General features: G+C 40.0%; 1 protein-coding gene across 3 annotated transcripts; it reads left to right on the plus strand.

The window, feature by feature from the left end:
- The first annotated feature begins 13,454 nt into the window (after window positions 1-13,454).
- SGK1 (serum/glucocorticoid regulated kinase 1) lies at window positions 13,455-114,584 on the plus strand. Of its 3 annotated transcripts, XM_084890842.1 has the most exons (14): window positions 13,455-13,979; window positions 45,998-46,213; window positions 81,744-81,819; window positions 109,286-109,361; window positions 109,812-109,887; window positions 110,288-110,392; window positions 110,504-110,587; window positions 110,696-110,827; window positions 111,070-111,182; window positions 111,505-111,628; window positions 112,045-112,140; window positions 112,624-112,779; window positions 112,871-112,960; window positions 113,400-114,584. In XM_084890842.1, exons 1-14 carry the CDS (start codon window positions 13,911-13,913, stop codon window positions 113,565-113,567), a joined length of 1,581 nt encoding a protein of 526 aa, XP_084746968.1. In that variant the 5' UTR covers window positions 13,455-13,910; the 3' UTR covers window positions 113,568-114,584. The 3 variants fall into 3 exon arrangements, with proteins under 3 accessions (XP_084746968.1, XP_084746967.1, XP_084746966.1); XM_084890841.1 differs by lacking the exons at window positions 13,455-13,979; window positions 45,998-46,213; window positions 81,744-81,819 and adding an exon at window positions 107,948-108,257; XM_084890840.1 differs by lacking the exons at window positions 13,455-13,979; window positions 45,998-46,213; window positions 81,744-81,819 and adding an exon at window positions 108,964-109,144.
- The last annotated feature ends 11,164 nt before the right edge of the window (window positions 114,585-125,748 follow it).

Consider the following 125,748-nt stretch of genomic DNA (forward strand, 5'->3'; position numbering starts at 1 on the left):
ATCTTTGGAAGCAATCCTAAAAGAATGCTGTTTTACAATTTGGTTAAAATAAGAGATTAAAGTAATTAGTAAAAATGTGTATCTAAGTGGAGGAGGAGGGTGTCTCAAGTCTTTATGTGTGATTGAACATAGTATCTGCCTAATGGGACAGATTCTGTATGTAGGTTAACAGCACAAATTGTCAGTGGCATTTTAAAAATATATATATATTTTATTGATTTTTTACAGAGAGGAAGGGAGAGAGATAAGAGAGCTAGAAACATCGATGAGAGAGAAACATCGACCAGCTGCCTCTTGCACACCCCCTACCGGGGATGTGCACCCAACCAATGTACATGCCCCTGACCGGAATCGAACCTGGGACCTTTCAGTCCGCAGACCGACGCTCTACCCCTGAGCCAAACCAGCTTCAGCGTCAGTGGCATTTTTTATGAATTTAAGAATTTATTTACCTGCTCTAAATGGACTAGAGGCTAGTTCCTATACCTGTTCTTTTCTAGATGTATCAGAGTCACTGTGGCCACCAATGTTTTCACCCAAAGGGGGATTCCTGATTGGTCCCGTTGTATCCTACTTTGATCTCAGGGTCCTGCATGATACTCTTCCTCCTCATAATATGTCCATGCCCCTTCACCTCTGTTGGGGGTGAGGTATAAAATGGAGCTAAAGGGGTTTAGCACCTGAAGATGGTAGGTAATTCACAGGCAATGAGCAGGAGGGGAAATAGCAGGCCTTCATTCAAAGGCTCTGTGGAGTCCTCATTAGATGATAACCTGTGCCAAATATGCTTCTTCTCAGCTCCCTGACTGTATAGATTGAAGGTTCTTCTTTAGCTCCCGGCCCCATTCCTTCTCTTCTCTCTCCAGTTTCAAAGATTCATCAGTGCTCTCCTCTCTTTTCTCCAGATCCAATTTTATTAAAAGAGTGAGATAAAACTCTGTTCCATGCACCCTAAAAGACTCTGGCCTAGGATGAAGTGTTCTATTAGCCTTTGTTTTTGCTTCACTGTGGTTGGAAGAGAAAGAAATTACCACAGGGAAGAATACATCTAGAAAATACACAAATTAATATTTCAAGATGTATCCCTTTAGCGTGCTAAATGAAATCCTCCACTTCTTTGACTCTAAGACCCACTGCTTCCTTGAGACCTTTTCCCTCTACTATAATAGGTACAGGCAATTCTAACAGTGGTGATTCTAATAGGTGATTCCTCACAATCACTCTGTCCACACCACTCATTTGTCTGTCTTGTTCACTCGGCCTTAGTATAATTTTTGTTTTGTTGTATTTTAATAAATTTAACTTAGTTTTTCTAACATGCTATCAGCTCCTTCAAAGCAAGGAAAGTTTCTAAAGATATTTTACAAGCTACTGTGCCTTACACCAATATATATTCACCAGTAATCTGCTGATGCATTGATTAAATCACAGTCTGGAAGCCTCTATGAGGTACACAGGGCCAAGAAAGGAGGAAAATAGTGGTAGTCCAAAGCTCTGAGATAGGGGAACCCTCCTATCCTGAGTATTGTCACTAGAGGTCATGACCCAAAAGGCAAGATAAGAATTACACTATCTAAAGGAACAAAGTGACAAAAGGGACATTTACATTGACAGTGGTGATGATGATAATGATGATGGTGGTAAATATTTGACTATTAACTATGCCCCAGGTACTGTTCTACATCCTTTACACTAGGGGTGTCGAACTCAATCAGAGAAGGGGCCAAAATCTAAAATCCAGCCTAAATTGCGGGCCGAATGGTTTACTGAACAGTCATAAACTGACAATGTCATAAACTGACAGTGGAGTGCAGTGATGACAGCGCGATGCGGGCCACATTGCAAGGCCTGGCGGGCTGGATTTGGCCCGCGGGCCTTGTGTTTGACACGCGTGCTTTACACCATAAACTAACTTAATCCTTACAACAAATAGTCTACTTGTTCTATATTCCTGTAGAAAGCATTTGCATATGATACAAAAGAATGGGTTCAAAGTGAAAGAGCAAAATAGAAAGTGAAAAAGATAAAGTTTCCCAGTTAGTGTCATTTCCCATTAAAAGTCTTAATACTCACCCCAGGGGAAACAGCAAATTGTGTAATATTAAAAGGGCATTTGCATTTTGTAGTGCTCTAAAGCTCTCCATTGCCAAGGAAGAGGATTTCCACTCAATTAGATGAAGCAGAGGATAATGCAGTTTGAGTCCCAAGATATACAAGATTCTAAGAAACTGTGTGTAGGGAAAAACTAATTGAAGACAAGCAGGACTGTACTGTGATATATGTTAGCACTGGAATAGTGTCTGTTATGAGTAGTCAAGGTATTTCTCTTCCTTTGTTCCTTCATATGGCTGTCTTGATTGGTATAACTCATTTATAGTAGAAATGAATTATGCATCTTCAAATTGGAAGTGGCTAGCTAAGTCTAGAGAGTTTGATTATTGAGTCTTGCATGGTCTACTGTCAGCACTGTGTTTACTTAGAATGTAAATTAAATTCCTGATCTGGGACAAGCCAGTGGAGAGGCAGCAATATGAATTTGTTGTGGTAGGGGAAAATAAAACACAGTGTATCCTCAAAAAACACAATAAAGATAGGAAAAATGCTATCATTATTGTTGACAAGGTGCATGAATTGGTGCACCTTGAAAGGAATTGTGAGCCACAAGGCTGCAATAGGCACAGGGGCAGGTCTCAGCCCATCCTCCACATCCTCACCTAGACCCTCCCACTACGGTCCCCTGTCCTCTGTCTGCTGGAAGCCCTGCTCCCACCACCACTGCTCCCATACATTGATGGCCCTGGCCCAGTTTGTACCCCCTGAAAATGCAGAGTGATTGGGGCAGGTGCCACCAGTGGGTATGAGCAGCAGCTGCTACCCTGATTGCCCCTCAGGAGCAAAGGGAAGTGGAAAAGCCCTCAGGGTCAATCAGGGCTGGCAGCTGTTGCTCACACCTGCTGATGGTGCAGAGCCAACAGGACCAGTGCCAGGTACCAGCAGTGTGTGCGAGCTGTGGCTCCAGTGCTGATTGTGGGTGAGAGTTGGGCCATTGCCGGTAGTGAGTGTGAGAGGCAGCTGCCAGCCCTGATCTCCCCTCAGGAGCCAGGGGAGGTAGAGAAGCCCTCAGGGGTGACAAAGGCCAGCAGCCACCACTCACACATGCTAAAGACCCTGAGCAATCGAGGCCTACACTGGGCGCCTGCAGTGGGTGCAAGCAGTGGCTCCAGTGCTGGCAGCAGGTGCAAGTGGGGCTGGCCTGGCAGCAAGTGCAAACACTGGGCGGGACTGTTTTTGCACAGGAGAAAGAATTTTCAGTAACCACCAGAGGCTTGCCCCAATGACAGCGACCGGTGCCCCACCTTGGTTTGGTGCCTCCATTTACCTGCTTTACCATCCCACTGCTCGAATGCCCACCATGTTCTGCACACACCCCCTGGTGGTCAGCACACATCATAGCAATTGATTGTTTGGTTGTTACTCCGTTCAGTTTATTTGCATATTGGCCTTTTATTATATAAGATTACTAAACGTTGTTATTTAATCTGATTATTTTCATGGCAATTCTAATTTAAGGAGTTTTAGGACTCAATCAAATAAGAAAAAGCTAAAGGAAATATTATAAAATTCTCAACTTGGTTTGGTTGTTGACTTCTTTTTAGAGCCAGGGTAAATATAATTACCTCTAGGTAGTTTATTTTATTCTGTACTTTAATCATAGTAATAAAATTATGGTCAGTTTTGATGGTTAGTTTTCTGATGAGGTCTTGTCTACCGGATCATTTGGAGAAAGTCAATGTGCCCAGATCCACATAAGCCCCTGTGCCTTCACTGTCACTTATTATACCTTCACCCAGTCACACTGCTTGTCACGAGAAAACCAGATGAAGGGGCATAAAGAGAGCAGCACGCAGTTGATGCTCAATAAATAGTTATAGAATGAATGTTGGTTGAAATTACAGATTTGAATGCTACTTTTGGCAGCAGTTATCATAAATGTCATCCCTGTTAAGCTAAATTTGGTTCTTCCATATTGCAAAGTATATCTGAGGATGAAAAATATGATTCTGAATGATACTAAAACTAGTCATTTGCATGTGTAACAGATAAGAATTGCTCCCTGACACTTAATTATAATAAATATCACCATTGTGGGACATTCAATAACATAACCAGCCATACACACACACACACACACACACACACACACACACGGGCACACACACACACACATAGGCACACAGGTACACACACACACACACCTGTTGGAGATGAGGTAGAAAATGGATCTACAGGAGTAAGGTTCCAAATCCAGGGAGCACCCTAGCCCGCACTGCTCAGGGACCCAGACCTGAGAAAACCACGGCCTGTTTGAAATTGGCTCCCCAGAGCCCAGCAACTTTTTTTCTTCCTCCCTCTTTGTTGTGCAGAACTTGAAAGAAAATGCCATTATATATCCCATGAGGCAACAGAGAACTTAAAAAGAGTCTCAAAAGGCTAACTCCAGCCTCCGGACAACTTTTTTGACTCATAGAGAGTTTTGGTTTTGCAGCTTCTCTAAAATGTCAGGAGCTCTGGCATCACTGGACTGACATTTCCGGGTGGCAATAATTGGTTGGAGCTGAGTAGCAGCCGCCCTTTTGAGAAGGCCCATTCAACTCAGTCCCTGGCAGTGCCCAACTCTCCAGTAATTTCCTTTACCCTGTTGGCCCTTAATAAGTTTCAAGGTGAGAGTGTAAAGTTTATAATAGTGAGAGAAACCTCAAAAATATTATACCAATTAATGCATCAATATGATTGTAGCATCGGCTTCTTGCATATTTGCACTCATAACTTCTTCTCTTTCTACTTTCCATAGCAACAAGCAAATAATTGCATAGAGCTCATGGGTCAGGCACTATTTCACAATTCATATATTACCTCATATCAATCTGCACAACAGCCTTATGAGGCAAGTATTATTTTGATTTCTGTTTCCAAAAGGGGAAAAGAAGGGTTGGAGGTTAAGTAAATTGCCCAAGATCACATTGCTATAATAGTAAGCAGTGGAGTGAGAAACAAAACCCAAGTAGTCTGACCCCCAGTGTGCTTCCATGCTCTGCATCTACTCAGTTAAAAATGTTATTCTTCACAGCATCTGTCTATTAAAGGCACTTAGATCCCCAAAGTTGGACTGGTTTTGCCTATGGGTTTCCCGATACACTATCCCCGTGGTCGGCAAACTGCTGCTCACAAGCCATGGGCGGCTCTTTGGCCCCTTGAGTGTGGCTCTTCCATAAAATACTACGGCCTGCGCGAGTCTATTTTGAAGAAGTGGCATTGAAAGAAGTTTAAGTTTTTAAAAATTTGGCTCTCAAAAGAAATTTCAATCGGTGCACTGTTGATATTTGGCTCTGTTGACTAATGAGTTTGCCGACCACTGCCCTATGCTTCTTAACACTCATCCAACGGCCCTGAAATTGACTGTCAACCTTTCTGCAAAGCAAGGAGAGTATCCTTTTCACCATTATGAGGTACATTAGCATTTAGCCCATGTTTGTTGACTAGGATAATAAAATATATGCTTTTTAAACTTTGTATTGTTACCCTCTTGAACTAAATCATTGTCAGTCAAAATCTGGCCAATTACCTCCTACTAAAGGATCACAGTGCCTCTGGGATCCCATCTTTCCAATGCAATGCTCTCCTCTGCAAATGCAGAAACAATCGCCTTTGCTCAGAGATATTGTGAGTAGTTAATGAGTTATTTATGTATGCCTAACCCAGAGTCTGGCATGTAGAAAGCACTCACAATATAGTACCTACTGTTGTGAATGGTACTAGAATATTTCATTCAGATCTTTTTTAAAAGTTACCTCCAGACACAAATTTGAAATTCCTACCTCCAACCTGCATGCGACTCCTTTCTCAGCTTTCCCTTGTGTTTCTCCATCTGGCATAATGTACAAGGTGCCAGGAGCCACAGAATAAGTAGGTCTCAGCCCCAAGAGCAGAAACTGTATTTGAAGGTTTGGAGTATAAGGTGAAGGAGGCGCATTGCTCTTATGTTAACAACTACTAGCATATATTATGGAATTTAACTCAAAATTTGCATGAATTTTTCAAAAGAGAAAACAAAATTATTTAAGAAAATTCTTACATGCAGGTGGCTGTTTTGGGTTAATGCCCTAAGACCCCTTTGGAAACTAGGCCCACCACCCTCTGAAAGGACTAACACTAGGCAGAACATTCAAAACTCTTCCTGCCTTCCACACTCTGCGTGCTCTTTCACAGTCACTGGATTCAGTGAGAACCTTCTCTATGAATGTTTTCAGGTAGCAATAACAATAGCCACCCTTTACTGCTATCTTGGAGTGTGCCACTCGCCCTGTTAAATAATTTAACTTACACATAGTATGATCTCTCGTTATTCTAAGAACTCAAAGACATAGATGCAACTATTGTCACCTCTTTAAATATGGCTTACATAATGTGTCCCAAGTCACATAGCCAGAAAGTGGTGGACACATTCAAACCCAGGCATCATCATTCTTGGCCATTAGACCACACTACTTCTAACGCAGTAACCCGTCGTTCTATTAGTGCTCTGGTATTGGTTTAAATGTGCATATTGAATCTTTAAGGTGAAGAGGTGAAACTCATGTCCTTTGTCTCTCCTTTTTCATTCAAACAGTAGTAATAAACACCTAGTCAACTAAATAAACACAGCTTAGCACGTAGACCCTTATAAATAAAGGGGAAGTTTTACTTTAGATCTTTCTTTTTCCTTAAGATTTCGTGTTTGTTTATTATATAGAGCATCATCAATAAAGCATTAATTTATATTACATTTTAAAAACCTTTCAATGGTCCACTTCATTATAAAAATAGCACATACTGGGTAAAAAATAAGTGCATTCTACTTTAAGTACACCTTCAGTCCTCCCAGAAGAGCTAGAATATTGGTACTCTGTTCAGCCAAAGCTGAGAACAAATTCCAGGAAGAACTATCTAGTAAAATCCTATATTAAAAATTAAAAATAGAAATATAAAATGATAGACTAGATAAGGACTAAGTATTTTTAAATTTAAATAAACAGAATATTTTTAGAAGAACATACTGGTCTTCCCCTAGCGTGTTCAACAGCTTACATCCAAGATAATGTGCAAGGAAAAGTCAAATTGAATGAGAAACACATTCACTAAAATGTGTTTAATCATTCACAATTCAAATCACTTCGGTTGCACATAACTTTCCAAAGTAGCCAGTTTCTCTTCCAAATGTTATTCTATTTTTTAACTAAAAATTATGTTTTCCAATTCATCTGGAAATGCCTAAACTTTTCATCCAAGTCCTTACAGATAGGTCTCTTTACTTTAGGAAATGATGGAAAGGTTAATGTAAATCTTATGGTTCAAATTTAATCAAATTCTTCATCTCTACCTGAATCCGGTCTGCATGAGTTTTTTCTCTTTTGATTATGAGGCTTACTTATAAGGAGAGGTTATTTGACTGATTTTGTAATTAATAATGGGGGAAATCATCAAAATGAGCAGCTGTAACTCCTCATGCAAATTTGTTACATAGGCATTATAAAAAATAAGCTTTTCAATTCATGGTGCACATGAGATAAAGCCAAAGATCATGCTTATAGAAAACAAGACTCTGGTACCGGCTACCAATTTCCCTCTAACATCTTCTCAATCAATACTAATCACAATAGCCTGTTCCATCATGTGCGCAGCCTGGTGACCTGGTTACAGGAGTTGCCCTCCCACACCACAGTTCCTTTGTGCTGTACATAGAAAAGGAGTTGATGAACATCTTATGGACAAGTCAAGTTAAAAATGTGATCTTCTGGCCTCCCTTAAGGAGTTATATTGAACCTGATCTGAAAGGTTGAGTGTTGAAAAAAAAAAAGACAGAGAACTCAGTAAAAATACAAAAAAAAAAAAAAAAATGCATTTTATAAAAAGACAATAAAATTCATTACCACTTAGTTTCTCCTTCATTTCTCAAATTCATTCAGAAGGCAATCCGGTTCATCCTATATAATAAATGGCTAACTTACAAATTGTCCCCTCTATCAGGCCTCACCCCTGATTAGCCTCCCCTACCATGATCAGGGGCAGGGCTGGCCAGCCAACCTCCCACATTCCCCTCCCCCCAGGCCTGCCCAGCACAATCCATGCATAAATCCATGCATCAGGCCTCTAATAAATAATAATGGCCTTTGTATTCCAGCCTGCATGGCTCAATGGTTGAGCATCAACCTATAAACCTGGAGGTCATGGTTCAATTCCTGGTCAGGTCACTTGCCTGTGTTGCAGGCTCAATCCCCAGTGTGTGGTGTGCAGGAGGCAACCAATCAATGAATTTCTCATCAATGATTCTTTCTCATCATTGATGTTTCTCTCTTTCCTTACTCTCTGGAATCAATAATTTAAAAAAAAAAAATGACCTTTGTACAAAGCTCTGCTGACCTGCTCTCTTCATTCCCAGTGTCCGCATACATGTGTGATTGTGTATGGGTTGTGTATCTTTATGTTTGCCAGGTTTTTATTAACGAGATTTATATAATGTCAAAATATTGCTCCAACATTGGAAATATGCAGACGGAAAAGATAAAATATCACTTTAATAAGGACAGTTGGGTCAAAAAAGAGCTCAAAAGAATATATTTTCTTCAAAGTAAAATATCTTTGCAGGTTCTAAATCCTTTGTGTGATTTTAAACAAGAAAATGGAAATGAGTGCATAAGTGTGAAATCTGGGAAAGCTGTAAAATTCACTGTTTATGTTGAATGAATTATCACTAATATTCAAATGAGCAATTACTGACAAATTGATTTGTCCCTTTGGGCGACAAGTTGTCACATTGCCACAAGAAAGAGATTTCTTTGTGACTTTGTGTCAAAAGAGACCATGTCATAAATATGTTCTGTAACATTTTATAATATAGAACCAATGAGACAAAAGACAAAGAGAGAAAGGTGTGTATGTAGGTTTCACTGTGGATGAGTAGGCCCAGATAAAAAGCAAGTAGCATAGATACAAGTAGGCAGGATGAATTTTTAATCAGCTGCTACAGCTTCTCTTGAACTGAGGAACTGAATTTTGTAATTCTTTATAAAACTAGATGCCTGGTGCAGGAATTCATTCACTGGTGAGGTCCAGCCAGCCCACCCCTGGTTGAACTCCTGGTCAAGGGGACAATTCGCATATTAGCTTTTTATTATATAGGATGGTTTAGGTAATAGAAATAAATAAAATTCCAGTTTATTTGGTAATCTGGCTGAAATCATAGCCTAGAATAAAGTCAAATGCCTTTGAATATGAATTAAATGCTACTATCAATTTGAATTTGCCTAGACAAATGCAGGTCTTTTTATTGGTTTGCTATCTTTCTTGTTAGTGTGATGACTAGCATATACATGACATTCAATAAACAGTGTCAAGTCAGTTAACACTGGAAAATATATATATATATATATATATATATATATATATATATATATAGCCTTTGCCAGTTAGGAGATAGTTGTTAAATACTGACTCCAAAAGGAAGCTGTATATTTATAAAATGAAGGGTTATTTTTTAACATAGTGAGAATGGAAACAAATTACCAATGTGTAGCACTTACTTAGTCTCATCTAAGTAAGTCTTATGTCTTCCCTACCATTGCTACTTGCATCTTTTCTGAAAAATGTCATGAATCCATTCTAGTATTGATTCTTTTTATTTGTACATAATTCTTTCTTTGAAAGAAAAAAATATGATGAATTGACATTTTAGGTTTGGTTTTTCTTTTGTAACTTTTTCTGATATATACATGAATTAAATCTCATTTGGTTAAACCAAAGGATTAAAAAAAAAATCTTTCAGATGTATAAAAAGAAATCCAGGATCCCCAATGAACTTCCCTAATTCTTAATTACATCATCACTCCCACTGTGGCTGGTTTTTTTAAGCATATGATCAAGTCACAGTCATTTAGGGTAAAGAGGAACATAATACATTTCTTATGATGTGGTGGTCTATTTGTGTCCCTTTTTCCTTAGGGACATTTGCCACTAGACAGATATTTTATTATTTATTATCTCCTATGTTTTCCAGGTTGCAGGGAGGAAAAAAGCTTATATTCCACTCAACAACTACATGTGAAAACACTTTAGTCAAAGGAAAGATAAACTTTCTATAAAAGTATTGTATATGTCTCTTGTTTTCATAAAACCAAAATATAAAGTTATTCATTACTTCACAAGGCTTTTTCATGTATAACCTGGTACTAACAATTGCCTTATGAGGTAGATGGGATGCATTTTATTATTATTTTACAGATGAAAAAACTAAGGCTCAGTAAACTGAAGGAACTTGTTCAAGGTCACATAATTAGAAAAGGGGGTTTCACCACCAGAACATCCAAATCAACTTAGCACTCTCTCAGTCCTACCTAGCTACTTCATTTTTTTCTTTGTGTTAAAGTTTAAACAATATTGTTGGGAGAAAAAGGGAATATACTACAAAAAAAATAAAGAATCAAGGGATTATTTTTAACATTAGAGTTTTCCATAAAAACAATGTATCCTCCCAGAGTAGTAATTTCATTAAAGCCTAGAGAAGAAATGGTAAGGATTGAGGGTCAATTGCTCTTACAAAAGCTCAGCACATTGTTTATGATGGAAGTTTACTTGTTTAAAATTATCAAAGGTATTTAATGATTACTACAAATGGTCTGGTGCCCGGTCTATGTAGCTTTACATAGTTTTTTATTTAATTGATTTGAAAAGCATTCACTGAGCACCTACCATGGCCCTGGCACTTGACTGCATGCTGGGGCTACAAAAATGAATAAGGGTGTTTAATGAGGAAAAAAAATTAAGTGAATAAATTAATTAAATTAAAACAGGTTCAATGTGCAAATAGGATGTTGTCAGAGTACAGGGGTAATTTTCTTTTTTGCCATCAGCAGTAGTCTGTGTTTCTTTGTAAGTATTAACAAACCTGGTAACGGAGGCACTGAGTGAATAGTAGTCACTCTGGGCCTATGTGCAGGCAGCTTTATTTATGAAAATGGAGGCAAGAGTGAGATGGGAGGTGCCTGTTTTCCCTGAGTAGCCAACACACTGTACTTAACACATTTCCCTGTGATTGCAATGACCAAAATATAGTCCAAAATAAGAGGCTACCTGATTTGATCAGAACCTATGCTTCTTCTTCATCTGCGGATCTCTGACCTCTACCTCCATGGGCCTCCCCATCCACTCTAAGCCACCTTGCCACTCCCCTGAGCCAAGATAGGGTTGATGCTTATACATATATCACACACACACACACACATACACACACACGTTATTCTTATCCCAGTATCTTTCTTCTCTAGGCTGTGACTTTCTTAGTGACAAAAACTACTGATGGTTACATTCACAGGATCTCCCATAGGACTTAGCATAGAATAGGTGACAGTGGCAGCATTTCCAAGGGGTGGCATATAGTGAGGAAAAGGAATATAATTTAATTATAACCTCCTCCCTCATAGTTTCTGTTAACCATCCCTTCTTCACCCCGAATGAACATGTAGTACTAAAAACCAGTATACTTGCTAGGTCCATGTGGAATCAGGACTAGGCCCTAGCACCGGCTTTCTACCAGATGCTTAAAGAGGCACTCCTACCAATCACTCAAGCTCAATAAATCATAAAGGCAACATGTGGAACTAGAAAGAATTTGAATGGCTCTGATTTTTTTAAATCAGGTTTATTGAAATATAATTTACATACCAAAAAAAATTTTTTTTTTTTGTATGAAGTTTGATTACTTCTGGCAAATAGATAGTTTATATAATCTCCACCATATTTGTTATGGAGAACATTTCTATTATCCTCAAAAATTCTCAATTTAGCTATCAGAATTTTAACTGAATTCTTTAGAAAAAAAACACAAAACCTATCAATGCTGCAGATTAACAGACCCTTGCATCTTAGACAACTTAACATATTTCTCCAAAATGAATAGTTTCTTTTCCCTTAGTCATAATGCCATCATTTGGTTGTATTATATTTTTCTTTTGGAAACCTTAAAGCATTTAGCAAATAAGAATTCACTGCTGTGTTGTTGTTTTGTTTTGTTTTGTTTTTGTTTTTGTTTTTGTTTTAAAAGAAAGAAAGAACAACAATAACAACAACAAAATACCTATAGATATTTATATTCCAATTTAATGAAATAAACACATCTCTTCCCCAGTTAACCTATAGGTTTCTCTTCTTACCGGAGACTGTTGTATAAATATTTTAACAATGTTAGGTAGCTTGTTTTTAATGAGCTGGCTGTTGTTTTTATCAAGTAGGCATTGTGCTTGCCCTTTGTTTATTGATTGTATTCCCTTGTGATGACTGAAAAGGCTGTACATCCTGGGAACACTTGCCACATTTGGACTGGATTGGATTGGGTGGACAAATGGAATGACACAACAAACAAGTGAATGACTGAATGAATGAGTCAATGAAGGAATGAATGAGTGGTTGCCTCCATTTTATGGATAAAGCACTTCTGAGAGGCAGTGAGGTCAGGTGACTGGCAGAAAGCCCACACTGATGTCCTGGGGGCAGTGCCAGATCAGATTCCAAGTTTGTTTTCTTTGCTCTCTCCATTTAGCTATCAGTGTTAATTTTTAAATGTCCCCATAAAATGTCAACATTAAAATGGAAAAATAGGATAGGCACAAATGAAGTAGCTTTTCAAAAAGTGAATTTAGTGTGCACATATAGCACACGTAAGGATTTTAGGGGCAGATTTTCACGTGATGAGAAGAATGCTTTCCTCTCTTATTCAACATTCCTCCGTAAAATGGACTCATAACACTTTGGGGCGATGCTCTTTGTTGTTCTTCATAGGACAGTTTTGTATATGTCTACCCTGTTCTTTTTTTAACAGGATTCCTTGATGAAAAAGACACAGTTGCCTTTACTGTTGCTACTATTTTGACAAGTAGGGAGAGGATGCTCAAAGAGGCTCCACAGAGAGAGGAAGCGTCCATTGTCATGCCTATGCTTGCACTTTCCTTTTTCTCCATATACGGACAGGTCAGGAATCAATGGGATGAAATTTCCATCAAGAGGCTTTTCTCCAGGAGTAGGTATCCAAAGAATGTGAATGAGCACGAAACAAGAACGATCTGCATTTCATATGAAATTCTGATGTCCGTGGTTCCTTACAACAAAAAGAAGAAATAAAGCTATTAAAGTAGCCCTCCCTCCCACCAGTGGGGAGTCAAGTGCTTTTCAGCGCGTCCTGAGCTGATGCCCTCTCTCCATCCGCTCCTCAGATATTCATGAATCACTGTGTCTTCCAGCACCGCTTTCTCTCTCCCTGTGCCTTTCTGGCGCGGCTCTCCCTCCCTCCCTCCCTCTCTCCCTCTGGCATCTGCTTTTTTCTTACTCCTTCTCTCAGCTGCTTAACTACAGCTCCCAGTGGAACTTGCACAATTAAAAACAGCTCTCCTCCCGAGCAGCATCCAGAAGCGCATCACCTGGAGCAGGGCGCCTGGCTCCCTGCACCCGCCCGCAGAGCAGCCAGGTAGCTGGGGGGCGCGCCAGGGGCGGGGGTCCCTCTCCCGCTCCCGCTCCCGCTCTCTGCAGCAGCAACCGCATCTCCTCGGCATCCGCTGCGTTCCAGGGTCCCGTCGCAATGATGCGTGTGTTTCGTAACAATGATGGGAAGGGAGAAGCCTCTGCTGGTGGCCATTGAGAGCGGGGAGAGGGTGCTGCAGTGGCCGCTGCTGTAGGATGTGTGAGTGACAACCTGCGCCCCGCTGGAGTCTCCATCCATCCCGCTCCGGCTCCATCCGCGGTCTCCAGGAAGGAACTCTGGGAACCAGATGCCCTAACCAGGCGAGGGCCACCCCGGATCTATAACTGTGAACTTCCCACTGTGGAAAATGGTAAACAAAGACATGAATGGATTCCCGGTCAAGAAATGCTCAGCCTTCCAGTTTTTTAAGAAGCGGGTAAGGACAGGTCTTGTTTGTTTCTTTTGTGTTCTGCTCTTCTCTTTAAAGCATTTGGTTGCTTGCCTGCGGTGAGCCTAAGGTTTTGTTGGCTGGCTCAGAAGGAGCAGTGGTCCAGCAGGGACTTACACCTGCCTTGATGCAAATTTGGGGGAGTCAGGTGGGATGCCCTGAAGGAGTTGCTTTGGGGATGGGGGGTTGGACTGGGATGTCTGAAGGAAGATTCCGGTGGGAATGGGAATTTCTCAATCAGAGCCCCAAGACTACAGGCAGCTTCAAAGTGACTTGGCCTGGGTACGGGTATGGCTAGTAATTGAGTCAGGGACTAATCCAGCCACTCTCTCTCTCTTATCTTTGAAGGGTTCAACTTTTCCCACCCCTTTCATTCACTCAGTCTCACATGCTGCAGTACCTTCCTGGTCAGAAGCAGCAGCTTCTAGTTTCCCAGATCCCATTCAGCCAGGACCTCACTGAGCGGGGAGAGGGTGCTGGTAAAAATAACAGAGGACTGGAATGACCTTTTACAGGCAGGATGGGATCCAGCATTTTCAAACCTCTACCTCAAGTTGCCTTAATGTTGTTTAGTATCTCTGCCTATCTCAGAGAGAGCAGTAGGCGGTCTGAATTCAAGGGGTGATATCAGGTTATGCTGCTGTATACATTTATGTCTTAAATTCCTTGTTTGTCCATTCATAGCCTTAATGGTACATTGGTTATAAAGGAGAAAAAAGAAGATTTTTCATAATAAACTCAGTTCATTGTCACGGTCCCACTGGCGCTCTGCATACATCTACAAATGTAGGCACCAGTGGGAGGTACAAAATGGACAACTGTTAATGGGCTGATGAATGACACTGTTATGGAGAGTTTCTTAAGCAACAGAAGCTTCCTTCAGCCCCCAGCTGCCCGGCCTGTTTAATACCCAGGGCAATTTCATCCAAATGACTCTCTCCATTCATTGGAATTTCATTCAAGTTCTTTCTATGCTGCTCTGACACAGTCCTTCCCTTAACCCATCAGCAGAACCCAGTGCATTACAGACTGGGCTGGACTACCTCCCTGCACTCAATGGACATGGGCTGGAAACGGCAGGTCAGGCCCAACCAAGGGGCCAGCACAGGTTCCCACATGCCTTTGACTGAGCTCTGCTCAATAAATCAATATCTTCCTTCAGGTCCATGGCCAACACGTATGTGTGAAAACCAAAGCAAACACCACCCTGTCCTGGCTGCTGCTCGTGGACCAGCGAGGTCAGCCTCTCTGGTGCTGACAGCAAGCCGAATCAAAGCAAGGCAGCGCAACTTCTCAGAGCTCCGTGTTTCTTGGTTTTCCCTGTAGCCCAAATAGTTCTTTCCAAGAAAAGGGCCCTGTGTGGGAAGTAAGTTCCAATGACAAACAAAGGTTTTGCTGATAAAAACTGTCATAGCCCATACATTAGTACTTAAACTCTTTACTCTTCTAATTAATGAATTTATTTGGTGGTATGGGAGGGGGGGATAATTTAAAACTCCTCAGTAGGGATCTTTAATTGACAAACTGTTTGTCAAGAGAATTTTCTTTAAATTCGATTTATTGATTTATTGGTTTCTTCTTCTATGTGCCCTGACTGGGCATTGAACCCACAACCTTGGCAAATCAAGACAATGCTTTTACCAACTGAGCTACCTGGCCAGGGCTGTCAAATAGATTTTTAAAAGTTGTTTCTTTTTTTCCTATTGAAATGTTCTAATTGATATACTAATTTACCATTGCCCCCTTCCTCCTTAAAAGCATAATTTTACCAATAGCCTTCAGTTGGTGCCTCTGTAAACCTTGAATTTTACAAAGAACTAGCCAGGGTGCCGATGTCTTATCTGAGTACGAGAAAGAAGTTTACAGCAAGATCTGACAGGCAGCTTCATCTGCCTTGAACCTGGGTCTATTGTTTGCCAGAGATAGGATCAGGAATCCCTCCCCTGCTCTTCTCACTCCTCAAGGATGGCAAACTAAGCAAAATATACTTTGTGTCCAGTCATAACAATCCCCGGGATAAATTCCTCGATTTTTGTCTATTGGTTCAGTTTGAGCCATTACTTTGTTTTTGTTTTTGCTATTTTATTTGTTTGCTTTGTTTTTTAATTATGCAAATAATATGTAAATAGCTGTTAAGACAATACTAATCTTCCTCCCAATCTTCCTTCCCCAGAGGTAACTGCTGTTACCATGTTGGTGCCTTACTATCTAGACACTTGTCTGTGAACTTACACACTCACTCACAATCTAGGATGCCTTTGTTCTCAGCTAAGAAGAATCCATTTTTTCTACATCTTATTGTTAAAGTTACACACATCTCTGCATATTTTATTTTTAACCTAGCTGGACAGTCTTACAAAATGAACCCTTTGTTCAGTGCCCACATAAAACCGTGAATGGATCTTGGGGATGGGGGAGGGAAAAACCATAGCTTTTTTAGGACTTATTAAAAAGACTGAGGTTTGAGCCCAAATTTTGATGACAGAAAGCTTAGCTAGTGCTTCTTATGCCTCTGAGACATTCCAGGGGGAACATCAGAAACTCACCAAAAGAGAATATGGATTATCTGCCCCTGTCATTCATTTAGGAGAGTAAGTGAAGCTACCATTCATTTATTGAGTGCTTATTATGTTTTAGACATCATGGGCCACGTGCTTTGCATGTATTATTTATTTAATCTTCACAGTAACCCTATGAAGTAGGAAAAATTAAATGTGAAGAGTATAGCTTATTAAATTTAAACAACCAAAGCAAGGTCATGTAACTAAAAAGTAGCAGAGCTAACATTTAATTTTTATATATAAATTATATTTATTTTAATGTATTTTAATTGCTATAGTATTACAGATATCTCCCATTCCCCGCCCCCCCCCCAGCCCCTACCAAGCCCCAGGTCTTCACTACCTCATTGCTGTGTCCATGGGCTATGCATATAAGTATATAAGTCCTTTGGCTTATCTCTTCTCCTCCTCTCAACCCCACATCAAGGTATGTCAGTCTGTTCCATGCCTCCCTGCTTTGGATCTTATTTTATTGGTCAATTCATTTTGTTCATTAGATTCCACAGATAAGTGAGATTATGTGAGGTGAGGATGTGGAGAAAAGGGAAGACATTGCTGGTGAGAATGCAGATTGGTGCAACCACTATGGAAAAATAGTATAGAGTCTCCTCAAAAAATTAAAAATGGAACTTCTAGGAATATATCCTTAAAAAAACAAAAAACACCAACCAGAAAGAATATATGTACACCTATGTTCATAGCAGCATTGTTTACAATAGCTAAGATTTGGAAACAGCCCAAGTGCCCATCAGTAGATGAACATAGGATAAAAAAAGCTGTGGAATACTATGCAGCTGTGAAAAAAAAAAAAGAGTGATCTGTTACACTTTGGGACAGCATGGATGGACCTGGAAAATATTATGCTAAGTGAAATAAGCCAAACTGAGAAAGAGCTAACATTAAACCTTGTTTGACCCAAAACCCATATTCTTAATCCAGACTTTTATTTCAAATCACCCTCTCTTCCTTTTTTCCATAACAGAATCTTGTTTTTCCCCCTAATTAAAATCCTTGTGCCACTACCTGGCTTATCAGACCTGTGAAGGCAGACAAGCCTCTGGACACTCCTTTGCAGCCCTAATAGTAACAGAGACAATGACCATGACCAGGCAGCTCTGAGGAACCTGGCATGCAGGGACATAGTCTGAAGAAATGCTGTCATGGTACTTGTTCCTCCAAAGCCTTGTGCTTTCCACCTTCATGACTTAAAAGCTCAACTAAGTCAGCTTATTTTCATATAGGTGAGAATTGCTAAGCTAAACTCAATAAGAGTTGTACTTTCATTCTCTAATGCATTTATTAATAAGTTAGCACTGAATACCTATGGATTATGTTTTATTCCTAGAGTCTCTAGAAAATCATTTCAGATGAATGATTTATGAGGATCACACTAGTAAAGTGCTCTGAACAGTTTTAGTCTCACAATCCAAGTGCTTTAAAAGTTATCAGTTGTGTTACAAATAATTTATTTTCATGGGCTTAAAGATTTCTTTGTGATTCTGATTCTTGCATTGTGATTCAGAAAACACAAACAAATGACATAGTCTTCAACTTGATCATCTATTTTGTAAACACAGTAGGTAAAAAAGACTTCTACAGCCATAAATACATTAGATTTTGTAAAATGTCAAAGGGCATCTAGCCTCATAGAATTTTGGATTTGGAATGGATTTTAGAAATCCTCTCATTGGACCTCCCTTCCAGATCTGGTGTGCTTTGCTCTTCATTCTGCTCTCAAAAAAAACGCCTCATGGATTTTTTTTTTTTTAACAAAAAGAAGAAAGAAAGTACAGTTCTTGTTTTCATAGAGCTAATTGCATAGTAACCACAACTTTGGCAAGACAATTCTGTCTTGAGATGGTATTTTATGATTTTGTGAACAATTCTTTGTATTATTCTTGAATAACAATAAATTTTATAATAACAATCACTTATATAGCACTAATATTCCTAGGCACTGTTTTAAGAGGCTTGAGTATATTATATATTTAAATTCTCAAAAACAAAATAAAGCCTACAAAGGTAGATATTATTGTTGTCCTGATTTCACAGATGTAGTAGGTGGAGGAAATAGCCCTATTTCACACAGCTAGTTAGTGGCAGAGTCGAGGTTTGAATCAAAGTGCCCAAATCCAGAGTCCATATTCTTAACCACTGTCTATCCCGCCTGTTGACGTTACACAATCCCTCCTGGTCACAGGGGAAGTGAAAAGGTAGGACTCCCTCCTGCTTCCTCTTTTCTCTAAACATGATAGGGAAGCAAGCAAAGGTTTTCAGCCTGGTTATGACATTCACTCTGACAGAACTGAGAAATGAAATAAAGCTCTCTGGAGTGCTTATTTTCCATAAGTGTTGCATGGACAGTAGCATGCCTTCACATTTTATTTTTCCTTTCTGTTCTATCATGTCTGTTTAAAAGCATCTGAATTAGAATGGTAACAAAGGTTCTTTACTTATATGAAATCCTCCATGTCTTTTCAGAGGCTCTACAATGTATTGAGTGTTTACTGAGGGTCAGTCACTGTTCAGAGCACTTTACTACTTTACTAGTGTAACCATCATAATTGCTGCATTATGCCCATCTTACAGCCAAAGAAACTGAGAATCAGAGAGGTTAAGTAACTTATCCAAGATCATAGTGCTAGGGAGAGCCAGAATTCATAGAGCCAGAATTCAAATTCCGGTGGTCAGCTTTGGCACCACCAATCTTCACATTTGCATCATGGGAGTGAATGTCTATGATGCTAACGCAGGAGCAGGGTTGGCTCATGCCACTGGAAACCACCTGTGAAGATGATCCAGAGGGAACTGAAGGTGGAAGTGGCTGATAGCTACAGCTATGGAGAGATACATTTCCCGAGGGACTGCTGAGGGCAGTAACAATGCTTCCCAACAAATCAGAAGTCTGTCTTAGAGTTCTCCAAGATATAGTTGATCATACTTTCTGGAACTATGGTGGCCACTTCAATAGCTTCTACTGTGATTTCTTCAAAAGTAGCTAAAACCTGAGCTGAGTCCCTCCTGTATGTGCTCCAACAGCACAGCACATCTGTGGGAGCTACAGGTGAGTCAACAGTTCTGATATTGCAGTGCAGTGTGACTGGACTATGTGCTTGCTGCTGGAGTCCTTAAGGACAGAGATCCACTGTTCCCTTGTTCACTGTATTCCATACATGTCAAACCCCATTTGTTAAATGAAAGTATGAATTAAGTGAATGAATGAATTATTGTATTAATTTGTCCCTAAGTCATTGTCTTGTCTTCCTTTTTGAAACAAATAAATGGCTTAGGAATCAAATGCATTTTAGTTCTATGTTTGGATATGGATTATATATAAAGAAAGACTTTGAAAAATAAAATAAATCTGGTTCAAAGACAAATGTCACTACCCTTAATAGCTGGCAGGTAGTTAGGGGACCTTGACCTTAGCTTGTTTGCTCATCCAACGCCCATACCACAACTTCACTATAATGTGTTTCCTGTTAGGCCAAACTAAACAGACATAATATTGATTCATTCATCTCTCTTTGTTTTATATTAATACAAATCATTGACTTCAATACTATATAGCTCTGCATTATTTTTCTAGCTAGAGTTCTAAAAACATCTTTCCAATGATTATTTTCCCTCATTTTCAACATGGTCTTAGGAGCCACCAAGTATGAAGAGAGTTTTAACTCCAGATGTTTTTTCCACTCACACCACTAAGCCTCGGAGAGTTTGGATGGGCAGAGCAGGGTGACCTGGTCTGGCTACGGTTGGCTCTGCTGGGGAACACTGGTGAGAAGCCATTCTAGGGTAGTAGTCTGCCACCTATGCAGTTCTCAAGAAAGCTGTCTGAGTTAGGCTCTCATTTTGCTGTGGTACCTGGGAAATGTTTTGAATAAAAATTGTAGCACAGTTCTTTGAAAGTTCTGTGTTGTTGTTTTTTTAAGAACTGATGTTGAAGTATTGGTTCTATATATAGCACAGGAGTAAGAAATAGCCTGAGCTCACCCATACTTGATGCTCTGTCAATGCTTACTAAAACAAAGCAAATCTAAAATGGAGGAAGGTTGGGGGAGAGCCATTGAAATACATGTTCCCAACTGGAGATTTCTGATGAGAAAAGCAAAAGTGTTGGAATTGTAATCAGAAATGGGTCAATAGAGAAGTTTAAGTAGAAAATTAGGTCAAGCTACAGACAGATGTGAAGGCATATTTTAAAGTATGGTGTTTCCTTTAAATGCAGACCAGTTACTTTTTTTAGAAGCAAGCTCAAAAAGTTAAATAGTAAATATCAGCATTCTTAACGCCAGCAGATCAGGCCAGAACTCCAGACTTACAGTGGAATGCTGTTTCCTGCCTGCTGACTACAGACTCAGATCCTAACTTGTCAGCTTGTCTGAGTGTGGGATTGCTGGCTCCACACCAACACGGGGATGAGGACTATGATTCCTTCCATGGGGATTAAGAAAGTTAAGTTCACAGGGCAAAACGAATAAGCACTTGGACCTCTCTAAGTCCTTCCTATTGGAAAGGCAAACTGCTCTGGCCCTTAGCCTTAGGACACCCTCCTGGCCCCAAAATTAGAAGGCCATTTGTAGCTTCCTACTCTTGCCCTTGGTCTAAGAGCAGGCATACCCAGCAGGTGGCCAGGCTTCTTTGGCCGACTGACCACACAGTGCAGCTGGCAAATTTTAGAAGATTATGTGTGGAAGGAAGGGAGAAGGAGGCAGGAGGAGGGCAAAAGCAAACAGCGAGTCACATTAGGGATCACGTTGGCTTCCTCGTGCACCTGCTCCGACATTTGGAGAAAGGATTACTGTTAGGGTTTGTTTACTTTCACACCTATTTATTCACAACATTCTATAACAATTTCATAAGTATTTACAGTAGAAGAAAATAAAAATCCAGGCTGTAACTAGGGCAGTAGGAGAATCTTCCCCTTGGTAGTGCAGGATGCCAAAATTCCTCTGTTTGCTTTCCAAAACCTGCTGTGACAGTTTCCTGGGAAGAGTCCACTTAGCTATTTTTAGAGCATTGGGGTCACCTTGCTTTCTTTTCCCTTCCTAGGTCAGGCCATTCACCCAAAATGCCATTTGCTTGGGGAATGACTGATCAGATGGGTCTTTCCTTTTTCTCTTCCTCTTTTCTTTTTAATATCTCCCCTCCCCATTCTCTCTCTCTCTCTCTCTCTCTCTCTCTCTCTCTCTCTCTCTCTCAACCTCCCTTATACCCCATCTCTGGAGGATAAATTCACATTAAGGCAAAAGAGAGAAAATCCTGAAGTGAAATACCCCTAGACTCATACTCCCTAGAAAACAGAGAGCTTGTGTCCCAGTGGCTTCAGGAACATCTTACCACCTGAGTCTATTAGAGTGAAATCACCCAATATAGAACACCTTGGCCATTCAAAGATTTTTGTTTCTAGGAATAGCAAGGTGAAAAGGTTCCCAAAACTGTTAAAACATTTTAAGACTCAAGTCTTTACAGGATAAACATTAAAATATGCCAAGGGGGAGGGGAAGATGTTCATTGGCTAAAAATATTTTTCAATGTTTATTAGTCACAAATATAATCTTTTCTGGAAATAAAAAATATTTCTTTTGAACTGGAATCTTTTTGGACCAGTAGTAATTTTGTTTATATATAGAAAAAAAATCATAGGAAAGAAAACTGTGTGTATTGCTCAGGTGATGTGGTTCAGTGGTTGTATGTTGACCTATGAATGGAGAGATCAGTAATCAATACCCAGTCAGGCCACATGCCTGGGTTGTGGGCTCGGTCTCCAATAGAGAAGATGAAGGAGGCAGCTGTTCTTTGTCATCATTGATGTTTCTTCCCACCCCACCCCCACCTTCTTCTCTCTAAAATAAATAAGATATTTTTAAAAAATAATAAAAAAATAAAGTTTGGGGGGAAGGGGTCAAAATTTATACTCAGATTTTTTACCCTGCCTTGTTCAAGGGTCAAATACATATAAATTTGGGGGTGGACACAATTTAACTATTAACAGAAGTTTATTATTGTCATTAAAGCCTCATTTCTATCTGAAATGGAGCATCCGCAAGAGAATGGGGTCTAAGATAGCATTTTTTACTTTGTTAAAAAATTTCAAAGTTCTGGGAAACATTATTGCAGAAAATCTGTAATACTGCAGAATGTCAGGTAAGACAGGCAAGGGAATGTTAAAAATGGTAATGTGGTTCAAGTGGAAATGAACAGTAATTGGGAAAAAATTGCTGCTCAATGTTATATAATGAAGCTTTAGGAGCTACATTGATGAGATGTCTAATGTAGCACTTAAGAGCTTACAACTAACTAATAGCAATCTGTAAATGAAGTTCTCTAAAGAGCATCAATAGAGAACATTCAAAAAAATGTTGCTTTATCCTTTAACTACTTGACCTCAAAGATTAACTGTTACACAGTAAGAAGTAGGAGCCAGCACTTACTATATTCAAGCCTTAGTTATCAGTTTTGATGAAGTAGTCATATCTTATTTGTCTATTAGGCTGCTTTTACGGAAAAGGGCCCACACCTTAAATCAGGCAGTCAAGAGTAACCCTTGAGACCTGACCTCATTCAGATGGAATTTCAGAATATATAATTTTTTTCATCTGATATCTTGACAGTTAGTTCTTGTGTGATACACTTTATTCTTTTCCAAAAGATAGAGCAATGAAAATTTATAACAGTGCCTTCCTTCCTCAAGTCATTAACTTTTAAATAGCAGGCTCAGAATTAGTGTTGAAACTCCACCCCTTCCCCCCCCCCTTTTTTTTTTTTTTTTGTAGCCTGAACAGCCAACATGAATTCAACACCTATATGTGACAGGCATTATGATAGGAATGGGGGTATGAGAAATTAAATTTTTCTTTATTCTCCTCAGCTACCTCATCCCTAGGAAGTTGGATCACATCTCCTTGTTATACACTCTTTATAGGTCCTTGTACTTTTTTTTTTTTTTTATGGCACCAATCTATAATTACATATTGCGATAGGCCTTTTATTAATGTCTTTAACATTAATCAATACCCTTTTAAACTATGAACTCTATGAGGACAGGAGCTTTTCTGTACATTTACACCTCAGGGTCAAGCTCCTGAAGGTCATTAATAAGTTCTTGTTGAAACAAATAAAAAGAGGAAATTATGAAAATCTGATCTAAGAGGGAGAGTGAAAGGGAGTTGATCTAAAATCCCACATAAAAAATTAAAAGTCCGTTAAATTTTGTTCTGATTTGGTTTTAAACAGGGGCATCTGCTCAGACTCCATGTAGGAAGAACCTTTGTATTCTAAGTGAGAATGAGACCTCGATTGAAGCCATTGTTTTCTATCATTTACTGTCCCTCCGGAAAAGATCCACATAATAAATCCCTCTTTTCTTTTCTGAAGGAGATTACATTTAGCCTGATATAATCCCACACATCTGTCTCAGTTGCCAGGAAACTCAAAGCTAAATTTAAAGGGAAATTTAGGGAACGAATTAGACACATCATTAGAAATAACTCCAGTTGCTGAATTTGGCTTTAATCTTGTGTTATTAACTCTGTTGTTAATGTGTATCTCATTGTAAACTGCTTTTGGTGGTTTTAAAAGTAATGTAAACAGCATTTAGTTAAAAAAAAAAAAAAGCAAAGGGCAACTATGAAGGTCTAGTTGCAAATATTAAAAGTAGTCCATTATACTAATGCATGACTATGACAATGAACAGTACACATAAAGGAAAGTAATTCTAAAATATGAAGGGCTTCTCTACTAACTTTTCTTCTTGAAAATGCTTATTTCAGACCAGATGAAATTTACAGCAGCAGAGCTAACTTTTAAACTGTAGGCTATTATCTCAGATATACAACATAAGCCACTTGGACTCAAAGTAAAAAGTATAGGAATGATTTCAGTTTGTCCCATCAAAATCTAGTGGATTTTTCCAAATTGTATCAACTGTACTAAACTTATGTTATCTGTTATTTCATGACAAAATACTCAAAACTTAGTGGTGAAAAATCCACTCCCCCCCACCTCAGGATTCCCTTTTTTGCATGCCTCCCTGGGGGCCACTCCCACCATGGAAACTCAGTGTGGTTTCTGGGACACAAGACTCCAGGCTCTTCTACCTCCGGGCTATTGGACAGTGTCCTTTCAGGCTTCTGCTCTATCCTGATTCCAATATGGGAGTGTCTGGGGCTCAATGCCTGGCTAAAGAGCCCCTTCCCCCACCATCTCTTTCTCCCTTTTCCCTCTTACTATGGCTCTCCACCTTTCTCACTTTCCCAGACACTCTGCCTCCTCCCCAGCAACACACAAGCTCATTCATTCCCACACTTTAAATACAATCCATACAACTTCCATAAATCTATCAGTTCTCTGGATGCCAGATGCCTATTCCCAGTTGTCTACTTAATTTTCCCCTTCAGATGTCTCACAGACACCTTGAACCCATCACGTCCCAAATTGAGCACTGTTCTTCCTCCCCACCTAGCATTTTTCTTTTTCCAGCTTCCCCCAACTCAATAAATAAAATGGAGCCAGAAACATACAAATAGCCTTCTTTCTTTTCTTCCAACATCAATGCTATCCATCGACTCATATTACTGAGTTTATCCCTAAAACAGATTTTTTAAAATCCCCTTCTATTGGATTCTAAATCCAGGGCCTTAGTGCAAGCCATCATTGTCTTTTTATTTATATTTTTTTATTGATTTTAGAGGAGAAGGGAGAGGGAGAGAGAAAGAGAAACATCAATGCTGACATCAATTATTGATCGGCTGCCTCCTGCACACCCCACACTGGGTATCAAGCTTGCAACCTGGGCATGTGCCCTCACTGGGAATTGAACTGAGACCTCTTGGTTCATAGGTCAATGCTCAACCATTGAGCCACACTAGTGGGGCCCATCATTGTCTTTTGACTGAACTTTTTATTATAGAATCTCTTCTCTGCACATCCACTGTTTCCTGCCTTTCACCTCCTTGACTTGCCCAGGAAAAAAATCACAGCACTTAGCCAGATGGACAAGTTTCCCACAGTAGGACGGTTTCCTGTGGAAGCAGGCAATAAGAGTGGAAGGGGCCTTATTGAGAGAAGAGGCAAACTTGACTGTGAGGCCCAGTTCCTTCTTTGTGGCAGTGAACTTGTTTACTGTTTCCAAGAGCTACTATTTTGTGGCTATCTGGCCTTTTTGGCCTTCTTGATGTATTTTCTTTTTCTGAATAAAAGAAGTATTTTGTTCTGTGAAGAATTGAGATATTGAGACCTTCTTGAGAATAGCTAATATTATGCTTTCATTTAAATTATATTGTTCATCCCCCACCAATCTCAGGGGAGGGGAAAAAGAAAGTCATAGGGATTGGAAAAGTTACCAGAGGCTCTAAAACCCAGTCAGAAGCCTATTTCTTTCTTTGCACCAAAATAAACAGACATATCCAAATATTGACTACTCCAGATTGAAAATCTTTTTTCTGATTGGGACACTTGCCTCCCTTGGGTGGCTTACTAAGCCAGAGTATAATAATGTTAGGGACCATACTTTTTATGCCAATTGACCACTTTGGATAGTTTTCAAAGCCTTCCCCATTCTGGACACATACAGCATACTTTATCTTCTCCCCTACACTGTTCGGCACAACTCCCCACCTGGGCCTCTATCTCTTCACTCTCACCATTCTTCTGCCTGAAAAGTCCTCCTTTGGTTCACCTCTCACTCTGACCCCACACTGAACTAAATCTTACGTATTTTCCAGAGCCAGGTGTACTTCCATGTGATCCACGGTGCTTACCCAGCTACTATGAATTGCTCAGACTGCTTTCTTCAAATACCTCTTCACCTTTTAGTAAATGCTGACTTACAGCAGTAATTACCCCTATTTGATTATAATCTGCTAGCACAAGTGGCATTTTCATAGCACTTCATTTAGAAAATGTTTGATGATTTCTTTTTTCTCCCTTGTGTCATAACTCAGGAACGCAGTGTCCTTAACCTTATTTTACTAACAGGGTTAACTGGGTATCAGAAAGATTAAGCCACTTCCCCATGGCCACACAGATACAAAGGCCCACGTCAATTGAAGACGTGTGAGATCTCTTTCCATTACATCACATCACTTCTCTGGCAACTATTGTGGTTTTCACCATGCACTCAATGCTCACAATATTGTGGGAACTTCAGAGACTTGAAATGGAGTTCTTCAGTTTCATGCTAGCATTGTCAGAGTCTCGGGTTTAGAAGCAGAAGGGAATCTGCTTTTAACTCTTACTTCCATTTACTTGCTAACAGTCTGCATTGTCATTTCCTAGCTCAGTAGACCTTTATCCTTGCCTGGAGATGTGCCTCCACCTCCTAACTGGCCTCCTGCTTTTAAATATTTGGAATCCTCCAAACTGCAGTGTAGAAGAGCTCCCTAAAATATAATTTGGAGCTTGGTATCCCTGCACTTATAACACTTCAATGGTGCATCACAATCTCGAAATATAATCCTAACTCCTTAGCATTGCATAGAACGCTTACTAAGACGTAGTCCTTGCAATCTTTCAATCCTCTCTCGCCCTCTCATCTCTTTCCCTGCCTCTTCTTCCCCTTTCTCACCCACTGAATGTGCCAGCCTGCCATCACTCCATGGGCTAAATCTCAGTTTACAGACCAAGACTTGAATTAGAAAAATGGACCCGTGTTTTTTATCACTAATAGAAATCACAGATATTTTCATTCACATGACAGTTGTTGAAAGCATCACAATATATTGTGTATCCTTGACATTATTGAGATACTTTTTTAGTTATGAGATTTCATATAAACCTTGTTATCTGATGCATTAACAAAGAGTCACTTATAGTACTAAGAGTATTTATACAATACTAAAAATATGTTTTAAAAAAAATTTTGCTACCTGGCTGGCATGGCTCAGTGGCTGATCATTGACCTATGAATCAGATTATAGTTCCATTCCCAGTCGAGGCACTTGCTCAGGTTGCGGGCTCCATCCCAGGTGTGGGGTATATAGGAGGCAGTCAACCAATTATTCTCTCCCATCATTGATGTTTCTATATCTCTCTCCTTCTCCTTTCACCCCTGAAATCAATAAAAAAAATATTCTTCTAAAATATTTTGCTAACTGTATTAATGGGTACAAAGTTTCAGTTTGGGGAGATGAGAGTTCTGGAGAAGGATGTTGGCATGGCTGAATAACAATGTGAATGTACAAAACTACACACTTAAAAATGGTGAAAATGATAAATGTGATGTATATTTCACCACAATTTCTTTTTTAAAAAAGCAAAGCACACTAGATGGGAAATGTGCCGCAGAAAAATAAAGATGGGAAGGGAGGAGAGTAAGGGCTGAGAGGAAGGAGGCTAGCTAGGCTGGCCTCGGTGCTACAAAGATTTCTTGCTCAGGACCTGAGCTACATGCACAACCATGTGTGTGGAAGAAGATTCAGAAAGACCCCAACTTCTGTCTGATTATCAGTGGGTACAAAAGTACAGCTTTTGATATGTCCTGTGCATTACTAAATTCTCAAGTACTGATGCCTTTCGTTCTCCCAGGCACTTCCTTGAAAATCAGTCAATAAGTGAAATCCTCAAGAGAAACATTGCATCTCACACTGTTACTCAGACCTACCATTTATCTTTCCTTGTCCACATTTTGGTTTGACATAAGCACTTCTCTGCTGTGCGTCATCAAAGAATTATGAGGCCATTTGAGGAGGTGAAGATGACGAGTTTTTGAAAATCAGATAATTATACCTGATTTATATCTCTAATGGCTCCATAAATCACTTTAATATCCATGCTTCCCTGGGCCTGGTTTTACACTATTTACTTTTCTTAACTCATAAAATGTAATCAATATGGATTCCAAGTCTAATTATAATCCTTTAGTAAGTGGCCTGACTTCTGTTTTGCCAACATTTTAAATGCATGTTTTTATTAAATGTTATCAAATCTCAAGATTTAAAGTTAGATCTACATGATATCAAAGCAACTGGTTATAAAGTAAAACTTCTATCCAATCAACTCTGTTTTGGATTTACATTGTCAACTGTACAGCCTAGCTGAATTTTTTTTTTTAAGTGGAGTATGAGCAATAAGTAAACATAGATCTAATGCTCTTATTTGTCTTTTACCTAAAGTTCCACCATTTAGGGACACTATAACCAGCAAAGCCTCATGAAATATTAAGTCTAATGCTCCTTTGTAATCTTATCTTAGTTAACTGTCACTTTTTATATATATGTACATAGATAGATAGATGACAGATACTGATTTCAGAGAAGAAGGGGAAAAGAGATAAAAACATCAATGATGAGAGAATCATTGATCAGCTGCCTCCTGCACACTGGGGATCGAACCCAAAACCCAGGCATATGCCCTGAACAGGAATCAAACCGTGACCTCCTAGTTCATAGGTCAATACTCAACACTGAGCCACTCCAGCCAGGCATTCACTGTAACTTTTTAAGATTTTTTAAATTTACAAGTACTTCTTAATTAAATTGCAATACTTTTATAGCTTATTAAAAACCAGCAAATTATAAAACATCTTACTTTTTCTAGATCTTAAAGTATAGATTTCTGCAGCCTAATTCTTCAAAAATGCAAATACAGCTCTTCTTCCCACCTTCTTCTGAGACAGACAAAAAAACATGGAATTTACTTGAGATCACACCTAGAAACCAGGGAGTCACTAATCATGCAAACATGTGACTGAGAGAAGTAGTTTCCTAATCGTGGTGCTGCCATCCATTCCCCTCTTTTGGTCCTTTTTTAAAAAAAAAAAAAAAAAAAAAGTTCTGTCTGATGGGAACCCTTTGACATTTCTGTCATTGTGAAGATGTATTGGTAATTAAAAAAAAAAAGGGGGCGGGGGAGTATTTAAGTGGCTGCTAAATCAGAACCCTTGACCAAACACTGGGTGCCGTGCTTCTGGTTTTAAGGTTAGTTATGTTTAGCACTGAACATTTTTTAAAGCCATTTCTTTCATTTTGGATCCCTTTCATCTGTTTTCCCACTTGCATGTGTTTACTACTTAATATGTTTGTAAAATGATCCCTTCTTCTCTAACATGGGACCTATTCCAGGGCTTCATTTTCATAATGAAATCCCTTGTGCAGACCAATGAACTCTTTAATGTTTAATTTTTTTTAACTTAAATAATCTGAGTCTCACTTTCCTCATTTGTAAAATGGCAGAAGTTCTTTTCTAAGTACAATTTCTGTGAAATGATATGCTCCCCTGCTGTAATTTGTAAGCAATGCATACCCCTACCACTTTCCTACCATAAGGACCCGATACATTCTCATCAGTTCCTTCAAAAAGCCCCTAACAGAGCATGCACCACCTACCTCTCCTCACTCCAAACCATCTCCCACAGGCTGAGCTGAAGATAAACATTTAATATGCAGTGACAGGTGTGCAACTGGCCTGTTCACAGAGTTCATTACAAACCCTTAAGCTGGAGCCAGTGGCCATAGCAACAGGACCTCAGTCAGGACCTTTCCCGCCTTCTCATCTTCTTTTTCCCTGCATGTTCCCTGCAACAATTCATGTGCCCATTCCAATAAATTTACTGGGGACTGACCATCTGCTGAGCACTGTGATGTATGCTAGAAGCAATGATATGCCAAACCCCATTAAGTCCCAGGGAGGGAACTTCTTGTGACTCAGGAGGGAAGACCGTAGTTTATGAGAGGTGGCACATAATACCACGGACTCAAGCAGAGAGACTGAACACAGGGGACAAGTGTAGAGAGTAAAGAAGACAAATTCAACAGGAACTTATAGACCTCCTTTAAAAGTCCTGTCATTGGCTTAAGTACAATAAGACACATTTATTTAATGGAACTGCAATACTGTGTAATTTTTTCTCCCTCCCCCCCCCCCCCCCCCCCCCGCAAGTCGCTGCTTCTACAGTTCTTTCAGCGTAAGCTACACTCTTCGTCTTTCCAACTCATAGCCAGTGTTTAGAACACCAACTTCAAATGCCTTCTCTGCCATGGAACATCTCCTCTCCCTAACCTAAGTGGAGCTTTTACTGCAGTCATTTATATCCTTAGTTCTTTTAAGTACTAGATATAGAGGCCCTGGTATGGAAGCCACTAGCTCTGTGTGGCTATGAGCACACAACGTGTGTGAAACTATTGACTGAAGTGTGGCTAGTCTGAAGTGAGATGTGCTATATGTGTGCCAAAGTTTTAGCATAAAAAATATATATATATACAAAAAAAACCTCATTGATAATTTTATATTGATTACATTTTGAAATGAAAATGTTTTAGATACATTTGGGTTAAACAAATTGTATTATTAAAGTTAATTTCCTCTTTATTTTATGTGCCTAGTAGAACATGTAAAATTACAAATGTGGTTCACATTATGTTTCTATTGGAAACACTCTTTAGACTATACACTTCCTGAATAGTGAGTGTTTATTCAATTATGCATGTTTATCCCCGCAAGGAACACACTAACTTGTCCATAGTAAAGACTCAGTAAATAATGTTTAAATTTATTGCTGTTCTCTCGAGGTTTTTGAAAAGGTACTTTACAGTTTTAGTACACTACTTTCTAACTGAAATGTGTAGCCAGAACTCCACAGTGAAGACAGTGGGTGGGGGAGGGGAACACATTTTCCATCGGCCCCAAGAAGGTTAATGTATGGAACATGTGGTGTGACTATGAGAAACACAGGGGCTCTGACTGCTGATTCAGGAGGTTTCTCTGTTTCCAAAACATGAACTTTTATTGCAGTCTGTGGAAGGAACATTATTAGGACAGGAGGATCCTTGTGGTTTCTCGCTGTATCTGTGGAAAATATCTGAGATTAGGTTTAAATTAAACTGACATTAAAAGAGCCTTTGTAGTTACTATGTGTGTTTTAACATCTGTTGCTATAGCTAAACTGACACTGATTATGACAAATGGTGGCTCATGAGTGATTGAATAAAATGTGGTTTCCTGCTAATGGACATTTTCTGGTGTTGCCTTGGTCCTCTTTAATGATGAGACATAGAGCAAGGTAAAATTATTAAATGTACAGAGAGCATAACACAGAGGAAAAATTATGGGATACCAAGCATTTCTGGTGTGAGAAAAAAAAGCATTTAGGACTTCCCAGTACCACATCTGTAATTTTATGGATTATTTCGTTTTGGCTGACTTCTCTGTGGGGTTCATGGAGGCTCCCCCATGGTGACCCTTCATACACATTCTCCTTTATGTTAAGGGGCCTCTGAGGATGAACAAACATGTTTCTAATCATGAGATGGTTGGGACAACTCATTGCCAATTAGCAAACCCGATTCTGAGGATATTACATTTTATACCTAAAAAAGATGTTTAGTTTTAAACTTTTCTCCAGACTTATTTTATGTTACTCTCACAGAAGAGCCTTTTGCTTCAAACAAACCTGTCTCCTCATTGACTATTGAAATGCCTGCTGCGTATCTGTGTTCATCTGTACCTTCACCCTGCTACTGACTCAGTGTTCTCTCTGAAAGTCTCACAGTAGGACTACCCTCAAAATGTTGTCAGATTGCTATAGAAGATTAAGTATGGAAAGGATTATCACACTAGTCCCTCACATAGGGCAACTAGTCCTTCTCAGACAGGAGGCTGCTCCCTTGCTGGGCACCTAGTTTTGGTACAATTGTTTATGGCCAATATAACAAAGAGAAGATGGAGTGGTAGGCACCCAGAACTAGTAAGTTCCTCTCTATTACCCCAAGTATCATACCTATTTATGAGTGCTGTTTCTGTTCATTCCTAAACTCAAAAAAAACTTTTTAAAGAAATGATTTATTTAATTATGATATATCAATAACACTGTATATGATGGGTGCTAGGATTGAAATGGATTTGCCAATTTGTTGTTGAGATCCAGCATCTTCTTTGGAGAGGCAACAAGAGGTAGTAGATAGGAGTCTGAAGGGAGTCAGAGCTAGATTCTGCATCTCACTTGCTATGTGACTTTAGGCAAGTCAAGAAACTTCCCTGAGCATCAGTATTTTTCATCTATAAAATGGTGATGATGTTGGCTTTGTGGTGTATTCAGCATAGAAGGTGATAATTGAACAGTGTCTTGGACACAGCAGACCTTCCGAAATAAAAAGCTGCGTTTAATGTATTGGGACATTATTATTGGATACAATGGTAGAAATTTGATTTCATTTTTACTGAAATAAGAGACATTATTTTATTGAGTACTGAACATTTGTGAATCTAGTATGGAGGCGAAACATCAAGCTCAGGTTCTAAAAACCTCATTCAGAAATTATATTATTCAGAAATTTATGACATTGTACATGGTCATTGATTATATATGGCATCAAGCAGCCAAAGAAAACAAAACAAAACAACTTCCTAGTCAATTATTATGATTTTAGAGTATTTGGTATCCAACAGGACAACCTTGTGGCAAATCAATGTAGCCTTTAATAATAATATACATAAATATAAATATTTATATAATAAGGTACATATATATATAAATCTTTCAGTTTACAAAGTGTTTCCACAAACATTATTTTAATTAATTCTCACAATAACTATTCCATTTGGGAAATAGCTGTCTAATGATGATAATGATCCTAATGATAATTATTAGGTAAAAAGAATAGTAATATCACCTGGTAGAGGAGAGATTCAATATATAAGAACGCACAAACCAAGGAGGCCAGAGTTCTTGATTCTAATCTTATATAGGGATAAAAGGAGGGAAGTAAGAATCTAATATCAATTAGGTGCAAAGTAACTGTCACACACTTTATTTCGTCCTTGCAATAGCCCTGTCAGTTACACAATATTTCCATTTAGTAAATAAGGACCTTGGTGCTCAGGAAGTTTAGTAACATGACTAAGGTTACAGCAAGTGTTCTAGCCAGAATTCAAATCCCATCCTGCCAAATGCCAACAATCATGTTCTTTTCACTAAAATCATATATTTTTTATGCTTCTACAAACTCCTAACAAGTAATACGCTTTAAGAATGTATGAGCATATAAACAAAAGGATTTGCATTGACAATACAACACAGTGTTCCAGATAAACCCCAAATGGAAATCTTTATCTATGGCATTGGGAGAGGGTTGCTCAATAAGTATTGAAGATGACATGCGTGTGCATTTTTTTATTTTTAATTGAAGAAAAAAAGGAGGCACTTCACAAGAATAAGAAGGGAATTGGGAGGAGGGGGTATAGGACCTTGAGAATGGACAGGGTGAATATATGGGAGAGGATTCCAGCATCTGTTTCTCTGTCCACATCAAGGGGTTGTCTGTGCAGAGGTGGAGGAGGAATGTCAGGACGAGACACTGAAGCATAGTTCTCTCCCAGGGCTTTGAAACTCTGCACGCAAATTGTGCCACTTCAGATAGCTGGACAAAGGGGTGTTTTCCACACCCAATTATCCGACCCCAGCATTGCCCCTTTATGCCAGCATTGACACTGAGCAGCTAAGGCATCACATGGATGCCACATAGTCACCAGCAAAGGTGGCTGTGAGAGGCCAAGAACCATAAGCAGGGCTGGAGGCACAGATGAGGTTACAGAACACACTGACACACAAATGAATTTATGTCTGGGAACACTGAAGGGAGACTTGTGACTAAGAGACCTAAATTGGCTGTTACCTTGAAACTGACCTTGTTTGCACCAACAGGCTCCTGGGAGCTGAGACATAGTCAAATGAATCAGATTAGTAAATAGTCACTTTGGAAAATACTGGCAACTTTGCCTGTGGGGTAGAAAAAGAGTCTTTTTCCTTGTGAGGAAAGAGAGGAAATCAGGGCTACAAAAACCCCTCCTTCACTTGAGGGAAGAGGAGGAGAGACGGTGAGCAGGAAAAGCAAGAACTCTGCAAGGCCCCGAGCAGTGGCTTTAAAGTTGGGGTCCCTGGAATAGCCGCATCAGCTTCACTTGGGAACTCAGACTAATGCAAAGCTTGGTCCCCACCGTAGGTCTACTGGAGATAGGGGTGCAGAAATCAGTGCTTTAACAAGCTCTGTGTGTGATTCTGTTGCAGGCTTAAATTTGCAAACCACTAGCCTAGAGGAAGTTGAGAGAACAGGAGTAGGAGTGGGGCGAGGGGGGGGATCTGTGATGTTGAAGGGAGTCCTGGCCTTGGTATTGCTCTTAGGACTGGGGAATTAGGGGCCCCACTGAGCCCAGGTTCTGTAATGCCTGCTTGGTTGGCCTTGTCTGGCAGTGGGGAGCAGAATGCTTGTAGCCCAGGCCCACACCCACCAAAGCACTAACCCCCTGCTGATCATGCCACAGGATCCACCTGGCATTTCCTCTGACAATGACTTCAAGCCCTCTTCCAGAGCCCCCCTTCCTAAGGTTGACCTCTGTGTGATGTTTGGGGCAAAGGTGGGGTTGGAGCTGGGGCCCCTCACCAAGAGTGGAGATAGATGTCCTGACTTGGGGTCTCAGGCAGCCCTCAGGCATTATCACTGACATCTAAGAAGTGTCCAGGACTAATAGTTTATTCACAAGGCAACCTAGGTGATCTCAGTTCAAATTATTCATTTGCTGAGAAGAAATAAGACTTTTTTTTCTCTCTCTCTCTCTCTCTCTCTTAGAAATCTCCTAATCTTGGAGAGGAAAGCAAGAAATTCTATGATCATTGACTTTGATGTAATTTTAGTTAGTATATTTCTGGTTGCCTATTTACATGTTGTAAGTTGAATTGATCACTTAAGTGATATTCTAAACTATGCTTTCTTTTTAAGAAGCTACTATATGTAGAATTATGCAATAGTTCTGAAAACTTGGGTTAAATAAAAAATTAATATCAATTAAACTTCAATTTCAGAATAACTAGGATTTTAAAATATATTTGTTAAAAATGTCTTCATTTCCAGGAAAATGAGAAATATCAAATAATTAAGAACAGCATGGAGATTTTAGGAAAGTAGTAAAAATGTATTCAATTATGACTTATTGTTTCTTTACAGATTGATATGAAATAATACCTTTCCCCTTTTAAAAACTCTCTATTCCTCTCCCTGCCTCTCTGTAAAAAAATCAATAGTCTACATCCTACCAAACTCATATAATTGCATATAATTTAATGAAATAAAAGAAAGCAGAAACAAGATTATGTTAACCACTATTAGAACACATACAAAATCCTTCAAGGTAGCTAGACACAGGGATTTAAAACAGGTATAATTTTCATCTGCGAACTAATGATTAGAGTTAAAAGGTGTCTCATTTTAAATGAGGAAATCCATTATATTCATCTCCAGTGGCAAGGGATGATTATTATATTGTAATTATATTTTATATTGGCTCTATATTTCAAGCCGAAGTTGCTAAAGAGTAGGAAAAATAATAATAGGAACCAATTGCATGAAGTGTACCTTGGGGAAGGTAAAATTTAAGAAAGAAGCCTTCCACGAGTATGTGCTTGCATGATGACACCCAGAATTGGGTGTATAAGACACACTTAAAAAGTATATATTTCAAAGGTATAGTTGGCTGATTTGAAAATCACTTCAAAGTCACCTGCCAGCTTTGAAGTGATTTTCATATAAGATTTACTCAGTAGTTTTGAGAGACGTAGACAGTAGCATTAGGCATTGCAACATAATGCCATTTGTTCCTTTCAAAGATAGACTTTTTAAAAATTTAGTTCTAGATTCTATGATTACCTGTCCTTGAATTTATTTATTTATTTATTTTGCCACAATCTCCCCCAAAATTACATCACTAATGCCATTGGATTCAGAGATGTCAACTAATAGATGTAAAGAAAAAATCCAAGATCCAGATCTGTAAGAACAATTTGAGTTCAAGCAATGTGACAGGATTTTTAAATAGCCATGTGCAATCAATATCACACAAAATTATACCTGTTTTAAATCCCTGTCATTTCCACAAAAACAGCCCCATTTCCATCTCTTCTTTCCCCAAATCAGTTGCTTAGTTGGTATGCATGGTAAGCCATAATGGTTTTTAATATTGGTATGCATGGTAAGCCATAATGGTTTTTAATATTGAAATATTTCCATATATCCATTAAGGAATGATTAATAAATCTAGAACAATACTGTCTTAGTGCCGCCTGCCCACAGCCAACTCAGCTGTTTCTGTCAGTCCCAAAGGACTCTTCAAAAACCTCATACTCCAGGGGGTAAGGGGAAGAGATCAACCAAAGGACTTGTGTGCATGCATATGGGCCAAGCCAGTGGCCATGGACAACAGGGTGGGTGGGGACATATGTAGGGAGGGGTTTGGGATGCAAATGGGGGGATGAGGACAATTATGTGATACCATTATCAATAAATTTTAAAAATCAATAAAATATATTTTTTTAAAAAACAAAAAAAACCACACTCCAACAAGCCAAGGGGTAATGCTTGGCACCACAGGGACCCTAAGGAACAACCCCATCCCCATCCCTAGTCAACATCTACGCTGTGCTATTCAGCCTGTAAAATATTTTGAAGTAGTATATCTATCTAAAAGAAACTTTATTTTTTCTGTGTAATTTCATTCTTTGCATCCAACTGCACTTTGGTCCACACTTAAAAATACACATTCTGGAATCTGGGTTTAATATGTCTCTGCCTCTCACTTCTGCTTCTTAGTAGATGGAATTGCTGTCACTGCTGTCTCAGGCTATTCCACATGAAAAGAGATGTGGTGCTGGTGGTACATCTCTAGAGCTTGCAATTGAGAAAGGAGAGAGAGAGAGAGAGAGAGAGAGAGAGAGAGAGAGAGAGAGAGAGAGAGAGAGAGAGAGAGAGAGAGAGAGAAAACTACCTCCAGCATGAAAATAAAATTTAAAAATCACAGAAAAGGATTCTGTTTGGTTGCATTTGGGTCACATGCCAACCTTTGAACCAATCCCCATGGCCAGAATCATGGGGTTCTATAATTGACTTGTCTGAATCACACACCTATCCTGTTAGGTATCCATGGACTGTCCTTGGCAGGCGTCAAGATCATCATATTTGGGATGAATAGTTCCCAAATGAGAAAGTGGAATTGGGTGGGAGTGGGACTGTTTTTACCACAAAAAGAGGAAAGGGTGTCAGGATGACAAACAATGAATGTATCCAACATTAGACTTTCTAAGCAAGGCTGAGTGTTTACATTCTTGCTTACAAGATTGCAGAGAACTTACTGAACATATGTTGATTCCAAATTTGTATGTGAGCTCAATACCTGACTAGTCTTATAGTAAAAGACTGGCAAAGCATGCCGATCAGAAGTTTCTACCAACCACCTTTTCATTCACAATGTTGTATATAAAGCTCTCCTCATGAAGTTGAAGGGTCTGCTCTTTCCTTTAGTGATTTAATGAGCACCATGTTAATGTAATGCAATAAATGCATATTTCTAAACTGTATTCCCCATTCCCATTGCTTTTCTTTCACAAGTCAGCCCATCAGACACAATATTGATATCCATTGGCAGGTCACACCATATCTGGAAGGAGTGAGGTCACCAGGGATAATGTTGCCAGGACCTTTCTTTGATTCTGACCCTGTAGCTTTAATATTATTATTATTATTATTATTATTATTATTATTATTATTATTTTGCACATTACAAAAATGCATCTGTCCATAATAATATCTTCTTGCCTTCTCTGCTTACACAGACTCACAGTAACAATCATTTTTCTCTATCTCAATTGTCTGGAGGTCACAGTGAGTTTTCCAATCTCAGCAATTTCTGTGGATTCTTCAAACATCTGCAATTCATTCTCAATATATTCTCCATCTTCCACATTTTTAGAACCCCACACGATTCTTGGACACAGTAGGTACTTAGTAAATAGCTGTTCATTCGCTTTGACTCTCTTCTTGTTTTCAGGGAACAATTAAGTCTTGCCATTTTCTTTTATAAAATATGAAGTGAGAAAAAAAATAGAATCCCAAAATAGAAACCTAAATTACCCAGGCAGCACGGGCATCATTTGGAGGAAAATTGGTTTTGCATAAAATTGAAGCGGAGTGTGCTGTGCAGCCTCCTGTATAAGAGGGCTCAGCGGAGAAGCAGAAACAGCAGGGACTAGTAATAAGCCCCCAATTTGGATGTTAATCATCTTCCATTTCATTTAACACTTTCAATTTAATTAAGTAATGTACACAGTTCAAATAATAAGACTTGCATTCAATTTCTTTTTCACTGCAACTTAAATGGATTTTCTAACCACTATCCTTAACACCATAAAATTATTTTAACAGCCTTTTGGGGTTTTTGGGTTTTTGTCCAGTTTACCTAACAGAAGTGACACAAAGTTATGGAAGTATGTGACTGGGTAAAGCAAATGCTATCAGTCACTTGTTCATTTAATAGACCTGGGCTGAGTGCTGCATACTGTGGAAGTAGGAGCATCCAAATCATACACAGAACTCCAGTGAATAAATAGCATTGAATTTGTGACATAGCTACAAAGGACTGCAGAGCTCACCAGCCCTTCACCTCTCAGATAAGGGCTCTGAAGTCCAAGCGGGTTAAGTGACTTGCTCCAGGTAATGGCAAAGCTAGACCCAGAATTCAATTCTCTTAACCCTGTTCGTTTTCATTCTATAGAAAACTATTTTTATATCTTAAATGGTTTTTTGTTCCGTAAATTGTGAGGAAATCCAAATCACTTAGAGAGTAACTGCTTAACCTCGGAATAACACAGAAACAATATTATATTTGTATCTTAGAAATTTAAAATATACCTAAGTTACTACAGTATAGAAATTAACAGCTGCATGAAATAATAAAGCCGTGACCCTATATTAGATTTGGGAGAGAAGGGGAGAATGGGAAAAGGAGGAAGATGGTCTCTGACAGTGCTCCAACAAGGAGTGTGGAATAACACTTCAACTCTGTATTATAATATATAGAGAGATAACCCTTCCCCGTGCCCTCCCCTGGGCCTGCCAGGGATCGCCTACTCATCCTCCTGGCTCCCCAGACTCCAAGATTTTGGTTGTTTTATGTTCCATTCAACCTTCCTTGCCTTCATCTGGGTCATAGAGTTTGAAAGCAAAATTATAAAAATAAAATTTAAAGCCTCTGCTAAGCCTTCAGATTTTGCAAGCTCCTCTGGGGTTAGAAATGCATGAGAAGATGGGCGTTCTTAAATCCCCCTTTGTACACAGGGCTCATTCCTATATTCTAGTTCCCTTTCCCCTGGACCTCCTATAATTCATCCAGAATACAGCAAATCTAATCAGACCACTTTCAAGTTTAAAATTCTTAAGGGTTCCCTTTCTATGAGTTAAGGATAACATTTCAAAGATTCAAGCACTCCAGTCCCTTTTCTATCTGACCTCCTTGCCTCTTTGGCTTTCTGTCTTGCCATACAAGCTTAACCCCAAGGTTGGCTCCACTTAAGCCCTCCCTGTGAGCATGCCTTAAAACATGCTATCTCCTGTCACCAAAACCCATCCCCATCCCAGCCCTATTCTACTTGTCACCAAAGATGAATTCACACTAGCTTTAACATTGTTTTACCATTGCTGATTTCCTTATTGCTTCTTAAGGACTATTACTTCTTATTTTTTATTCCTTGTGTCTTGCATAGTACCTGGCTTTAAACCAATCAACAAAAATGTCTTCACCACTTACTATATTCTGGGAGCTGTGCTAAGCAATGGGTAAGAGTGAGCTTCTGTTCTTGGAAGCTGCAACTCCAAGTGAGACAGACAGAACATGGAGAGGGGATAGGTTAAAAAGAGAAAACACACAGAAGAAACTTTATAAATGTCCATTAATGAAATATGACAGAAAATAGTGTCTTTGTCTTTGTGACACTCACGTTCTACTAGAGGATATAGACAAGTAAAGCAGAGCGAATGTGTGTTTTCATTTAAATAAATACCACAAAGGGTCAAGAGGTGGTGAGACAATGGAAGACTGTCCCAAGTGTGTGATTCCTAGCAGGAGTTCCAGATGGACAAGTCGCTCAGCGGGAAGAGTCTGTACATAATCAAGGATGTAGGAGAGCAGTCTTTAAGACAGTGCCAATTAAATTATTTTGTAGAGGATTTGGATGCACTGGGGACATAATGGAAGATGAGACTTCAAATCCTAGACGACTTGGTATCCCAGACCAAGGAATTTATGTTTTACCACTTGGAGCACATGTGTCAAACACAAGGCCCGCGGGCCAAATCCAGCCCGCCAGGCCTTACAATGTGGCCTGCACCGCGCTGTCATAACTGCACTCCGCTGTCAGTTTATGACATTGTCAGTTTATGACTGTTCAGTAAACCATTCGGCCCGCGATTTAGGCTGGATTTTAGATTTTGGCCCCTTCTCTGATTGAGTTCGACACCCCTAACTTGGAGAGTTTTGTCAGTGTGTGTAGCACCCATAAGTGGTGAAATCATGTCAATTTAAAGGAATAGACTAGAATAGAAAATGTCAGTGCATTTCATGTAGAAATGGTAAATTTTGGGATGGAACCAGTTGTTTGATGGAACCTTTATACTTATTATAAATGCATATGTGCACAGGTAATTCTTACAGGACATCAATCCTGATCAAAAAGTTTTGAAAGCCACTGCCACTGGTGACAGGGAACCACTAAAGAGCTGGGATTTTTGCATTTAGAAAGATGTCGTGATTTCAGTAAGAACAGAGTAAAGGGCAAGGCCATTTCAAGGATAGCTTTAGGAATTCAGATGAAATATGGTAAAACAGTGATACTTGGATAGAGAAAAGGATATAGACTGGAGAGCTAATGAACAATAGACTTGATTCATCTCTTCTTTCCATTCTCACTACTATTATTCTTGCTTGGCCCTTACCATTTCTTTTATAATCAACTAGAGGCCTGATGCATGAAATTCGTGCAAGGGGCTCAGCCCTCACAGCTGTGGTAGCTTGCCTTGACCCTTGCAGTACCACCTTCGTCTGGAAGTACGACTGGAAGGTCGTTTGGCTGTCTGGTCTAATTAGCATATTATGCTTTTATTATTATATATTCCTGAATTATCCAGCTAGCTATGTTCTTGACCATCTTAAATTCATCCTTCATTCTTCATTGAAAGATGCATCTGACAATCTCTCTCTCCTGCATACACTTCACTGACCACTAGCTGCCTTATGACCCAACCTTTCTATGGAGTGTCAGTTCTTACCTCTCCTCCTTCAGCTCATTTTCTTCACATCTCATGCAGAATATATATATATATATATATATATATATATATATATATATATATATATATATATATATATATATATAAAATTAGGAGTCATGCTATGAAGTAGCCCCAGGCACCAGTGAGAGGGGAATTTGCTTCCAGGTGCCTTCTCCTGAATTACATTAATGTTATCACCAACCTGCTGACAGGTACCCTCTGAAAAAGGAGTAGCTGTGGAGGCCCCTGTTAATAATCAATTGAATTAGCCAAATAATTTCACTGGAAAACTTGCTTGACTATATCCAAATTGAAAGCTACAATGGCATCATATAAACATAAATATGCCCCTTTGGAAACTGCAGAACTTGTGTCCAACATCTAGTTGGATTTTAGGGCAAAGACAGCTAGGTTTCCACTCCCGGAAAACAAAATGGGATGATGAGACTAGCAGGCACTGCCGTAAGTGTTCACAAATAAATACCTGAACACTCTAGAATTGTTCTGCATCAGTTGATATCATTATCAGCGAACCCATTTTAAATGAAGGAGGATATCTGTTTACTATTACAAAGTAGGGAAAAAAACGCACTTGGAAAATCCCCAGGAGCTGGCCCATCTCTTTAATCACATCTGGCTATTTTGTAGTCTGAGGGAGCATTGCTTTGAGCTATCTTTTTTCTTTTTTTCAAATAAATTAATAAAATCAGAGCCAACTGGATTTAGCAGAGAAACTAAATGAATATTTTGCATACGCTGTTCAGTAAGAGTAGCTGTATGGCTGACAGGGGGCCTTACTTTCTCACCCTAGTGTCTAGAGTAGTTGCTTCTAGTCTGGCTCAGGAGACCAGGCTCCTATAGAGCCAGGATGAAGGAATTTATGATTTGTTCTGTGTAAGGGGGATGTCTCGCCCCAGTATGTGTTTGTATACAATGCTCTCCACAACGGTTGTCTAGCTCTGAACAAAGCCATGGCCCAGGTGGCCAAGGAGCCAGGCTGTGGCTTGTATCCGGGCATTCATTTTGCTCACACACACAGCTGCTACAGCTTTCCGAGAGCCACTGTGACTTGTCTCTGAGGGACTCAGAAGGCATTCACAGTCAGTTACTCCCTCCAGCAGAGCAATTCCCCGCCTGAAGGAACACAATAGGCCAGTTGTAGCTTGAATTCCCTCAGGGGCAGAGAGCGGCTCCCCGCTCAGCAGTTTTGGAGGGCACCTGGCCCGACTAAGGCCAGAGGAGAGCTTGGTGAGTTTACTGACAACTAGCCTCTCTCAAGACCAAGTAAACATCATAAACCCTTCATTCATTGGCCTATAAAAACCACTGGGGAGGCTACAAAGCCAGCAAACTGTGTGAAGGGGTAGCAGGGAAGGGACACACTGAAGCCAGGATGAGGACTTAGCCAAAACAGATAAAACATTTCAAGACAAAGCATGCAATTAATGCCAGCAAAAGTGCTGTTACCAGTTATGACTATTTTTGTAACACCTTTCTCCCTGATGCTTCTCGAATATTTTGCATATGCTGTTCAGTAAGAGTAGCTTATGTTGAAATATTTCTACACTTCCCTTGTCACATTCTCTGTGGAAAGAAAGGGAATATCATCTTCCAATGTCCGAAAGGCTCAGAATGGGTTTATTCATTGAAGGTCATTCCAATCTTGGGCCTTTCTAATAAAAGATTGCCTTGCCGCCCACACCTTGCCCCCAGTGGAATGCGGTAGAGAAACAAAACACATACTGCTCTCTGAAGACTTGAGTTAAATGCATATTGCATTAAGTTTAAGTGAAATATAGATTATAATAATCAGAAATATGAGCTTAATATCTAGACATATACTTCACAAGTAGATCCAGGCAAGCCATTTAAAAAAAAATTGTTTTGTTTGTTTTACCCCTGGGAGATATAAGTAGAATATGGATATTTGTTTCAATTCATATTTGCAGCTTGACTCTTTCCCCTAAAATTCAAACTTGATGATCCAGTTGCCTACTGGCTAGCTCATTTAGATGTCTTATAGCCTTATCACTGCTCAAGTCTTTACTGAACAGCCACCTTCTCAGGAAGAACTTCCTTTCTTATCCAATTAAAATTGCACCCTCCTATCTCAAATGATAATGATCACTTGTCTCTGCTTTGTTTTCTTCCTTACATATTATAGTTTACTTATTTTATTAAATTAATAATATATTCCCTTAATATATAAATGTATTCCCATAGTTCTATGTCAAGCTCCATGTGGGATGTTTTGTTAACTGTTGTATTGTAGATGCCTACATTTATGCCTGACACATAGTTGGTCTTCCAAAATGAATGGTGAATGGATGAATAAAAGTTAAAATGTTGAAAACATTAGATTTTTGTTGTTGTGTCTTTGCTTTTAGTTAGAAGATATCAAATCATTTTATGTCTACTTCATAGAATTCTACTTCACACTTGTTCTACTTAATAGAATAACTTTATGACAGTGACCCATGAAGGTGTGGGGTAAATTTGACTAGGGTTTTGTTTGGCCAACATTGTTTGTTTGCTTGGGGTTTTCATTTGTTTGTTTTGTTTTATAATTTAAATTTAAATGTCCTTAGCAATCTGGGACATTTGCTACAGTCCTCACCACTCCCTATTTTTATACCCTGGTCATAGGGCTTTCTGAACTTTCTGTTCCTGCCAACATCTGAAAGTATTCAGTTTGACAATTATACCCTAGTAGAAATTAATTCAATGTTTGCTTTAACCAAGAGGTGTAGTTTTGACCACATAATTTACAGTGTGACTTGGGCAACTTACTAACATCTTTGGGTCTCTTCTGACTCTAAAACTGTAGTAAAACAAATCAGTTGGTTGTTTGATACCTTTGCTCAAGGTCATATGAACTATTTTGGGAATTCTTAGCTGAATACCAAATAAAATGACAATTCCTATGTGATTCGTAATCCCTCTGATTTAGAATATCCAACAGATCGCTAGGACCTCGTGGCACAATGGTAGCACGTCTGACTCCAGAATATCCAAAAGATCATTTAAATTTATTGATCATTTGTATACTTTCAAGTGGGATATAATGTACATAAATTCTTGTATTCTGATAAAACCACTCTATAACCTAATGAAGGTTAGATTCAGTCACATAAACATTATTCTATTAAAATGAATAATTATAAAATGATATTGTATGGGATTTACTTAAAATATAGTGGTACCAGCCAGCGACATGGCTCAGTAGTTGAGCATAAACCTATAAGCCAGGATGTCAGGGTTCAATTCCTGATCAGGGCATATGCCTGGGTTGCCAGCTGATGTTCCAGTATGAGGCATGCAGGAGGCAGCCAATCAATGATTCTCTCTCATCATTGAAGTTTCCATCTCTCCCTCTCCTTTCCTCTCTGAAATATATATATATAGTGGTCCATAAATATAAGATTTACATTTCAATATACCTAGACTCTTAATCAGTCAGGTCATAGAAATTTGTTTGAAGATAAATCTGTTTAAAATTCTATTCATAGTAACCCCAAAGTTAAATCTACTTGACAAAAGAGACATTGAAAATAAGACAAAATAAAAGATTGTTTTTAAAATACAATGTTAGCAACTAATCAGGAACAATTACCAAACATTAAGCTCAAAACCTTCTAAATAAAAATAATAAAAACATTTTCATCTCTAATAAAATTTAGCACTTTTTAGATTGATCAAAAACATAATTGATACAACAAAAAAAGATTCTACTGTAGTCTCAAACTTTTAGATTTTCATTTAGACTTTTATTAATGAATCAAATAAATACTTTGGCTACACTTATTAACATGCTTATGGGGCCCTAGAATGCAAAAAATACTGATGAAACCTTTCAAAAAAGCAACTTCTTTTGTAATCAAATTTTTTAAATTATGAAATATAGGTTAACTCATTTAGCAGCAATTATATCTTCTTACACTACACAGTTAGTACTTTCTCTAGTTATAATAACTAATATAATCTACCTTAGAGATTTATGAACTCCCATTTTATCAGCATAATTATAACAGTGAGAGTCAAAGTAAAGTAGTCATCATCTATGAATACTATGCATCAGACAAAACACTCGGGCGTTTGATAACATCATAAAATCTTCACAACCACCAGGAAGAAAACACTATTTCCCCAGTCTTACAGATGGGGAGACAGACTCGGTGAGATGAAATAACCAGCTTAAAAACATACACACCTGGAATGTCATTGGTCAGCCTGATAGAGAAGTTGTGAGCCTGAATTCTCCTTTCATGAATACCCATGCACCACATTTCCCACTGAAGCCCAAGTAAACATCAAAGGAGGTTAGGTGCCTTTGCTCATTCTTCTCTTTTGCTCACTGTAGGTACGAAGATGGATCAAAAGTCCAATGGTCAGTGTGGACAAGCATCAGAGTCCCAGCCTGAAGTACACAGGCCCCTCCGTGGTGCACACCCCCCACGGGGAGCCCGACTTTGAGCCTTCATTGTGTCAGATGTGCCTAGGAGACCATACTTTCCAAAGAGGGGTCCTCCCTCAGGAGAAGGAGTCGTGTTCATGGGATACTCAACCCAGGTGTGAAGTAAGTTTATTTTTGCTCTGGATTCATTCTCCTAAAAGAATTCTAGGCCTTTGTTTTGCACTTTTTGGGGAGTTGTGGGTAGGGGGGTGTTGTAGTTGTTGTAGTTGTTTGTATCTATGCTGTAGTATGCCAAAAGAAAAAAAATTAAGTTACATTCAGCTTCAGAGAATATAGGATTTGGATTCCCTCCCGCCCCCTTTGTACTAATTTTTTAAATATGTTGTATTTTTTTAAGAGCAGTTTTAGGTTCACAGCAAAATAAAGAAGATGGAGATTTCCTGTACATCTCTGCTTCCATACATGCAAAAGCTCCCCCTCTATTAACAACCCCCACCAGAGTGGTGTATTTGTTACAATTTGTTACAATCATTAGCACTTCTGTTTAGATTCTAAAGAAATATTCATGACAAATACAGAGAGAGGTCTCTGCAGATAATACAGAGCAGAAATGCCTAGGATTAAATATTTACTTACGGGTTTACTACACACTCCCTTTGTTAGGGGCTGGGAATAAATGGATGAATAAATGGAATTCCACACAAGAGGAAACAATAAACAAAGAGCTGGAAAGAATTTAAAGCAACCCTGTGATTCATTCTTTTACTTTATCGGGGATAACAGGTGAATCATTCTCCGATTTACAATGGATTACCTGGTTCTGGCTTTACTGGACATTTTTTTTTTTTTTCTTCAAGTCACCACAAATCAAGAAGACAGTTCTATTCCAACAGTTTGAAAATGAATCTATATTTTGTGTGAGTGTAGGGACTAAACCACGAAATATTTCCTTAAGAAGGCACCTCTCCCCTTTTAGGAAGTGGAGTTGTGTGAAGAGATGATGGAGAGGCTGTTAGATGCGGAGGCCTGATAATAAGAACGCCAACCTGTTCCCTTGACAACTCCTGATGTGGATTATTTTAAGAAAGTCATTAATTCATCCTTCCCTCTCAATGTTCCCTCCTATGAAAACATGTTATTCATGCTGCCATCAAGTTTTTTTCCAGGAGAGTTCTTTTTTGACAATTTCAGATGAGATGGGATTTTTAAAATCTCTTGTAATGTAAACATATGTGTAAATAGTGCTAGACTCAGGCAACATTCTCGAGCCAGCTCAACCTCAAGGTCAGTATATGAACTTGGAAAAGTCACATACCTTTCAAATATCAGATGATAGGCCTAACCTAATTAACATTTTAAATCTGAAATTCTACAGTTTGAATTTGATAACCTTAAGTGACAATGAACTCTGTATTGAATGTGTCAAGATAATACATAGAAGATAAAGTGAGAATAATTTAAATAATGAAGAAAACAAATAAAGTGCTAGTCTTTCATGAGTAATTGTGGAATCTTTTTCCTGACTTTATACATAGTACATTCTAAATGCTACCTTTCATGGCCAACGATCTCTGAATTACATTGCAGTTAGCTTGTGCCAGGACTTGCCAATAGTCTAGTTAGTTGCCTTTAAACATCTTTCACCCATGGGAGAAAGTAGATACATGTATTGCCAATGCATTACCCAAAAGAATAGTGATATTGCAATGTTACTAGTTGTTACTAAAGAGGACTATTTGTGAATTAAGCAGACCTTTCTGGAAATGAAACTGAAAATGCATGCTAGTGGAATTCAAGTTGTAGCATTTCAGTCTGAAATCAACATTTAGGCCATAAAGAGATGGAAACCAAAGTAGTTTTTCAATGGGTGCATGCCAACTACACACATTCACAAACTGTTCTGCACCATATCTCTCACAGCACTTACAATATCCAGATCAACCAAGTTGGAAGGAAAGGAAAGGAATGTTTTGGAGTAGGAGCAGGGAAGGAAATCTGTTAGGCAAAGCATAGGATTAGATCAAAGTGTCAGCCTGAACATACAATGTCATCTCTCCTTCCTGCCTTAAATGACAGAAAATACACCACACACACACACACACACACACACACACACACACACACACCGCATTTTAACTTATAATAGTGCTAGAATAAAAAGTATGCTATTGTATGGATAAGAAATAATTAAGACTTTTGGTAGGATTATGAGATTGATGAGGAAACCACAGTCCAAAAATGATCACATCAAGGAACTGCTGCAGGAGATGGGGACATTGCAAGCTTATGTATTCAAAAGGACCTTGAAATTGGAAAATAAAGATGTTACTGGGGAGGCCTAATTAAAAGGAAAGTAGTTTTAGCAATATAAATTTCAGACAATGTGCTATGAAAGACAAAACATTTTTTAAAGGAAGAAAGAGGAATATTTTACATTTATAAAAGATATCTGTTAAGTAGATAAAGCACTCACAAACCTTTATGCACTTAACAACATAACATGGAAATCTTTAAAGCAGCAGCTTATAGAAATACAAAGAGAAATTGGCAAATTCATATCACAGAGGGACGTTTTTATCATAATTCTCCCAGAAATTGTCAGTTCAAAACTGAAAATATGTAAGGGTAGAGGGTTTTAATAAAACATTGACTAACTATGATTTACGTAGAGATTTGTTTCTAATAAATAAAGAATACACATTACTTTAAGCATGCATGGAACAGTTACAAAAACTGACCAAGAATTAGATCAGAAAGAATATCTCATCAAATTCCAAAATACAGAAATCACACAGACCATACACACTAGCTGATTACAATTTGATAAAATTAGAAACTAACAACAATATAAGGGCCAACCATCATCCCCAGACGATTCATCCACCTGGAATCCATGAACACCCTTCCTGGTAACTCCAGACTTACATAGAAAATAAAAGAGGAGTTTAATTTAAGTGCTTACATCACCCCCAGGAAAATGCAAAATGAAACAATGAAATCCCACTTGTTTTTAATCCATCAGTTTTTCAAAGGTTGTATTGGTAAAAGTTTGGGCCAAAACACTGTTAGTGAAGAAGTTTTTTTGGCAATGTTCCTCTATTTAAAATTTTCAAATCTCATACCTTGTAATTTAGCAAATCTAGGTCTCTGTATTTATTTATGCGATAATGAGGATGGATACACTGATATCCATGGCAATATTGGAAATGCTAAAAAATAAAAGGTAACATTCATGGGTAACAAAACTGTAACTCATAGGGAATTATTAATTATGGCATATTCATATATGAAATACTATGGCATTATGGCATATTCACACTAATTCATACTATATGGATAACAAAATCGTAAACTCATAGGAGATTCTTAACTATGATATATTCATATGATGGAATCTCATTAAAAATGATATCCTGCCCCAGCTGGTTTGAATAGAGTGTTGGCCTGTGGACTGAAGGGTTCAGGGTTCGATTCTAGTCAAGGGCACATGCCCGGGTTGTGGGTTGTATCCCCAGTAAGAGGTGTGCAGGAGGCAGCCAATCAATGATTGTCTCTCATCATTGATGTTTCTATTTCTTTCTCCCTCTCCCTTTCTTTCTGAAATCAATAAAAATATATTTTTTAAAAATGAAATCCTTACATACTGACATATCCCAAAGTCAGGAAAGTAGTTAAAAATAAATATGTATCTAGCATTATCATAGTTATATTTTTAAGACTTTATATTTCTCTCTCCATGTCTGTGTATCCCATGCTTGTGTGTATTTAAATGCAAATACTAAAAAGATCTAGAAGTATGTACCTCAAACTGAAGTGGTGCTTATCATTGTCAAGACATTACATTGAGAGGTGATGAGGTGGGAGAGAGTAGTCAAGAAGGACTTTAATTTTTCTACATTGGTTGAAATTTCCAAGATCATATTATTGTACTACCTGTGTTTTTGGAGAAAGTCTACCAGTAGACTCACTTGTAGAAAATGAGTATTTACAACTCAATCCTATTGGTAGAAAGTCAGGCACCATGATAAAGATGGTTTCACACCATGAAACCATTCCATCACCACAGCACAAGGCTCCTATAAGAAAATGGAAAACACACAATATTTATAATCTCACAGCACCTTGCTTATACTTCTTTTTGTCAATTATTTTGCCCTGCCGTGTGTCCATTTATTCTCTAAGCTCCCAGCACTCATTAAATGTAACATGTTCGCCCTGGCGAGTGTGGCTTAGTTGGTTGGTCATGATCCCATGCACTGAAAGGTTCTAGGTTCCCAGTCAGGGCACATGCCCGGGTTGTGGGCTTGATCCTCCATAGGGGACCTGCAAGAGGCAGCCAATCAATATCTTACTTTCATATCAATGTTTCTTTCCCTCCCTCTCCCTTCCTCTCTCTCTACAAATCAATTTTTTAAAAATTTAATCTATCTTTTAAAAGAAACAACTAATGTGTTTATTTTCCTATCTACTCCCAGGGCCTTACATACATGTTATAGAGTTATGTGCTCTATTTTTCTCTTTGCCTTTGTTAGCTCAAATTGACATTTTCTTCATGCAATTTTTTTTTAACATGAAAAGGAGAGAGTGAGGAAACTCTGCAGCCCAGGCTGGCTGTAAATCTCATGCATTCCAGAAGCACGCCTGATTTCCATTAAGATGGCCCTCTCATGTGGAATAGATTTGGCTGAGCGAGGATTTCCTCAGACTGCTCTGTCTTTCAATTCAAGACAGCTCAAAAGGTGCTGAGTCAGCAGCCAACAACTGAAGCCAGGGTAGTGTGTGCTTTTATTTAAGGCTTAGTGAAGCGGGGCCTCTGGAAGGAGCCGTCACCCTTGGAGAAGTTATTACCATGCTCCTCCTAATAGCGAGATTAACATGCAGTCAGTGACATGATTAAATAGAAGGTTCCTTCCTTTCCTTCCTCTTCTACAAATCACCAAAGGCAATAATAGAAGGCTCTTTTAACGAAACTGACTTCACACCATTCTGGGAGGGAGTGTGCCTCCCATCCCCTGTTGTGTTTCAGATGCCGTTCCTCCCACAGTTCATGGAGGTGTGGCTTGACCTTTGACTTCATCTCAAAGCTGAGCTGTGCCTTTGAACCCCAGGAAGCTCGTGGTGAAGTGGTCAGCTGGGGAATAGTTTCCATACTGACTTGCTTTCATACTGCCTTGAGTTTATCTGATCTTGCTTAAGAAGAGGCTGTAAAATATATACTTAAATCAGGCTTTATAGATTTCTGGTTTCAATTTACATAGTAAAAATGTGTGTGTGTTTGGGGGGGGGCGGTTAAGGCTACAGGGAATAAAATTATATTGCTTCAAATAGCCCTCTTCCCCATTTTCTGCTCTTGACATGATATGTTAGGGTCTCTGGGGGGTGTATGCTGATTTCTAAGCTTATCACCCACAATCGTCCTTTATTCTGCACTAAATTTTAAGTCATGTAATCATTGAGGACTCTCACTGAATAAAATGAAAGATTAGACTACTAAAGAAGGGATAAAAAAAAAAAATGCCTTTCTTTTGTTCTGTATACTTAGACTGTGATGGAGGGGATGACATGCTACCCAGGACAAAGACCGGGCTCTGCACCCAGCTCTGCACTGGTGGGTCATATGACCTTATACTTGTTACTGATCTCCTGGGGCTCACTTGCATATTGCATCAAGTAGCACAATGCTGCCCATCTCACTTGGCTGATGAGAGAGAATGGGGATCAAATGAGAGTATGTGAAAGCTCTTAAGAATAATAACTGTAAGTAGTATTTGAAATATTATTAGTTTGGCAAATGCATCTAAGGGTACTAAAATCTGAAAAGACTTAAAGCAAGTATATCAGCCTTTAAGCAAATCATTCACTACATATCCCAGCTTTCTTAATTACAATACTACTAATAATAATCTATAATAATAAAAGTGTAATATGCAAACCAACCAAACAACCGAACAGCAGAAAAACTGTCTAATGACCTTCTGGACAACTACACTATGACACCCCCTGGTGCCAGACCAGCCAAGGCGGATGTGATGTGATTGGACGGGCCCGGCCATTGCCCCATGATAGCCCTGCAGAGGGAGGCCCAGGCTACCCGGCTGGTGGGGTGATCTATCAATGGGGGAAGGGGGGGGCTTCACGATTGCCCCAAAGAGGGAGACCCAGGCTACCAGTTGCGGTGCTGCAGTGGGTGGCCAGGGCCTCCCTCTGTGGGGCCTCCCTCTGTGGGGCAATCCATTGTAGAGTCCCAGCCAGATGGGCAGTGCCTACCTCTTTGGGGCAATCGATTGCAGGGCTCCTGGACTGAGAGAGAGCACAGGCCAGGCTGAGGGACTCCCCATCCCCCAGTTCATAAATTTTGTGCACTGGGCCTCTAGTAATAATAACAATAATATTATCTGGAAAATATGTCTTAGGCAACATTAAAATGACTTAGTAAGATGCCCTTTTAGGATAGTGAAAATCCTGTAATTACTCTTTCCATTATTTATCTGAATATTATCATTCTAAGACTGAGACAGAACTAGAAGAGGAAAAAAAAAAAAAAGGATAGTTTTACCCAGAAAAACTTAGAATTCTTTTCCCTCAAAAGGCAGCATTTAAAAAGATATTTGTTGCTGAAACCGGTTTGGTGGTAGAGTTTCGGTCTGCGGACTGAAAGGTCCCGGGTTCGATTCCGGTCAGGGGCATGTAGATTGGTTGCCGGCACATCCCCTGTGGGGGGTGTGCAGGAGGCAGCTGGTCGATGTTTCTCTCTCATCGACGTTTCTAGCTCTCTATCTCTCTCCCTTCCTCTCTGTAAAAAAATCAATAAAATATATTAAAAAAAAAAAAAGATATTTGTTTCAGGTAGGGGTATGTAAAATAGAGGAAACTTTTCTGGTTTCTCCTTGCAGTTTTCAATATGTTTTTCTTTGTTCTATAGTGATTTGAAATGTCCTAAATAACTTTCAATTCAAGCAATTCTTCTTGGCTAAGAGGTGGAATTATTATAATGGCATTACTGTATTGAGATGTTTAAAAATAAACAATTTTGTCTTCTTTCCATACCAACTGTTGTTTGTTTTTTTTAAAGCCTTTTTGCTTTTCCCTATATGTACTTCCTTTGTGCATGATTGTCATAGTGTATATATGATATTGAAGGTGCCTTTTTTCACTTAATATTTATTGGAAACATTTGTATGTTGTAACATATATTTAATTATCATTGTGGTTAACATTGCATTAAATTGATATCATTTTATGCAACTACATACCTACTGTTAGCATTTTCATTTTATTATTTTTTTTCTCTTTTTGATAAGTCTGCAAGTGATTTTTCTCCCTCAATTTGAATAACTTTAGGATAAATTGAACCTTAGTATAAATTCCCAGGAGTGGAGTACAGTTTAAAGATAATTCTGGTTTTTGCCAAAATATTTTTGAGACTAATTTAGAATCAACTCAATAAAAAAAAAAAAAAAAAAAAATGCCACCAGCATTATCTAAACAAATCTACTGCAGTAGCACTTCATCCTTTGAAGGTCAGGCATGTTTTTATTTCTGTGAATTTAATTAAATGATGAGACATGCATTTCTTTGATTGCCAAAAATGTTTAGAAATTTATCCAGTTTTTATTTGCAACTTGTAGTTTCTAATGGGAACCGCTTCATTCTATTCTTGCCTCTTTATCTGTTGGAATTTTGCATTTATTTTGTTAATTTAAATGCATTCTTTCAATGTAGATATAAATTTTCTTTTAATCCTATTTGTGGCAGATTTTTTTTTTTTCTTCCTAATCTGAGTCCTTGGTTACTACACACTCAAAAAAGAACCAGGTCTGCTTTCTGTACTATTAGAGAGGGAATGTCAATGTTAGCTTAAAGCTGAAATCAACGCACTCTCTTCCTCCCCCAAAAAAGGTCCTATTGCCAAAAGAAAGGTTGCATGTGAAAGAATGCCAGGTCCTGGGTGGTTATGGCTTTCTGTCTGTGCCACATGCACATTTGATCTGGCCAGACAGCTTGATAACTAGGAAGCTGGCTCCTCTTCCAGGAGAATTTCCATGTTTCCAGGCCTCTTAGTGCCAGGAGGCCCCCTCTCTCTGAGCCAATGCTGCCTTCCCTTCCAGAGGAAAGGGCCTAGAATCAGGAGGGGAGCTCTGCCAGGATGCAGGGCATAGGAGGGAGCAGCATGAACTCCAAGCCCCTCTACCTCCTCTGTAGGCACTAACCAAAGGATTATTTATCCACAACTTGGCAAATACTTCTGCTGTCTTTAAAGACATGATTCAAATCACAAAGATTAAATTTTGGCGTGAAGACTTTAGGGTAAAACAAGTTTGTGTCTGCACTCATAGTTTGCTTCATTTTTTATTACCTAAGCTCTCCTATGAGTTACATCCCACCATATGCCTCTTTCCCGGGCGATAACTCTAGAAGGAGATAAGGGACTCCATCCAGGCTATTTAGGACATAAAATATTCCAAGAAAGTTGCTCCCTGTCCTCTCCTGGAATTCTCTTACCCTTGGTTACACTTACCCTTGGGTTGGAGCATATTGTGTTGGCTCTTGTTGTATGTAACGAAATCTTTCCTGCTTCTAATTAAACTTATTCCTTTTAGTATAGTGTTTCCCAGAAACCATAAGGCTATTTTCCACTAAAATATTCATTCTTAGGAGTTTTGAGACTTTGAAACTTTTAAAAGAAGAATTTTTACAAACTACTAAAAATTTACAAGCAAGAACAGGATTTAAGGAATAAAATGAAGTTTAATTGTATGTCATTTGACTTTGGGGCATTATTTCTCGTTTTCTCAAAGTTTACAATTATGTGTATTTCCTTAGATTGCTTATTAAAACGATAGAATTTATTCTATTAAGTAGCATCCCTATGGTGTAAACTACTCTCTAAAGAACACAGTAAACAAAAACTTAAAGAATTTCAGAAAAATATTTATGATTATTTCTTAAAACAGTATAACTTAATTCTAAAATTTGCTTTTGGGGGCCTGAAAAGACTCTTCTTATAAGATTCTCTTAAGAAAAAGGAGTGAAAATGATTGCTATAACTTTGATATTTTCTAGTCACATGGAGTAAATTACTTCTTGTTCATTCTGCTTACAGAGAGCACCTTGGAAAAACACTTAAATGTGCCAAGATATACATTTGTACATGGTGTTCAGGATAAATAAATCATTCTATTTCCACTTGTCATTGATGTTAGATCCCCTTGTCCTTGTGAGCTAGTAAATCAATCAATCTAGTTCTAGGCAAGATTCTAACGAAGCTCAGACATTATCTCTTGAGAGACTCATCATGGCCAGCAAAAGTCCACCAATACCATGTGACTCAGCGGTCATTTCATCAGAGGCTTAAAATCTTCTTGTTGACCCTGAACAGCAGACATTGGTATATATATATATATATATATATATATATATATATATATATATATATTCCCTTTGAAGTCAAGCCAAACTCCACAGCTTGCTATCTATAATTTTGGTTTATTTTTCCAATGTCCATCAGTCTTGTTAACTATAAACACACAATTCTATTCTCAATTCCCTCTTCCCTTTCATCCTGGTAGGTTGTTTTCCTATTGAGTTTATCTTAAAATGATCATTTCACTTAAATCAATCTCTCTCTCTCTCTCTCTCTCTCTCTCTCTCTCTCTCTCTCTCAAATCAATAAATCCAAAATAAAAATTTAAAGAAATATATATAGTTTTTAAAAATAAAATAAAATGACCATTTCAAAAGATTCACCTAGATTTCTATGGTGGGGGGAGGGGGAGGCAGGGGGAAGAGCCAAGTTAGATAAGAAGCAGACAGGTGACTCCCTTATTATGTAACACAGGATGAAGGGGTTATGAGTCTTTGCAGTTAGAAAATGTTTAGTGCATTAACTTGGTTGTACTATAAAAAGAAAAGAATTTCATGTATCAGCAACACTGAGATATTTTTAAAACAATCTGATATCAGCATTAAGACAGACCTTCCAGGTAGTGACCACCTATATAAAATGGTGGTAAGGCATCAGATTGCCAAATTCCTTCCCAGCCCACCATGGAGCCTGGGTTTGTTCTCTCAGCTAGTTTCTATGTCTGTAGGTATCCCATTCAGTACTTCCAAGAAACATGAAATACCAATAAGGAACTTGGCAATTATGATACATGATACATGTTACCACAGGGGAAACTATAACTACACGTAAGAGGGATCCACATATTGGGATCAATGAAGGCTTCGGCAGAATAGAAAAACTAAACTAAGATGTGAAGGGTAAAACTGCCAAACACTAGGGCCAGAGTTATGGATGCATGGAACAGGATAACAGATCTCAGGGGGAGGAGGGAGGGCAAGAAAAGATTAACCAAAGAACATATATGCATATATGCATAACCCGTGGACACAGACAATAGTATGTGAAAGGCCTGGGTGGGGTAGAGGGGGACAAAAAGGAAGAAAATGGAAGACATCTGTAATACTGTCAACAATAAAATATATATTTAAAGTGAAGAGTAAATTAGTAAGGAGGGAAAGATGGGGAAGAGAGGCCCAGACAAATGGGACAAATAATCAAAAGTCTGAAGATTGAGGTGACAGTAAATTTGAAGGAAGGAAGGTAATGCCGAATTGAGGAATCAGTGTTCAGATCATTAAAGTTTATGCAAGGCATTTAAGTAATTTATATGCTGTCCTCAGGAAATAAAGATCCATTGAAATGTTTTAGTCACAACAGTGTTATCATTACGCATGAGGAATGGATAAGAAAGGGCCAAATTCCAGAAATTCTTCCATTGGAGATTTATGGCTTTGGCTTTTGGTTTATGGCTCTGACTCTCTTAATAAATGAGTATGCTTGTGATTTAATACAATAAGTTTAATTCTTGTTTTGCAAAGAGAAACAAGGATTCTAAATTTCAGAAAGGGTAACATTAACTGAAGAGCTCACATTACTGAGATTTGGGGGGGGGGGAGGGATGTTATTCAAAAGAGAAGTCTGAAACCATAACTAAACTGTGTCATTTGCCAAGTTCATCTTCATTAATGAGTGAGGAGAAAAATTAAAATTAAAACATAGAAGAATTGAATAGCTTTAAAGAAGATAGTGATTGGGAGGGAGAGGGGAACAAGAGAAAGAGGGAAGAAACACTTTGGGTGGGATACAAAAGTGATTACAGGCTAAGTGTCTCAAAGGGGCAATGTCCACCTGAGTCAGAGCCAGGGAGTTCTCCCTGCTAGGACTGAGTATATGAGTAAGCACACAGCTGTGAAAGTGGAGGAGAGCAGATGTTTCTAACATGCCTCTACATGGCTATCATGAGTCTTTGTATGAGAAGGTGACATTACTGACCATGAATGCTAAATATATTTCTTAGCATTAAAGACTGAATTTTTACTTCTCTGCTTATACTCTCTTGACCAATCTCATGGAAGACTAAACAGAACAAGTTTTCAATAGACTTGGAGGGTTAATCTAACTGACCTTCCCTGGACTTGAACAAGAAGCCTTGGCATTTTAGCACAATGCTCTAATCAACTATGCTAATCAGACTCATGTTTTGCCATACATGCGAAGAAAAGTAATAACAGAATTTGAAGAAGTGTTTTTTCTTAAGTGATTTTTTTTAGCCACCAAAGAATCAAAAATTCCAATTTTCTTCAAAATTGAAATCATAGCAGCTGTTTATCAAGACACAAGAAGGAGTCGTAGGCTTTATTTCATGGATTAAGTCTAAAGGCTGTATGTACTTTAACAAGGTCTCATAATGAATTGGTAATGCTTATTGTGGGTGATAATATTTATTTAGGCCAGTCAGAACTACCAAGTACAAAAGATGTTTAAAGCAAAAGTGGCATAGGCTATTTTTCAAATGCACAGGCTGAAATTATCTATAATTTCAGTGAATGGCATAAATTGTATGACACAGAGTTGGCTCTGGCTTTCATTTTCATGGCAAAGACAGCTTGCAAATCAGGGACATGACTCATGGGTCGAAGGCATGGTGCATCAATCTAGCACCTGCTTTCCCAATCAGTCAGGTTACACTCATATCCAGACACAAATGCCCATATTATTAACCTCAGCCACTGCAATTATTGAGAGGATGTGCATATTTAAGCTAGTAGGGTTCATTTCCTCCTCATGGCACATACATGCACTTAATTCATAAAAACAGTGCTATTTCCTTCTGTTGAGTATCTCAGAAATGAATGGCATTTTGGGTTTTTTTGTTTGTGGCTTTGTGTGGGCCATATATAGGTAAATTTTACAGAAGGCCACAGCAGATGTGACTTTGAACTGAGGCCATGTGACTAGCTGCAGCATGCTACCCTAACCTCACTTTGGGGAAATCCAAACTTCGCTATTACCACAAAGGATATTTCATCAAAAGAGGGATTTTCCCCTCTGCTCTGGAACACATTACTTACTTCCCCTTCCTCTACTCTACAGTACAAAAATATCTCAAAACAGTCAATAATTTATCCTGTCATGGGTGACTATATGGGGAAGAGGGGAAGGATAGGAGATGAGGGTGAGTTTGAGCACTGGGGTACGAAGGGTCAGTAAGAACAAGACCTCCAGAACACTCTGGTCAGCCCATTTAGTCTCTGAGCATGCTACTTGCTAAAAACCAATAGTGAAAAAAATGATAACTGGCCCACAATGCATCAAGTTTGGCTTTTGTGTCAACTCTCAGTTTGAAGCCTAGCTCTGACACTTACCAGCTATATCCATGTGTTTCCTCATCTATAAAACGAATGATAATCATACAAATTAAAAGAGTTGCTGTGAGGTTCATTTCAACACTGATTACAATGGACAGACATCTGAACCAACAGTGCATCCCATAGCCACCATGTTCCTCAAACTGCTCTTCTTCAATTCTGATTCCTCAGTACCATTCCCATGGCAATCACTTCAGCTCCTTCCATCCCTCTCACAGTTTTAATCCCACTCATCTTGGGCCTATCCTTTTTCTCACTCAGCAACAACATTAATTCCCTTGCTTCCCCTTTATACAACACCCTTTGGGACTTTTGTCAGTAAACCATTAAATCATTAAATTTTCCTCAAAACCCTCCCTCTGCCCTCTCACTCTGTTATACAAGATCATAGCATGTGCCATATATTAAATAGAGCTTGTTGGCCAAGTATGCTTTGAAAATGCAGGGTGAGTTAGACTTCTCAGAGTTGGATAATGTGCTCTGTAAACCCCCAAGAAGACAGAGCCTGAGCCAGTTCCCAGATACATTGGACCAAAAAGCCCTTTTAAAAGAACATCTTCAGGAAAGTGCTGCTTTAGTTGATATTTGGGTTTCAACTTGTGTGACATCTTCTGCCACACGCTCAAGCAGAAATGGCTGAAGGCCAAGAGCTTGGAAGGTACTCTCTGACTTAACCTTTGAGAACTTCACCACTTTTACTCAACCACAGCCTTTTTTAAAATTTTACATTTTATTATTAAATTTAATATGATATCATTAGTCAACATGAACATACAGGTTTCAGGTGTGGGGTTCTGTGTTACAAGATCTATATATTGCATGATGTACCCATCACCCAAAGTCAAATCTCCTGTCACCAAATATTAGGACTCCCTTCTCTCTCCACCCTCTTCCCTCTGCCAATCACCACACTGCTATTTGTGTTTATGAGTTTTAGTTTTATATCGCACATATGAGTAAAGTCATACAGTTCTTAGTTTTTTCTGACTTATTTCACCTAGCAAAATGTTCTCAAGGTTTATCTATGTTACTGCAAAAGATGCTATTTTATCCTTTCAAATTAAAAAAGTTTCTGCACAGCAAGAGAAACTGACAACAAAACAAAGAGGCAGCTTATCAGATGGGAGATGACATTTGCAAACAGTAGTTCTGACAAAGGCTAAGTTCCAAATATATAAAGAACTCATAAAACTCCAACACTAAACAAACAAGCAACCCAATCAAAAAGTGGACAGAGGACCTGAAAATACTACAGCTTTTATTATCATCTACCAACCTCCATTCAAGACACTTCTTCCCACCTTTTAATCACTGGCACCTGATGCTGTAATTTTCCTTTCTATTTTTCTGCAAGCAATCGTTAAGGGCAAATTCAATATTTACACTCATAATCCAGCTAACAATAACAATATAGTAATAGTAATGATATCATGTGGAATGTCTGCTGTGTGTTAAAGTATTTTTAACACTTGACATGCATTATCTCATTAATCTCCACAACCACTGTAAGAAAGAAATATCATTGCCTCCAATTTGCTGATGCATAAAACACAGTATTTAGCAAGTCCAAGGATATACAGGACATTAAGTGGTAGAACCAAGATTCAGAGCTATATTTAAATGATCCAAAATATCTTTCCCTTCTTTGTAGTTATTTGAACTCTTTAGCTCCTCCATCTCTCTCTAGCTTCTCTTTTTCATCAACCTACAGGGCACTGTCATTTGCTGGGTCTTCTAATTATTGTAAACTTCTCTTTCTCCAACATTTTAAACTTTGCAGTTAGTTCTTGACTAAAGTTTTCTGCCCTTTGATCTCACTCTCAGCCACCATCTGCCCTTCTCCTTCATCATGCCCTCCAGTCATTATCCTCGCACTGCTGCTCTTCATCATGTAAGATGCCACTACTATCTATTGAAGCTGTGAGTCCGCTCTTTACCCACTGGCAGTTCCTGCAGCGTGTTTAATGGGCGGCAGACCCCACAAACGCTGGATAGTTTGCAGATAGCTTAGAGCAAAGACGACACCCACTTCATTTGCTGGCAGGATGATAAAACTCATTTATAATCATTTGAGAGGTTGTCTTTGAGCACTGCTTTCTTCCCCAGTGATCTGATGCCACCCCTTAACACGATCTCCCAGAAACAGCTTTAGCTTCCTTGTTCCGCAGTAGTCCTTTCTCTTGGTGCCCAGCATACATTCTGTAAAATCCCAAACTTGTGGGATATTAGGACTAGAAGGGGCCACAATATTTATATGGGCTCACCCCTTCGTTTTACAAATAAAAAACTGCGGCCTGGAGGAGCCTATAACCAGAAATTGCTGGAAGATTAGGTAAAAGTCATAGAACTTGCCTACGTCCTTTCAAACAGAAGTTTATTTCAAGAATATATTCCTGACTGCTTCTTCTCTGCCAGGTTGTAGATTCGAGTCTGTTAGTGAACACTCTGTACACATATATTCCTCTTGTTCACTCATTAGTTGGGGAACTTGTGTGTTATCAGAGGGAAGTAGGGCCGACTGCTTTTCATAGCAGCACAATGAGGTCCTTTCTGTTGGGTGGGACACTTTGTCCAGATTTCCTCTGCACCAGATGGCTGTCCCCCAAAGGCCCTAAAGCTCCTGGGATCATTAAGATTCCAGATGTGTCTGCTACTGTCGATCTGGGGTAATGTGACTGCAGCTCTCTCCTTGTCAAGTATGTGTTCGGCTGTGAGATGGTACTCAGATATGTTGCTTGGCTTGCTTCTATTATACTTGCTAATTTTCCATTTTAATTTCTGAACCGCAAAATAGGCATGATGCAGTATTTAAAGGTACTTAGAGATTAAGTAGTTAAAAACATTCCGCCTGAATTGTGGGTTCTAGAAATGTATTGGGGAACATCTAAGACAGTCCAATTCCCAGGTCCCAGAGTTCCAATTCAACTCCTTTCTTAATACATTGAACTTGTTCTGAATCCAATTATGCTGTTTCCATTTTGCAAAGTAACTCATTTTGTGTGTTCGTCAGTAGGATGTGCTTTGATATTAGAGAAAAAAAATGCTTTTACTTTAATGTGCTCCAGATTTGGAGACCCTTATTAAGGCCTGTCTGCCTTATTTCCCAGTTGTACTAATTAAAAGTACTAATTATTTCCATGCTAGTATCCCAGGACCATCTTTTGATGCATGAAAGTTTTGAGGGAATTTTTTTAAAAAACGACTTTGGGAATTAAGTGAAAAATATTAATATTCTGAAGTCCTAATTAAAAACAAACAAACAAACAAGTTTCTAGGTCAGTGCATTTGACTTCCAACCCTACTTCTTTGGTCTCAGGGTCTGTTCTGGATTTCTGCCATGTGGGAAGTAGTTCGTTGCCAGAATCCCCCTACTTTATACAGCAGTTAGTGTAATTAATGCTGAAAAGGGACTTACCTCACTTCTGATGCTAATAGGCTTCTGAGAAGCAGGGTTTGTTTGTTTTCTTTTAATCTAACTTTTGTCATGTATGAAGAAATTAAGCCAGATTTCCAAGATCCTCCCCACCGCCTCACCCTCTTTCTACAGTCCATGATTCTCTAAGACCTACAAGTCGGTCACTGTCCTAATTCATAAATCAACCCATTTCTCACTCTCATGAGAAACAATCCAGGTGTGCTTAGGCAAGAAGTCGGTTATTTATTTTTCTATGCAAAAGGTGGGAGAATGGAAGAAAGATTATCTTTCCAGCTGGAAAGCAGTCCTTTCCCAGAGATACAGATAAGCACTTTTTAAAATTTTTCTGGACTCCAGAAAAATTCTACTCTTAAAAAATTATCAAGTCACATAAACTGAGGGAGCCACCATACTGGAGAGTGAGATTTTTATTCACACTTTTATTGGTATAAATTGTTGTGAATTATGTGACATTTTTACAATATATTATTCTCAATGGCAAGTTTATTCTCATTTAGATCCTCTGGAATTACAAACACATAACTCACTTACTCTTTTCAGTATACCTTTGCTTAAGACAGGAGAATATTTTGGTGGTCAAGCTATTTCAGTGGAGTCAAACTATGAAATAGAACAACAACAAAAAAGCTAGTAGAAAGCAAAACTGGAAAAACACCTAACAAAAAGTATATATAAATGAAATTGAGTTTATTTTATGAAAATAAGGCCAATGAAAATGAATTCCACCAGTGGAATGAATTCACTCAACAGTGAAGTTATTTATAAATAAACTAATAACAGTGTTGGATGCTTGCTGTGAGTGCTTTGTTGTTCAGCTATAATGTTGGTAGGGAGTGTGTAGGGAAGCTGAAAATAGCACCAGTGGCTTCTAACTCAGTCCCATTAGCACTTGGGAGTTAATAGCCTCTTAATTTTTGAAAAGGGGAGAATTGGAACTCTACTGGTAGAGAACCATTTCATTCTGCAATTAATATAATTATCTAAAAATCTACCATTCAATACTTGAAATAAGAGTATTTCAGATATTTGAGTTGCTGGCAAACTACCCCCAAGTAGTCATTTGTTAATGACTATTTCAATTCACTTATCTAGGGCTATTGATAGAAACAAAAAACTTTAAGGATAAAGCAATAGAAGCAATTATAGGAAGTGAAAGTACCCAATAGTATGTAAAATGTGTTGGAACTGAGTCATATGTAATTTTTTAAAAATTACTTCGCTATTAAACTCTAGTTCCTGGAATCTTTCTAACTCACAATCTATTTTGAGACAAACTTGCCAGTTCTATGATCCTTTCACTATACATTAAAATTTATACAGAAAAGTTGGAGACTAATGGAATAATCAGATAAGACTGACTGAGGAGCCGCACACATGTGTGGCTCTGTGCTAACACTGAGCATAGGGCCTCCACGTGGAGGCTGACCTAAACTCTCCCTGTTTCAAAGTTGTTTCCTAACGCTGTGTTTGGAAAGATGAGTTAATTAGAAATATTTACGTAGTTTGTAGTTTAAAACTTGATTTTTTTTTATTTAAAATACCTGTTTTTCTACTTCCTTCCTGACAATAGTTGTCTAAATGTTTTTTATAACGAATTTCATTTTAAGTAATTTCTTTATTGTTTTATATTTTGTTTTGTTTTGTTTTCTGAAAAGGGCATGGGGCTATAATTTCACCTTGATCTTCATTGCTTTCTCTCTTTTGTTTACTGGGTTCTGCTAACTTGGTTACAGAGCTTACATTAAGACCCTTACTTCAAGATTTCCTTCAGGGACTGGAATCTTAGACCTAGAAGAGAGGTGAAAGTTTACATTGTACACCCCCACCTTTAAACAGAGCCACCTAAAAAGGTCGCCACACAAAGGTTATTTTTCATGGTTCTAGAAAAAGTTGCACAAGCTCAACTTGCATCTCATTTTGACATTTAAATGCTACAGCTCTGCCTAACCAAAGCCTTCATACCCCAAACGTGTTCTGTTTTCTTTGTTTTATACACAAGGCAGATAGCCAACCATCTTCTTATAAAAAAAATAAAACTCTCTTATACTAAAAAAAAAAAAAAAAAAAAAAAAAATGTACTCAATAACCATCTAGCCTTCCCTTCAAGAAAATGAATATCAGTCCCGTTTACCTCTCCTCATCGGTCTTATTTTCCAACACTTGAATCATTTTGCCATCTTTGTGGTTGTCTTCTAAATAATTTCCAAGTTCTCCAATCAGCCTTTAAACATGGAATTCAGGAGTTCACATTTCAGAATACTAAACTGAGATTATCTAATAGTTCCTTCATATCATCCTCTCATTCTATATTTATTTTTACATTGGTCTTTTTAAGTGTCCAAGTATTAAAAACAATTTTTTTCTAGATTTGGATTTTTTTTTATATAACTGAATAGTTTTGGATAATGGTGTCGGTCTATACAGAGCTGGCATTTTAATGCAACACTGATACATACCTAAGTTTGTTTGTTTTTTTTAAGAATCATTTATATAAACTAGAATTGTAGCTAAAATAGTTTTATTATTTCTTCATTTAATATTTTGTCTAGTATCTTTCCTCTATTTAATCTTGGATGAATTTTCCAGCAAATTTCTGGCCAAAAAAGAAAAAGAAAAAGAAGAATCAGACATTAGCTGCATAATACTAATACAATAACTATGCCAATTTAGTTTGGCATCAGTGTGATTATGAACAAATTTAGAGTGTTAGGAATGTTTTGGACTATTTCTGCATCCAGGCTTATTGTTTTCCTTTGTCTCTTTCTTCCTTCTTTCCTTCCTTTCTTTTTTTTTTCTTTCTTTTCTTTTTTTTTTTTTTTTTTTTGAAAGCGGGCTGAAAATAATTACAACATATAGAAGTGTGTAACTTGTAGTTTATTAATTTCATTAACCCCTCTGAAGATTCAGGCCTTCAGAAAGGATAACCCTAGCTGGCATTCCAGTACTGGTTTTGGGAAGTTCAACAAAGTGCTGCCTGGCATGTAAATTTTTATTTACCTTGGGAAAGAACCAGGTCCCTGGGGAAACTGGGCAATAGAAACAATGATGAGGCCCATAAGACGTAAAGGAAAATATTCACAGGGGAGTTTTGACACTCCCTGTTCCCCTTTTCCCAGTGGCATATAATGAACCTGTCATGAACTCTTACTAGAGAGCCTTATCTTTGCACAGTCCGGAGAAACTTGAGAACACCAAACTAGAAGATTGAAGGTAGGGAATGCATGCATTCAAGTTCATCAATAATTCTCTGCTGAAAGAATATGAGACTACAGCCACCAAATGCCTATCATTTATTTTTTTATAGTAACACTTTATATCAGAAACTTTCCCAATCATTAGGACATTCATCCCTCCACTCCACTTCATTTCTTAGATTTGGGCAAATCTGTTCTGTTTGCAAAAGAAATAGATGATAGGTAGATTGATAGATATACAGAGATAGATAGACAGATGATAGATAGATATGCTAGATAATTTTCAAATTATGACAATAATATAAAAATATTGTTAAAATTTTTGAAGTAGGAAACAAAAGAAAAGCATCCATATTATCACTACAGTGGAACAATAAACATTGCTTCATGCATTGACTTATCGGTCTTTCTATACACAATTGATATACAATTTTATATTGTGATTTATTTTGTTTAACATAATATAGATAACATTTTTTTTACTACTAAAAATACTTAAGGAACACCATGTGAATAGTGGCTATGCCATTCTTTACCCAATCATTTCCCCACTAAATGTTAGTTTGCTTCCAGTGTTTTGTCATTTTGATTAATGTCAAGACAACTTCTGTGCATTTAGATTTATGAATTATTTATGTGGGATAAATTATCTAAAATAAGATAAATGGGGTAAAACTATTGAACATCTTAAAATATACTACAATTGCTTTCAAAAAATGTTTCCAAAATTAAAATATAGTGATCAATCTATGAGAATACATGTTTTACTAAACCCTTGTCAGCACTGAATATTGCCATTTAAAAATTAGTTCCACATGTTATGATAATACTAGAGGCCCAGTGTATGAATTCATGCATGGGTAGGGTTTTCCTGCTGGCCCCAATTAGGGCAGATCAGGGCTGGGCCTGTAGGGAGGAGGAGATGGTGGGGAGTGGGCTGGCCGGCCTGCCCTGGCCAGAACCCAATCTGGGCCAGGCCGGCTGTGGGTGCCGATGGGGGGGCAGCGGCCTGGGGGAGGGGCCATGGGTGGTTGGCCCCTGGCCCCGCCCTCTATTGGGGTTGGGGTGGTGATCAGGGACAGGGCTGGCCAGGAGAGGGGCTGCAGGCTGATCAAGGAGGTGGGGGCCCATCAGGGCAGGGAGAGGGGCTGTAGGAAGTTGGCCAGCCAGCCCCATGCCCTATTGGGGTGGGGGATGTGATCAGGGCCAGGGCTGGCCAGGGGAGGAGCTGTGGGATTACCATGGTGGGTAGGCTGATTGGGGGGGTGGGGGGAGGGCGGGGCTGGCCAGGGAGAAGAGCTGGGGCTGGGGGGCATTTGGCTGTCTGGCTCACCCTTGATTGGGATGGGAGGAGAGTCTGAAAGGGGTGAACCAGTCAGGGGGAGGGCCACAGGAGGTTTGCCCCACCCCCTTATCTGCCTATTCACTGGCCACAGTGGGCATCATAGCGACCAGTCACTCCGGTTGTTACAGCATTATGGTCACTGGCTTTTTATATATACAGATAATTTTCTTTTTGAGCATGAATATCCCAACAAAGTACCATCATTGCGAACTTTATTTTTCCATATGGGGGAAAAAGTCAAATATGTATTATTTAAAATATACAGATAGACAAAGCACTTTCCACTTAGGTTTTCCACAGGTAGCTTGGCTTATTTGAGGACTGTGGTGATAAGACAGTGCACGGTCTTTAGTTATGACTTGCCACAATAATCTCTGAGGCCGATTTTCTATAGCATTAATGATTAGTCTGTCTCTTCTCGAGGAGCTACAGAAACTGTTGTGTTCTGAGCTGCTAATCTTCCAGCCCCACTCAGCAGCTATATTGCACGGTCATGCTGTTCATTAGCACCATAAACTCTTATGCCCCGAACTAAATGTCGTTTTGCATTAGGATATTTAGTGGCTTTAATTGGGAAATAAGGTGTTGACAAAAGAAATGATGAGCTCAAGAAAGAAATTAGAAAGATCCTAAGTAAGCCTTTTCTTTTCTTTTTACCTAGTTCCCTATTCCTGACCCTGAGAGTTCATTCTTGTGATCCTCTGCTGAGGATAAAACCCAGAGATGTATGTGTAAGCGAGTGCATGTGTACACACACACACAAGAAATTAGTGTGTGTATATATATATATATATATATATATATATATATATATATATAGTATTTGTGTATATATGCATGAGTATTTTCCAGAAGATCCAAGAAAAAATGTTGTTGTTGATTACCAGGGTGTGGGACTGGCATAGATCTTCTCTTCTCTAGGCACTTCATCAGATAATCAGAAACTACCTTTCCCCTCAGTAATTAATTTAGTTAAATGATATAATAAGTGTACCTGGCCCATTATAAACACTCCATAAAAATACTATTAGTAATTATTATGCTGAAATTCGGTGTGATTAAATGCTAGAGATTTTAGGTCTAGGAAAAACTTTAATATCAGATTACAGTAGAATTTATTCCTTTTTAAAAACTACTAAGGCTCTAGCCAGTTTGGCTCAGTAGATAAGAGTGTTGGCTCAAGGACTGAAGGGTCCCAGGTTCGATTCCAATCAAGAGCATGTAACTTGGTTGCGGTGTTTCTCTCACAATGATGTTTCTCTCTCTCTCTCTCTCTCTCTCTCTCTCTCTCTCTCTCTCTCTCTCCTCTCTCTCTCTGTCTCTCCCCCTCCCTTCCACTTTCTCTAAAACTCAATGGAAGGAATATCCTTGGGAAAAAAAGGAAAAGAAAAAATATCCTCAGATGAGGATTAACAACAACTAAAATAAAATAAAATAAAATAAAATAAAATAAAATAAAATAAAATAAAAACCTCTAAAGGTAGAATCATTCATTCCTCAGCAGCAGTTTCTTGCCTTTAAAAATCTAGAATGTTTGTTTAACCCTTGGCCAAACTGTGGATTTACAATTATATTTCATAAACATTGTAAGATCTCTATAAGAAATGATAAGATACAAACTCAATTTATGTTAGAATTTTCTAAAGCTCACTGAAAAATAAATAGAAAAGCAAATATAGGCAGGGGGGAAAAAAAAGGTGAAAGTAAAAACCACATGTGGAAAATGCTTGCAAAGGGAAACAACTAATGCAGGATCTTCTGGAACACTCACAGCCTCACACTGTTATTCTGCTTACTTCCCAGAAGTTAAGAGCTCAAGTGATCTGGCAGGGATCAGAACCTGCACCTCTGGAAGTTGAAATTCAGTACTTAGTAAAAGTATTCACTTCTCCACATGTTGTATAGATGTTTTTTTATTCCCTGGACATTCTCCCACTTATTTCTCCATGGGCCTAGTGACCTACCCACTGAATACCAAAGAGATGTTGGATAAGGAATCATTGTCAAGACATATGATTAACTTGGCTAAATGCTAACACAGTTTCACAATGAAAACCTCCCATCTCTGCCATTCAAAACTTTGTAAAAGATGTATTCATGGTGTTTTTTCTTATGCAAAAAATACATTTCATAATGGCCAGGTATTGTTTCAACATGTGTTTCATATCAGATACAAGGAAGGTCAAGTGAAATCTAAAAAAAATGTTGGCGGATCTGCTAGAAGTATCTTCCAGCACATCTGGCTGGGAACCTCTGTAAAAAAGTTAACTCAACATTCTGGACTCTTGGGAAGGCCAGATTATTAACTGGTTTTGCAGAAGCCCTCTGTGCAAGCCAAGGCATATAAGAAATATTTTTAGACCTGTAGACCATTAAATACTGTGCAGTTAGCCTACTGCATGAGACAAACAGCAGGTATTTAAATGGAGATGTCTAGTTCTATGTGCAGAAGAAAAAAGAAACTATGCATTTGTTGGCAATTGCAATTGGCTAACGTGTTATTGGAAGATTGAGTATCAGACGTTTTTATTAAAAGAAAACGAAACATCAAGAATTATAGCAGGGAGTAAATTATAATCACATTGGCCTTGAATCTCACATAGCTTCTGTGTAAGGAAATTGTGGGACATTTCTCCTAGAACCTCACATAAAATTCAGGTTCAAACTTCTATTTTTTTTTCTCCTCTTGTCAAATATTCTTTTGGAGGTAAGCTCAAGGAGAAAAATACTAAGTAATATCTTGTTCTGTGCAATGAAAGATATTCAAACATTTCTCTTTCCCCATAAAACCAATGAGTGGGTGTTTGTTGATCGTCAAACTTAGGTCTGGGAATCATTTCTTATATTACCCTTATATGGTACAATGACCATAAAATAGCCACATTTTGTTTTTTCCCTGTATCCAGTGGATAAATACCACTTAATCCATATTACTTCTGTTTGGCAGAAGCTGTTTAAGCAAGAGATCCCTGAGGGCCTTAAGACTGGACTGATACTCAGGCCCCTCTCCCCTCTCCTGGCACTCATGTTTCAGTTCCTCCTTGTAATGCGTGGCCATGATTGAGAACCACTGGAAAGCAATGCAACTTAGATCTCGGCATGGACTAGTCATGTATAAACCCAAATGATTTATTGAATTGAGCCTGAATCTAAGCAAACAGTTTTAAAGATTATTTTTTTAGCCACATATTAGGAGACAGTAATCTGAAAGATGAAATTGGCCAATCATTAATAATATTTTCTACTGAATATATTTGGTAGCAGAGTATAGCCTAAACAATGTTCTACATCTTTAAGCAAAAAAAAACAAAAACAAAAAATGTTGGTAGGGGGATTGAATGGCAATGTTAGGAGCTTAACAGCAAACCAGGTACCAGCTTTACTGCTAAGTTGGGCAGTAGTTTTGTCCACTCCCAATCATTTATGGAGGTATAAACTACTCTGAGTCAATCCCACTGTAAATCACGAACACCAAGAAATCAGGAGGGTTAAAACATAAAAGGAAGAGAAGACATGTATGTGTCACACCACAACATATTGGCCTGTGACTATCTCCTTTACTTTTAATAGTTTAAATTAAGTAGGACTTATAATCTTTATTTTTAATTATTTAGGGATTGATAATGCAATTATTCAGCAAATGCTTATTGAATGCCTACTATATGGAAAGCACCCCTTTAAAATTCATGAAATTTACAGGAGACCATAAGAAAATGAATAAGGCAGTTCTATACAAAGGGGTGTTAAGTGCCTTGGAGAGACATAAAGCAGGAAGGGGTGGAGGCTTTCCTTTTTAGACAGAATATCAGGGAAGGATTCACTGAGAAGGTGACATTTGAGCAGATACCTGAAGGAGATGAGAGTTATGAGCTATCTGAGCAAAGAAAGTTCCAGCCCTAGTGCTCAGCAAGCACTATGCATGGAAAGAAGTCTTCTTTACTTTCATCAATCTTATTTGCATATGGTAATTCCATTAACAGAGCAAACTTTTTCTTTTAAAAAAAATAATTTTTATTGATTTCAGAGAGGAAGGGAGAAGGAGATAGAAACATCAGTGATGAGAGAGAATCATTGATTGGTTGCCTCCTACAAGCCCCATACAGGGGATCGAGAGACTGCAACCCGTGTATGTGCCCTTGGCTGGAACCAAACCCAGGCCACAGGCTGACATTCTATCCACTGAACCAAACCAGCTAGGGTAGAGAGCAAACTTTTTCTATCAAAAGATTATATCTCTTCTAGCCTCCCTTCTACGTCATTATACTTCTATTAACATTTTTTATTATATGACCAAACTTGGGTCTGGGAATCATTTCTTATATTACCCTTATATGGTACAATAACCATAAAATAGCCACATTTTGTTTTTGACCCCTGACTCCAATTGTTTTTTACCCTAACTCCAATTTTGCCAATTTTTCAAAAAAAGAGACTAAGGTTTAAAAATAATAAATAAATAAATTAAATAAATAAATAAATAAATAAATAAAGATTACTATGTGATTTGCCCAGGGCCAAATAAAAGTGTAGGCTTGCCATATTATATTGTAGGTCTGTCTAACTCCAAAGCCATGCTCTAAAGAGATATCTAATTATTTCCACCAACTTTGCTCTAAAAGAAATGTAAGAAAGCATCTTTAACTACAGTGGATGTACTATAAACAGCTTAAGTTGTTTCTGACTATCTCTGTGGGCTTCTAAAAGTCATTTCACTTCTTTCATAATTCATTTTCCTATTTATTAAACAAGGAGGCTGAACTAAGTCATCTGTTAAATTCGTTCTACCCACAAAATACTATTCTGTTCTATATTAACTTTGGCCACTTTAATCTTTTGAGTTATATCAAAGCAATGATATAGCCAATAAATGTGTACTGATTACCTTTTCTGAGCCAAACACAATCTAAAACTACTGTGTCACAAAACAATTTTTAAGAATTTAATTCTATGCTTTGAGATAGAATATACTATAATGATTTGACCTGGAGCCAAAACCAGTTTGGCTCAGTGGATAGAGCGTCGGTCTGTGGACTGAAGGGTCCCAGGTTTGATTCCAGTCAAGGGCATGTACATTGGTTGCGGGCACATCCCCGGAAGGGGGTGTGCAGGAGGCAGCTGATCGATATTTCTCTCTCATCAACGTTTCTAGCTCTCTATCCCCCTCCCTTCCTCTCTGTGAAAAATCAATACAAATAAAGTTTAATTCTGTTTAAAAAAAAAATTGATTTGACCTGTATTCCAGGCAAACTAAATCTGTGTACCTAATTTGCTTTATGCTTTAACTTTCATGTGCAGACATGTGATCACTGATTCTGGTGATATTATTGAATATGTAAGAGGATGGATTCCCTTACAACAGTATTTGCCAAACTTTTGACATGTGTACCCCTTCTATAATTTTTGTAACACTGAGTACCCCTCGTACTCATGAGAACGTAGAATTAGGCTCAGCTAAGCACGGTGCAGTGCATATCCCCACCAAACTCTTCCCGCACCCCTGGGGGTTCGCATACCACACTTTGGGAAACACTGCCTTACAACATCTAAAATGGCACCCATCACCTCACTGCCTATTCATGTCACTATTTACTGCCTCCTTAGCACTCATCTCACTGCCAACATTAAAAATAAGTTCTGGCCCAAACCGGTTTGGCTCAGTGGATAGAGCATTGGTCTGGAGACTCAAGGTCCCAGGTTCGATTCCCCAGTCAAGGTCATGTACCTTAGTTTCGGGCCCATCCCAGTAGTGGGTGTACAGGAGGCAGCTGATTGATGTTTCTAGCTCTCTATTTCTCTCCCTTCATCTCTGTAAAAAAATCAGTAAAATATGTTTTTTAAAGAAATAAGTTCTGTAAGGGCAGGGACAATCTATCTGGTTCTCCTCTATGCCTGCAGCTTATAGCACTGTGCCCACTATACAACAGGTTACCCACAAATATTTTTGAATGAAATGTATAACTGAGTCCATTTCAAAATTGAGGAAAATTCCAAGTTTTAAGAAACCAGTACCAGTTTCAACTGGCATCTTGAAATATAACAGTTGAACTTAGATTCTGACCTTAATTCCATCACTAACAAGGTACTTTGCCCTCTAGTCTTCAGCGGAGAGATGAGAAAAGATCTTTGTCAGCTCCCCAAATTGCTGTTTCTCTGAACTATACTGCTGAGGTAGAATACAGAAAACATTTGCTTTGATAAAGTTTAACCTGGATATCTTGACTTGATGTAGGCCAGAGGTTAAAACTAAAACACTTGCTGGGCCAGAAATAAGTAAAGTGGGTTGGCTGGCAAATTGCCTTAAGCAATTCATAGTCACAAGGACCAAACTGAAAAATATCAAGAACCAGTAAGAGTGCAAGTGAAATAAAGCTGAAAAATAAAGAACATTTGCCTAGTGGTTTGGGATCACGGTCTCTTCAGGGGCCAGGAATGGTTCCTATGCTCCATGCTATATGGATGTAATTCATGTTAAGCAACTAAATGAGGATAAATCATTAGCTCGCAGGGACCAAAACTTAAGACCTATGATCTCTGGTGAGATTCCTTCCTAACCCACCAGACTCCCGCTGTCCTGTTTAAACAGTCAGCTTCAGGAGGGTGGAGGCTAATGATGCCAGATACACAGACTGGGGAATGTTTGCTGTAGTGAAATAGTGTGGATGAAGTCTCACCCTGCCATGCTTGAAGGACAGATTGTAGCCCAGAGGTAGGGGCTAGAGAACCCTATATGCCCATGACTGTGAGTGAAGCCACACCACTAAGCACCCAAAAGTGATATGGTCTGGGGAGGTCAGAGATGCAGCCAGTGCTCCCAAAAGGACTGCAGGCCCAGAACATGAAAAGGGGCCCACATGCGCAAGACAGGCCTGCCGTGCTAACCTACTACAGTACAGGGTGGTTCCTTCAGCTGCCAGAGACCATGGATAGCTGGGAACGCATTTGACCATCCTCCGAGTCAGCCAGTTCCAAAGCTCAGAGATTTGGGGACTCCTCCATCCTTCTTCATTTTCAGTCATTCGTTAAATCTTATCAAATCATTCCAGCTATCCTTCCCATCATCCCTTTCATTCCATTTTCACAGTCCTGACCATGCCCTCTACAATTTTCCCCTGATGGTACAAACAGCCGCCTCCTAATCTCTTCAGCTTTGTTACTTTTTGACTGGTCTTTCATAGAAACTGCTAAATTCCCCCAAAGTAAAGGATGCATCGACATTCAAAGCCTTCCACTACCTAGTTTCTTTCTTTTTTAATATATTTTTATTGATTTCAGAGAGGAAAGGAGAGGGAGAGAGAGTAAGAAACATCAATGATGAGACAATCATTGATCGGCTATCTCCTGCACACCCCCCACTGGGAATTGAGCGCAAAACCTGGTCATATGACCAGAAACAACCCGGGACCCTTCAGTCCACAGGCCAATGCTCTATCCACTGAGCCAAACCAGCTAGAGCTGGCTTCTACCTAGTTTCTAATCATTTCTCCTATGAGCCTCCTATTCGCAGGAAATTATTCAATCAGCAGTTGCTTAAGCATGCCTTTTAAGTTTTGCTTCCAGACCTTTGTTTGCATTGTCCCTCCCACCTGGGATACCTCTTTGCTGCCTGCATATCAATCCAAATACTGTTCGAGTTTTAACAACTGATTCGAGTCCTCCCTCTACTTTGAAACCTTGCTCAATGACTTTGCCTTTCAACGCTGACAAAATTTAATAGCTATACTTCTATTCTTCATACTAGGTTTAGAGAGACTTAATATCAGGTTCCACGTCGCTTTCTATGTGTCAATGTCTTGCTCCCAAATCAGAATGTAAAGTCCCAGCAATCAACAAGTTTCCCTTGTGTCCTTAAACAACCAGGGCAGCATTTGGGAAGTAAACAAATGCTCCTGAAATCCTTGTTGGAGCCATCCAAGACAAACAATCAAGGAGGACTTTTCTTTCTCCCGAATACACAGAGCTGAATTCAAATTAGTATTTGCAGGATCACTTTACATCCTGTAATAGTGTTCAGGGGACATTTTCTAAAGCCTCATTAAAGCAGTTTGAGAAGCAAAATTACATTTTCCCACATATAAAGAGTTTTTGCTTGCTTTTGAACATCAGGTAACCTGATATGGGAGAGAAACAACTGCCTGGGCTAATAAGAGACAAGCATTTTGAGACTTTCTGTTTGTATTTGAGGAAGGACTAATGACTTTAGCATTTACTGCTAAAATGATTTATGGAAAGTGATATACAAATTATTATGATTCACTTGAAAGTAAATCAGGGAGAAGTTCATATGTTCTGACTCATTTTCCTATATCAGCATTTAAATGTGGATAGGCATCTATATTTATTGATTTTGGATTAATGTTTTTTAAATCAGGGTAAGAGGTAACAGGGAAAGATGATCATAACTGTTTCCTTTCTAGCAATCTTACCAATATTGAAACTTGCCATCAATTATAGGCATTTTGTAGAATTAATACGGTAATTTGGCTCATTTCTCATATCGGTGGATTTTGTAATGATTTATTCCCAGAGTTTATCCAAAATTTCTGGATATCTCACATCTCCCTACATGTGCTATTCTGATATACCTTCCTTTAATATTATAATCCTTCTCTCTTTATCCAATTGCCCCTATCTTTCTAATGACTTAATGCTATAATAATTTATGAAAGCACTCCTGGATTTCAAAACTATAGGGATTAACCAGGGGTCTTCAAACTACGGCCCGAGGACCACATGCAGCCCGCAGAGGAGTCTGATCCGGCCCGCCAGGTTTTTTGGGCAGTGAGCGCAGCCGAGGTGTTACAGTAGGAATTAGTAGTTCATATAGTCCGGCCCTCCAGCTCTCTGAGGGACCGTGATCTGGCCCCCACTTTAAAAAGTTTGAGGACCCCTGGATTAAGCAATCAGCAGTGACCCTCCAGAGATGACCCTCTTCCTTTCAACTTCACACTCCAACACTTTCAGTTCTACCAAGCAAGGAAATTCTATCGCCTTTCTCTCCAAGGATGCATTGGAAATAAGTGGAAAAACAATACCACTTCTATTAGAAAAATGACTTTTTATGATGGCTCCTCCCCCCAAAAAAAACCTATAAGGATTTACATAAGTCAGAAGTTCTATTGACTTTGTAGAACTCACAATGTTAAAGGGTCTTTTTTTATTCCTTAGTTTCAAATGATTCTGTATGCAAAACAGTGAACGTACTTATTTTCTTTTTCAGACTGCACATGCTGTTACTTATTAAGTAAATAAACTTTAATGACCCTCATTAAACTTTAATAAATTGAATTATTGTTGAAGTTGTTAGTTGTAATAATGGCATGATGATTACGCCAAAAAAAAATACCTTTCTGTTAGAAACACATTCCTGAAGAAATTACAGATGAAATGTCATGATTCTGGAATTTGCTTTAAAATGCTCCAGTCTATAAAAGAGAGGAAGATGAAATAAGATTGAAAAATGTTGATAGTTGTTAAAACTAGATGATAGCCACATAGAGATATATTATATTGTTTACTTTTGTGTATGCTTACATGTTTCATAATGAAATGTTTGAACATGCCATAATGTTCTGCTGTTCTTTTTATATTATTACCTTTTCACCCCTCTCCACCACACTTCCAAGGTATATATCCTACTGTATATCCTTTCCTAGGGAAAGAAGGAAAGAACCAAAGAGCCCACTGTGGATTCAGCCAGGGATCAAAGGTCAAATTCAAGATGCTAGTCACTTCTGCAGCCACAGGGGTCTGTGAAGACTGAGCAGGATCAACATCTGATAATGAATTTTCTCACTTATGTGAAGCACCTAAAACTACAGGAGTCAGTTTTAGGGCATTGTTGATAAGTTGTTGCAGAATATACAGTAACTAATGGGTTTATATAAACTTGTGCTAAAAATTCACTATGTGTACTTTATAGATAATTTGCTGTGGGTACTTTGGAGCTTGGGGATCATAGAGAATAGTGTATTTTATATATATATATACACATCCTAGTAGACTGAACTGCGGAACAACCAAACAACCAGTCGCTATGATGTGCACTGACCACAAGAGGGTGTATATGGAACATGGTGGGAGTTGGCAGCAAGTGGCAGAGCACGGAACATGGTGGGTATTGGCCATGGTGGGATAGTGGAGCAGGTGAGTGGGGGCATCAGACCAAGGCATGGTGCCAGTTACTATTATTGAGGCGAGAGACTGGTGGTTATTGAAGATTCTTTGCTCCTGTATGATGCGTTCTCTCCTGGCACTCACACCCACTGCCAGCACTGGAGCCGCTGCTCACACCCACTGCCAGCACCTGGCATCTGCCCCAGTCACTTGGCATCACAGCAGGTGTGAGTGGCAGCTGGCAGCCTCAATCTCCCCTCAGGGCTTCTCCATCTCCCCCTGCTCCTGTAGGGTGATCGGGGCAGCAGCCACTGCTTGCACCCCCTGCTAGTGCCAGCCCCAATCACACCACATCATCAGTGGGGTACAAGTGGGGCCAGTGCCATCAGTGCATGGGAGCGGCAGTGGCGATGGGAGTGGAAGACAGGGAACTGGGGCCACAGTGGGAGGGTCTGGGCAGGGGCATGGAGGACGGGCTGAAACCCATTCCTGTGCCCACTGCAGCCTCACAGCCTAGAGTTCCTTTTAAGGTGCACAAATTCGTGCACTGGGCACCTAGTTGTACAGTAAAAACCAAAAAACCAAGAATAAATTATTGATGGCCTTGAATTTAACAGAAGCAGCTTCAACCTGTAGAAAATATTTCAAACAAATAGTGATTAAAAAATTATTCATAAGTAAATGAGATTTGGAAGAATGACATCTGTTTGATATAAGGACACAAAGTAATTAGAGCTCAATGTAGAAAAAAAAATGCTTATATGTAGCAGTTTTCCTAAATAAGTCTATAGTTATAAAATCAATTGGGACTTTTTGGATAAAAAATATTAAAAAGTAACTAAATAATAGAGAATTATTTATAATTCTTAGAAAACTTTTAATTATTCACATCTGGAAATAATGTTTGTAGTCTTCCTCATGAGTTATCTCTTGAAACCAATTCCTTATTTTACTGGCTGTTATCTGGCCTTTGCCTGGGAACTCCCAGGGGATTAGCCCACATGCCAGAGAGGATAACTTCTGGGGCAGAGTGATCTCAGTAACAAGACAAAATCATTTCATAAGGAACAGCAAAAGGGAAAAGGACTACTAACCTGGGAATAGAAGACTAAGGTGACACAGAATAGCTACTTTCAAATATTTGCAATATCCTATATAAGAAAAGCCTAATATGCAAATTGAACAATGGAACAAACGGAAGAATATGCACTGACGACCAGGGGGTAGACGCTCAACACAGGAACTGCCCCCTGATGGTCAGTGTGCTCCCACAGGGGGAACACCGCTCAGCCAGAAGCCAAGCTCATGGCTGGTGAGCACAGTGGGAGTGGCAGGAGCCTCTCCTGCCTCCATGGCAGTGCTAAGGGGCAATAAGAAATAGTGAGCAGGCAGGTGGTAAGGAGTGAGGGGTCCTGGACTGCGAGAGGGATGTCTGCCTGCTGACTTAGGCCCACTCCTGCAGGTGGACATCCCCCAAGGGGTTCTAGACTGCAAGAGGGGGCAGGGGCAAGTCAGGCTGAAAACTCCCCCCCCCCCCCTTCACCCCCAGTGCATGAAATTTCCTGCACTGGGCCTCTAGGTCTGTTCTATGCAGAATCAGTTTGTTTTTCTATATCAGAATGCAAGAAGTTTTGAGGATCCAGGTTTCAGTTAAACTAATAAAGAGATTTCTAACAATATGGAGCAACAACTTAGTAGAAGAAATTTATACATAGGCTATTTAGTGAAGTTGGAGAAATATTTTGCAGCTTGCTCAAAATGTCCTCCACAGAATGGTATTAGTCCATGCATTATTTTTTTTTCTTGAGATTTACATTTTGATGATATTTTTCACCACAGGTTTATTTCTAAAATTTATGTTTTCTATAAATTAATAACATTTTATATTACCATAAAATTCCACTAATAATCCCACATATTTTATGCACATAATAGTTTATGTGCATATCTAATATTTTAGCAGATATAGATGTTTAAAATTGTAAGAACACTTAACATGAAATCTATCCTCTTACCAAATTTGGAAGTGGACAATGCAAATTTAACAGTGCTAACTATAGGAACAATGTTGTTCAGCAAGTTTCTAGAACTTAATCATCTTGTATAACTGAAACTTTATGCTTATTGACTAACAAATCCTCACTTCCTCCTCCCAATCACTGCTTCTCTGAGTTTGACTACTTTAGACATCTCTTATAAGTAGTATCTGTCCTTCTGTGTCTGGCTTATTTCACTTAGCAAAATGTCCTCAGGTTTCATCCATGTGGATGTGGATGGTAGAGTTTCCTTTTTAAAGGCAGAATAATATTTAATTTATGTATCTACTATATTACTTTTATCCATTCATGTGTCCATGGACATTTAAGTTTTTTCTTCACTTTAGCTATTGTTAATAATGCTGCAGTGAATCTGGGAGTGCAAGTAACTCTTTGATATTCTGATTTCCACACATTCTTTGATACCAGTTCACAACAAGAGAAAGGGTTTGTGCCAGATATAAATCGACGCTTCCCTCAACAATAAAGACTTGTTATGGAAAAACAAGTCAATGGAACTGAACAATATATATAGTGACATTATTTAGTCCTTTGCATTGGAAGAAATTTATCCAATAAATAAATACAAGAGACTTCAACAGTAATCAAATTATCTCACTATAAAGTAGATTTAAATGGAATGTCCTTTTGAACAGTAAGATTTATATTTCCCTGATTGAGAATATGTTTGAAAAAGCACACATCACAATAGTAGAAAGTTGAAAAAGAAAGGATAATTGCTGCTCCCTGGAACTTACTGTAAGAAATCTATTAGTTGGATATACACTAGGCAGACCTTTATAAATAAATAATATGTATTACATATATACATGTGCTACTATTTAAAAATATAGATTCTGGCCCTAGCCAGTTTGGATCATTGGAAAGAGCATCAGCCTACAGACTGAAGGGCATGTATCTTTGTTGCAGGCTAAATCCCTGGCCCTCATCAGGGCATGTCAGAAGGCAATCAATTGATATGTCTCTCTCACATTGATATGTCTCTCTCTCTCTCTCTCTCTCTCTCTCTCTCTCTCTCTCTCTCTCCCTTCCACTCTCTCTAAAACTCAATGGGAAAATATCCCCAGGTGAGAATTAAAATTCTATCTAATAAAAAAGTAATATGCAAATTGACTGTACTTCCTCTACAATCACAAGTCACACCCACCAGTCAATCAGGAGTGGGTATTCAAATTAACCCAACAAAGATGGCTGCAGCCAAGGAGCAAGCAGGGGGCTTGGGTTTCCCCAGCTATGGAGGAAGCCAATCTTTCTACTTACCCTGGATGGCCCTGGCCTCTACCCAATGCTACATAGTTTCAATTATAGAAGATAAATAAATCCCAGATACCAGGTCCTCTGCTTGGGTTGCTGGGGGGCATGGCCAGCCTGCAAACCACCACAAGCCCCTCGCCCAGGTCATCCCATGCCCTAAGGAATTTCCACCCTGATCTAGGATAGCGTTTTTCAACCGCTGTTCCGCGGCACACTAGTGTGCCGTGAGATGTTGCCTGGTGTGCCGTAGGTGCTGACAAGACAAGAATTTTATAATTTTTCACTATTTTGTTTACTTAATATTTCATAATAAAGTAATTATAAAATACTTTCTTTGTGTTTATTTGATTCCTATTCAAGAGAATTACTTTATATATAGTCAATATAGGCACAGAGTTAAATTTTTTAACATTTTCTAATGGTGGTGTGCCTCGTGATTTTTTTCATGAAACAAGTGTGCCTTTGCCCAAAAAAGGTTGAAAAACACTGATCTAGGACACCCTTCAGGGCAAACCAGCCAGCCCCCGCCAGTGCACCAGGCCTTTATTCTATCTAATAAAAAAGTAATATGCAAATTGACCATCACTCCAACACACAAGATGGCTGCCCTATGTGGACACAAAATGGCCACCATAATATGGCCAGCAGGGGAGGGCAGTTGGAAGGGACCAGGACTGCAAGGGAGGGCAGTTGGAGGTGATCAAGCCTGCAGGGGAAGGCAGTCAGGGGTGACCAGGCTGGAAGAGGAGGAAAGTTGGGGGCAATTGGGCCTACAGGGAAGGGCAGTTCGGGGCAATCAGGCTGGCAGGGGAGTGTTTGGGGGTGATCAGGCTGGCAGGCAGAATCGGTTAGGGGCAATTAGGAAGTTGGGAGTCAGCAGTCTTGGATTGTGAGATGGATGTGTGACTGCCCAGTGGATCAGGCCTAAATGGGCAGTCAGACATCCCTCAAGGGGTTCCAGGTTGGAGAGCGTACAGGCTGGGCTGAGGGACCTCCACTCCCTTCCCCTGTGCATGAATTTCATGCACCAGGTCTCTAATATATATATTATATATGTGATGTTATGATTATAAAAGAAGAATTTATTTTAAAGTGCTACTGAATTAAAATTAGTTCTTCCTTAAATATATTTTTCCAAGCATATAGACTAAAAGTGCCATTTTTATAAAGTAGAAATCCAAAACAATTTTTTGTATGTGGTGAGTGTTCTTGCACTAATAAGTTTGTTAATTATTCAGGGCCTCTGCATACAGCAGATTGCAAAAAGCACAGAGGTAGAAGGGTGTGCGTTGGGATTGAACCCCACCCCCAGGTGCTTACCCAGCCAGGAGCCCTGGGAATGAAACTGCATCAGGCTGAGAGTGACCAATCATTTTGGTAGTGCCCAGGACTAAAAACCCTATATCCTGGGAAACACGTCAGTCCTGGTCAATCTGGGGTGGTTGGTCACCTATTTGGGGTAGAGATGAGCCATGTGTGTTAGAGTCAACCTTGGAATCTTGCCTGTGGAACTGTACTCCCGACACAGCAGAAATCGTGAAGCCATTTTTACATTATCTTTTCTCCTTATGTTTTCAAGGTAAAAGAGCCATGTACTCACGCCAACATCCTGACCAAGCCTGATCCAAGAACCTTCTGGACTAACGATGACTCAGGTATTATTGGGAAAATGCTCTCTGGTCCTGTGATGCCTAGAAAGTGTTTTGTAGTAAAGTGCTGCATGGACACAAGGCTTAAGGGCAATTTTTGGTTTTGCTTGTTCATACCTAGTCCATCACTTGAATATACTTCACAGTTATTATTATTTTTTTAATGATATAGGACCCTTTATGATATCTTTCTCGGTAACTAAAGCTTATATACCATCAGGTGCAGCTTTCTGGATTTCAAAGTATATTCAAGTGTTGTGGGGGGGAGAGGACAGAGAAATGAGTTTGGAACCTAACTGATCCGGCTCAATGGATAGAGCGTCGGCCTGTGGACTGACAGGTCCCAGGGTTGATTTCAGTCAAGGGCATGTACCTTGGTTGTGGGCACATCCCCAGTAGGAGATGTGCAGGAGGTGGCTGATCAATGTTTCTCTCTTATCGATGTTTCTGACTCTCTGTCCCTCTCCCTCCCTCTCTGTAAAAAACAATAAAATATATTTTTTTTTAAAAAGAGAAGAAAAGAAATTTGTTCCCTAGAGTGGGTGACAGAGGAACAGGATAAGGAGGGCAAGCAAACCCATCCCAGTTTGTCTTCCAGGAAAAGGAAGGGATTAAAATTCCTAAGGTAAGTCACACTTCAGAATGCTTCATAAGGCAGGTATGACTTATTCTATCAATCCAGGTGTATAACTCTAATCAAAATCAGAGGACTGCCGCTTTCTAAGATCAGAGAATATGCTTCAGATAAAGGTTAGGGTATGTTCTTATAGGAAATAGAAGATATCTTTTCATTCCTTTTCACAAACTCATTGAGCCATCGGCCTAATTGCACCAAGTAAAGACATTGAACATGAAGAAGGGAGGTTGAGCAAAAAGAGCTAAAACAATTGACAAAGTGCTACTAGTGCTTTCACCTTTTCTAATTAAATGGAGAGCCTGTGTTGACACCTATTACTTGTAGTAAGCCTCCTAGCTTTACAAAGCACATTCACACACACACACAAAAATCTAATTTAGTGTTTATGGCAGGCCCATCAAAGAGGAGAGCAGCCTGTGCTCCCTCTCCCTGAGAGATGAGATCAGAAGCTGAAAGGGGTTAGCTGACTTCTTGAAAGCTCATAACCAGAAAACACAAGGCTGAGGAGTGAGACTAAGAGCCTGCATGCCCAGTTCTTTATTTCACTTCCTAGGAAGAAGCAGCTCTCTTGTGAGAAGCAGCGTGGGCTAAATCTGTGCTTTAATCTTTTCTTCATAAAAGAGAGTAGGAGGCCATGCTTATTAGTGGAAGCGAGAGGGGTTCAGGAGAATAGTAGAAAACTCTCTGATGCCTTCTTTTCAAAGACCAGGCTTATGGTCTAAAGTTATTATCAATTTCGTCTGTCAACTGAATTGTTCTGTCATGTTTTATGTCTTTTGAAGCAAGATGAATAAACATGAAAGTGAATTGGCCTATTCAATGCCATCATTTTGGTCCATTAGTAGAACAACCACAAAATCAATAAGCCATCCACTGGCTAAGACTGCTATTAAGAGCCACACAGCACAAATATTGTGAAGAAGCTGTGGAGAATAAAATGTTACAATTAAAAAATAAATGATTCCCAAAGTTCCATAACAGAAAAGGAATGGGAGGGGAATCAGGACAGGACCAGAAAAATGATGCTCGGCCACTTCTCAGAGCTGGAGAAATGGTTACAAGAAACACTAGTGCAGAACATGAAGAGAAACGAAAACAAGAATATTCATCTAAAAAACTTTTTAAAATTTATTTTTGTGTCATCAATGGGGTTAAGAAGATATAGTGTCCCTCCTACAGCAGCTCATCTAATGAAGAGCCTTCTAAACTAGGATCTATGCCGAGTGTCTCTTTTGGTGAGGGTAGAAGCTAGTGTGGTTCAATGAATTACTAAGACAGGAGTATTAAAATCTCTACTTTTGGTGATAGAATTACCTTTTGTTTCTTTTAATTCAGTCAATTTTTGCTTCATATATTTTGAAGTTCTGATATTAAGCACATACATACTTCTATACTTGCCATGATTTGTCCCTCTTTATCTTAGTACAAGTCTTTCTTTGAAGACTACTTTTTCTGATATTAATATAACCAAGCTACTCTTCTCATGATATCTTTTCTATCCATTTATTTCAACCTATCTGTGTCTTGTAGTTAAAGTGCTTCTCTTACAGACCTCACACACTTAGGTTTTCCTTTAAATACTGACAATCTCTGTTTGTTTGTTTTTATTTGGAATGTTTAGACCACGTATATTTAATGTGATAGTTGACCTCATTAGATAAAAACTATGCCATCATGTTATTTATTTTCCTCATAAACCTTCTCTTTTTTATTTGCTTATTCTTCCTTTCCTGACTTCTCTAAGATTATCTGAATATTTTTAAGAAATCAATATTTGTTTATCTATTGACTTAGTGGTGGCTCTAGGGATTATAATTAATACCTTTCTAAGTTTTCAAAGGCTACTGTAGAAATGTTACACCCAGACTTCGTGATCCCCAAGGACCACCAGGGAGCCGAGTCCGATGCAATAAACAAAAGAGCCTCTTCCATGCTAGCATGGGCTCTGTCCCACTCACGCCAACAGCATGGCGGAAGAGAGAGCGAACTTCCACAGGTCAAGTGGTTTTATAAGGGTGGTGATGTCACTGCTTTGGCTGACCCTGATTGGTTGGGTGAGGGCTAAGGTCCAGTTACACAAAATGGAGGATAGCTCCACCCTGCTCCGCTCTGCCTCACAATACAAAATGGAGTCAGGAGTTAGCTTTGCCCTGCTCTGCCCTTTCAGAAACAAGATTCAGCATAGGTCCATTTCCTCACTCCCCCTCCCACCCTTTACATTATGGTTTTCAAAAATGTTGCTTCTACATATGAACTAAAGCCTATAGTACAAAGTATTTCAAGAAAAACAAGAGGAAAAACATATTTTATATTTATTCTGATGTTCACCACTTATGATGCTTTTCATCTTTTCTTGAAGATCCAAGTTTCCCAAAGGGATCATTTTCTTTTAGTGTGGAAAAACTTCATTTAGCATTTCTTATAATGCAATGATTCTCTGGCAATGTTTATATCTTAGTTCTCTTTTCTCTTAATGATATGCGTTTGTAAATAAAATATATCTTTCTTTCTTGAAAGATATATTTTCTAGATCTGAAATTCTGAATATTCTTTTTTTCATGCTCTCCTGATCCCTATAGTTTCTAAGGAGAAGTCAGTGATTTTTAAAATTATTGTTACCCGGAATGTGTTGTCATTCGTTGGGCGTTTTTATTTTTTTTAATCTTGTGGTTTTTATCAGTTTGACTGTAATGTGTTTAGGCTATGATCTATGACTTTAAGACATCTACCCTTTAAGTTTAAGAAGTTAAAACATTCTTCTAATCTATTAGTAATTTTCTTAAGAATTTGAATCTGAGGGATGCAATTGTTTCTGCCATGGTTTCTACACAGCAGTGTTTCCTTTCTTCTTTAGCATATCAGCACTTAACTAAAACTTTTCCTAAATGCCTTCCATTCTGTTCAGTGCAAACACAGGCGAAAGCAACTCCACAGCCATCCTTCTGCAGCATACAAATTTATGAGCCTGTAAATGCATTCGTTACAAAGGCAATATTCTAGTCACAGTATGAATTTTACTATGGTAACTTTTTAAATTCCTGAACTAATTCTGATAAAATGATTCCATAATTTTCCATGGAAAATGCATTTCAGTGAATGGAATATTTCCAGTCAAAGCCAACATCATCAGAAAGCATTTTACTTATTTAACTTAATATTATGGTCTCTTGATACATAGCTTAAGGATATTAAATGTTAGAGTTAACTTGTCCACTTTGCTTGTAAAAAATAGAATTTAAATTTAAAAAAAAAATTTTGTTTTAATGTAAGGAATTAATGAAGTTTTAGCTCACCCTGAGATCTGGTGAGATGGGCTAGCTTTTCATACTCTCTTTTTGCATCAACTACCAGAGAACAGGCCTGGCATGCTCAGTTGCCATATGCAAATATCGATAGTTGGAGAAACAAAAGTAATATTTAAAAAGCTTTTCAAAACATAATATAAAAGTAGCATATGTTGATCATAGGAAATAAATGGAAAATAGAAAAAGAAAGAAAAGTAATCACCCATAATCCTACCACCCATGCTTTTTTCCACTGGACTTGAGTCTTTCATGCATTCCCAGCATTTGTTCTGAGAAATGCAAACAGGCTGCACAAGTTTAGCTATTATCTTTGTTTTTAGGCTTTAAAATTTGAGTTGTTTTGCATACTTTTTTTTTTTTTTTTTATATGCTGGTCCTACAGTGGCTTGTAACATCCTCTTAAATTAGAGTTTCAAGGTCGGGTGAGTTTCCCCATACTTTCAGAATGTGTTTTTCCCAGTACTATTATTGGCGACACAAATCATATTCTTTGCTTAGCAGAAGTCAGGTAATGAAATAGTTAAGCAATAAGGTTTGTTTTTTTCTGTTTGTTTGTTTGGTTTTTTGCAAGGGCCATGATTTTAGCCAGGTACTCACTTTGCCAGGTTAAAATGTAAGTCCCCGACATCCTCCCTGGGCTTTAACTTGAAGTCTCCTTTTAACAAGAACATGCAGCTGAAACTGGTTTGGCTCAGTGGATAGAGCATCAGTCTGTGGACTGAAAAATCCCAGGTTCGATTCCAGTCAAGGGCATGTACCTTGGTTGTGTGGGCACACTCCTACTGGGGGCTGTGCAGGAGGCGGCTAGTTGATGTTTCTCTCTCATTGATGTTTCTGGCTCTCTATCCCTCTCCCTTCCTCTCTGTAAAAAATCAATCAAATATATATATATTTTTTTTTAAAGAAGAAGAAAAGAAAAGAATCAAGAACATGCAGTGGTAGCACTGCGATCCTCACAATGTCCAGATTACTTTTAAGAAAGAAAAATAAATAGAATGAATCATTCTTGTGCAAATTTTTCCCAGAGATAAAATTTAGTTTTTGCTTATATTTTCAAGATGATGCATTACTTCTTGATATTTTCTAATGATTCACCATATTTTTAAATTCAGCCCAAATTTCTGGAGATGCGGAAATCATTACAAAGTGGTACATTCATATTTATTCAGTAGCAGTCATAGTTTATACCAAATGGAGAAATAAAATGACTTGATTTGAAAACAGATGGGCCACAGAAATACTTTATAATTTTAGAAAATATAAAATTATGATATTGAGTTAATATAAAAAAGGAAGGACTCCATTATATAGATTTTTTAAGTGAAGAAACATAGTTTCTAATTTATTTTCAATAAAGCAAAAACACTCTTATATTTACAACTAATAAACAGTTGCTTTATCCCTCAAAATATGGCATTATCTAACCAAAAAGAAAAATATGATAAATGGTAAACATGACCTGTTTACATGGAAATTTTCCATCTGATATATGGTGTCCTGTGCAGATTCTGCCACTTGCTGTTAGAGATCAAATCACGTAGTTAAACATCTATGGATATATGAAAATCTTTTAAGCAGAATGGCCTCATTTACTGAGGTCCTTATTACTAAAAAAGATGGCTATCTCGGTAATAAAAGCCATCTTACCCACAGTGAGGAATTCCAAAGATCGCCTAATGCTGTGAGTGGGGGCAGAATGGGCCTGGCCTTTAGAAAGGACAGGGCACAATCAGAGGAACTCCGCTGCTTTTGACTTTCCTTATTTCCCCAGCTCACTTTTCAAGACAGAACTTGGTATTTGTTCCCCCTGTCATAGTTCAGGTAGCCACAGTCATCCTCAGTGCCCTGACTCACATCTCCTTTAGTCAACGGAGCTCACCCCAGAGCTGAATGCTGGCCACTTGGCCATGCTTCCCAGCGAGCCTGGATGGAGGAGCAGGACCTGCTCAACAGTTTGCCATCTACTGTGATGAGTGCCTGGAACTCTCCAGTAAGGGCGCCTGAGTTGGCTATCAGCTTCAATGCTTACTACGTGTGTGTGTGTGTGTGTGTGTGTGTGTGTCTTTGAACACATGATTTCACCCTTCTGTGCTTCCATTTCTTTCACCCGCAACAGTAGAATATTTGTAATGGATCCTAGAGGTTTGGGAGGGCTAAAGAAGATAATGCTGGGAAAGGTACTTAGGACTAGATGTAGTCTATAGTTTACTGGTCAATTTATGTTAGTGCTTCTTACTTGAAGAATTGTGTCATTTATACAAACCTGAATGGATCCCCTTCTCTATGATAGGGATTACAAACTATGGGTTGAAAGAATAATATGTTTCCTTCTGCCATTACTGTTCCTATTTTGTACTTTGCTAGATCTATAACTTGTTTTTTTCTCCCTGAACCACAGAGCTCATCATTCACTGTCTTCTGTTGTCTCAGGCCCCAGACTGATAAGCTTCCTGAAAATAGACATATGGCTGGTTATAATATCCTCAAACTAGAGAGAGCTTTAGATATTGCTTAGTCCTTCAGATAAAATATTGCTTTCATAAGCAAAGATCTGTCAACTTTTTCATGACTTTAACCATTACAGTGATTTAGAGGGTTCTAAGTTCATAGACTGTTATTTATTATAGTGAGTAGCAAAATGTCATTTCAAAACCCCTCTGTTTCAAGATCCTGAGTCATGCTCATATAGCATTTAAGTATGTTTGACAGCAAAGTTCAGCAAATCCGATACTCGTGATTGTCCTACTGTGAACGTGTGACTAACTCAGATTAGCTCAGCAGAGAAGCCCCCTGCTTTATTCCCTTGGATTGTGTACATTTAAAGTGTAGTTTTCTGAAGCTTTACAGTTAGAGCAAATTCTGTTTCTGCCTTTGTTGAACTTTCAATTTTCTCTTCCTCTTTGTTATGACCAAAATTACTGTTATTTCTGCTGTTTTACTTAAGGCTAAACTAACAGTGTTTCACAATGGCTGCGCTTTCTGATTCCCCAGGGCTCTTTTAAAATATTTTCACACAGTATTTCCTTTTCCCCTTCTATCCAAATCATTCATTTCATGTCTGAGATCTTTGATTTCCAAAGTACATATTATTATGGTTACAGTGGTACCAGTGAGCCAGGCCAGTAAGCCAGGAAAAGCGGAACAGGGAAACTGAGACATTTAAACAGCAGTTTGCAGCCATCCAGTAAATCCTATCTTTCATAAACCGGGGACACTTAAGAGTGAAAGGTTTGTACTTCTCTCTAACCAGAGGGTAAGCAGCTTAAATCATCCCACTTAGAAAGATAGATAGCAGACATCAATTAGTGCCATTTGCCAACCACACCCAAGGACAGATGAAGAGAATAAACCTTATGTTGTTGCATCAGCATAAAGCTAATGAATATTCTATTGAGATCCCCTCCTAAGACTAACCCTAAACTCCCAGCCTTTAAAACCCTTCTCAAAACAAAGATCCCACTGCTCACTCTTCCTCCTATGAGCTTACTCTCCCCTCCCCCCACCTTCTTTCCCCACAGGCACCTAAGGGACCCCACAAGGCTTGCAACCAAGACAGTAATGGGCAATGGTAGTTCGTCCCAGACAAACTCCCCAAACCTGTCCCCAAGACCCCTTTTCTCTAACTTCTTAGTGAGCCAAAGCAGCCCAGCCTCAGCTCATTTTCCCAGCCCTTCCTTGTTTCACTAACTCCAGCTTTAATAAATAATAAATCTCTAAAATTCATCTGGGCTTGTGTTGCGAAATTCTTCCTACGTCACGTGAAGAATCCCACACTTGGCCCTAGGCAGACCTGTGCAAGGCCAGGTCCCCTTTCTGGTAACACTAGGAAAATTTCTCACTTAAAAAGTGCAAGGAGCCCGGCCAGCATGGCTCAGTGATTGAGCATCGACCTAAGAACCAGGAGGTCACGTTTCGATTCCCAGGCACATGGTTGCAGGTTTGACTCCCCACTGTGGGGCATGCAGGAGGCAGCCATCAATGATTGTTTCTCATCACTGATGTTTCTATCTTCTTCTTTCTCCCTCTCTGAAATCAATACTGATTTGGCTCAGTGGATAGAGCGTTGGCCTGAGGAATGAAGGGTCCTGGGTTCAATTCCAGTCGGGGACATTTACTGTAGTTGTAGGGGCATCCCTGGTAGGGGGGGTGCAGGAGGTAGCTGATTGGTGTTTCTCTCTCATTGATGTTTCTAACTCTCTCTTCCTCTCTGTAAAAAAAAATCAAAATATATATTTTTAAAAATCAATAAAAATTTTAAAAATAAAACTAAAAAATACAAGAAAAGTAGATTAAATGCAACCTCATACTTTTAGCAGTTATTTCCCCCATATTTTAATAAGCCTTTTCTCCTTTTATTAGTTTGCATCAGACTATTAATAGCAGATTTTTAAAATCTAGTGAATTTTAGTTGCAGCTAATGTTAAAATGTCCTAATGTGTTTTATTTTAAATGTGCTGAAGGATATTCAGTCTTTAACAGCTTTTTTTTTTTTTGCCTGAAAAGACTGTCCCATGATACATGCTCTATAGTACATAAGACAATATATCAGTTTATATGTCTATCGTAGGAAAAATAATGAAATCCAAAAAATAATTAACATTTGGATTTTTTCTCTTAATTACTGAAGCATTTTACTTAGTTTTATATACATTTTTCAAAGTCTGAAGAAAAATTGTTTTATATCTTTAAAATTATCTGTAACAAGAAGAATAGGCCAATGACAAGTAATGAAAACACGCTATCCATGGAATGCAGCGGCCCACAGAGGAGGGCAGGGCAGGATGGAGGGTGAGGGATTGAGCATGGAGGTGTGGGATGGATGGGGGCAGGAGAAACACAGGGAAATAGAGTTAGTGTGAACCTGAGAGGCTCCAAAATGGGAACAGAATTAGAATTTAGGGCCAGGAGCCCCTCGTAAAACTCATTTATAAAATAAAGGTGGAAGCCAATCAACTCTAAGGTTCTTATTCCATTATACTATGAAGTAGACATTGACTTTAAAAAGAAAATTAGAAAGATTTGGGGGGGGGGGAATGGTTCAGGGTGGGCTAGGGCCCTTGAAATAGACTTCAATGAGCAATGTCGCTCTGGGATTCTGTGACCCTCTCTTCTCAGAAATACGAGGCAATCAACTCTTTTCCACTGATTAAAATTTCCACTCTTAGAGAAAAAATTTTATATTAATAATTTAGCTGCACTGCTCTTGTAGGTATTTAATCACATAAGAGACAGTTTTCAAATTATCTTCTATCTCTAATCTCATCTGATCTTTCCAAAGCCCTGTGGGTTTTGGATTAGCAAAATGATTGTTAAGCCTCGGGATACTTCAAGATGTTAAGTGATCTGCCCAAATCTAGTTATTGAGTTACAAAATCTAAGACGGAGCTGAAGTCAGATTTCCTGGAAACTCCTCTACTTCTCTTTCTACAGCTTCAAAAAGGTACACGGAAGCTTTGCAGTGAAAGTAGCTTTAAAGTGGGTACCATTGTTTGGGGAAAGAGCAATGTTTTACATTTAATTTAAATTATAAGATTTAAACTGAGATGTGATCTTGCCTTTAGGTGGGGAGCTGGGAAAGGAGAACATTAAGGCAAATGCATGGTTTGTCTTACAAGAAAAATACCATGTCCTTTTCTGTTCAGTGCTCTGCTGGGTTCCATAGAGAAGGTAACTGAAAACTCAGGGAGCTAAACCAGGTAGGCTAACTATGAATAAAACAGTGTAAGCATAAGTTAAAATAATGATAGCTGCCTACAGACTCAAGAGAGATTTTCACTTGGAATAGGGAGGGAGGCAGATTATTTTGCTGGTTAAAAGCAGAACTTTTGGTGACAGAAAAACCTGGATTTGCATTCTTGGTTTTGCCATTACTATGGTAGTTAGGTTGTGTCACAAAACTGTTTACCTTTTTAAGCTTCATAAGAATGTATAAGGGGACTGTTAGGGAGATGACCAGACCTCGGGTCTTGTTTTCTTGAGGGGAAGATTTTAATTAAGAGACAAAGTGTAGAAAAGCAAGCGAGAATTTATTGATGGCAGCAAAACTATACTTAGGAGAGTGAAACAATGAAGGGCATAGAAGCAACTGGAGAGCCTAGGCTGAGCTGCCTTAGCTCACTGGGAAGTCAGAGAATAGGGGGCCTTGGAAGACAGGTTGGGGATTAGCCTGGGATGGACCAGCTGCAACTACCCATTGCTTCCCTGGTTGCAAGCATCATGGGGTGGGAGAAGGGAAGAAGGGAATGGCATGGGCATGTTCTGGGACTTTCACTTTCAGGGTTTTAAAGGCTGGGCGCTTAGGGGAAGTCTTAGGGACAGATCAATAGAATATTCATCAGCTTTATGCTGATGAAACAGAATGAGATTTATTCATTTAAATTTGGGTGTGGTCGGCAAATGGCATTTAATAGGATTTCTGTTATCTGTCTCTCAGAGTAGGGTGATTTAAGCTATTTACCCTCTGGTTGGGGAAGGGAGGTACAAACCATTTACTCTTGAGTGCCCTTGATTTAGGGAAGATAGGACTTACTAGGTGGCTGCAAATTGCTGTTTAACTTAGTTTTTCTATTCTGCTTGTCCTGGAATTTTCCTAGCTTCTTACTATTCGATAACAGGGACAGTAGCAGTTTTTACAAGGTCATTATGACGAATAAATGAGACATTGCATAAAAAGCACTTAAAGCATAGTGTCTGCCACTTAATATAATAAATGAGTGTTAGCTATTATAATAGATGCACTAAATTGTGGCCCTTACAGAGAGGAGTATGTTCAATATTGAAACCAGATAATCAATGGGTCTTGAGCCAATTAAGCAGAGGCAGGGTTGAATCATATATGAGCATTTATTCCAATACTGCAGCATATGGGAGAGCAACAGGTCATCCACAAAAATATGTAGCTCCCCATAAGCCAGCTGTTTATATTGTGAAGGACAAAGATTACATGGGGAAGTAGGAATCACAAACATGGGAAGTAGGCAACAAGAGCTGAGGCAGGACTCCATTGTTTGAGCAATAAGGTTGTTAGTCTTTCCACAACATTAGGTAGTTCATGACTAGGGATGGACTGCATTCCAAGGTTGACTCCCAGGGGCAAGGTTGACTCCCAGGTCCCAAGGGCATACAACTCCCAGCCAGGTTAGAATGTGCTTCCTTTAATCAGAACAAAACAATCACAGTGAACAGAGCATTATTAGTATTTATTTTATATCTTGTAACTCATAGTCCCCAATTTTCTATTTTTTTTAAATATATTTTATTGATTTTTTACAGAGGAAGGAAGAGGGATAGAGAGTTAGAAACATCCATCAGCTGCCTCCTGCACGACCCCTACTGGGGATGTGCCCGCAACCAAGGTACATTGGCAATTGAACCCGGGACCCTTCAGTCCACAGGCCGACGCTCTATCCACTGAGCAAAACCAATCAGGGCCAATTTTCTATTTCTGCTCTGCTCCTAACAACTGATGCTAGTTGACAATGATAGAGATTGCCTTGGAAGTGCAGGTGATTTTAGTGAAAAAATCAAGGGATCTCCAATGGTTATCAGAAATATTCATAGTTCCTAAGGTCCTTTTGTTACCGGACAGGAACCTGCCCAGAGTGGGTCTGCCTTCATGTGGTGGTATTGTGTGGGTTGTTGACTTCATGCAGGAAAGAGTTCATCACATGAGTCCAGGTAGTTTTGAGAGTACATTTATTAAAGCTGGGAACAGTGAAATGAGGAAAACTTTGCACAGAAGAAGCAACAGGAGAGAGCCTAGGCTGGGCTGCCTGGCTCACTGGAAGTCAGAGAAAATAGAGCTCAGGGAGTTAGCCTGGGACAGCTGCTGTAGTTGCTCAGTGCTCCTCTGGTTGCAAGTCGCATGGGGCCCCTTAGAGCTAAGGAGATGCACACCTGTGGGGAAGAAGAGGGAGAAGGGAAAGGGGCAGGTTTGCTCCTGGGAAGACCCGCGCGCACACACACTGGGTCCTTCATTTTGAAGGTTTTAGAGGCTGGGACCTTAGGGGAGGTAATAGGGGAGGATCCTAATAGAATATTCATCAGCTTTTCCAGCTGTGTGCTTTCAGGGTCCTGGTCTCCACTGATCGGTCAGCGCCAGCGCAGGGTGTCATCAGTCATTGTAGCTTGTCCTAGTTTTGCTGTTTCTCTGGGCCTGGAGCTGAAATTCAACTGAGGCCTCCATGTTATATCAAGGGAGAAAGATCAGGAGGTCTGAACTGTATGATCAGCGATATGGAAGGTCACGGGGTCTATCCACAGGATCAGCAATATGCCAGGAAAAGCAAGGCCACTCTGGGGTGAAGTCCAGCGCCCGTTTTGCTCATTGCTGGGCACCTGGTGCTTTCTGCCCTGGTGACCTTCTATATTAGCTACAAATTGTTCAGCCAATTTGTTAGCTATCTGCCTCAGTTTCCCTATTCTACTTGCCAAGGGATTTTCCTAGCTTTTTCCTATACTGCCTCATTTTTAACACTAATAGAATCCATTGACAATTCTATGAAAAGTATGAAGTGAGACTGGCGGTGCTATTTGAATTAAAAAAAAAATAACTTTCCTGTATATACAATAGTTTCAAACTTTAAAACAGAAAATGGGCATTTGGTATGCTGGCTATGAACTGAACTGTCTTCATACACATGAGTATATGAATACAATAGAACTAAGGTGTGTGGTGGTTGGGTTATTGATAGAAATGGCAGTGAGTCTACAATTATCCAGCCACATGCCTTCACCCAGTCTCTTTGTGAGACAAATTATCAAAAGCTGCCTGTGAAAATCAGAAAGGATTGCTCTGTAAGGAAAAATAATCAGTTCATATGTGGAAGATGAGATGTTAGATCCATCAGCACCATGTTCTGACAAGGCTACCTGTGCTAGACACTGCTCTTAGAAGTCGTCTAGTTATTATTCCTTTAAGTAAATATGCTTTTAATATTTTAAAAACATTAATATTTAATGTGTAATATGCAATGCATGCTGTATATTATGTGCATATGTGCATAATATAATATAATATAATATAAATTCTAATTCTCTGTAATTTTTTTATTTTATTTTTTATTGATTTCAGAGAGGAAGGAAGAGGGAGAGAGAGATGGAAACATCAATGATGAGAGAGAATCATTGATTGGCTGCTTCCTGTATAACCCCCACTGGGGATCGAGCTCACAACCCGGGCATGTGCCCTTGATCGAAATCGAACCCAGAACCCTTCAGTCCACAGGCCAATGCTCCATGCACCAAGCTAAACCGGCCAGGGCTTTCTGTAACTGTTTTAAGAAAAAAAGATATAGCCGTTCTGGGGAGCCCTACAAGATCCCTGTCAACCTTCTAGAAACCGATAATCCTAAAGAGAATTTCCCACAAAAGTTGTCTAGTGCTAAGACAGTGCCTTCCATCCATTTTTACTCAACATTTTCACATATATTAAATAGATGGTCAGGTAGTGTGATTAAGGCATCACAGAAATTCTTCTTTGAATTTTTGCTTGATAAACTGATGCAGTGCCCAGTTTTCTTAGGGTTGCAAACAATATTGCAAATTACTAGCTAAAAAGAGAGTGGGAAGGCAAGGAAAAGCAACAAAACCTAAATATCAAAGCTAGCCAGAAATGTTTTAAAATAGTAAAATGTACCCAAATCTACTAAGCACTAAGGAAGAAGTGAATGAAGGATGTAGAATACTCAGGAAATAAAACTCCACGTGTTTAGTATCATGCCAGTGGGTTATTGCATTTTCATACCTCTGAGTGAGATGAAGTTTGTGTGTCATGCCCTTTGCTGTGGGTGACACCAGCAAGTCACATGTAATTACAGCTGCAATACTATAGCCCCTTCCTGAAACATAGCTGAGGGATAGTGGGAAGGCATATTCTCTCAGTGGGATGAACTTGAGAGCAGTTCACCTGCTTGTTTATTTTGCTTGGAAGAAGTGGCCAGACATGTGATTATATATCAGTTAGTACATGGGCTGTAGCCAGTGGTTTGGCTGGATAGTCAGGCAATTGGAAGTAGAAAGAACATGATTAGAAATTGGGGACAATGAAGTCTGGGGAAGAGGTATATGGATGAACCTCTCTGAATGGACAAGAAATGTGAGGATATGTGTCCCAAGGGAATGCTTGTCAAAGAGCAACCTCAGCAGAGGAAGGTTTTAGTGATCAAGTGGATAAGATGACCCGCCCCATCAGCGCTGAATGGACTAATGAATGAAGTGGCTATTATGGCAATGATGGATGTTATGCATGGGCTCAGAAACACGCACTTCTAGTAACTGTGGCTGATTGGCGAAGTCCACTGCTTAGTGCCCAGTCTGCCAGCAGCGGAGACCAACATTGAGCCCCTAATATCACACTGTTCAGAGTGATCAGCCAACATCAGCCAATTGCATTCAACCCTCCTGTCATGGAAAGGGCTTCTTACTAAAATATACACTTAATCTGGATACAGATTTGGCTTCCTTGTGTGCAATGCTTTTGCCAAAACAACTTGTTCATGGACTTCCAGAATGCCTGATCAACCACCATAATATTCCATGCAGCATTGCTTCTGATCAAGGAACTAACTTCACAGTGAATGACGTAAGGCCATGGGCCCCATGCTACTTATTCTGAAGCAACTTGGCTTGATACAATGGTGGAATGGCCTTTCAAACACTCAATTACAGTGCCAGCTAGGTGACAATATATCTTGCAGGGCTGGGCAAGGTTTTCCATTAAGTTGATTATACTCTAAGTTAGCATCCATATTTGGTGCTGTTTCTCCCATAGCTGGGATTTACAGGTCCAAAAGTCAAGGTGTAGAAAGAGGAGTGGCAGCACTCACCATTAGCGCTAGTGACCTATTAGCAACATTTTTGCTTCCTGTCTTTCCAATCGTATGCTCTGCTGGGCTAGAGGTCCTAGTGCAAAGGGAGGGATTTTTCCACTGGGAGACTCAACAATGGTTCTGCTGAGCTAGAAATTACTCCAGCTTTGGGCTCTCTGTGACCCTAAATCAACAGATAAAGAAGGGAGGAAGTCTGCTGGCTGGGATGATTGATCCTGGCTACCCATAACTTGGATTGCCATTCCAGAATGCAGGTAAGGAAAAGTATGTTTGGAATACAAGAGACCTGTTAGGGTGCTCTTAATATTACTATGTCTGTGAATAAAGCCAATGGAAAGCTACAACAACCCAACCCAGGCAGGACTATTAATGGCCCAGACCCTGTCTGGAATGAAGGCTTGGGTCACTCCATTAAGTAAAGAACCATGACCGTTGAGGTGCTTGCTGAGGACAAATGATAGTGGAAGAAGACAGTTAAAATTATCAGCTACATGACTAATTAGAGAATCAAGGAATATAATTATCATGAATCTTTCTTGTTTGTATGAAGTAAATGTCTTTATTTTCTTCCCTCTGTTATCCTCTTGTCATGTAACATAAAGTATATTAACTTTATATCACGGTATAAAAATATTAAGAATTAAGAATTAGGAACTTGACAGCATATTATTTTAGTTATGGGAAATCAGGGAGAAGAGTAAACATCCCTCAAGGACTCTGCATCCTCTTCTGGGATAAAGGTTAATAAGTTTTCAACCTAATAGTCATCCTGCTATGGGTTTAAAACTACACACCAGGCACTGCACAATAGGGGCCCTTTAATCAATGTTTTCCATGGTGCAGAGAAGGATATTTACAAAATAAATAAAGTAGAAGGGTTTTGTATCAAATGTTCATTCAGGCTTTCTGACCACGTGAAAGTAATGGAAGAACTTTACAATTTCAAGATTGAAATAAAACACTGTGATGTGGCCATGCTAGTGCCGTGTCTTCAGGCTAGATGAGAAGTTCGTGGGGAAAGTTGGTTGAAGAACAGAAGTCAAACAGGTTATGGCCGAATTCTTTTCTATTAAACTCAGATGGCATTGTTAATGAAGAGGGTTTTCCCTCCCTTTATTCCTATGTATCTGCAAATTCAGTGTGACATTTTGCTGTCATCACCTGCCGAGTTTCCATGTGCTTCTACAGCTATGCAGGATAATCCTAGAAAGCTGGGAGGGGACCTGGCAGAGCACCCGGCTGCCTCCCTGACTGGGCGAGACCACTCTTGGGGAGATAGCTTGTTATCGCTTTCTTTAAACTCTAAAAAAAAAAAAAAAAAGGCAATTCTCCTTGGTCAACTGCCAATGTTGCATAAATATGATCATCCCACACCTGCAAAACTGAGGAGGTTCATAAACACAACAGGCCAGAAGGCCTTCAGCTGAAAACGGAAGCAATCATGCTACTCAATGGGCTTCTCGTTTTAAAAATGTATCTCTATAAACAGCGAAGAAATGGGGGCAAAGGAGAATGTAAAAAAAAAAAGGAGAGAAAAAGAGGCTATGTCTTTTTGACTCATTGGAAGATTATCTGTGGTCCTTGAAACAAGAGGCTCACCTGACATTTTAAACAAGCTGGATGAATGAAAGCCTTGATGGCCACACTTCCAATGATTTGATTCTCTGAGCCTGACAAGGTGTCCATTCAGTGGCTATCTGTGAAAAATATCAGCACCTACTTTAGTTTTCTTGAAAAATTGTTATTCAATATGATTGTTTTATGATCCCTTTGGACCAAAAGAATAGTCTTAATTTAAAAGTCTTCACTGACTATCATAAAATCTTATCCCTAAGATTTCTGAAGCAAATGATAGCATAATAAAATAGCTAAAATCCAAAGGGTTTTTTTTGTTTGTTTGTTTGCTTTGATTTTGTTTTGCTTTTTAAAAATAATACATTTTTATTGATTTCGGAGAGGAAAGGAGAGAGGTAGAAATCAATGATGAGAGAGAATCATTGGTCAGCTGCCTCTTGCATACCCCACACTCGGGACTGAGCCCTAAATCTGGGCATGTGCCATGACCGGGATCAAACTATGACCTCCTCCTGGTTCATAGGTTGATGCTCAACCACTGAGCAACACTGGCCAGGCTCTTTTGCTTTTTATAGTGAGTTATAAAATGACTGCTAGGGAAATGTACCCTTGATTATGTGAAGGAAGGAAAACTAAAGTTGCTTGAGAAGCAGTAATGTGCCCAGAAATATATATAGGGGATATCATTAAGCCATTTTACTTATGAAGCACTTCCTATTGTCCAGACACTCTTCTGGGCATAGGAATGCTATGGAGAATAAGACAGATCCAATCCCTAGAGACTACATTCTAGTTTGGGGAGACAAACAGTAAACCCAAGAAGCATGTCAGATAATAGGACTATTATGCAGAGAATTGAAATAGGGTGAATGACAAAAGACAACCAGTTGCTTACACTAGGTTCCACTGTGTAAGTGGTGTTTACTCTGAGATCTGACCGTGTATCAGGAAGAAAGTATTCCAGGTGGAGTCACAGCACAGACAATGTCCCCAAGGCAGACTCAAGCTTGTGCTGCTAAAGGAACAGAGTCAGGATGGCACCAGCATGGAGGACAAAGGGGAGAGGGAACAGAAGGGGAGGGAAGAGGGATGTGGTTGGAGGATGTTGGGCAGGTGAGAAACATGAATTATACTGTCCATTATGTAGGAACTCAAGGTCCAGAGAGGCACCTGGGATTCCAATAACAAAGAGAACAAAATCTCTGCCTAAAGCTACCATGAGGGGAGGCACAGTGGGATCCAGGGCATTAGCTGGGTGTGGAGCATGAGGACAGGAAGCCATGGGATGTGGTTCTGAGTTACCAGAAGTTCCTTTTAGATCTCTCTTTTCCCGGATATCACGGAACTGTACACCATTAGAGCTGCAAGAGAACTTCCAGCTAATTCCTCACTTGAAAAAGTGAATATTCTAAATGGTTAAACATGCCTAAGCTTGCATGTTAATGGCACGAAAGCACAACAGCCTTAGGAAAAGTAGAACTTTCTGTAAGCTCACCTTTTGGGAAAGCGCTGTTCAATTTAACCAAATAAATATAGACCATGCCCGAGTGTGGCAACACTGATTATCTTAGGCATTCTTGTTAGGTCCAAGCCTTAGTACAGCACCTGGCACAAAGGAGGTGCTCCATAGAAGTCTGAATGATTGAAAGTAACAGGGCATGACCAGCGGGAACTTGTTTCTCTTTCCATAACGGAAGAAGAAGCTGATGTGGCCTAGAAAAGGCATATTCTGTGTTAGTTGGGCCTCTCTGACCTTCATTCAATAAGTTCACCCTCTCTGTCTGTCCATGTTTACACCTATTATTTCCCAACCACCATGAGCAATGGAAAATCCTTTTGGGTTAGCTTTTGGCTCCCTCTCTGCTTTTCCATCCAACACTTAAGCCTCTACTTCAAACACCTGGTAAACAAGTGTTTATTCTGTTATCATAGCATTCAGTTCTTTGATCTAGCCCTTGCTGGAGCATTGTCTGTGGGGAGACCGAGGGAGGAGTAGGGAAGTGTGGAAAACAAAGTGGATTATCTTTTCAGGCCTTAATGGAATTCCCGTCCTTCAGAACTATCCGTGGCCCACCCTTGGCCCAGCGGAGTCACGGCTGCTTATGTGCTTTAAACACAGCACATGCCATTGTTCTTTTGACTTGTTGATGAGTTCTGTTGTAGTGGCATGCATAGGAACACAGGTATATCTTCTCTGTGAGATTCCAGTTTGAGCATGTTACTTACCAGATTCTTTTTTCCCTCCTAAATTCTTTACTTCAACTATTTTTCACAATTTATACTAAGTAGTAGATGAAAAGGTTAAGGCTTAGAGAATATCTTGTGTAGGCTCACAGGGAATGCGCCTCAGTGGTAGCCAACCAAAGTGTGCCTTCAGCCTCTTACTGACACTCCTGAACTTGCTGTGGGAGGTGACTTAAACCTTAATGTAGCTGAAGTTCAGGGCTGAAATCAAAAGAAAGCTCCCTAAACTGCTTTATATTAAAATGATGCCAATCAACCTGCTGCCAGCCATCTCCCTGCTTTCCCTACAGCTGACAATTGTCAGATTTATCTTATTTTGTTGCTGTAATTTGTAGGCAGGATTTACAGGAAATAGACCTTAGGAGATGCCTGAGCTTCTTTCTCTTGCAAGATTGATTATGGGGTCAGAAATGACAGAGATCTGGGGGGAAATTTATCCTGATCCGATTGAAGCTTTTAGGTTTCACTTTAGTTTGGTTACAGATGTCTGCCAGAAGTCCAAAGTGCCAATAGTTTTCTACTATTGGCACTTTGGGAATAAAGCGGAGGAGAAAGAGGGCCCTTTATACTGTCTTTGTGTCGGTTACAACTTTAATATGTGTGTCCCCAGGATTCGACACAGAAATGCCGAGCCCTGTGGTGCCTGACTGCCAAGGCTGGGCCGCAGGACCAGCAGGAGAAATAAGTGGGCCTGTGGATTGGCCCTGGACAGTGAAGGGAGAGGCTTCTCAGCGCAAAGCTCTCTGCCTTTCTTTGCCACAATCTGACATTTTATCATTACAAAGTAATTCTTAAAAAAATTATCTTTATTGTTGAAAGTATTACAGATGTCCCCTTTGTTTTTTCCCATTGACCCCTTCCACCCCACGCACCCCTGCCCTTCCTAGGCCTTCACCAGACACAAGGTAATTTTTTTTAATTGAAAGGAAGGTATTTTAAAATACAAATGCTTAACAATAAATAAATGCCTAACACTAAAGCTAGGTTGATAATATATAAGGCTTTTAGTAAGGCCATAGTCCTCTTGTGTTTAGAAAGTCAGAGATAATATTGAATGTTGGATTTAACATTTTTTCCACTTGCTCTTGTATTATTTTTCATAATCACATGGAAAGTTCCCTGGGTGTCATTTTCCAGGTCAATCCCGAGAGCCAAATATAAAGCTGTCAAACATGTGTGATTCTTTGCCCTTCATATTGTGTTCTAGTTGACAGTTATGATTTTTATTTATTGTTCATGGGATTATGCCACATCAGACATTACAACATTCCAAAGATAGAGATAAGGCGAGTCGTCAGCCCACTGATTTATTGCTAGCTAGATTCCCATTCTTCCTAAGTCAAGAGCAACCACTGGCCCTCCCTGCTTTAATTTGTGCTCTGACTGAAATAAAACATTTACCACAAACCATGTCCCCATCCTCCCACCCCCTTTCCTGTGGCCTGACTTTCTAGAAAGAATGAGTACAGACCATTGGTGCTATTACTGCGAAGAGATTGCTAATCTCTGTGGTAGGCCTTGCTATACTTGTCTAAGCTTTCATTCATTTTCCAACCACATAGATTTCCTGCTCCAACTTTCAATACTCCCTTATATGTCTGTGTATGTAAATTTGCTCATTTTTAATGAGCTAGGAGAAGGTTTTTTTTAAAAGCAAATATCCTTAGTAGAAGGACTAATAGTTGAGTTATCAACTACATTTTGGTTTGAATTAACTCTCTGCAACGCATCGCTATGTGTCACTTTAAAAGTGTTGGTGGAGGGATTTTCCTTGGTTTTTAGACACTACGGCTCAATCTCACCTTGTAGGCAAATTCCCCACCTGCCCCTCACCCAGTGAGCTCATGTTTACCATTGTGTCTCCTGCATGTTGTATAGTGTCTGATGCATAGTTCTAGAAGAATCTGGTGATAAATGAATGAATAAACTCCAACCATGACTAAAGCTGTATCAGGTGCCTATGCAGGCTAAAAATCGGCAGTGCTTTTTAATTTCACTTGAAAGTGCTATGTTTCCTATTTCACTAATAGTGGCCACATACATTTTGCTTGTGTGTAAGATCTGGGTAAGGACCATATTTTTAAATTATCCCTGAGCTGCTGCACAGCACCTTAGAGTTTGGTACTCAGCCTGTTGCTTCTGCTTTGAATAACTTTCCTCTTTTGTACCACACTGGGCTTTCAGGACCAGCCCAAATATCTTTCCTTTGTGGAGACTTTCCTCAACAATTCCATGCCTGCTGCTTCAACCCAGTAGAAAATTCCTCTGTTCTACTCTGGCCGGCTCAGACGTCTGTGTTTAACACTCGTAATGTCTCGTTAGAATGAGAGCTTCTGTAGAGTCAGATAACTGAATTACTGACATTTGTGTCCCTTGATCTTCATATTTGTACTTAATAAGTGCTTGTTAAATGCTTACATGAATGAGTGGAAGGGAGACAAGGGGAGAAGGAGGGAGGCAGGGAGGACGAAAGAAGGATCCAGTAAACATCTCCCTTGGCAATTAGCAGAGAGCAGGGCTCTGAAGCAGTTGGCATTCGTGGGAAAGAGGGTGAGAGGCAACAGTTCAGAGTTTGGGGGACCATCTATTGTGCCCGTGCTATACGTGGTTTGTGGGAGAAGCATCAGTCAACTAAAGTGACAAAAAAAAAAGGGGTGGGGGGGCGCTACAGAAAGAAGTTAAACTTGGTCCTAAAAGCAAGTTTTGCTAGTTAACAATTTGCCTGTCATTTGCCCAACTCAGAAAAAAAGAAAAATAATTTTGTAATCTTTAATAGTTTAAAAAAATGCTATTAGGGAAAAACGACATAAGTCTTCCATGCTAGACAGCTACATGTACATTATTTAACAAAACCATTTCCACAGTTCTTATGTGTATAGTCTTGTTTATTCAAAATCACTGTTTTGGAAAAAAAAAAAAAACAAGTCCTATATACAGGTGCCTATTCGGGCTAATAGAAAGCATGTAGTTTTTTGTGTTTAAGTAACTCTTAAATCTATTATTCTAGATAATGTGTTCTTCGCTTAGTTACCCACATTCTTATCTCCTCTATGCATGTCAATTTTGACAATTATGATTACAGAAGGTAATAATCACTATAGAACCTATGTCCTATAAATAGACATTTAATTATCATTGCTAGTTACTTATCTATACTAGCTATCCTGAATAAATCCATTTGTCATCATTTTCTGTTTGATGAATGCTATAAAAAAATGTACTCAGCGGCAACCTTCAACAAAAGCCAGTTCATTTAGTTGCTCTCTGGCATTCTATGTGCTTTCTTTGGTGATGCTCCAGGAAAAGCATTCCATAAGCATCGACTAATGAATCAATAAGCATAAGAACCTAAACTACACAGGATTGTTCTAGAATGTATGGCACTTTGAGTCATACAAAACAATTATATGCCCTGTTATTAACGAAAGATATTGTATCTAGGGAGAAGACTGATACAGCTGACACATTTAGGCAGTCCAATACTTAAGTCCTTTTAAAAATATTTTTTAAAATTTCCCTCTAATATATTAAGACATATTAGTAATTTGTGTTTTAAGCCTTTCAATTAGATAGAAAGGCCCATATCTTTTTTTCTTTATAAGAGAACATTTATTTGGTTAATCACAGATGTATTAAAAAGTAGTTCCTGGAAGAAATGGGTTTAGGAAGCAAGTAATAGAGATAAAGGAAGGGTCCTAGGAGCTTGGGGGTGAGAGGGGAGAGGGAGAAGGGAAAGGCACAGGTGTGCTTGCGGGAGGCAGAGCACATTGGGTCCTCCATCCTGCGTGTTTTAGGGATGAAGATTTTTAGGGAAGGCCCCAGGAGAAGATCTCAATAGAATATTCAGCAGTGTTCCAGGTGTGTCCTTTCAGGATTGTGGTCTCTACTGATTGGTTGTGGGCACCAGGGCAGGGTCATTATCCAATGTAGCTGGTCCTGAGGTCAGCCATGGGGGTCACCGGCTTGGTTTTGCTGCTTTTCTGGACCTGGAGCTTCCCATTCTGATTGGCGAAGTCAGGGTGTGAGGTGCAGCTGTATGCTGGCGCCGGCTGCCAGTCATCCTCCGGCAGCGGTTGGCTTTCACTGTGCTGCACCATCTCAGGGCCTCGGTCCTCCTTGTCGGAGCCCCCACTCGCCTCACTCCCCATCCTAAGGAACAGCCACTGCCTGAGTCTGGCCTGTGGCTGTGGACCACCTCTGCAGCTGAGGAAGGGTGTGTCTGTGCACCTCATGCCATGAAGGTCTGCATGGAGATGGCCTGCAAGCCCAAGAAGGAACTCATAAAGTACCAGCATCGGAAAGGGCCACATCTTAATAAGGTTTCCGGTTTTTATTTTATAGTCCATCAAGAAACATAAAGTAGCCCTAACTGGTTTGGCTCAGTGAATAGAGCATCAGCCTGTGGACTGAAGGGTCCCAGGTTTGATTCCAGTCAAGGGCATGTACCTTGGTTGGGCACATCCCCAGGGGGGGAAGGAGAGGAGGGTGCAGGAGGCAGTTGATTGATGTTTCTCTCTCATCAATGTTTCCAACTCTCTATCCTTCTCCCTTCCTCTCTGTAAAAAAAATCAAAAAAATATATTTTTAAAAAAGAAAAAGAAAGTAGAAGACCCAAAACGATTTTTTGAAGTGTTCAAGTACATATGCATGAGAAAAATGTCCTGGTGAATCATTTCCATTTGAGAGTTCTGACTGCAGTTTGCCCAGGATGAGGCCTAAATGTGAGAGGACTGGCTGAGGGGAGTGGGCAGGTGATTGGCCTATCTCATATCAAGCCCTCTATACTTTCTATGACTGAACTAGTGGTTGTAAAGACATTTTTCTGGGACTGATTAAACCTCACCTTGGGAGAGCAGTGGGTTTGAAAAGCATGCATTTCGAGTCGTCTTCCCAGAGAACACGATCGCCCTCTAGGCTGCATTTCCGAGCTGGGTTTTGCAATCCTGGCCACCTCGCCACCAGGGAGTAAGAGGGAAAGGGGCCGGATTCCTCCCCGGTAGGAGGACTTTCTGGACCAAAGAAAGAAGCTGGCGACGGGAAGGAAGAAACTGATCAAGCGCTTCAATAGCGGCCACGGGGCAGCCGAAAGCCTGCGCCGTTTGCAGGCGCCTCGCAGTTCCCTTGCCGACCGCCCCCCCTGCTCCGCACGCCCGCCGCCCGTGTGTCACCTTCCTGTTCGGAAGTCTTAGTGGGCTGCCCGGACAGAACAGGGGGCGCCTGCTCCACCCGGCAGGTATCCGGTTGGAGGAAAAACCAGTCTCAACAACTCGATTCTCTCCCTTGAAATGATAAGTTTAGCAGACCATTCGTCTCCAACTGCTGAACATTAGGGTGGGGAGGGGAGAGGAAAGAGACACTTCAGACGTCCCTGGTCCCTGTTCTGTCTCTTCCACAAATCATATAGTGGTGCCTCTTCTCTAGTCCACTTCAGAGTCCTCTGACTTACATTCCACGCTCTTCCTGGAATGCATGCTGGAGCGCCAGGGCGTCTTTGAGAAAATGAGCCCTATGCATATGTTTTGATTTTCTGGACTGATTTGTGATGATAATCAGTCAAGTTATATTTTTGTGTGTGTGTGTGTGTCTTGCTGAGAGTGTAATAAACCCAGGACGCTGAAGACTGTAATTTTCTGAGTGATGTTGCAATGGTAAGGATAAATGGCCCTGTGGTGAACTTTGCAGCTTGCTCCCTTCCTGTATGTAGATTGCCTTTATAAAAAGCGGGGGCTGATAACAGCAGGGACCGGTGCCTCTGGGTCCCCTGTCATCTCCAGCCTCCGGCCTTATCAGGCACATAGCAGGCAGGAGGCTGCTCCAGCCCTAGCTGAGTGCCAATCTACCTCCAGCCCCCAGAAAGTAGCCTCCAGCCTTCATATCCTAGGCAACCTGAAGAATGAAATAGGAGACTGTAAAATCCCTCTTTGAAAGGTTCGTCTGCTTTTATTACTGTAATCTGGACGGAGTGGATGAAACAAAGATGCTACAGAGGATTTGGAGTTGCTTGGCTTGGGGGAGGCCCAGGAGGTGGTACTTAGGGGAGGGTCTCTGAAGGAAGGTTTTAATTTTATTTTATTTTATTTTATGTTTTGTTTTTTTTTTTTTTTTTTTGTGTGTGTGTGTGTGTGTGTGTTTTTGTTTTTGTTTTTAAGCAAGCCAGCAAAATCTTTGTACAGGCTGCAGTTTCTAGGCATTCTTTGCAAAATTTGCATCTCAAAGGGGGAAGGGATGGTGTGGGATGGGGCTGGGTTGACCTAGGCTAATTGAAGTGGTACTTGGGGGCAACAAATCATACTATATGAAGGATGCATGCAAGATGAAGTAGAAATGGCTCAGTGACTGTGATTTGGCGTTTCCTAAACCTGGCTTTAGATTGGAGCATCAATTTTAGGCAATAGTGCTTTTTTGTTTGTTTGTTTATTTTTTCTTAAGAGTGGATGCTGGGCCAAATTCCTCAGCCCGTCTCCAGGAGAAAGGATGTGTGTTCCCTTCTCCCAGTGCAGGGCTGTGGTCACTGAGCAAACCAAGAAGCAGTTGAGGCCACAGATCATATTAGGGCAAACGAGGTGGTTGTGCTGCCTGCAAAGCGAAGCCCTACCCGAGACCCAAGAAAACCCTCTTCCCATGCTATTCTTGGTTTGACAGTTGGCATTTCGGAGTGTCTGACCTAGCAAAGCAGGCAACTCTGAGATGGCAGGGCCCTTGGCAGCAAGGGGTCACGGCAGGGCAGCCACCGCAGACTGCCCCAGCGAGCACCAGGCAGGTACCTGGGCCTGCAAAAAATCTTGGGAACTTTGCAGAGCCGCCTCCTCGCTCCAGGCCAGGTGGCGGCGGTGCTGGCGGCGCCCCAGCCGGCTCTGGCGCGACTCCCCGCGCCGGCCGGCGGTCGGACTGCAGGTCCGGGCATCTGCCTGCGGCGGGGTTAGGGCAGGCACGGCGCAGCCGCTGCGCAGCGCTCCCCTCTCTCCCAGGCTCTCTGGAGCCGAGGCTCCGGCTGGCCCTTCGGGAGCTAACGGTTCCCAGTTTACCTGGGACTCCAGAGGAAGAGCCGGGTGGTGGAACTAAGAAAACCATGCGCCAGCGCTTTAAGTAAACTGGGGGAGAAGAGGACAAACTCGGGGAATTTATGACAATGGAGTGTGACCTTGCTCAGTTTTCAGGGGGGAGAGCCCACGATGCCCCCGCGTGTACCTCCCGCGCCGCCCTCGCTGCCCCGGGGTCACGCCAGGCCGGTGCCCTGCGCGGAGCTGCGGCTCCCTAACTCGCCACTTCCTCACGTGTCCTGGGCATGGGGGGGGATTAAAAATGCAAGGAGGAAAATTACATGCGGAAAGGACAGAATGTTCTCAGAGGTTACTTCTGGGGGGGAGGGGGAAGAGTGAAATGCAGATTGTACTTTTCCCCCCCCCTTTCAGTGCAGAGACGAGTTTTATTTCCGCCCCCTCCCCTGCACATTCCTGACCTCTCCCTCCTCCCCGCACTGCCCCCCCCCCCCCCCCGCACTTCCCCGCTTTCTTTCCTTCCTCCTCGTCCAAGTTTCTGGGATTTTTTTCAGCCTTGCCTGGCTTTGGCCAAAAGCACAAAAAAGGCGTTTTCGGAAGCGGCCCGGCCGTGCAACAAGGGCCGTTTGTTTGTTTTGGGGACGGGGGCAGGAAACCTCGCCGGGCCTGAGTCACGGCGGCTCCTTCAAGGAAACGTCAGTGCCGTCCCGTCTGCGCGCCCGGCCGCCGCCGCCGGCCATGGGGGAGATGCAGGGCGCGCTGGCCCGGGCCCGGCTCGAGTCCCTGCTGCGGCCCCGCCACAAAAAGAGGGCCGAGGCGCAGAAAAGGAGCGAGTCCTTCCTCCTCACCGGCCTGGGTAAGCGCCCACTAGTTAGTGGCAGTAGCTCCGCGGCTGTTGGTGGGGCTGCTGTCGGGGAGGGTTGGAGGGATCGGGACGGCAGGGGAGACCCGCCGGGCGCCTGGCCCCACGCCGACCCCCAAGATAAGGGCGCGCGCGGGGCCGCCTTCCCCCGGCGCGGCCACTGCGCCCGGGAGATAACCCCGCTGCTGGCGCGCGGCCGCCGGGAGGGGGCACATGAGGCTGCCGCGTGGATCTGGGGAGGGAAGAGGGTCGGCGCCGGGGCCGGGGCGAATCCGAAATGAGGGTCTGATGAGCCAGAGCGGGCACAGAGCCACCCGGCGGAAAGCGCCGGGGAGCCGCGGCGGAGGTCCCCGCAGGCGGAGTGAGTGCGGGTGGAAAATTACCGCAGGGCTCCCCCTGCTCCCCGCTCCATCCCTCCTCCCTCCCTCCTGCGCCGGCGGCTGCCCTCTCCCGGGCCCTGGAGCGAAAGAGGCAGATAACCTCCCCGCGCCGGGCCCTCCCCCGGCGGCCCCGGAGGCCCCGGCGCCCGGCACCCCCGATCCGGCTCGCCCTCCAGCCAGGGCGGAACCGCTGGCCGCCGGCCGCCTGGCCTCCTGCAGAGGCGCGGGGCCGCCGAGCGGGGGCGTGGTCAGGGGCGGGGCCTGGAGGCGGGGCCGCCCCCTGTTGCGCTGGCCCCGCCCCCGCGGGGGCGCAGTGCTTATAAGAGCGGCGGCTCGGCCGGAGCGAGCCGTCGGTTCTGCCGGTCCCTTCGCTACCGCTTCTCTGCACCGCCTCCTCGGTGTCTCCCGGTCCCCACTTTGTGGCGATGACAGTGAAAACCGAGGCTGCTAGGAGCGCCCTCACCTACTCCAGGATGAGGGGCATGGTAGCGATTCTGATCGGTGAGTGCCGGCATCCCTGAGTTTCTAGCCTAGGATGTGCCGCCTTGTGGAAATTTTTTGAAGATCCCGCATCGGATGAGTGCGCGTGGCGTCGGATGTTACCAAGCCGTCTTAAACGTTTATTTCTCTTTTAATTCGCAGCTTTCATGAAACAGAGGAGGATGGGCCTCAACGACTTCATTCAGAAGATTGCCAATAACTCCTATGCATGCAAACAGTAAGTTGGGGGAAATTTGGGGGCACGTAAAAATTAGTATAGTTTCTCAGTTCACCGGCACTAAGACATTCTCGTCCCTGTGTGGATCAGGAAGCCTAAGACTTCCCCCCGGGGATGGGGATTCCCCCTGCAAGTTCTAATTTGCTTAGAACGTTTTAAACATTAAAATTAATTTGTGGATTGGGCTTGTTCTAAAGCTGTAAGATAAAAAATGTTCGTGTTTTCCTAATTCACCTCTGTCTCCGTGAAGAACAATCCTCATCTCTTTATTTCACTGGGTTTGCTATTTTCTTTGGCTAATTTCTTTAACTGAGTAATTTATTTGGGTGTCTCGTTTAAACACTGAATTCTCCGGGAAAGTTGGAGCCAGAAACTCACTCTCTGTGCTGGTGCGCCACTTAGTGGTGAGTTAGGAGATTCTAAATTGTTCTCTTTTTTTTTTTTCTGTAGCCCTGAAGTTCAGTCCATTTTGAAAATCTCCCAACCTCAGGAGCCTGAGCTTATGAATGCCAACCCTTCTCCTCCGGTAGGTATTCTCCTGTTTGTAATGTCTGTGAAGGAATCTTGTAAATGAGTCAGCGTTCCTACATTGATGAATTAAAATGGCATTTCTGGAAATTAGTATTAAGGCAGGAATGCCTCTTTAGTTCACGCGTAACAAGTGACATAAGAACACTTAAGAACTGTGTCAGTGGAGTATTTTAAATGGCATATTTCATAAAAGATTTATCTGCTTACAAGAATATTGTGTAATTTCCATACTCTAGTTGGAGGAATTAACATGAATGAAAAGCAGTTTTGAGTGTTTGCAGATGTATGGGGACTTGCTTCGGTCCTTTGCTTCGGTTCTTTGATAGTGCCTATGCTTTATTATCAATGCTTTCCTTTGAATCCAAGATATTAAAAGAAAGCCTTTTATTTTTCAGCCGAGTCCTTCTCAGCAAATCAACCTTGGTCCCTCATCCAATCCTCATGCTAAACCATCTGACTTCCACTTCCTGAAAGTGATCGGAAAGGGCAGTTTTGGAAAGGTAAATTTCAAACGCGACGCCCCCGTTATCTAGATAGCCGTCCCTGCCCTGATTTTACGTTCTCCCTGGATGCAGATGGCAAAATGATTTTTTTTTAAATTGTCATTTCAGGTTCTTCTGGCGAGACACAAAGCAGAAGAAGCATTCTATGCGGTCAAAGTGTTACAGAAGAAAGCGATCCTGAAAAAGAAGGAGGTACGAGATGGGTTGCGGTTGGAGATAGACTTTCATTGAGCAGTTTCACCTGGGAACTTCGGTGCCCCCTTGGAATTTGCCACTAAGTCTTGATTGCCCTCTTCCTAGGAGAAGCATATTATGTCGGAGCGGAATGTCCTGCTGAAGAATGTGAAGCACCCTTTCCTGGTGGGCCTTCACTTCTCGTTCCAGACTGCTGACAAACTGTACTTCGTCCTCGACTACATCAATGGTGGAGAGGTGAGCGGAGGGGAGATGAGCTGACTTGTCTGTGCAACCATTTTTAGAAGATGCGTAGGGGAGGAAAGTTACCAGAATTAGCGTTTCTTTGAACCATCCAGGTCTCCAATAGTTAATAAGTAGACTATTTAGGGCCACTTCCTCCAATTGTTCTTCCCAGCTATATATGTCGAGACTAATTAACTGCATTGTTACCGGGCTTTGGCAAGCGCAGGCTGACTTTGTTCTGTCTCCCTCCGCAGTTGTTCTACCACCTCCAGAGGGAGCGCTGCTTCCTGGAACCGCGGGCCCGTTTCTATGCTGCTGAAATAGCCAGTGCCTTGGGCTACCTGCACTCGATGAACATCGTTTATAGGTGAGCCGAGGTTCTCTTAAAGCAGCCTTCATGGGGTAATAAAGGAGACTCTCGGGAGGCCTAAATAACGTGTTTACGTACAACTTGGTCACCTAAAACCAGCTCTCCCCCAGCATGTGAGCTGTCTTGACTCCGGGCCACCAGGGAATTAGCCAACTAGGATTGGACCTGCTCCAGGATAGATTAGCAGAACAAGGGCTCCCTTTTTTTATTCATGATACAACTGCAGTGACTGTACAATGTCTTAATCCCCCCCGAACAATTCTCTTTACTGAGGGTTTCTTATGAGGTGAAATTAACTTTTCTGTTTGTTTCTTTACAGAGACTTAAAGCCAGAGAATATTCTGCTGGATTCCCAGGGGCACATTGTCCTTACTGACTTCGGGCTCTGCAAGGAGAACATCGAACACAACGGCACAACATCCACCTTCTGTGGCACACCTGAGGTAGGAGCATCCTCCATCTGCTGCCTGGTCTGCCCCCTCCTTCCCAGAGAGAGAGCGCAGCAATGCTTTTAACCACAGGAGTCGACTGTTCTCTGAGCTCTCTTAGTCCAAGTCAGTGCAAGCAAAATACACTTGCTATTTGATGCAGCATGAGATGTTCCAAGACCCTATGCTGCTTAAATGAAAACTAGATGTTTGCAAGATCCATGTCAAGAAAGATTTCTAAATCCCCCGAGTAAGATACTGTTGGGTGGCCAGTCACCTTTAAAGTCCTGTAGTTTTGTCAGGAAGCCATCTAAAGAAATGTATTCTCCAAGCGGACCAAGGGTGTCTCAGCTCTTTCCCAGTGCGTGCCTGGCCGGGGGATTGCCTGGTTTCACGGGCTCTAACCTCTCTCCTCCTGGTCTGTCTTTCAGTATCTCGCACCCGAGGTGCTTCATAAGCAGCCATACGACAGGACTGTGGACTGGTGGTGCCTGGGGGCCGTCTTATATGAGATGCTCTATGGCCTGGTGAGTAGCACATTGAGAATCATGGAATATTGCCCCGATGGATAATGCTCCCTAGAATGGGTAGTCTTCTTACAATCCAGACTCTTCTGGACACATAAGCCCCATTGCAGACCTGGTCATGTGTCTTGCCCTTTATCAGTAAGCTTATCAAATGCTGGTCAGAGGCCTATTGGTTATTTTTATGAGTGTTTGAGGGTGAACTCTTTCTTACCTAGTAGATTTTTGTAAATTCACATTTTATTAGATATGACCACCCTTAACCTATGCGAGAGTGACAAACATGACTTTATCAGCGTCTGTCCCCTGGTACGAGTTGCCAAAGAGACACTTAAAAAATGCAAGGCCAACAAATATCAATAAAAAGACATTGTCCAATCCAAGTTCATATATATTGCAGCTTAAGAAAATCATTTTCTCTATTTGATAGTATGTGCTGTACAAAGCTTCCAGGAAAATACTAAATGATTGTCTCCCTTCTCTCAGCCTCCTTTTTACAGCCGAAACACAGCTGAGATGTATGACAACATTCTGAACAAGCCCCTCCAGTTGAAGCCAAATATCACAAACTCTGCAAGACACCTGCTGGAGGGCCTCCTGCAGAAGGACCGGACAAAGCGGCTGGGCGCCAAGGACGACTTTGTGAGTGCTGCTTCCTGTCCTCCTGGTTGGCTGGGAAGTGCCCTTCTCGAATTCTGCCTGTTTCAATTAACCTGGTGTTTCTTCTCAACAGATGGAGATTAAGAACCATGTCTTCTTCTCTGTAATTAACTGGGATGATCTCATTAATAAGAAGGTCACTCCTCCTTTTAACCCAAATGTGGTGAGTATCTTTCTTCTAAATATAAGGGGGGGTGGGGGGGGGGGGACGACAAAGGTCATTTCTTTAAAGACAGACTTGGTGGTGATGGTGGTGGCGGTGGTAGAGAGAGAGGGCCCTCAAGGAATAAATTGGCAGATATTGTATTCATGGGCCATTATTTTACCTACGAAAGTAGACTATGTGTCCCAGCAAAGCTCATGTGATTTTTTCAACACACATATCAATGAAAGCACCCCAAAAAAGGGTAACATTATCCTCATCACTTAAACTCTGCATGGCCTCTGAGGGTTGTACTTGAAATGGGTGATTACTGTGGGAGTTTCCATATTGTGCCCTAAAGACTTGAGCACCAGAATTTGAAGCCTAGATAAGGATTTCCCAGCCCTGTATCCAGTGTGAATTCTTAACCCTGAAATGTGGCTTTCCCTTCCTGCTGCAGAGCGGACCCAGCGACCTGCGGCACTTCGACCCCGAGTTCACCGAAGAGCCCGTCCCCAACTCCATCGGCCGGTCCCCCGACAGCATCCTGCTCACCAACAGCGTCAAGGAGGCCGCCGAGGCCTTCCTAGGCTTCTCCTATGCTCCTCCCGTGGACTCCTTCCTCTGAACAGCCGGAGGGTGGGTTTTGAAGGATTGGCTGTGGGTCTCGAAATGTTTTCGTGAGCCTCGTGGCGGAGCTGCCCACTGACAGGACATCCTCAAAGAGAACTTGCACATCTCGAGCTTGCACACCTTGGCAATCTTATTGCACACTGTTTGCTGGAAGCTTTCCGAAGAGCACATCCTCCTCTCAGTGAGCTCATGAGGTTTTCATTCTTATTCTTCCTTCCAACGTGGTGCTATCTGAAACGCGCGTCAGCGTGCCGCCATAGCCGGGCAGCGGTCCTTGTCAGAAGGACGCTGCCCTAAGAAAAAGGTCTCCGGTGAGGGTCTGTCTGGGCTGTGATAACGAATCTTATGACACGTGCCTTTTCTGATGAGACTGTGTTCGCTCCAAAGCTTTTCCTAGTGCAGTGTTTCAGTTCTTTCTTCTTCCTTGTGGATTGCTGTGCACACAGTGGTCTGAGTGTGGTGTGCCTGAGCACAGATGGGTTTAGTTCTAAGCATCAATGTGACACTTGCAGGACACTACAATGTGGGACATTGTTTGTTTCTTCCATATTTGGAAGATAAATTTATGCGTAGACTGTTCTTTTTTGTAAGATGTAGTTAAAATTTATTGAAATGGTCTTGCAATGACTTGTATCCAGATGCTTAAGGAAAGCATTGCTGCTACAAATATTTCTATTTTTAGAAAGGGTTTTTAATGGACCAATGCCCCAGTTGTTGGTCAAGCCTGGTGTTTTCATTGTTTAAAATGTCACCTGAAAATGGGCATTATTTATGGGGTATTTTTTTTTTTTTTTGCATTCCTGGTAATTGTATGTATTGTATAAAGTCTGTACATTGGGTTATAACACTAGTATATTTAAACTTACAGGCCTATTTGTAATGTAAACCACCATTTTAATGTACTGTAATTAACATGGTTATAATATGTACAATTCTTCCCCCCTTCCCATCACACAACTTCTGTGTGTGTGTGATAAACCAGTTTGGGTTTGCAATAAAACCTTAAAAAGTATTTACATAAATTGTGTCATGCGTGTTCTTTTAATACAGTATTTTGGTCTGGCGGGGGCAGGGAGGAGAAGGGTTAGAGGACAATAATGGGTTCATTTAAAATCTAAAACCAGGGAAATGCTACGGTAATTGCTTTCAATAGCAGTAGCTACTGACCCCGGGGGAGTAGAGAATGGTCTTAAATCCAATTTAGATGCCAGGTCTTAGCATTTTATGAAGTCAGTTATTCATAAATCCGTCCAAACAGATCCCTTTCAAGTTACCAGCCTCACAAGGACAGCCATGATGTAATGTTCCCTATGTTTATTGCATGTCCTATGACGTTGACAGCTGTTTGCTCGGACATTTAGCTTGTCTGAAGTTAACAGGTAATGCTTTCAACAAATATTTGAGCGCCTACTCTGGGCCAAGCTCTGTTCTGAGTGCTGTGGATATAGCAGTGAGCAAAGCAAACCAATCCCTGCCTTGATAGAAAAGGCAAACTTTCTCAGTGGAGCAGCTTATTGAAAGGGGGGTCAGTATCATAGTTTGCAGGAGTAGGATAATGCCACTGAAGAGGGTGAGGGTGTTTGTCATGAATGGAGATGTTCTCCCAAAAGCCAAGCTGGCAGGACTTACAGTTTAGAGAGTACCCAGAGCTGCACCGAGCCCAGTGCTGGCTCAGAGAACGATCCCCAAGGAGCAGCACATTCCTGGCATGGACCAGGAGCCTTGAGCCTGTGCACAGCCAGCTCTACAGGGACCCAGCATGCTCTGGGGCTGGGGTGCAGAGGCCCCTCCTAGATCTCCTCCTGTCAGAATATTTATAGTGGAAGAGGGGAAAGTTGTATGATATTAAATCATCTTCTTCTGTCCAAATTGTTTGGGCTTTTATACTTTTTAAGGCCTTTCACACAAATTCCTAGCGAACAGGGAGTCAGCTCCCCAACAGCTGATCTTGCTGCTGCTTTCGCCTCTAAGCCTACTGCACCCCCTCTACCTTGACCTCTCAGTCTGCAGAGGTATCTCTCCATGGAAAATTGTCATCGTTTTCCCATTTAAAAAAATATATATTTTACTGATTTTTTTTACAGAGAGGAAGAGAGAGAGAGCGCGCACTAAAAACATCGATCAGCTGCCTCCTGCAGGCCCCCACTGGAGATGTACCTGCAACCAAGGTTCCTGCCCTTGACTGGAATCGAACACGGGACCCCTCAGTCCACAGGCGACACTATCCACTGAGCCAAACCGGCTTTGGCTGTTTTCCCTTTTATTGTGACTCTTCTATCTCAATCCCACCCCCCACCCCCACCTCCAAAGCTTCTCAGGGCTGAGCAGGTGTTTGGAGATTACTTAGTCCTTGTCCCTCATAATCCATTGAAGAAATGGGATCAAAGTGACTCAGCGACTTCTTGCAGAAAATGGCTTCCAGTCAAAGGTCTGCACTTTAATTGTTGCTCTGCATATTAAATCCCCAGCAACCACAAATGCCAAAATCAACTACAGCGACAGAGAATCTAAAGCCTGCATTCTCCTAGTCAAGACTGATGCTAACTCTGACAGGGAGATTATTTGCATGTTTCCCCACATTCTCATTATAAATAACAGTTATGAATTCCTCCTTGCACAACAAGTATTTAAATCATATTTTAATTTGAACACAGTTCTTGCTGGCTGGGAATCCATAATCTGATTATAAATAACTCAAAGGGGCCAGTCATGCATTATGAAGCTTATTGATCTTTATAATGGTAGGAATTTGGTTTATTGGGTTACAGTCAATCACTATATACAATCTGAGTCTCATTGTTCGAGAACAGAAAGGAGTCAGAGGAATCCCAAGTGTCACACAAGTGGGAGGAGACTAGATCAAACAAGTGGGGGTGATACGGGAACCAGGCAAGAACAGGGAAGTCAAAAAAGGACAAAGATCAATAAAAAGAGGGCAAATATTTACTATGCACTGATGTCAAATGATTCAGGTAACGTCAAAAAGCATTCGCACAGAAGTTTCTTTCACCTGGAGGAGTGGTGCACATTCTTGCCAGCATTCTAAACTACATTTGAGCACGATGGTTGCAAAAGGGGGCAAATTCTCTCCAAAACTCTCCAGCTTTGGGTCTGTTCAGATGTGGGTATGGGGGAAATCACTGAGCTCAGATTCCCACAAGTTAAAATGGGATTTGAAACCACTGCTTCCATGAAAAATAAGTCAAACACTGTGCTCAGAGAAGTTGCCGTCTACCTGGGGAGACATAGCACCGACCCATGGAATATGACAGGTGGTGAGTGAGGGCTTTAGAGGACTTCAGAAGTCCAGAGGTTCCCTGTGGGGTTGGCCCATTGGAGCTGGCTTCACTGAAGAATGCCAACGATTCTTTTAACCAATTCTACTTCTAGAGAGTTTAATGGGATTCAGGCCCTGAGAATGAGACATAAGCAAGAACCTATGCTATTGAACTCTTACAGTGCCAGACATTGTCTCAAGTATTTTGTACTCTTTAATCTTCAGAACAACCCTGAGATGTCAATTGTGAAGGAACCAACACAGAAAGGTGATTGGCTGGTTAGTCATGGTGCGATTAGAAGTCAAATCCTGACAATCTGGCCCCAAAGCCTAGGCTGGTAACCATTATGCGATTCTGCCTGACAGGTGACAACAGAACATAGAAACAAAAATTGTGTGCTTGTTAGACATTAGCATAAGGATGTTAACTTAAGATGGTGTTAATCAGAGCAACATTTCTATTAAGAAAAACACACTTCTCTAAACTATTTAAGCCCAATTTAAGAAGTTATTTATATGTTTTTCTCATATGGCAGGGAAATTGTTAACCAATCATCAAAACCAACCATTAATTACTATTGCTTAGACTTTACTAGGGGCTTATACGTGATCTCTCCTGGTCTTCTTTGGACACTACATGCTTGCTATGTAAGCATATGTTTAATTTATGTTTTCTCTGCTTTCCACATTTTTCTGGGAGGGCTTTGGCAAAAAAACTAGGAGCAATCCTTGACGTTTACTTGTGTTTACATATAACATTGTGTTCAGAGATACGTTTGTGTGTTTGGAGATCTTGGAAACCATGGATTCTGATGGGCAGGGTTCTTGATTTCCTCTTTTCTGTGTTGCCTGTTCTGTGCTCCACCTAGGGTATCATGGCAGGCATGATGATGATGCTGAAACAATAATATGTGAGGTACAGACTGTTCGCAAGAACATGTACATGCAGACAATCACTTCTTGAACAGTAGACCATAAAAGACATAGTGTCACTTTATGTATACACATAAAATAGATAAGTCGCTGACAATTCTGTGTTGCCTGTTCTGTGCTCCACCTAGGGTATCATGGCAGGCACGATGATCCGCTGAAGTAATAATATATAAGGTACAAACTGTTCGAAAGAACATGTACATGCAGACAATCACTTCTTGTGAACAGTAGATTATAAAGACATAGTGTCACTTTATGTATACACATAAAACAGATAAGTGGCTGACAATTTGTTCAGATATCCAGATGACTTAAACACAATTCTGCTCAATCTTAATTTATTGCCACGTTAGATAAACTCTCTTTTTTTAAATTATAGTTGAAATACAATATTATATTAGCTTTAGGTGTACAACATAGTAATTTGACATTTATATTTCTTACAATGTGGTCACCACAATAAGTGTAGCACCATCTGTCACCATATAGTTATTAGATAATATGGACAATTTTCCCTAGGCTGTGCTTTACATCCCCATGACATACTGGGTTTTTTAAAACAACTATAGAGGTTGGTACCTCCTATTCCCTTTCACCTTTTTAAACCCATCCTCCCACCTGCCTCCCCTCTAGCCGCCCTCAATTTGTTCTCTGTATTGTGAATCTGTTTCTGTTTTGTTTTATTTCACTATTTCTTTTTGTTTTATAGATTCCACATATAAATAAAATCATATAGTATTTGTCTTTCTCTATATGATTTATTTTACTTAGCATAATACTGTCTAGGTCCATCCATGTTGTCACAAATGGCAAGATTTCAATATTTTTTTTATGGCTGAGCAATATTTCATTCTCTGTGGTGTGTGTGTGTGTGCGTGTGTGTCTGTGTATGTGTGTATGTGTGTGTGTGTCCCAACTTCTTCCCCACTCATTTCATTTATCAATGAGCATTTGGGCTGCTTCAACATCTTGACTATTGTAAATAATGCTTCAATAAACATAGGGTGCATATATCTTTTTGAATTAGTGTTTTTGTTTACTTTTTTTTTTTTAATAATAATCTGAAGAATTTTCCATCTTCCATAAAAGGACAAGGAATCAGCTTGGTCAAAAGATCCTGAGTTACAATGAACAGGAAGCCAAGAAAAGAGATGTTGAGTAAATTAGATTTCTTTTAGTTTTCTTAAATTGATGACATAAAGTAAAAGTGAATTGCATTACTCTATTCAACAACTAAAACAAAGTAGCATAGCGCTACAGTAGCCTGACATTACATGTCAACCTTAAAAGTGAAAAGGGGTGAATGATACTCTCATAAAAGCTTTCTTCTTTACATTTTCATCATTGTGAATAGCAATATCATCAAATCCATCGGGGTGGGGGAATAAAATCTAGGGTTGCTGAGGACGTACCTGGATGTAAACCAGAAGATTTGGGTTCAGGTTCTACCTCTGTCATCTTGCTAAGTCCTCTTTTTCAATGGGGATGCTAGTAACTGTTCCGCTTTCTTCACAGGGCGATGGGAAGTGATCAACTACTTTCAGAACCTTCCTAGAAAACACCCTGCCTCCAAAGGTATCAATTTACACAGTCATATTAGTTTGCACAGTTCTTCAAGACTTAAGGTCTCTAGGAATTAAGACTTTTTTTTTTTTAACAGACTCTCCTACTGTGAATTTCGTCACCTAGAAGTCAGTTCTTAAACACACCTCAATACATATGTTTATTTAAATGGACTTTGAAAATTCTTTGCATTTAAAAGCAGAAAGCCTTTTCAAGGAATTTAATCTTCAAATGCAGAGATAAAGAACTGTTCTCCATTTTAACAATCCTTAACATGTTTAAATCTTATATGTGAACAATGAACAAATAATTGAAAAAATAGTATATATTAATAAATAAAGAATATCCAAATAATCGTTTCACTATTCTTTCAGTTGTCTGTTGTTGTTGTTTAATGAAAATCACTTGGAGAGAGAGAGAGAGAGAGAGAGAGAGAGAGAGAGAGAGAGAGAGGGAGAGAGAGAGAGAGAGAAAATAACCTGCATTCACAGAACACTTCACACTACCTCTTGTTAGCTCATTTTATCATACCGGACAGATAAGATCAATGGGTAAATTATTTCTATTTAATTTTTTAAATATATATATATTATTGATTTCTACAGAGAGGAAGGGAGAGGGATAGAGAGTTAGAAACATCGATGAGAGAGAAACATCAATCAGCCACCGCCTGCAATCCCCCTACTGATGGATGTGACCACAACCAAGGTACAATACATGCCTTTGATTGGAATGGAACCTGGGACCCTTCAGTTCACAGATCAATGCTCTATCCTAGGGGTGTCGAACTCAATCAGAGAAGGGGCCAAAATCTAAAATCCAGCCTAAATCACGGGCCGAATGGTTTACTGAACAGTCATAAACTGACAATGTCATAAACTGACAGCGCAGTGCATTGATGACAGCGTGGTGCGGGCCACATTGCAAGGCCTGGTGGGCTGGATTTGGCCCGCGGGCCTTGTGTTTGACACATGTGCTCTATCCACTGAACCAAATTGGTCAGGACTATTTCTATTTAATTTTACATATGCTAAAACAGAGGCTCTGAGAAGTTTAAATGAATAGGCCCATGGAGTAAGTGGAAGAGCCAAACGAGAGCCCACTGCTTCTGACAACAGAGACTTCCTCTTTCCACAGCTCCTCTGAGCATCATGGCGTCGTTACTGAGCTAAAGTGTCTCCAGGATGGGATAGGCCAGCTGTCTCAGCCTCCTTTCCACAGAGGTTGCCCTTTTATGAGTCAGACACTTGAAACTGAAGAGAGAAACCAAGGAATTGGAATATGCAGCTCAAATGTGAATGGGTCATTTTATAGCTCCATTAAAATTTGTTACAAATCTCCTGAGAGGCAGTTTCTGGCGTTTAACGTTTAATGGTGTCTGAGGTCTGTGTTTATGGAATAGTTAGACAATACTCTACATTCCTCATAGAGCTGATGTGAGAATCAAGTGAAAGAAGTTTTTACATATAAGGAATCATGGTCCCAACTTTTATTGCCTGACCAGAGACCCTTTAGCAGTGTGTGAAATAACATCAACCTCAATCTGCAGCGCCACCCAGTGGAACAATAACGTTGATCTTTGTATGTATCTTCTTGTTTTCAGATGGTAAATATTATCTGTATTACATATCTGTTACACAGGCCTTGTGCTCAACTCAGTATATTTCTTTTAAATTTTTTATTTATATGATTTTTGTGACTGAATTTTATGTTCATAAATTATAACAACAAAAAAGAGCCAAATTTCAGAGCATAAATCCATACATTTTTAAAAACTGATTTCAGAGAGGAAGGGAGAGGGAGAGAGAGAAACATCAATGATGAGAGAGAATGATGGATCAGCTTCCTCCTGCAGCCCCCTACTGGGGATTGAGCCTGCAACTCAGGCATGTACCCTTGGCTGGAATCGAACTGGGGATCCTTCAGTTCGCAGGCCAATGCTCTATCCATTGAGTCAAACCAGGTAGGGCCCCATATTTTAATGTATGAATGCTTCAGCCTGAATAGCTAGCTGTCAGTGTTTTTCTTATAAACCAGCTGTTATTTAACACAGGAGGAAAAGCTGTGACTGTTGTTGGAGAGGTCTGTTTCTGTCTTGATTTGCCCATAAGTTGTGCTTAAAATTGCTAAGTCCACACCTGCCTAGTGCTGGAGAGACAACAATGAGCAAAAAGCAATGTTCGTGAAGTTTGCAAATCTAGTCAGAGAGGTACCCAGCAATTAACTACACAAATGTTATTGCCTCACTTAGCTCAGGAAATGAGAATACTTGTTCTTGGTTTTTGTTTGTTGTTTTTCAAAAAAAGCAAGAACCTAATTTGTCCTAATATATATATCTCGGTTTGGGGGGCTGTGGGTTTACAATTAAGAGGTTTAAACCTGACAAGCAGCAGGAAGAAAGCAGTTTTCTCCATCTTGTAGCATAACTGTGTGAAACAGTGGACTTTGGAATCAGAAACACCAGTGTTTGAATCCTGTGATCTCTTACTATTCTTGTGGCCTCAGCAAATAATTTTATCTCCCTGATACTCACTTTTTATTTTCTTCTAATATAGAAATAATAATAATACCTACCTTGAAGGGGAAAGCCATGACTGTTACAGCGCATGGTATGTAATAGGTGGTTAATAAATATATTGCCCGAAGCATCATGATATCAAAAGTCACATGATTTTCAATGTATCACTCATATTTACTGAACCTTGAAGCTTAAAACAATTAGAAAAATATGTAAAAGTGAATAAAAATAAGAGAAAATTGTTAGTTTTGAGAACACAGTATATTGATAGCATTAGTATCTTTGAATGCAAATACAAACTATTCACATTTCAAAGACACCCAGTATCTCTATTTAAATTCTCATTTATTAGGGCCAAGAGTTGGGCTAAAGTAGATATTCTAAATCAGTGATCGGTCAACAGAGCCAAATATCAACAGTACAATGATTGAAATTTCTCTTGAAAACCAAATTTTTTCAACTTAAACTATATAGGTAGGTACATTGTTATTAACTTAATTAGTGTAGGTGGTATTCTGTGGAAGAGCCACGTTTTGCTGACCACTGTTCTAAATTAAACTGGTTAGATGAGGGAGGGAGCAAAGCTTAGCTAACGTAGTTCTCATGAGAGTTAAAAGTAGAAATGGACCTAAAATCCATGAGACCTAACTCTCTATGTTGTCTCTTTAGATACCATTGAAAAGAATGGATACTTCTGAATTCCTAAACAGTATTAACAGAAAAGACTTCTCTATATTGTTGGAAGCCTTGCCATGAAAACAGTCTTTCAGATAATTCCCTCATTTCTGAATAAAGGAGATGTGTCAACTATTGTTCCAATTATAATAAAGTTTTCTCTCCTGTTAAGCCCTTAAATAACCGAAAAAGGAGGGAAAGTTTAAAGACCTAACATTTGTTAAAACCTACGTATGTGTTAAGCATTTGAGTTACGTTGTCTTATTTAATCAGATAAGTACTGTTGTCTCTGGACTATGGAGGAGACCCTGAGACTAGTATTCCATTGTGTAGATGTACCACAGCTTTTTAATTCATTCATCTACTAATAGGACTTAAGTTGTTTTCAAATCTTAGCTATGGTGAATTGTGCTGCTATGAACATAGGGGTGCATATGTCTTTTCTGATCGATGTATCTGGTTTCTTGGGATATATTCTTAGAAGGGGGGTCAAATGGAAGTTCCATTTTTAGTTTTTTGAGGGAACTCCATTCCATTTTCCACAGTGACTGCACCAGTTTCCCACCAGCAGTGCATGAGGGTTCCTTTTTCTCTGCATCCTCACTAGCACTTGTCATTTGTTGATTTGTTGATGATAACCATTCTGACAGAGGTGAGATGGCATCTTATTGTCATTTTGATCTGCATCTCTTGGATGATTAGTGACTTAGAGCATGTTTTCATATGTCTCTCGGCCTTCTGTATGTCAATTTTTGAAAGGTGTCTATTTAAACCCATATTTTTATTGGATTGTTTATTTTCTTTTTGTTAAGATGCATGAGTTCCCTATAAATTTTGGGGAGAAGGCCCTTATCAGATATAACATTGGCAAATATGTTTCCCATGCAGTTGGTTTCTTGTTGGTTTGTTGATGGATAATAGATGTGTGTTGAATGAACAAATGAGTATTTGTATGATACTCTCCAGACATTTAAAAAAAAATAAATCTCTGTACCAGAAATGCAAAGGTGGTGATACTTGGATCAATGTCAAAAAATTAAATAAAAACTTTACATAAACAAAATAAAGTAATTAACAGCTTAAAATTAAAACTCGAGACTAAAAAAGGAGCTATCGCATAATATATGATAGAATTGGGATTCAAAATGATTATTGGTGCGGGGGGGAAGGGCACAAGTAACATGAAAACTAGTAAAAAATAAATATAAAGTTTCAGAGAAAAGTACAAAGAATCAACTTCACAACTATTAAATTGAAAATGTCACGCTTAGTACATGTGAAAATTAGATGATCTAATTGATTGCAATTCCAATATGAATCAAGTGCAAATGAAGCTTCCAAAAATCAAATGTTCTCTTGGCTGATCAATAGAAAGACTGTGTCCAAATAAAAAACAGTTCCATTTTTCTTATGATGGGGCAATATCAAGAGGAGAGGTCTCGGGAAAACCCCTTCAGATTAACATGAGTGAGTTGGGAAAGGTACTGAAACCAGGTTCCATAAGCAAAAGCTGAGTCTCTAGCTGGAAAAGGAGGAGTCTGGGGGTATTTAGCCTGAGAGGGTAGTGATAGAAAGCATGACAGCTGTCCACAAGTATTTTGTGCAGAAGAGTGATTAGCCTTATCTTGCTGGGCTGTGTGCAGGACAGAACTAGACCTGGGTGGAAATCAAAGGGAGGCCAACTTTGAAGCAACCTAGTGAGATCTTGATGTCTAGAGAGACTTTATTGTGGCTCCAAGTGTCAATCAGAGTAGTCAGAGTTCTCTGAAGATGCAAAATCAACAGGTTCTGGGGCTGGGGTCGGGGGAGGGAAAGAGAGAGGAGAGAGAGAAAGAAAGAGAGAGAGAGAGAGAGAGAGAGAGAGAGAGAGAGAGAGAGAGAGAGAGAGAGAGAGAGAGAAATTTATTATAGGAATTGCCTCATTGGCTCATATGATCATGGAGGCTGAGACACCCCACAATCTGCCATCTGCAAGCTGAGAGCCAGGAAAACCAGTGATGTAATTCAGGAGCACCAGTGTCCAAGGGCAGGAGAAGATGAATGTCCCCGTTCAGTGCTCTTGCAGGGTTGTTGAGAATAAATAAAACCATTTGGAAGTGTTTAAAAGTGCTCCACAAACACAACCTATTATTTTCATCTACCATTAAAATTTTCGGCCTAAACTTCATTACTTAAACACAAGCTTTCTTGTCGTCTTTAAAACAACTAAGAAACAGATCAGGAATCAGATTTAACAAGAAGATCAAAAATTTCTTCACTTGCTGAAACCGGTTTGGCTCAGTGGATAGAGCGTGGGCCTGCAGACTGGAAGGTCCCGGGTTTGATTACGGTCAAGGGATCATATACCTTGGTTGCGGGCACATCCACAGTAGGGGGTGTGCAGGAGGCAGCTGATCGATGATTCTCTCTCATTGATGTTTCTAACTCTCTGTAAAAAATAAATAAAATATATATTTTTTTTAAAAATTCCTTCGCTTAACCCTAAGTAATCGTGGCATAGAGGTACCCATGCCTCTCACTTGCTTGAAGAGGCCCCACTCTTTTAAAGGCCGATGGGAGCTCTGTTTCAGCCACATACTTCACAGCCGGATTCTGGAAAAATTAGGGTAAAGAATCTCTGGGGAAAGCCCCATAGTATTTATTTTAAGCCAGTATCAATCAATTGCCAGATCAGCCTGGACACATCCTAGAAACAGACCTTTCCCTTGGCCCTCCTCACTCCATTCCCCCAAGCCCACCCACATTCACACATAAGAGCATATGTATTAGTTATCATTGCACAGAAGAATTTCCCAACTGTGTGGACTGTGGGCTAGTAAACTCTGGAAAGCATTCTGGGGATGGATGAACATAAAATCCTTCCTTAGACATAAGCAGGTTAGGTTCTTCTCTGTCTGGGGCCATTTCCAGCAGCCATTGAGGACAGACTCATGCCTCCGCCCTCCAGAGCACCCAGGACACACCTATACCAGCACCTACATCAGGGAAACTCAGGTACAGGTTACACAAGCCTAGGACCATCCAGTCTGGACCACGTACATTTCTGTAGGTGCAAATCTGTGTTCACTGATGTGGCACCGTCACTAGACTCAGGTGGAGAGCAGGTCCTCCCATGAGCTAACATAGGAGTCCATGGCAAGTTCATAACATTCTTTCTGGAGACAGTTCAGACCAGCCCTTGTGCTTGCCTGGAATTACAGGCCAACTGCA

Source organism: Pipistrellus hanaki (genome assembly GCF_964339955.1).
Source record: "Pipistrellus hanaki genome assembly, chromosome: 7".
Taxonomy (NCBI): Eukaryota; Metazoa; Chordata; class Mammalia; order Chiroptera; family Vespertilionidae; genus Pipistrellus; species Pipistrellus hanaki.

Bases quoted from the DNA above. Each gene is read 5' to 3' on its own strand.
- SGK1 (XM_084890842.1), top strand. From the start codon at position 13,911: ATGGTAAACAAAGACATGAATGGATTCCCGGTCAAGAAATGCTCAGCC. The intron at 111,183-111,504 runs GTGAGCCGAGGT...GTTTCTTTACAG, and splicing joins TCGATGAACATCGTTTATAG to AGACTTAAAGCCAGAGAATA. The intron at 111,629-112,044 runs GTAGGAGCATCC...TCTGTCTTTCAG, and splicing joins CCTTCTGTGGCACACCTGAG to TATCTCGCACCCGAGGTGCT.